The sequence below is a fragment of the Corylus avellana genome, chromosome 7, assembly GCF_965113065.1.
Source record: "Corylus avellana chromosome 7, dhCorAvel1.hap1.2, whole genome shotgun sequence".
Classification (NCBI taxonomy): domain Eukaryota; kingdom Viridiplantae; phylum Streptophyta; class Magnoliopsida; order Fagales; family Betulaceae; genus Corylus; species Corylus avellana.
This window is the reverse complement of record NC_142496.1, coordinates 6,327,290-6,471,468: the sequence shown is the minus strand read 5'-3', so window position 1 is coordinate 6,471,468 and position 144,179 is coordinate 6,327,290. Positions and strand designations below refer to the sequence as shown.

Sequence of the window (144,179 nt, the reverse complement as noted above, 5' to 3'; positions counted from 1 at the left end):
CCCTTTACTTTAGGTTGAGCCGAGACCCAGAATCCATTGGGATCTTTCGTATGATAATATAGATATAAATATTAATTAACCTATAGAAATATGCATACTTATAAATTATAAGTATAAGTATAACTTATACTTATGCTTATACTTAACACATCGGGCCTTTGGTGGGTCTTGGTCAGGTCCCTGGTGGGTCTTGGTCGGGTCCCTGGTGGGTCTTGGATTGGTCCTGGGCCTTTGTCAGGAGATGCACATAGTAGATCTAGAGAGCTTCGTTCGCAAGGCCATTCGCTATAGGTTTGGACTTGGCATCACAAGAAGAATGCTTATCCTATCTTCGTCTGAACGGCTATTAGGACCGTCCGAACAAAAGTTGGCACGTGCCGTTTTAGGGTTTTCCAATTTCAGTTTCAATTCATATAAACCCTAGTTGCGTTAGAACGAGACCGTTAGTTGTGTGAACGCTACCTCGGATTTTCCATATTAGGGTCTTCCTATTCAGCAAAGAAACCTAATTCTTAGTTTCCTATATATATGGCTCTTCATAGCACGATTTTCCTAAGCAAGTAAGAGGGAACATTTTATTTTGTGCTAAGAGAGAATTTTAAGGATTCAAAGCGTTAGAGCTATTTTCTCTTAGAGTGTTGAAGTGATTTCATAAGTTGTTCTTCATCGACAATCAAAGAAGTCTGTCAGAGGTTCTGACATGGTAAATCAATAGAAGAAGTTTCCATAGGCTCAAGGGGAACTATTGAGGTAGAAGACAAGAATGGTCACTTGTCTAAACGAGTTTGTTTCAACTTCAAAGGTTTTATCAGTGTAAATAACTTGTAATTTTTCCTTCTTCTATAGTGCATGATTTCCTGGGTTTGGTTGCCTCGTGGTGGTTTTTCTTTTTGAAAAGTTCTTCAAAGGTTTCCAATTCATTTCCAAAATATTGGTGTCTCTTTGATTTATTGGTTTACATATTTTGGTAATTGATTGTTGCATGCTTCTCAATTTTAATTTTGCATTATTTTTATTAAACACCTTATTCACCCCCTCTAGGTGTATTTTGGAGTCTAATTTATATTTTCAAATGAAATAAATAGCATTTATTTTATAGTTGTGATTTAAAGTCGGTGCATCAACTGTTGGACATGATACTACAGTTGATGCACCGACTTTAAATACTTCTCTAGTACTTTAATTAAATTTTTTTTTATTTTATTGATTGTTAGTTGGTTGAAACTAACCACCAAAGAAAAAAAAAAAAAAAGTAAAGAGGACTTCCAAGTTCACATATGGAGAGAGAGAAAAAAATGAAAGTAATAAAATAATGAATGGTTAAAGAAAAATTAGCATCAAATATGGAGAGAGATCCCGGCAAGAATTAATTTGGAGAAATGATGGAGAGCTTGATAAATATGTGCTTTTTAGATTCTTCTCTAAATTTTGGCTAAATGTACATTTTAAAGAGCTCATTGGTGCTGTTTAAAAAATATAAAAAAATTGGGAAACTTCACTTTATACCCCTGAATTATTACGTGATTTGATAAGCCCCTCCTCCGAACTTCAAAACCTCTCAATTTGAACCCCTAAACTTTCAATTACAGTCAATTTACCCCCCTCTGTCAATTTTTGCTGTCAAAGCCCCTAAGAAGACAAAATTACCCTTCAATTTTCTTTTTATTAAAAAAAAAATTTGAAAAAAAAATGGTCATAAGGTGGCCCAACCGTGGGTCACCTTGTGATTCTTTTTTTTTTTTTTTAATTTTTAATTTGAAATTAAGGGTAAATTTGAAATTTTATAAAAAAATATCAGGGGTATTAATGCAACGTGACTTACTGGGTTACAACGAATAACAGCATTAAGGAACGGGATAAATACTTCTATGATTATGAGACTATCAATGAATCAAAAAAAGCTTCTTAAAACAATAGATGCTATCTAAGGTTTAAGGAAAAAACACAAAAGAAACTCAACCATGAGTATTCTTATTGAAGAAAATCATATATAAACCAAATTTGTGTTTCTAGAGGTTATAAGCATGTATTTATAGACCCCCAAAATCTTAAACCTAATAAAAGATGAAATAAAGTCGGTTATTGTAATTCTACGAAGCCCGTTTGGACGGGACAAATCCCCGTTCGGATGGACCCTCCTAAAATTGAAAGGAAAGTGCGTAAGACAATGAAAAACTGAAAATAACATTTAGTCGTTCGGACGGCTTGGACGGCTTGTGAACGAGCTACGAATGGACGTCCTTTTGACCTAGTAAACATCGAAATTAGCAAACTCTCGTGTACCATGACTTTGTAGATCCTTGAGTTCGCTTTCCAACACTTCAAAGATTGCTCCAATCGTAGGTCTGAAACTCTAGATATGACATTTTTAGTAGAACTTGTCAGGTGCTAGTTTCTCCCTAATTATCGCTCTTCTTTATGGAATCCTTAACTTTCCGGTCTATATCATCCTCCTCAGGTTGGAGAGAATTCGCCATCGAATTCACATCCTCAACATTAAAGTTCGTAGGGTTTAATTTTCACCTTACATCATTCTCCCCCTGTTGGGGAGAATTCGTCCTCAAATCCGGTTGGTTCTTTCCACGGTTCTTTGGGTGCCTTGTCAACTTATTCCATTCGCCCTTCCTCAAAATCAAGACAAGGAAATACCCCACAATAAACATGATGCTCTTCATCATCGACATACCTTGATGATTGTCGTGAAGGCCCCACACACCACTTGGCAATATTTCGGGCTTGTCATACCTCTCTCATTCATTTTCCCTTTCATATGCCATGAAGATACTCAAGAATGGGTCAACCGTTGTTTTCCTTGTGAACATGTAATTTTCCTCATCCGCATAAAACTCATTAGAGTCATGGTTACGAGAATCCGACAAGATTTTGTCTACACCAAGGAAATCAACACAACATAATTGTTCATCACTAAAATTAGGCACTTCACTTGGAAGGTCTTCTTTAGCCTGTTCATAATCTACTCCTCTTCCAATGGGTCATCTTCCTCGGGGTAGAGGCCGCCAAATATAGGAGAAAACATAGCTTCTTCGCACTCTTCCTCTAGGTCGGATGGCAAAGGTCTTTCATTCGGATCTACCTCACTGACATCGTAATCATAGGTTGGTAGGGAATCCCAATCCACGAATCATTGTGAAGGATCTTCAACATCTTCATACTTGAACTCTTCATTAAGGAACTTAGATTCCTGAAAATCTTCATCCACATATTCCCTTTCCTCCTCCACCGAATATGGGTTTGATTAATGAATTTGAGGCTCGCGAATAACAGTCAAGTTGGCTTGTCGCGGCATGTCTGCCTCCATCCGCGCCCTCTGTTGTTCAGATTGCTCCCTATGAACGACAATCACGTTATCTTCATCCACAAAGCGTGGAGTTGGTTGACGGTGACAAACTTTAGGACCACCCATATTGCCCAATCGGGTAGCAGTGGTCTCTATCTATTTCCACAGGATCCCCACCCCATCGTCCATGCGTTGGCAATGAATCGCCGATTGATTCGTCATCTCTGCCGCCTCCCCAGGCACCTTCTTTTTGCCAGACTTTTCTATCTTTTCTTTTTGGGTGTCGAGCTTGACGCCTGTGTCCCGTGATATAGCATGAGCTTGAAGTTCAGGGAACTTGTCAAATCGAGTGGTAATTCAGGGGTTTAAAGTGAAGTTACCAAAAAAAAAAAAAAAAAAAAAAAAGAGCTCATTTGTGATGCTCTCTAAGTCACCCTAATTACCACTCCACAGAACTGTACAAGAGAATTTCATCTCATACAGCTCCTCGTTCAATTCTTTCGAAGACATTGGATTGTTTTTCTCGTTCGAGATTAATCTTCTCTTCTTCCACTCCGCCTCGAAGAGTAATTGGGACCAATTTAGTCAAGTTTTGATTCATTTAAAATTTGGGCTCTTCTATTTCATTATTGACATGATATTAACCATTTAATGCATCAATTTTAAATCTTAATGAATTATAAAGTGCATACATTTAAAATGAAGACGATACTTATTCCCCGTATAACGACTTCACATATTCTTAAAATCACTTGTAGATATGATTGTATATTATAACTCTATCGAGTTCTCTCTTAATGAGTTGGGCTTTGTTTCATAAATTACAACCCTTGTGTGATAACTAGTACTTAAAATTTGTCTCCAAGAGGTAGCTCAATCGACTGAGACCACATTTAATGAAATGGAGGTCACTAGTTCGAATCTCCTCTCCCCTCTTGTGCGGACATGTCAAAAAAAAAAAAAAAAAAAAAAAGTACTTAAAATTTGCATATTAAATTTGTTTCACTTGTATATTAAGTGATTAAATTTGCATCTTCATATTAGCTTAATATTTTGGGATAACTAGTAAAGCTTTTGGGATAAACGATAATTTAACACGATATCAGAGTTAGAGGTCCTGAATCAAACGTTAACTTCATAAATTCACCACATTTAAATTAAATATTCTACGTGTTGGGTTTTACATATTAAAAGAAAGTTTTAGCCCACATGTGAGTGAGAATAATTATTAAGTGATTAAATTTACACCTTTCTTATTAATTTAAGTTTTTTGAAAAATTGATAATTTAAATAGTGGGCCCAGAAATGAAAAAACACTTATCCTTGTAGCACGTGGCATGCTGGTGTTGGCTGAAGGAAAAACAAGCTGCGCTCTTTCTGCTGCAGAACTGGGCCCCCATTGGAAAATGGACATAATCTTCTGCACCGCACTTCCTGACATCTTTTTTTTCCCAGTGGAAGTGATTGAATCCTCTTGTGTAGTAATCAACGGCTGATAGAAGATTTCGAACCATCTATTAGATAAGCACAAACACACTTAAGAGAAGTTCCCCGAAGAGAATCTCTCAGGTCATTTTGAGACCAGTTTTTTATTACCTCCTTAAATCAAGAACAAAGCCACAGAAATGGAAGTTACAGAGAGAGCTGCGCTGTAGTGCATCAAGGTCCGCCTTAACAACCTGTACCTGCTCTAAAAGGCACTGATTTCTTTTATCCTCTGGGCCCCACGAAGCCTATATATTTTGGCCTGTAGTTTTAATTCATGCTTATCTTGAGGTGATGTGCATGACGACGCCCGCCCTTAATTAAGCGTTCTTACTTTGTGAGGTGATGGTGGAAACGGAGGGCTGTGATGCGGCCATTTGTAACGAGGAAAAGAAAGGATGGTGGTTTTGCGTATGGAGTGGCCTCACACGTGTTGATCGCTGCGCATCTAAGCTTTGTGATGGCCTATGCATGCACCATTGGATTACACAAAATCCACGAATCCCATTTACCTTTTTCTTCCACTATATATATACACTCATATGTCTTCCCTTCAGGCCATAAAAAAGCCTCTAATTATTATTATTATTATTAATTTTTTTTTATTTGTTATTTTCGTTTTCTCATGGCTGCCTCCGTCGATCCGCTTGTTGTGGGGCGAGTGATTGGTGATGTTGTAGACATGTTTGTTCCGACCGTCAACATGTCTGCCTACTTTGGCCCCAAGCACGTGACAAATGGCTGTGATATCAAGCCTTCAATGGCTGTCAATCCTCCGAAAATGACACTCTCTGGGCATTCAGACGAGCTATATTCTCTGGTCTTCTCTCTCTCTCTCTCTAACCTAGCTTTTAGCTTGCATGCATGAGTGATCTTGCTTATATTAATGTTGATTATGCAGGTGATGATTGATCCTGATGCTCCCAGCCCTAGCGAGCCCACCATGAGAGAATGGGTCCATTGGTTGGTCACTTAATTCTTTTTTTTTTTTTTTTTTTAAGCTATGGTTTTCATTTTAACCTATGGTCAAAATATTTTTCATTTATGAAGTGTGTTTGTGGTTGTAGGATTGTGGTGGACATTCCGGGTGGAACTAACCCAACTAGAGGTATAGAAACCAAGAGTACTTGATCTCTAGTCTTTGTTTGGATCTTGGGAAAATACAAGCAAAAATGCAATTATATTTTCCATCCACAACTGAATGCGTGAATGCATGCAAGCTGATTATAAATTTCTTTAGTCTCATATTTCAAAATCAAACTACATTAATTAAGTTGATAAATTTTGTTTATATATCCATCTGCTTTGCAAGAGGATTAAGGGTGTGTTTGCTAACCATTTCCATTTTTTTTTTCCTCTTCCTACATAAAAAGTCAAAACACTCACAAATCACGACAAAAAAAAAAAAAAACATTTATATTTTCAAAAATTACTAATGTTGCAATGACGTACATGGGACATATATGGATGGCACTGACATCCTCAGTGGGCATCCTTCCTTCATAGGCTCACAGAGAATCTTTTTTCAGGAAAAATCAACATTCATGCATGCATGGTAGTTGCTTAGAAAAAATGAACATGCATGCATGTCTTTGGTCTTCGGATGTTTCAGATTTCTGGCCAACACCAATTGCTCATTAACAACTGTCTCTAGCCGCAAAAATATGCAGAATCAGCCAAAATACATATCATGCTCTGGCACCACCCTTTATGCTGCTCTCGCCACGTGGCAAAACTTTTTTTTTTTTGTAAACGTTTCAAATATTATATATGCTTTGTTTTTTTGTTTCTAAAAATCTTGTAAGAATCTTATAATATCAGTTTTGTTTTTACATATTTTTTAACTTTTGTCTTGCATGAATGACTTTAGATGACACGTGATTGGCACATAATCCACTAGTGACACGTTTGCTGCCACTTGTCAATTGTCATAGTCACCTTGCCTTCTTTGATCCCAAGTGGCATTTCATAAGCCCCTCCACGTGGAGAACATGTAGAAGCCCACGTGGCGTTATTTTACATGAGTTTTACAAATGCTGGTTTTCATCAGGGAAGGAGATTCTGCCATATGTGGGGCCACGGCCACCAATCGGAATTCATCGGTACATATTGGTGCTGTTCCGGCAGAAGGCTCCTCTGGGACTTGTGGATCAGCCAGGCTCTCGTGCAAACTTTAGTACCCGCCTTTTTGCCGGCCAGCTCGATTTGGGTTTGCCGGTGGCGACGGTGTACTTCAACTCACAAAAGGAGCCGGCGAGCAGGAGGCGCTAGCTGATCGGCCTGCCGTCTGCGCAGGGAGAAGTGATTAGTGGAAGTATATGAAATTGGGTTTCTAATTAAGGTTCTTCTGTAATGAATGAATGTAGTGTGGGTCATTCTCCTGGGTGCTCGGGGAGGTGACCGTATATTATCCAATTAAGTCTCTGTTTTTTCTTTCTCGATGATAACATAGGTTAGAACTATGTTTTCGTGTTTCTTTCATGTTGGAATATTAATGCTTGTTTTTTCTGTGTGTGTTGTTGTTGTTGTGTCAAAATTGTATATACAATTCAATATTAGGTAACCAGGGAGGGATGGAGGTAGACATTTTTATGGGGAGATGTCAAAGCATCAATGAAAAATGTATTAAAATAGGGAGTGAATGAAAAATATATTAAGTTTGTAGATTAAATTAATGTATAAAAAAATATAATTAGTATTCATTTAGTGTCAACGAAAATATATATATATATATATATATATATATATATATATATTTTCGTTCACACTATATATATATATATATATATAGTGAAAAATGTTATGTCGACTCCAAAAACTTGTTTATCACAATTTATGCGGAATTAATACTATGAAGTAATAAACAATTCAATCACCCAAAATATATAAAGTAATAAAGAGGCAGACACATATATTTTGGTTACGAAGAGGAAACCTTTTAGAAATTAATCTAAAAATAAAACCTCTCCGGGACAGTCAAACCCAGAAAATCACTATCAAAAGATTATCCAGAGATTACAGATACTAGGAACACTTACAACCCTTTGCAAGACCTTGGCTCTGTAAGATCGACAAGCTTACAACTCGTCTCCTTACTCACAATCTTCTTCAACGTGATTCTTATTTACCGGACCCTTCCGATAGACTTCTCAACTATAATTTATTAAAGGAATAACTAAAATTCTAAGAGATTCAATTTAACGCTCACCACATATGATCTCTCTTAGCACAACCTCCGACGAACTCTCTGGGGGCAAAAATTTGTGCATCTCTCTTCTATAATGATGTATATATATCAGTACATCAAACCCTAGACCTAGGCTCACTAAAAACATGTTTTTGGGCATAATAGGTACGGGGTCTCCGGACAGGTTAATGGGCTGTCCGGACACGGCCTTGCGGAGTAAAAATAAGGTTTCTGGAATTGCGGTCCGGACACGGGGAAGGCCTGTCTGGACCCGGCATGCAATGAGTGAAACAGCATTTTGAAAATGTTGTCCAGTCTTGATCAACAGCTCCGATCGATGGGCGTTTGTGGTCCGATTGAGCTGAAATTTTGCAGAGACGTTCATGACATATGAATCTACATTATGAACGGTGGAGATTTGATTCTAAGCATTCTATATCACTGTTTGAGCCCATAAACAATAATCTCTGCATTTTAGATTTGAATTAGGCCAACACAAGAACTAACAATTAGTATTCATTTAGTGTCAAATATATATATATAGGTCTGAATCCATTGCTTCTTTTTAGAACAATATTTGGGGACTGGAGGAGGAGTAGGTGCAGAATATGGCACTATGGCATCATATCTGCGAGTCATGAGCTCAACTTTTTTAACAATGGGACCAATTTTTGGAGACATTGTCCAAGTTTTGCATTGAAACCAGCGTCTTTCAATTTTTTCTTGATTTCTGGCATATTTCCATTTCAGAAACCAAGGAATTCTGAATTCTCTGGCAAAATAAAGCATGGGGGAAAAAATAGGGTTGTAATGGGCAATAAAGCCCTTACAAGCAACATGAGAAGAGAATAGGTGAAAAGCATAAACAAGAGGATCAGGAAGAACATCAATTGTTAGGCCAAAATAATCCCACCAATGTTTGAACCAAGGGGGAAGAAGGCAATTGAAATCTTCAATGAAGGTAATGAACCAAAAGTGTTTGGACTCAGGATTCTGGTAAAGCATAAAGCGAAACCAGGCATTGACATAGTCATAATATGAGAAGCAAACTGGGGAATTAGAAGATGGAAGAAGTTGAGAAGGGTGAGAACCCCATTCTTCAACGGAAATGAATTTGACAATATAGGCAATAGTCCCAACAGCCGTTAAAGGGTTGTCTTTCTTGGGAATATTCCTGAATTTGATGGATTTGGTTTTGATTAGAATATCAGTGAAAAATGATAAATCTTTCAGAGGATGCTCAGGAATCCAATGAAAATGAGGAGGGAAATAATTGAAAGCTAATTGTCCAGGAGTTCTGGAGAGATCCTGAGAAGAAAACAAATATTGAGAAAATGGAAGAGTAACCCATGGGAAAGATAAGACAATGGGATTAGAACTTGGTTCCGTCTGAGAACCAGATTGGGAGCTGGATTCCGTCTGAGAATCTGAAGCAAGAGGAATATATTCATGAAAAGCAGAAGAATCTGACTGGACAATAAGTGGGGATTTCCCAAAAACACATGAAGTATGGGTTACAGGTTCACCAAGGAATCAAGGGGAATCTGATCAAGTGGGATGGAGGGACAAGGCTTCAAAACAGGGTTAACCTTTTCCTTTTCCTTGTTGCTGGCCATTGTGGCACTGCAAGAATTCACGGGTAAGAAAATCAGGTATTGAATTGTTTGATCCTTTGATGTATTCAATATCAAAATCAAAAACACTCAAAATAGCTTGCCATCTGGCAAAAATCTGTTTTGATGCAATATTTTCAACATCTTTTTTCAAAATATACTTAGCAGATTTACAATCGATTCGCAAAAGAAATTTTTGATTGAGCAAATCGGACTGAAATTTGGTAATGCACAAAACAACAGAAAGTATTTCTTTCTTAATAGTACTATAATTAATCTGCGCAGAATTCCAAGATCCAGAATGGAATCGAACAATTTGTTCAGAAGATTCTGGGTTAGATTCTGATGAAACAACCTGTTTCAGGATTCCTCCAAAGCCAATATCGGAGGCGTCAGTATCTACAATTTTGAAAGAATTATCAGAAGGGATGCCTAAACATGGGAGAGTCTTGACATGGAGTTTGATATCTTTGACAAGAGAAGTATGGATATCAGTCCAAGGGGGAGGATTGCCTTGTAACCTTTCAAATAAAGGTTTACAATGTTTTTGCAAATCCTTATAGAAATCAGCAATATAATTTAAAGAACCAAGAAACCTTTGAAGTTGAGATTTCTCAGTGATGACATCAGGAAATTTATCAGCAAACTGAATTGCCCTGTCAATAGGACGAATTTGGCCTTTAGAAATATCAAATCCAAGAAATCTGATTTTATCCTGGAAGAGTTTGATCTTTTTGGCAGACACAACAAGCCCGTTATATCGAATGGTTTCTAGAAACGATTTCAAATGTTTCCAGTGTTCATCGATGGACTTTGAGAAAACAAGAACATCATCAATGTAAACAATAGTGAAATGGCTGAATGGGTTGAAAATATCGTTCATGATATTCTGGAACTCACTCGGGGCATTTTTCAAACCAAAAGGCATGACATTCCATTCATAGTGACCAAAAGGGGTAGTAAAGGCCGTTTTGTACCTATCACTATCCTTAATTTGGACCTACCAAAACCCTGACTTCAAATCAAACTTAGAGAAGACAACAGCGTCGTTTAGACGACTGACTAGGTCCTTCCTATTGGGGATAGGATACCTAATCCATTCTAAAACATCATTGAGGGGCTTATAGTTAATGACTAACCTTGGAGCACCTCGTTCTAACTCAGCATTTTTCATGACATAGAAAGCAGCACAGGACCAAGGGGACTTACTCTTTCGAATAATATCCTTAGCAAGCAAATCAGCAATTTCTTTTTGACAAAACTCTAAAGTTTCGGCATTCATTTGAATAGGCCTAGCTTTAGTTGGAATTTTGCTTTCAGAAAAATCTCTAATATAAGGTAAAGAAACAATATGCTTTTTCCTATGCCAAAAAGCATTAGGAAGATTAGAACAAACAGAGTCAATAATCAAGGTATTGAAAGCAGCAATTTTTGATTGTAGAAGCTCGTCAGAGAGCTGTTCAGCAATCTTTTTATACCTTAATTCTTGTTTGAGGAAATTGAGTTGTTTATGCTTAGCAGAAACTAAATTTAAACAACCGTTATCAATTTCAGACTCATGAGCAAAAGGAAATTTAACTTCAAAACCCATCTTAACAGTTGAGACACCAGTGTCATCAATTGTTATAGGGTAAAGCATAGCAATGAAAGGTAAACCAAGAATGACTTTATCAGCCATGTTTTTGACCAAAACAGCAGGAATGTGAAAACAAACATTGTTTTGACAAACATGAACATTGTTTAATTCATATTTGATATTTAACTTTTCTCCACTGGCTGAATGCAACCGTTCTGTGGATTTTTCAAAATATTTGCTGGGAATTAATCCTTCTTGGATACAATTCAGATCAGCACCAGAATCAATTAAAGCAATAACATCAAGTGTAAAATTAGGAGAAACAATGATATGCACGTTAGAGTGCCATTTGGGAGGAACCACTTTGTTGATTAAATTAACAAAATGGGTTTTTTCAAAAATAGGGATAGGGAGATGCTTATTCTTTTTTAAATCGACCATTTCTTTCCTGATGTTACGAATCTCATATTTTAAATCCGAGACTGTAACTTCTTTGGATTTTTGTTTTGAAAATTTTTCCAAAGTTTTTTCAGGAGAGGTTTTAGTATTGCTTTGTTCTTCGCTTTTAGTTAGAACAGAACAAGTACTAATACAACCATAGTTGATTCTATTAAGAAGAGCATGCTCAAAATCTTTTGTAGGATTGACAGATCCGTTAAAGATCTTTGGGAAGTTAGATTCCATATCAATCTTACCAAAGTTTTGTTCAAGAATTCTGACGTCAGAATCAGTGGATTTTTGGGAGGAATTTTCAGAATCGGAAAGAGATTGGTTTTTGGTGCTAATGTCTTGTTCAGAAGAACTAGCACTATCTCTAGAAAACTCAGAAAGGAATTTGTCAATTTTCTCAAGGTTTTCTTGAGAAGTCTTTTGATAAGAAAGTTTTGACAAATCTGGGAGAGAAACCAAAGTGTTTTCAAATTGCTCGATGATTCTCCTATCGTTAGTGATAGGGTCCTTATCATGAGTTTTGAAAGGAGAACACTTAGCAACCATATTGTTGACATCAAGAAGAGTGTTTTCAGTGGGAGGATGGGAAGATCTGATGACAGATTTATCCTCTTTGACAAACTTCTTTTTGACAACATTCAAATCATTTTCGTCCGAAAAATGTTTTTGAAGAAAATCAAAAAACAAAATGTGAGTTTGGGACTCGATCATAGTCTCGGCCCATTTGACCTTGATACGATCTCGTTCCTTTTGAGAATATTTGGCACGGTAAGCATGCCGCAACTCACGATTTTCTTTTGAAGAAAAATCTTTGTTCAAAGCAGATCAATCAATGACAGAGAAGAAATCTCTGATATGAGCAGTGATTACATTACACTGATGGGGAAAATCCGAGGGAATGGGAGCAACAAAATCAGAAGCAGAAGGAGAAAGAGATCCACGATCTCATCCGTTAGGGGATGATTTTTCGTAGAATAAAAAGCAGATGAAACTTGGGAATCGGTAGAAATTCCTTTGAGTTTCAAACCAGGATTAACTGTGGGATGAAGATGAGGAGAATCGTTCAGGGATTCGTCGACATCTTTATCTCTACGACGGAGTCCTTCTGAGGTTGTTGAACCCGCAAAAGAATTCCTTCGTTCGTTAATCAACAGGGGACGTTCAATTCTGTTTGAATATCCCAAATCAGCAAAATTGATTTTAACAGATCCATCCATATACTGTTGGATGTAATCAAGATTAGAGGCATCGTTAACTACTCGAGAAGGTTTTGCAACACCTTCCAAAAGCCATTCGTTGGGCAACTCAATCTCAGCCCATCGAATCATTTTTGGAGTTTTAATATGAGCATTCTGAGTAGAACTTTGAATCAAGAGAGTCGATTCGCCTGTATTCTTAATCACAGCACGTGGATCAAGATTTGTTTTCATCAACTTATAATAAATACGGTAGATGATAGCAACAGGATGGCTACCTTCTTCCATATTATAACCTGATGTGAGTATATTTAGCGTTAGTGCTTTCAGAATATGAACATCAGTTAAACTCAGAGACATATTTGGAAAAACATCAAAGTGGACAGGACCACCAAATAACGATGACTGAATCAAGCCGATAATGCTGGTTTTAAAATCAAGAAAACGAGCATCACGCAAACAAAGCAAAACAGAAGCATTAATACTGAGTCGAGTCAATGATTTGACTGCAACTTGGACAGAACCAATATGCAAAAATCTGTATTTTTTAGCAAGAGCATTATTAACAAAACGCTTGCTGAACAAGGTAATAGTCTGATTATTACCCGAGACCGGAAAGGTCTGTTCAACAGTTTTGACAGAATATTGAATCTTAAAAGAAGACTGAAACCAAGTAGTATTGTAGACATCCCTAGCGTCCAGCTTGGGAATGTTCCACTTACTGAAATCATTATCACCATCAACCAAAATATTTTCATAGTTAACCATGTCCGGTGGCAAACTGGAATTAGAGCTAACAGAAGAATTAGATCTCCACATTATGACACACAAACTAAACTCAAAATCACTCACTGGGTGAAGTCTTAAAGGATCTCATCCTAGGTACTCACTCACTGTATAAACAGTCTCTGTATAAAGGCTTCTTCCTAGACAACTCTACTCTCAACGCATACCCTTGGCCTGCCGTACAGGTGACGCATACCCTTGGCCTAGCCCTCAGCACCTACTTAATGCCCTAACACGCCTCTCCTGGGCTTTCAACGGGACTTACAGGTTCGCAAACTGAGGTGACGGGGTGGTCACTTGAAACTGTACCGACGGGGTGGAGGAGCCTAAAGCAGACTAGGATCTCGACACAGAGAAAGGTTAACAGGGGGTAAATAAAAAGGAGAAGAGAAAGACTATGCACTCAGGGGGGGAGAAAGAGAGAAGATGTATAATCAAGGCAGCAAAGAGACCGACAACTCTTACGGCTCTGATACCAAGGCGAGGGGGTGGAAGCGCAGTATGCATATAGATGCAGAAGCCTAAAGCAGACTAGGAAGGGTGAGAACCCCATTCTTCAACGGAAATGAATTTGACAATATAGGCAATAGTCCCAACAGCCGTTAAAGGGTTGTCTTTCTTGGGAATATTCCTGAATTTGATGGATTTGGTTTTGATTAGAATATCAGTGAAAAATGATAAATCTTTCAGAGGATGCTCAGGAATCCAATGAAAATGAGCAGGGAAATAATTGAAAGCTAACTGTCCAGGAGTTCTGGAGAGATCCTGAGAAGAAAACAAATATTGAGAAAATGGAAGAGTAAAGCAGTTGATACCAAGGCGAGGGGGTGGAAGCGCAGTATGCATATAGATGCAGGGGAAGAGGGGAGGTGATAATAGATGCAGAAAATAAGCAGTTGTAAATCAAAGCAGTAGAACCGTCCAAGATGGCGGTATGACAATTGATAAAAATAAACAACTGAAATTAAAGCAGTTGATAAGTTTGAATCAGAAAACAGATAATCGTTATAGATTATATGATAAAACCTTTACAGGAGTAAGCGTTAGGACTTACTGAAGTAATGGACAAAGAAGAAGAAGAAGAATCAGAAGGGGAATGGCTGGAGGATAGAGTGTCTCAAGGAACCTCTCAAATAACCTCTGCCTTACAAAGGGGGAGGGGAGCCCGTTATATAGGCTGAGCAAAAGCAAAAACAGTAATATTACAATCATGAGCCGCGTTCATGCGGTCAAAAGCATACAGTAAAAAGTAAACAGTAAAGGCACGTCTTCGCCAGTCTGAACAGTAAAAGCATCAATCTGGAACAGTAGATTGTCGGCACTGTAGTGTCGGCAGACAAATCTTGAACAGTGAGTGAACAGTGCTTCTGAACAGTGATCCTGCACGTGTCGTCCGGACATGAAAAGTGAACAGTGATTTTGCACAGTAACTCCAAGTAGAAATGAACAGTGATCCGTCTAAGATCAAGGAGAACCAAATACTCTGAAACCAGCCGTCAGGGGCTAGTTCTGTCGAACTGAACTATACTGGTTGTTATGGAACCAGTTTTTGGGAAATAACTGAGAAAACTAGCCATTTGAGGGGCTAGATAAAACTGAACTTTGAGGGCCGTTAGGGGCCCAATCCTTCACATATCTTCAACCCCTGGGTAGGGATAGTAGTCTTGTGAGTCTTCAAAATAAGGTGGAACCTGGATAGGTTTCTCAGCGGATGGTTTGGACGTCTCGTCTTCATCATCATCTAAGTTTTCCAGGGCAGCAAGCAGGGCTTCAACAATTTCTTTCTTCTTGGAAGAATTCTTCTTTGAAGAACTTGAAGAGGCCGAATGGGAGGAAATAGGGGAGCTTTCTTTTTCTCGTTTTGGAGAGGAGAAAGCACTGGGGGGAATTAACAAATTGGACAAAGCAGACGCCTTTGGGGCAGGAAGGGCCTTGGGGGCGTGAGCCATGTTTTTAACAGAAAGGACAATGGAATCGTTTAGTGAGCATTTATCCCACCATTTGATATACCAGTGTCTTTGAATTTTGTCCTCTGAGAGGTGGTATTGCCATCTCAGAATCCAAGGAATCTTTTTTTAACAAAATGAAGCATAGTAGAAAACTTAGCTCCATAAGAATCAACCTTGTAATGACCTTTAAAAATTTGAAAGGCATCAACAAGCTGGAGGGGGAGAATATCAGGGAGACAATTAAATTGGTTCCACCATCTGGAGAACCAGAGGGGAAGGATACCATAGAATTCTTTATCAAAACTGACAAACCAAGAATGTTCGAATTTCGAGGTTTGATGAAGCAGAAATTTAAAATAAGCATCCACGTAATCATAATAATTACAAGGGATGTTGAACCCGTTAAGGGACCTGGAAGCAGAAGGGTGATTACCCCATTCTTTTTCCAAAATAACTTTCTTGAAATAAACACTGTGGTAAACTGTTTTCTGGGGGTTAATCTTATCAGGGATGGCCTTGAAGAAAACAGAACCTGTTTGTTTCAGGATAGCAGAGTAATAAGCCAAATTTTTCGAAGGATGCTCAGGGATCCAATGAAAGTTTGGGGGAAAATAGGAGACGGCAATATCTCCGGGGGTAAGGGAAGAGGAAACCCGATTTATCTCAACAAAAAACAAATTCTGGGAGTAGGGAAGGGTCATGTATTCTGACGACGTTCGGTCGTACTTTATGGAGGGTTTCTGGGAAGGATCCGCAAAGGGATCATAGGGAGCAGCAAGAGTGCTGGAGTAGGAAACCTGGGAACCAGGATTGAAAGGAGTAAATCTGTTGGTTAGGGCAACAGATGAAAATGGTAATGGGGAAGCAGTAGGAACAATGGAAGACTCTGACTTGATGGTCAGAGCCTTGGAAGTGACTTTCTCTTTTTCTTTTTTGCTTGCCATGGTGGCACTGCAAAATTTCAAAAGGAAAGAAATCAGGAATAAAGATGCAAAAATCTTTAAAATATCACAAAATAATTTTAAAATTATTTTGATGCAAAGTAAAACAGTTATAATAATATGCGCCATGTGCTGGGGGTAGGTATGAATAGTAGGTAAAACACGACCGTCAGGGGGAGTGTTTAAACAAGATAAAGTCCTAATGGGAGTAGGGTACTCATCAGACTCTAATCCTGAAAACCTATTAATCAGCCTATTAATGTCAATCTCAAATTTGGAAACAAATTGGAACTGAACATTAGAACCAAACTTGTCAGTTGAAACACCAATTTCATCAACAGAAAATGGATAAAGCAAAGAAAGAAAAGGCATGCCAAGAATTACTTTTTCTTTCATATTTTTAACAAGAACAGCTGTAGTATGAAAATGAACATCATTTTGACAAACATGAACGTTACTGAGTTCATATTTGATATGCAATTTATCACCACTGGCAGAATTCAATCTTTGAGTGGATGATTCAAAATATTTTTTGGGAACAAAACCTTCTTGAATGCAATTCAAGTCAGAACCAGAATCAATTAAAGCAATAGCATCAAAAACATATTCATCAGAAATACGGATATGAACTTTTGAATACCATTTGGGAGGAACAACTTTACTAATCATACTGACAACCTTAACCTCATCAGAGAGAGGTTTATGGGTGGATTCAGCCTCATCATCATGCTCAGAATTTTTAGTGTCTTCGTTACTGGAAGCACTTTCTGGAAAACATTTGTTAAGATTTAACAGCAGAAGTTGTTGCTGTAAATCTTTGTTTTCAGTTTTCACAGCTTGCAGGTCAGTCTGCAATTTCACAATATCTTTCTTGAGGTTACTGATCTCATGCTGCAATTCTGAGACAGTAAGCACTTTGTTTTTCTGATTTGAAAAACGTTTCAAAGTGTCTTCAAGAGAGATTTTGGAAGTAGCTGGTTTTTCAAAATCTTTTAACATGAGTTTCTTAAGTTTTTTAAGATACTCTTCTTTTAACTCAGGATTATCAATTTTTGAAATCAGGGTTAAAAGCAAATCTTCTTGTTCTTCTGATTTGGACATCATTGAACAAGTTTTTGTATTGTAGCAAGAACCGGCACAGTTCTCAAATTTATAACAATTTTCGTAAACAGAGGAATCAGAATGATAATCAGAATCCGAAGAGGATGGAAGATCATCATTTAAGGAATAATCAGAAAAACCATTGTTTTGGAAAATTCGAAAGATTTTTTGCTTTTCATCGTCCTTGATGTTTAAAGCATTAATCTCTTGTTTAATCTTTTTGGGAGGTTTAGGGCACTTGTCAGCATAGTGACCTGTTTCTCCGCAGTTGAAACACTTATCTTTTGAAAAATATTTTTCAAATTTAGAACTTTTACTCCGTTTGGGAGTTTTAGAAAATTTAGGTCTGTTAAATTTTTTTGTCTTGTTTCTGTTATAATCTGGAGGGGAAGATTTCACGAAATCTTTTCTGGTTTTCTTCTTATGCTTCTTTGAAGGAGCAATAGGAGGCAACCCGAATTGTTCACAGAAATTTCCCATTTCATATTTAGCTTTCTTGGCGTTTTTAAGCTGCTGTCGGATCATTTTTTGATCGATGCACATCTTAATGCCAAGTTTTTTCACTGTGGAGAATAAATCTCCATAGGTTAATCTTTCAAAATCAATAAGACCAGTGTCCGTACTGATCAATTCATCTTTAACCTTGTGAGCAAATAAAGAAGGCAATCCATCAATAAACTTTTCTTTCCAATAAGGTTTTTGGCTATCAGACCTCATCATAACACGGGAAAGAAAAACATCTTGATACCATCTATAGTCAGACATAGTAGGGCATCGAAGATTGTTCAAATAATCAGAAATACGAGAAGTAATGTTGGAAGGAGTTCCGACAAAATTCTTGATAATTGTATAAATCAAAGTGTTAACGCCATCAGGTTCACCCATGCCAACATCCTCATTGAAAATGGGTATTCCTTCCTCATCACACTTTACTGCTTTCCTGATCTGGTTTCTTCTATCTTCAGTGAGATAATTATCCCACCAATTTCGAAGAGTTCCAGAAAAACCAGTAGCAAGTAAATCCACAATATCAGTCTGGCTTTTACTGTGGTTTGAGATGTAGGCATTAGCAACCATGGCCATGTGATTCATCTTGTTGAGCAGTTCTTGCTCAGACAAGCCATCAATGTTCCATTCATACAGCTTATCAGCAGAAACAGAAAATTGAGTTTGCAAAAACCTTTCCTCAAATTGTAAATCAGGAGGGGTCGGTTTTGGATAAAAATTCTTTGTCTGATTGAAAGTTCTAGATCCGTCAAAGATCCTTTGGAGTTTTGGCTCCATTTCAATCTTGCCAAAGTTTTGTTCAAGAACTTTGATGTCAGAATCAGTGGAATCAGCAGAGGAATCAGAATCAGATGAAAAAGCTTTTTCCATGGCAAAATTCTGACCAGAGGTACTGGCTTGAGTCGTCTTTAACTCAGTCAGTTCTGCAAGCAATTTGTTCACTTTCTCAGTGTTCTTATGAGAAGTGGTTTTTAAACCAGGAGATTTCTTTAAATCAGGGAGAGAAATCAGAGGTTTTTCAATCTTTGGGGGGACAGAGGAAAACTTCAAATCAGAGGAAGAAGAGGGAAGTTTTTCTTCAATCCGATCTAACTGTTGTCCTATGATATGGAGAGATTGGGAAACAAAATTGTTTTGCTCGATGATTCTCCTATCGTTAGTGATAGGGTCCTTATCATGAGTTTTGAAAGGAGAACACTTAACAACCATATTGTTGACATCAAGAAGAGTGTTTTCAGTGGGAGGATGGGAAGATCTGATGACAGATTTATCCTCTTTGACAAACTTCTTTTTGACAACGTTCAAATCATTTTCGTCCGGAAAATGTTTTTGGAGAAAATCAAAAAACAAAATGTGAGTCTGGGACTCGATCATAGTCTCGGCCCATTTGACCTTGATACGATCTCGTTCCTTTTGAGAATATTTGGCACGGTAAGCATGCCGCAACTCACGATTTTCTTTTGAAGAAAAATCTTTGTTCAAAGCAGACCAATCAATGACAGAGAAGAAATCTCTGATATGAGCAGTGATTACATTACACTGATGGGGAAAATCCGAGGGAATAGGAGCAACAAAATCAGAAGCAGAAGGAGAAAGAGATCCACGATCGTCATCCGTTAGGGGATGATTTTTCGTAGAATAAAAAGCAGATGAAACTTGGGAATCGGTAGAAATTCCTTTGAGTTTCAAACCAGGATTAACTGTGGGATTAAGATGAGGAGAATCGTTAAGGGATTCGTCGACATCTTTATCTCTACGACGGAGTCCTTCTGAGGTTGTTGAACCCGCAAAAGAATTCCTTCGTTCGTTAATCAACAGGGGACGTTCAATTCTGTTTGAATATCCCAAATCAGCAAAATTGATTTTAACAGATCCATCCATATACTGTTAGATGTAATCAAGATTAGAGGCATCGTTAACTACTCGAGAAGGTTTTGCAACACCTTCCAAAACCCATTCGTTGGGCAACTCAATCTCAGCCCATCGAATCATTTTTGGAGTTTTAATATGAGCATTCTGAGTAGAACTTTGAATCAAGAGAGTCGATTCGCCTGTATTCTTAATCACAGCACGTGGATCAAGATTTGTTTTCATCAACTTATAATAAATACGGTAGATGATGGCAACAGGATGGCTACCTTCTTCCATATTATAACCTGATGTGAGTATATATATTTGACAATCCCGAAAGTCTGAAAATTGAACTATATTATGCTCATAATGATAGACTTTTAATTTTTTTTTTTTTTTTTTTTTTTTTTTAAGATCAGTAAAGTCTTGCAGATAAAACTTGTTTACTAACAAATATCATCGATAATAAAAAAAAATAAAAACACGCGCAACTTGAGAATCAAGAGTTGAACTAAGAATAAGTACCTTCACAACATGCTTACTAAATCGACGATTTTTTAATTCTTACAATTGAAAATCTATTGTTGTATAAAAAAATTCACTCAATAATGATGCTCAATTGTAAGTAATTTACACTAATCAGACACAAAGATTTTCACTACAAAATTTAAACCTATGTCCAAATGTATATTTAACCAATTTAAAAATTTTCTTCGGACATTGAACCACCACCCTAAATGGTACCGATGCTATGCATAGCAATATTGATACCAAAAGTAGTTGATGCACTCACTACAAAAATAAATAAATAAATTTTGACCAAAGGTTTCTGACGTGCCAAGCTTACTGACACGTCAGAAACATTTTCTGACGTGTGTCAAAAGTTAAAAAGGCGGATGTCAAAACTTTCAATTTTTTGACGTGCCAATTTTGATACATCAGTAATTCTGACATGTTAGACACAGGCATGTCAAAAAGATTTTTTTGACATCACAGTTTTACCACGTCAATATTTTATTGACATGGCAAAAATGCCACGTCAATTTTTTTTTTTTTTTTTGACGTGGTATTGTTGCCACGTCAATAATTTTATTAACGTGGTAATAATGCCAAGTCAAAAAATTTTGACGTGGCGTTTCACCACGTTAATAAATTTCTTGACGTGGTGAAACTGCCACGTCAACAATTATTAACGTGGCACACGGTTTGACACGTCAATAATTATTGACATGTCAGAAACCTGCCACGTTTGTAAAATAGGTAACTTTTAAAAAATTGTTTTTGCTTCCTCGTATATATTTTCTGAATTATTCGAGTTTATACCCGGATTTATGTCTTAACCTGATAGACAATTTGCAGGGTCCAACACTGCACAAATATACAAAAGAACTATCCATTGTCCATATCTACAATTTACATATCTACTACATGGATACATCCAAAAAAAGTTCCAACACAATATCCAGCTGCCACAAGACAAACAAACCAATCTCAACAAATAATCAAACTATCTCTGTTATCACAAATACATATAGTTTGATTTAATTATATACATAAACAAAACATGAACAAAATATATATACAAGTTAACATACTTCAATGGAAAATCCCTTGCTCAATCCAACTCAACAGCATCATCACCTAACGTCTTATCTGCACTACCTGCAAATGAGTTGTGAATCAAGAGTTGCAATATCATTCTGAAATCTAATGATAATCAATACAAAAATCCAAACACAAATATACAGTGGTGCAAATATACGTTAGTTCTAAAATGAACCACGGGAACAATGCGTATAACTAAGAGTTTTGTGCAACCATAATTCTAACCGTTAAAGTAATCGATATAGAAGAAAAACAAAAACAACACAAATATAGCATTACCTCTGTCTAGAGGAGTCATCCGAATGTCGACTCGAACATGGCCTAAAGCTGGCGAAAACGGGCCTCAATCATCGCATCTTTTGCTACCATTTGAGCATTTTGTTCTTCAATTTGTTTAGCCATCTCATCCATCTGTGCCCTTTGTTGTGCCCTCTCCGCTTCAAGTTCTGTAATCCTTTCGGTCATCTGTGAGACCGTGAAATTCTCAGGGTTCTGTGACCATGCCTGAGATGGTGTATTGTACGAGTGTATGTTGCCCCGCACAGGTAGAACATTCGGACTAACCTGTCGAACCCTGCCAGCGTACTCAGACTTATTTCCGAGCGCCTGGGCATACGCGTCGTTCGGTGCCCACCGTACCGTCCCTTCAGTCACGCTCGATGCCAATGCCGAGTCAGTGGGTATCAGCTCCTTCATCCTCTCCTGTATATTAAATTCAAAGTTAGTGCGTCATATAAGGTAGCTTAATAAAAAATAAGTTATCACAAGATATGGATGAGTGGTATACACATCTCTCCCTGACCACATCATTTGGATAGTCACCATCCTTCTTCTTGTGTGTCGAGATGTAAGACTATGCTTGAGTAGGAGAAGTGTCCAAAGATATGGTCTACATGAAAAGAAAAATCAAACATAAACATATGGTCAGATACATTAATAATATATATATATATATATATATATATATATATATGAGACACATACCTCTTCATGTGTCACCCTAGCAAAGCTCTTCAACCTGGTGTAGTGAGACGTGTTGTTCAATGCTCGCAATCTCTTTATATATGCAACATACTCCTACATAATTAACATTCTTAATATGTCAGCCTTAATACAATTAGAATTAGTGAAACTACACAAAATGGTAATACAACTCGTGACCTACCTGATTCTTCAGTTCATACCATTTATCCAACAACACGTCCAAGTCGTCGAGGTCGTAGTTGTCAACCCAATTTTGCCTCATTCTCGCCTTCACGGTGTCAGGAGTATTGCCCGGCTAAATTTTAATATTATCTTTCACTAAGTGTCTCCAACTCTTCAACTTGTCGTCCATATCTAGGAACCCGTCCTATTTTATGGCATCATGATCGTACTCAGGCAGGATGTAAAAGTCCACCTGCACAAGTAAAAAAATAAGGCGTATATATATATATACACATTTCATTTTTGATATGAATATTAACATTAAGGCGTATAATTCATGCATTAGGGATGTTTGACATAATGAAATACATATGCTATAATATAACATATAGTTTAACCATACCATCAAGGCGTCCCATATATCCTCCTTCGTATGTTGCAGTACCTTCGTCCAGTCATCCCGCAATCTAACATAATTCCCACTCCTTATAATATTATCGGTTGTCTTTCTAAATTTTAAACCGCTAAATCCTACGGGCTGCCATACATTATTGTATTCTACCATAACCCTTTGCCCCTTGGGGATTTCCCACGTCTTGTTCGAGGCTTTAATGGTCAACACTCGAATATGAGTGCTTCCATCTCGATTGATGCCTAACACATTAATAATTACCGATGTTAATTATTTGAAATTCAATATTAAGTACAAAACATATATACGTATTTAATATTGGTATTTATAGCTGATATACTAACTTATCGTTCGAACCTAGTCACTGCCCAACACTTGTGGAGCAGGGTCCTTGGGCTGAGAGTCATGCGTGGCACCTGTCCCACCATCCATGTCCTCTGGTTCCTGTGTCTCACTGTCGTCCGGTTCTTGTGTTTCACTGTAATCGACATGTGTTCTGGTTGGGGGGAAGAGCCACTCTATATGGCCATGAGAACACAACCCTAACTCACTCATCATCGGTGGCAGAGTAGGCACATGATACACAGCATCTGGGTCAAACGGAGATGGCTGATATTGATACCCTAGCTGGGTGAGTCCTGTTGGAATGTATGTACTAGGTACAAGGGTCTACCCTTCCATATGATCTGGAAGTACTGGTCTATACCCTAGTTGCTCCTTGTCATCATGGTCACATGATGTCGACCCATGCGCCAGTGATGACCGCACCGCAAGTCCAAACCTCTGTGCTCTACTCTTCCCCCTAGTACTCATATCAACTTGCGAAATACATCACGCACCCAATTAATTATGTATACAATAAATGAAATATGCACCATCATATATCAATGACTCACATATTTAAAAATAAGATATATACCATTTACCCAATCCACAAATTAATTAATTGTGTTGACGTATTAATTGCTGAACAATTACTAATCACGATAGACATAAATAACAGGAAACCAATCAATTAATGTGAACTACATATATAATTTTTTTTTTTTTTAATCACATACACTTGGATTGGATCTAAGTCTGGTCGGTCGTATTCGACGTCATCCTGCGGATCCACTTTATTATTACTGATCAATAGAAGCGGCTCACACGTTGGCACATTCATCATGAGGACCTTCACCCTGACCAACATCGTATACGTTTCTAGGTTTAGTCCGTATAGCGCAAGCCCAATCTAGGTCCCTTTCATCTTCAACGTAAAATACTTGGTCAACTTGGGAGATTAACACATACGACTCATAAGTAATTTGGTCTCCCCGATGGACAAGGTTGTTGAAGTTAACAAGCATTATGTTATACTCGTCTATCTTGTACCCCCTGTCTTTCGTGTTGTCTGGCCAATCACACTTGAACATGACGTACTTTGTTCTGTCGAAGTACTCCACCTCAATTACTTCCGTTAACTTCTAGTAGTACATTTCGCCATCATCAGTTAGCACGCACACGCCGCTGTTCTGAGTCCTCTTTCCGACATCAAATGCAAGAGTGCAAAATAGTTTTACGTTAACCACATATCTGTTATATCTGATAACTGCCTCCCTCGACCCTCTACAATGCATTACCAGTTTGTCACCAATTTTCTTCTTGCGTCGATCGTCCAATCGATTGACCTGCAAGTATATTAAGTTAGTTTGGTTAGTTGTTATGAACCATAAGTAAATATAATCGGATTGTAATAGTTAAACATCACATTAATCTTACGTAGTCAAGGTAACAATTGCAGAACTGCTCATGATGTTAGGTTTCCAACTAATCTTCTGTCGTTCACTTTCTATTGCATGATCCCTTAAGTGTATCCATGTGTATCTTACAATTTGTACTTAGTTTCATTATAATTCACAACTAAGGGTGCAATGTGATATTGAACATGCACATGTTACTAATAGGACTTACGTCCGTAGTTGAAGGAACTCGTCCAAGTTAAACATAATGTATCAGTGAATCTGTGTCAATGTGATACGGTCGAGGATGACTTGTGTTCTCGCCCCCTTTGAACCATCCGGGTTTCTTCGAGTCCTACTGTGAAATGCTGGTGCGTTATCTAAATACCTCGAGCAGAACACTACCAACTCAGTTGTTATGTAGCCCTCCACAATGCAGCCCTCATGAGCCGCTTTATTGCACACATTAAATTTGAACCACCAAGGCTCCTACAGACGAACATATTTCATTCATTACAGTAAGTCATTGTCTTATAATGGAGAGAAAATAAAATCATGAATAAGCGTAAACAAATTTTACCTCTCTCCCGGATACATCCACCTATACTGTACCGGTCCAGAGAGTCAGCATTCACGGACAAGATACACGATCAAGTGAACCATGGTGGTAAAAAAACTGAGGGGGAAGACCTGCTCTATCTTGTACAAATTGATACAAATATCACTCTTTAGTTGGTCCATATCCTCTTCTATCAATGACGTTGAACATAAAGCCCCCAAAGAATGCAGATATTCCAACAAGTGGTCTAGCCACGTTACTTGGCAGTGATCTATGTAATGCAATGGGAAGAAGTTGCATAATCACGTGATTGTCATGACTCTTCAAACCCGATATTGTACGGTCCTTAAGTTGTACACATTGGGAAATGTTCGAGGCATATCCGTCGGGCACCCTTACATTACGAAGCACTTTCAAAAAATGTGTTTTATCATCCTTAGACATCATGTGGCAAGCTAGGGGCATATAGGTTTTATCATCCTCGCCCGTGTAAGGATGAAGTGTATGTCTCAAACCTTTTCTTGCAAGTCTGTGCAGACTTAGAGGTTGTCCTTCGTTTTCCCTGGAATGTCCAGTATTGTGCTAAGTATGTTGTCTATCACATGTTTTTCTTTGCCTTACCGGCGTTTTCATCCTCAAATATCATCCCTTCTAATTGTCTCAGGATTTCATCTCCACTTGGTACATCGGGGTCACATTCTAGTTCTTGGTTGCCGTCAAATGTTCTTTTGTTTCGCCTCCACGGTTAATCCATGGGCAAGTATTGCCTGTGCCCTACATAACAAGAATTTTTGCCGTGTTTTAATCTTCTAGACCTTGTTGAGTGCATACAGTAAGGAAATGCCTTTTCACCCCTGTTGGGCTACCCGGACAAATCTGCGTAAACCAGGAAGTCATTAATTGTCCACATCAACTGCGCTCGCAACACAAAGTTATTTTTCTTTGAGACGTCTAATGTGCGTACCCCTACATTCCATAGTTCCTATAACTCCTCAATTAAGGGTTGAAGATAGACATCTATATCCATTCCAAGTAACCTTAGGCTTGGGATAATTAGGGATAGTATGAAAGACGTTTGTTTCATGCACATCCCAAGTTGTACGGTACAAGCATTACATGCCAAGTGCTGCGAGATGTGCTCATCTTCCCAAATGGATTAAATCCATCCGATGTTAGTCTAAGCCTTATGTTCCTAGTGTCCATTGAAAATTCTGGATGTAAATTGTCGAATGACCTCCATGCTTTACTGTCGGCCGAATGCCTCAATACACTGTCTTTAGTACGGCCATCTGCATGCCACCTCATATAGGAGGCTATGTACTTTGACATAAACAGCCTCTATAGTCATGATATGAGTGGAAACCACTGCAACACCTTCACCGGGCGTTTCTTACTCACCGATATGCGTTGACCATCCTCGTCTAACTAAATTTCATCATTCCACTTAGATACTCCACAGACGATACATGAATCTAAATCCTTATTTTCCTTCTAAAATAACATACAGTCATTACAACACGCTAGAATCTTCTCATACCCGAGTCACATGTCCCTTAGAAACTTTTTCACCTCGTATGTATTAACTGGCAAAGCTTCATCACTTGCAGGCAGCAACTGATTGATAAACTCAAGGAAAGAAGAGAATATTGTGTTACTAAGTCCATCAATGCACTTCAAGTTGTACAGATATACAATAGCACTCAGTTTGCTATGTTTAGTCCCATCATGAAGTGGCTTATCTGCCTTTTCAAGCAAGTTGTAGTACTTTAGTACGCGGCTTCTTCATTCACAATTTCTTCATCCCCTACGCCATGACTTGAGGCTCACAATTGTCTTCCCTGACATCATACATGCCGAATAGATCACGCAACATTGCGTGCATGTTTCCACCTTTTCTGCACTTCTACCCGCATCTGTGCTCATCGTAGTCGAATTAGAGACTGCAACAAGAGACCATACAGGCTTCTCACCGTGATAATACTAGTTTTTGTATTACGTCATTATTCCTTTACCCCTTGTCAAATGGTCAAATACGAAACCCGGCGAGTGGCGCTGGTTATTTCGACACGCCTTACAAGGGCAGAGAATTTATCCATCAGGGATTGTACAGTTCTTAACTACAAAGTCCACGAATGATCTACACTCGTCTGTGTATTATCTCGTACCTCTAGACGTTGTCATCCAACTCTTGTCCATAGTGTTACTACGTACCTAAACAAAATTAAAGGTGAAATTGATATACAAAATTGCTCATATATGGGAACCCTAAATAAAATAACCCTAGGTTAATTAGTTAGTTCTTTTTTTTTTAGTGTATTTCTTTACATCGTTTAATTTTTTTTTTTTTTTAGTAAACATACATAATCTAAATTTGCTAACAAAATTAAAGGCGAAATTGACATGCAAAATTGCACATATATGGGGACCCTAAATAAAATAACCCTAGGTTAATTATAAGTTAGTTCTTTCTTTCTTTTTTTAGTGTATTTCTTTATATCGTTTAATTTTTCTTTTTCTTTTTCTTTTTTTAAGTAAACGTACATAATCTAAATTTGCTAACAAAATTAAAGGGGAAATTGATATGCAAAATTGCTCATATATGGGGACCCTAAATAAAATAACTCTAGGTTAATTAGTTAGTTCTATTTTTTTTTTAGTGTATTTCTTTACATTGTTTAATTTTTTTTTTTTTTTTAATTTTTAGTAAATATTCATAATCTAAATTTGCTACTTGGAGTATCTGCCTACTTAGGGTTAGGGGTTGAAAATCCGCTGTGACCCATGTGGTTGGGCGGATAGCGGATGTGGATTATATATATATCAGTGGCTTGACTTGCATATAGTTTAGCTTGAAAATGATTTTGGGTTCATATGCAAAAGAAGGCATATCTCTTGTGCATATAGTTTGTGCACATATCTCATTTTTTCCCCATTAATTTTGAAATGTAGATGTGGTATTGATATTTGATAATACAAATGAAGGTAAAATAGAATTAATTGGACAGAGGATTTTTTTGGGCTCTGCTGACGTGGCTGAGCTCCGGCGTCTCTTGCTCGTTGAAGTCTGCATTTGTGATTTATGGCTAAACGTGCAAATGGGGGTCGTGGGGGGAAGAAGGTGTCAAAGTCGACGTTGAAGGATGCTTCGGCTAATTGGGTGATTGCTTCGCGATCTATGGAGTGTGAGGTGGATCTGAGTGATGAGGAAGAGATTTGTGATAATTTGATAGAGTTTTTGTGAGGATGGGGAGGCTCCGAAGCTTGATGTCCAGAATCTGCTTGATGCCCAGAAGCTTGATGTCACTGTTTTGCGAGAGGCTGTGGCGTTTCCTTCTAGGTTACCTGAAATTAAATCAGTGAGTGATGTTGTTGTTGAGTCTTCAAGTATGGTTGCTTAGAAAAGTGCAGTTCAGGATTGGAGGAAGTTGTTTCGTAAGGAGAAATCTATACGTACATTGTAGTATTTTGCTCCTTCTCTTGAAGATGGTAGAGTTGTAGTAAAGCCACCTAAGGAAGCTATTGAGGAAGGTATTTCAAAATGGTCATCTTCTCTGGTTGGCCATTTTCTTGATAAGCCCCTCCCCTACTATATTGTTAAACATACTGTTGAAAGTATTTGGGCTCAATATGGGAAGGTTGAAGTATATTTGTTGGAGAATGGCTTATATTTGTTTAAATTTGCTGATGAGAAGACATGAGATGAGGTGATGGAGGCAAAAGTTTGGCATATGGCTAATAAGCCTTTGATCTTGCGTAAATGGATTCCTGGTATGCAACTTCTTAAGATTTCTTTATCTTCTGTTCCTGTTTGGATTAAATTACATAATTTGCCTATTGAGTTTTGGAATGCTACATGTTTGAATTATGTGGCTAGTGGTGCTGGTAACCCTATTTGTGCTGATTCTGTCACTGAGGAGTAGTTGAGGCTTGGTTTTGCTAGGGTTTTGGTTGAAGTGGATATGGATTCTGGTTTTCCAAAGGAGATTGAAATTGTTGGTGTTGATGGGGGAAGGGTTGTGGTTGGCATTGAATATCCCTGGCTTCCTGTTAAATGCAAGAGGTGTAAGTCATTTGCTCATCTCTCTCATACTTGTTCTAAGGTTGAGAAACAGGTGTGGCTTCCAAAAAAAGCTGAGCCTGTTCAAAATTTGCATGATGATTCTGTGATGGAGAATGTTGTTGAGGTGAAGAATGTTGTTCCTAAAGAAGTGGTTGAGCCTAAATGGAATGTGGTTAGAGCTAAAAAACCCCATGTTTCAAAGGCTACTATAAAGGATAGCAATAGTCATTGGACTAATTCTTTCCATCTTTTGGCTAGAGTTGATGGCAATTTTAAATTTGGTGAGGTAAGGAGTGTAGATGCTTTTTCTTCTCTACAAAATGTTATTGAATCTGCTCTAGTGGAGGAGAGTGCTAGAGTTAAAGGGAAATGTAAAATGGGTGAAGAAGAGGAGGTCTTGGTGAGAGGTTTCTTCTCCTACTTTATGAATTTTCTAATTTGGAATGTAAGGGGTTTGAATCATCCCTCTAAGCAGAAGGAGGTTGTGAATATGATTAAAAAACATAAGATTAGTCTTATTTGTTTGATTGAGACTAGAGTGAAGGAAAATAAGGCTGAAAAAGTTAGGGCTTGTATTGTGCCGGATTGGGCTTATGTTTTTAACTATGATAAACATTTTTTGGGAAGAATCTGGATTTGTTGGAAAATTTCTGATTATGACGTATCTGTTTTGGATAAAAGTGAGCAAAGTATCAATTGTTCTATTAAATCCCTTACTAGTAATTTCTGTTGGTTTCATTCTTTTGTATATGGGGCTGACCAGGGGGTGGATAGAAAGCATCTTTGCACTAATTTGTGTTCTATGAAGGCAAAAGTAGGTACTAATCCTTAGATGATTTGTGGGGATTTTAATGTGGTTCTTTCCTTGGCTGAAAAGTGGGGATCTGATAAGCTCTCTTCTTATGAAGTTGAATTTGGTCAGTGTTTGAATGATATTGAAGTTTTGGATCTAAATTTTAGTGGGTGTTTTTACACTTGGACTAATAAAAGTGAGGAGCCTCGGGTTGTAGCAAGAAAACTGGATAGAGTTTTGGCTAATGTGAATTGGATGAGTCTTTTTGGGAATACAGCTGTGGAATTCCTTTCAGGGGGCATTTCTGATCATTCTCCTGTCATTATTTCAGTAGGTACTTTAAAAATTTTTGGCCCTAAACCTTTTAAGTTCTATAACTATTGGTTAGAGCATAAAGGATTCTTGGATTGGGTTAAGGAGGGTTGGAGTATTCAAGTTGAGGGATTCCCAATGTTTCAGTTGTATGTTAAGCTTAGGTCTGTGAAAGCTGTGTTAAAAGAGAAAAATCTGGTTTGTTTTGGGAATTTGAAGCAAAAAGTTATTCACGCTCGAGAGAATCTGGACTTAGCTCAAAATGATGTTCTCGCTTCTTTTGGCAGTGCTGATAGTCTACTTAAGGAGAGGGAATGTCTTCATGCTTACGTTTCTATTTCTAGAGCCGAGGAATCTTTCTTGAAGCAGAAGGCAAGGAATCAGTGGTTGAATTTGGGAGATCAAAATAATAAGTTTTTCTATAAATCTCTTAAGGTTCAAAATGCCAAGAAAACTATTAACTATCTGTGGGATGAGCATGGCACAAAAGTGGATGAAGTTGATCAAATCAAAAGGGTGGCTGAGGATTTTTATAAGAATCTGTTAGGTACAGATCACCTACAATTCACATATGCAAAAGCAGCTAGAGCTAGGCAACTTATTTCTGTTGTTATTTCCTCTGAACATGCAGTTACCTTGGAGAAGGAGGTTTCTGAAGATGAAATAAGAGATACTTTGTTTCATATGAAAGCCAATAAGGCCCCTGGTCCTGATGGGTTTTCTGCAGATTTTTTTTAAGTTTACTTGGTCTATTGTGGGTAAGGAGGTAGTGGCTGCTATTAAAGGTTTTTTTACTTCTGGTTTATTGCTTAAGGAAGTGAATGCTACTATTCTTTCCTTGGTTCCTAAAAAGGTTAATCCTTTGGCCATGGGAGATTTTAGACCTATTGCTTGTTGTAATGTTATATATAAATGCATTACTAAAATTTTGTCTAACAAGATGTTGCCTTTTTTGGGTGATTTGGTGAGCATGAACCAATTTGCTTTCATTCCTTCTAGGAATATTTCTGAGAATCTTCTATTCGCTTGGGAACTTGTAAGGGGTTATTATAAGGAAAAAGGGAAACCTAGGTGTACTTTGAAAATAGACCTTATGAAGGCCTATGATTCGGTGAATCGGGAATTTATGCTTCATTGCCTTCACTGTTTTGGTTTCCCTAATAGATTTTTGAGCTGGATCAAGGTGTGTATTACTTCTCCTAAATTTTCTGTTTGTATCAATGGTACTTTGGTTGGCTATTTTGAAGGTAAAAAGGGGCTGAGGCAGGGTGACCTTATTTCTCCTTACTTGTTTGTTCTTGCTATGGAGGTTTTCTCTCGGATTATGGCTGCACATACTGGTGGTAATGCTGGTTTTAAATTCCATCCTAAATGTGAGAGAATGAAGCTTACTCACTTGTGTTTTGTAGATGATCTTTTGATTTTTTCAGAAGCTAGTTTGAGTTCTATTAAAGTTATCAAGGCTGCTCTTATTGAGTTTGAGAATCTGTCTGGGTTGAAAGCTAATCCTTCTAAGAGTTCTCTTTATTGTTCTGGAATTTCAGATAGAATGAGGCATATTCTATTGGATGATTTGATGATGAAGGAAGGTCATTTCCCTGTGAGGTATCTTGGGGTTCCTCTTATTTCGTCCAGACTTTCTGCAGCTGATTGTGGGGCTTTACTTAGCAGAATTTCTGGTCGTATAGATTCTTGGCTTTCTAAGAATCTTTCCTATGCAGGTAGGCTCTAGTTGTTATCTTCTGTTCTTTACAGTTTACAAGTGTATTGGAATGGGCATTTTCATTCTTCCTAAAAAGATTATTAGAGCTATTGAACAAAAGTTCAATAGGTTTTTATGGAATGGGAAAGAAGAAGGTGTAGCTAAAGCAAAGGTTTCTTGGTCTGATCTCTATTTTCCTAAGAAGGATGGAGGTTTGGGCTTAAAGAAGCTTGAAATTTGGAATCAAACTTCTATGCTTAGGCATATCTGGAGTATTTTTGCTAGGTCTGGTTCTATTTGGGGTTGCTTGGGTTAGAGAAAATCTATTAAAAAGAAAGAGCTTTTGGAGTGTAGGTATTCCTCAGAATTGTTCATGGAGTTGGAGGAAAATTTTGAAGCTGAGATCGATTGCTAAAAGGTTCTTGAAGTTTGAAGTTGGGAATGGGGATAACATTCATATGTGGCTGGATTTGTGGCATCCTCCAGGAGTTTTGATTGAGCAATATGGCTTTAGGGTTGTTTATGATGCTCAAAGTAATATTAAAGCTAAGCTGTCTTCTGTCATTTGCAATGGAGATTGGTTTTGGAGACCTGCAAGATCAGAAGCTCTAGTTGATATTCAAGTTAGGGTTTCTAAAGTTTGTTTAGGCCAATGTGATAAGCCAGTTTTGACTGTTTCTAAAAATGGTGTCTATGTTAGTGCAGACACTTGGGAAGCCCTTAGAAAGAAAAATGTAGAGGTTATTTGGTGGAAGTTAGTTTGGTTTCCTCTTGTTATTCCTAAGCAGGCTTTTACTTTGTGGCTTGCTATGAAGGATAGGCTACTTACAGGTGAGAGGTTACTCAAATGGGGATATAAGGGTGAGGTTTAGTGTTGTTTCTGCCATTCTCAACTAGAAACTCGTGATCATATTTTCTTTGAATGCAGCTTTAGTTCGAGAGTTTGGAAATATTGCATGATTCGTTGTAAAATTGATATGCCTCATGTGATTTGGGATGAACTTGTGCAGCTTGGTTGCAATAAGTGGGGAAAGAACTCTCTTAAGTGCTTGATTTGTCAATTGGTTCTTGGTTCTGTTGTTTATAATCTCTGGCATACTAGAAATGAACTTAGACATGATGGTGTTCCAAAAACTGAAGAGCAGCTATTGAAGCAGATTTTTTGGGAAATCAGTGCTAGAATTGCTGTAAAAAGAGGTTTTCCTAGAACTAGGGAGAACCTTTTGTTGTGTTCATTGTGGAACTTGCCTTCTGCCATCCTCTGTAATGTTGGCTTGTAGTTTTGTTTTTTTGTTTTTAATATGTAAGGGTTGTAAGGGGCTGTTTTGGTGTTGAATAGCTGCTGGTTTTGTAGGTTTTGTTTTCCCCTGTTTTTGCTTTGTAAGGGGTTGTATTTGTGTTTCAGTGTTGCTTTGTTTTGAGCTTTGGTTTTAATGAAATGCTTATTCATAAAAAAAATAAAATAAATAAAATAAAATAAAAAATGAAGGTAAAATATTTGGACAAGCTATGTGCTGACTGTTATGTGTGAATGGGGTTGGCTGCCACCAACTGATCACTACGTATTTAAGATTGAGTCGTTTTCGGATATCTTAATTAGTTAGTTCTTTTTCTTTTTTTTAAGTGTATTTCTTTACATCGCTTAATTTTATTTTTTTTTTTAAGTGAACATAGATAATCTAATTTTGCTAAACGTACCAAAACAAAATTAATTACATCGTTTCATTTTTTTTTTTTTTTTAAGTAGTGTATATAATATTTCGTAACCTAATTTTGTATGCATGCATGTTCATATATATAACAATCTCACATACACACAAACAAATTCAGTAATGTCAAACACATAAATAAAATCACATAACAAATAAATCAAGCAAATACACTATATATATATATATATATATATATATATATATATATATATACTTGCAGCTGGCTAGATGGAGTGGAAGAGAGAGGCCGGAGGAGATGAGCAGGACGGAGAGAGGTCGGACTACCACAGGTTGTGGAGAGCATGCCGCCAGAGTTTCGCCAGAGGAAGAAGAAAAAACAGAAGAAGTCTCTGGTGGAAGGAGAGCTGTGAGAGAGAGAGAGAGAGAGGAAGCTGTGACGGTGAGAGAGAGGTTGCCCGCGGCCGGAGAAGAAAATGGGAAGGAGGAAGGGTCAGTGCGCGGGAGGAGAAAAGAGAAGGAGGGGGAAGGAAGAAAGGGCTAGCTGCAAGTGTGCGTTCATGAGGAAAATTTCTAACATGTCAACATGTGGCACGTCAGAAATTATTGACGTGCCACATAAAGAAAGGGCTAGCTGCAAGTGTGCGTTCATGAGGAAAATTTCTAAAATGTCAACATATGGCATGTCAGAAATTATTGACGTGCCACATGTAGCACGTCAGAAATTATTGACGTGCCACATGTAACACGTCAATAATTTATTGACGTGCCACATGTAACACGTCAATAGTTTATTGACGTGCCACATGTAACACGTCAATAAGTTTGTGACGTGTCACATGTAGCACGTCAGAAAAGAACTTACGTGCCACATGAATGTTGAATTTAAATATTTAATTAATAATAAAAAAAAATGGGTTCTATTTTGCTCACTTGTTTTTTAACCTAAAATTAATTATTTTAGGTATTTAATTAAGGCTAGAAGAACACCTAGCATTTTGTATTTTTTTTAATATATAATATTAATGATTGATCCAATAAATATATATTAGTGCTACAGAAATTAGCTATAAGAATAAGATGAAAGGAAAAGCAAAAAATATGAAACCGATTAATCAAACTATATAATTATAACATGTTGGGAAAAAAATGATAGTCACATTTTCTCGATATACATGTGGGTGAATTTGCAAAAAGATAGACATTAATATAGAGATGTGTAATTATTACAGAATGCATATATGTGTTTATTTGTAGTTATATATATTTCATAACTCAAGCTAGCTATATGAAAGGTCTAAATTAATAAGTAGGATTTTGGTTTAATAAGTTTGTACTGAATTTAAGTTATAACTTTGTAAAAATATATATGACATTTGTTGTTTTCATTAGAGAGGCAGGAAAAAAATAAATCACATCTCAACGGTGATTTTAAAAAACCCTAAACTACAACTATATATATATATATATATATATATATATATATATATATATATAGGGTATGCCAATTTTATTTTTTGTTTGAAACACATAATAAATATTAATCTTATTAATTAATAATTACAATTTTTACTGAATTATTGATGTGCTAAACTCCACACATCAATAAATATTGACGTGGCATTTAGACACGTTAATAATTATTGACATGGTATTTTAACACATTAGTAATTATTGACGTGGTGAAATGCCACGTCAATAAATATTGACGTGTCGAAATGCCACATCAATATTTATTAACCTGTAGAATTTAATACGCAAATAATTTTTGACGTGGCAAAAATTTAGCTCATGTAAACACGTCAAAAAAAAAAAAAAAAAATTTTTTTTTTTTTTTTTTTGAAAAAGTGACTGATGGTTTGGTGCATGATAAGAGAGAAGATCAAAAGCTAGTCGAATTGTTGAAGACACTTGTGTAATTAGTGGAATGGAGCTTTCAAACATCACTAATCATGTCAATAGAAGAAATTATTATAGTGAAGATGACAGAAAAGTAGTCACAATCTCATGACAAAGAAAAAAATAATAAAGAAAAAGGAATTATACATTGAATTTTATTGTAATTGATCATTTATCTTTAGAGTAGCACACCCTATATTTATAGTGCAATGATGGAGGTGTAGTAGAGTTAGATATAGGGCAGTGTATGCAATCAATTTATGTCCATCAAGGCACGTGCGTCATGACTTTGGTACACCAACTTGGCCTCTCTAAAATTATTGATCATCATCTCATTGCCTTGGTGGATCATGGATGGGATGATGTTCTGGGTTGGAATCTAGGAGTAAAGTTCCTGAGATTGGGGAGAGATGGGCTGTAGATGTTCAAAAATTGAGACCCTCTCGGTATTTTGTCTAGACTCGGTTGGGATCTCGCAAGGACTCAATTGAGGACTCCATCACAACTTGGTTGGACTTCATAGGGATTCGACCGGGAACTCATAATACTAATGTGACAGTCTCAATTAATTCTTAGATCAGTATTAAAAATAATGAGATTGTCATATCAAATTTTACAATAAAAAATAATATATAACATTACTCATTTGCCTAACAGCACATCAAGGTTGTGACTTTTAAAACAAAACCTACTTAGCCGCATGCAACAAACCTCCAATTTCCTTTGAGGGACAGATTTTTGAATCACACTTTCTCTTGAATCCCCCACCAAAAAATCATGGGCCTAGGGTTTAAAAATTCTCATAAGGATCGTAGAGAAGAAAAATCATGGGCCTAGTATCTTCAAAAGCTCGGCCCACAAACAAAGAGAGAGGCCCCGAGATATTTTGCACTCGTTAAGCTGATTTTGCAGAGTGGTTCCTTGCTCTTTGAAGCTGAGCTTAGATTCTCATGTATTATACAAAGAAAGTTGAACTGAGAGATTTTCATCACAAGTTTTCCGCAGCATATTGGTTATGAATATTTCCAATAAATCTGAAAAGTTCAAAACTCTAATCGACAAATATTTTTTTTAGTAAAAATATTGGGTTGAAAAAAATCATTCATTTAATTATTAAGTTGTCATATGAATTTAGAGTAACTTCTATGGGATTATGGCACTTGTTGAGAAATAGTCCCACATTACCTGTAGACAAGATTTTGGGCATGTTTATAAGGAATTGACAACACTTTCTTATTAAACCGGTTTTATGAGCTGAGTTGGGCCCATGAATTTTTTCATGATATCAGAGCTTACCACAGGACGAATGGGAGCCCACACTACTTACCCCATAATAAGGACCAAGAAAAATACCGACATGTACGTGAAGGATGGTGTTGAGAAATAGTTTCACATTGCCTGTCGACAAGATCTTTGGCATGTTTATAAAGAATGGACACCCTCTCTTATTTAACCGATTTTATAAGTTGAGTTAGGTCCATGAATTTCTTCGGCACAAACTCACCATTTTGTGCCATTCAATGAGAAATTGACAAATCAAGAAAACCAAATGAAAACAAAACACTGGATCATAACAAAACACCGGATCTTTAAAAAAAAAAATCTCCATCTACTATCTTGATTTCACACACATTTTCTTCTCTTTTCTTTTCTTTTCTTTTTTTTTTTTTTTTAATTTAAAAAAAAAAAAAAAAAAAAAAAAAAAAAAAAAACCTCTTCCTACCCAACAACTAAACACAAATGGAGATTTTTTATTTTTATTTTTAATAGACTTGTTTACTTTTCATTGGAGGAAACAAAAGGGTGAGTTTGTGCCTATTTTGTAGAGAGAGAAGCTCTGGATATTTTTCCAAACCGTCTCCTTCAGTGAGATTTTGCCCACCGCCTAGTGCGGTTTCTCCTGGGAGGAGGGAAAGGCTTTTCCTTTCCCTTCCTCCCACCCCCCTGTGTATCCTCTCTGTTTTCCCCTTTTTCCCTTTCTCCCTGTTTCCTCTTCTCCTGGTTTTTCTCTTGGTTTTCTTTTTTCTCTTTTTCTTCTCCCCTGCTCCTCAGCCAGATCCGCTCAGCGCCACCTTCACCGCCCCATCTCGTTGCTCCGCCTCCACTGTCCCTTCACCGCCTCAGATCCGCCTCAGATCGGTCGAGCTATCCACAGATCCGCCATCGCCGTCCCATCTCCACCTCAGATCCGCCTTCTCCTCCTCGCGTGGCTCCTCCGATCTACCCTCCGCCCACCTACCTCCGCCCCTGCCGGTGCTGTGTGGTTTTTTTGTTTCTTCTGTTTCTGGCCCTCCGATCTTCGGTGATGGCCCAGAATCTGGTTGTTGTTGTTTTGCCTCTGCTGTAGTTTTTTTGCAGCTTTTCTGCTGTTGTTTTTTATCTTTGTTGTTATTTTCTATGGGTTTTCACCCCCTTGTACTGAAGTGGATGGATCTTATTTGGGTGATTTTTGTTGCTGGTGGTTGGCCTTCTACGGCTCCGAATCGGTTTATGCAGTGTTTGTCCTGCAACAACATGGTTGTTGCATTTACTGCATCGGACTCTTTATCGAGTCTCTTTGCAATTTGTAACCGCCTTGTGCGGCCCTGGAAAAGGCCCGGCTTGTATGCCATTGCCTGCTGTTTGGTCCTTTTGGACCAGATCCAGATTTTGTTCTTATATTTGTACTGCATTTACTTTTTGGGCTGTGTTGTTGGGGTGCCCACCCCTTTTGAAGTCAATTAATCAGTCCTGTAACCCGTTTCCCTTTATTGAATAGAATAAAAAAAAAAAAAAAAGAAAAAAAAAAAAAAAAAAAGAAAAAAAAAAGGGTGAGTTTGTGCCACAACCCTATAAAAGTCATTTTTTTGAGACATTTGTCTTCAAAATATGTGATTCTTACATATATTTTAAAAACAGACATCAATTTAATAAACTACATCGGAGGGAAACTTTGTTCAACTCAAATGGCCACTATTTTTATTGGTCACCCTTAAAGCAATGTCATCGAATTGGTGTACTGGTTGGCTGTTTTAACATCATGTCCCAACCAACCCCCACCCCCCACCATTATAACTCAATTTCATTGTCATTATATGCATCTTCAAACAAACAAACAAAAAATTCCTTCTTTTTCCCTATAATCCCAAACAATTAACATTGAGAAACTGTTGTTATACACTTTGGATGCTTTATTTTAAAATCAAATCGTTTCTTTGTCCTCTCCAGCATTGCAGGCTGCAGACCAAATCCTTAATCTTCTCTATATATATAAACCAATGAAGATAAGGGTCCATTGCTTTTTTTTGAGATGTTGACATTCTATAAATTTCCCGTGAAGCACACAACTGTCCCAAATGAATGCCACCAAAACAAATCGGCCATGATCGAAAAATTGTCTCTCCAAAACCAAGCACTAGTCTCTGTAAGCACATGTTAATGGAGGCCCACATCGAAACTTTACCTACACTAAACTTTACCTACAAACAACAAACTGGGCATCTCATATTACCAACAACAGAATAGAGTTACAACAAGAAGTGCTAGCTTTTCACATGAAGGTGAAGAACAACATATACAGGCAACAGAGTAATAGAATGCAGAGGTAGATGGGTGCTCTAAGGTGGTTGTTTGATGAAGAGTGGGTGGAGATTTCGGAGGAATCAACCGCCAGCGGCATTCCGTCGCTGTTGAGAGTGCACGACCGGGGATCGGTGCCGGTTGTGCTCATCATGATGGCTCGGATGACCGACGAAACCGTGTGGATGTAAGCCGTTCGATTCTTGGCGAGCAGCCATGTGAGACCCATTAGCTGACACTCTTTGTTGTGCATTTTTGTGGTCCTGGCCTCCGATTTGCTTGAATTCAAAGTTTTCTTCTTGTTAAGCTACACCAAATTATTGTCTCAATTAGAAAAACCAAGTTTTTTATATTACTAATTGGTAATAGTAGGTGCAACATCTAATCAAAATCTGCTAAAACCTGCACATTAGAAAGCCTTTAAAGTAAAGGACAGTTTTCTCAATGAACAAAACAGTCTATAATTTGAAGAACAGGGTTAGATTATGGCAACAGTCTATCTTGAAAGTCAACCTTATAACGGAAATAAATAAATAGAAGCATAAAAAAAATAAACATGCATCAGTTTTACGTGCCTATAATTAAGCATTCTAAGGAAAAACTCGTGACTCTCATCATGTAAAACCCAGTGAAAACAACAGCAGGGGAGGGCTAAATTCTTGATGGCAGTCCAACTCGCTTTTGGGCGCGTGTAATACATCTTTTTTTTTTTTGTTTTTTTCTCCTTCAATTTCAAACTCCTATTTGTTTCTCTAAAAGGGGAAAAAAATGAAAAAATAAAACTATTTTTTTTCCCTTTCATTATTTTATTTACCTTCATTTGGATAAAATGGTGTTTCTCCAACCTCATCTTACCCTTTTTGTCACAAAGCGTGCTACACACGCTCTCTGATTGCGCGTGTAGAATTACACCAAAAGATTGAAACACTAACTAAAATGGAGGACGAACTTTCCCAATTGCAGAGATTGGAAGGAGACCCTAATCTAATCAGATTATTGTTCTTCATGTTATAAGAAAAAGAAGCAGAAAGAAGAAATAGTTTCATGTTATTGGAAAAACCAATCAATCAGAGAAGAAAACTCACCATATAGAGACTGTTCAAGCACTTGGAGCACCCACCAAGACCTGGAAATCCATTGATATTGGAGCTGCTGCTCAAGCAATCCCTCTCCAACCTCTTTACACTCTCATCCCCAACGAGTTTCCCGTTCTGGGTCACCGAGAAAGCCTCCGGGCAGCTCAGTGGGTGGAGCCTTATGCCGCAGTAACAGTACATCACGTCGCAGGTTTCATTGGGTCTCGCCACTTCTATTCCTTTGTTCTTGAGCGCTTTCCCCAAGTCATCCACGCAGGTTTCTGAATCGTCCGGCAGAAGTGGAAGGTCATACGACGTCGTGGTACCGCCGTGGCCTGCAGCCGCCGCGCTCACTCTGCTTGCCCTGCCCAGGGCAGTGGCAGAGTAGGCAGAGTACAGCCACGCGGCTAGCACGGGGCAGCACCGGCTGCGGTGGAGCTGCCCATCGGAGCCATCCTTGGTGGAGCCACATGCGGCCTTTATGCCGTGGAAGAGCTCGTCCGGGAGGTCTAGCGGGCAGCCAGCCGCATTGGATTGTTCGGGGAATGCAGGGATTGTTGCTGGTGGAGATTGGTTTGGGTGGAATGGGAGGATTGTGGCCGGGTCCGGGTTGGGCAGACCCGGAGTGGCGGGCAAGAGAATGGAGAAGAAAACAAGGACGGAGAAGATTGGTGGGTTTGGGGACATTGGTACAAAGGAAGGCTCTTTCCTTCTGCGTGTGATGAGAGGGTATGTGGGGGGTGTGGGTTTTGTTTTTGCTTTGTGGTGTGGGTACTGTTGGAGGAGTTAAGAGACTGTTAAATTGTAAATCTACGAAGGCAGTGGATTTTAGGGTTTGTCAATTTTTGATATAACTCATAAAATTAAAAGTTTAGAGTTTAGAAGCCTGATTTATTTAATTAAATATGTCGTATTATGGTTAACTTATATAGTCTTATATTCATACTTCGACACGACATAATGACAATAAATTTTTGACATGACGTGCGAACTTAACACAAACTCAATACAAAATTAGAAGGTTAGGGTTAAGGAATTTGACTCGTTTAATTAAATGGGTCGGGTTATTATTGACCTATATAATTTATACACATTGCCTCGATAAGACTCAAACCCAACAGGTGAATACGAATTGCTACCCTTAGTGGATTTCATCTCGGGCAATTGGTTGCCTGAATTGTTAGTAATTTGTGACGAAATTCATTTGAAACTTACTTGTTCAAATAAATTTTGAGTTGTCCGACCAGTCACATAGCAATTTGGTATAATAATATGAAAGATTTTTATATCAGATTTACTTATCCAAATAAGTTTTGGGTTATTCATCCACTTATCCAAACATCTATGTTGTGTTTGGCAAAGGAGTGGGCCGGACCACCAGATCCAAAAACCCAAATTCCTCTCAAAATCAATTCCAACATTTTTTTTTTTTTCATCACATCAATCACTTTTTATTACTATTCAATAAAAAAAATTACTACATAACAAATTTTTTGACTTTTTATACAAAACATTCTTACTTTTTTTCTCTCACATCAATCAAATCTGTTACAGTTTTGATCCACTTCTTTTTTTAAACCCTTTGCCAAACACACCCGTAAATTTCACTTTGAGTCTTTCACATTAGCACATGTGCAAATAATTGGTGTGAATCTTATTGAGACAGCAATAAACCAATTGGTTGAAGTAAGGTGGGGGTGTTGGAGGGAGTGAAAGGAAAAGAAGAAAGGGGGCAAAAGGGTGGTGGGGTTGAGGAACCAGAGGGAGTGGGGCTTGGGTGAGTTTGGCAGTTTGCTACCACTAGATCTACCTTTAGTGTGGTTGCCTGCAAAGCTGGTGGGGATTAGAAATAGTATCATGAAGAAATCATTCATGGGGAAGGGGGGATTTATTTTGGGCTTACGAGGTATACATATATATTAGTAAAGCATGTACTGCATATGTATGCCCATTGTGATTGTCTTATTAAAAAAAAAAGAAATGCAAATGAATATGAATAAGCATTATCTCTAATAAAATATTATAACATGCTCTAATATGAGTATAAATTTAAGTGTTTCTTTGGTCCCAAAATAATTGAGAATTTGCAAATGATACAAATATAATGATCTTCATGTTCTTAGGTAAGATTCAAAAAAAAAAACCAATTTAAAAGAGAAATGTTATTTCTTCAACTTCATTGAAAATGCACTTGCTAGATTCACTCTTCCTCCTCCATATATATATATATATATATATATATATATATATATATATATATATATACTAATCGATCTAGTGCTCAATAAGGGTTTGGCTAAGGGCTTCTGTGAGCTGTGTTTGAACATGTATGTTTTCAACTGAGTTGATTCCGAAAATCTAATACCTAACTTAACTCAGCTCAATCACATTCTTATGACTTGTTTGAGTGTGCGTTTGATGGACCTAAAAGTATATTTAACATTCAAAAAGTCCGTTTGAAAAAAAAAAAAAAAAATACCCGTTTGATAAAAAAAAAAAAAAAAATTGAAAGCACTTTTAAGTGTCCAAAAGGCTCAAAAATTGCCAAACGTACTTTTGGCAAAAGCTTAAAAATAAATTTTTTGCCAAAAATTGTTTTTATGACTTAAAAACTCTATTTCTAAAACACAATCTCAAACATGCTCTTAGTGCTAGTTGAATGCAAACAAACTTTCGTAATTACTTTTCGAATTTAATCGCAAATTCGTAGTTGGCTCTCGAACTTAATTGCTTGTAGTGTTTTTCATATCTATATACACACATACATTATGCATATATTATTTGGTTCCATTTTATTTAAATAAACTCTGAAATTTCAATTACATAAATGTTCATACTATAAGTTTTAAAATCATTATAACCAATGAGTCTTTATTAACTTAGAATAAGAAAAACGTGATTTATGTTAATCGTTTAGCTCTCTCTCTCTCTCTCTCTCTCTCTCTCTCACACACACACACACTTAAATGAAGTAATCAGTAGTTTAAAGGTCTCTAATTTTGGGTATGGAAGTTACAAACTATGATTAACACGGAAAGATTGTTAATTAGTATCCAGTTAAGTCATGAACAGAGTTTACTATTATTACTTTTTGTTAACATAACTCTCAAGCTTTTAATTTTTATTATTTTACATCTATATGGTAGATATTGATACAATTGAAACTTCACATTTAATTTAAAATCAAAATTAAACTCTAGAATATATTATATAATTATTCCATAAATTAAAGACCTCATATTTTATGAATAGTATAACCTCCCTCTTGATTCCCATTGTACCTATGGAAAACTCTTTTTGATGGAACCAAAGCTATAATAAGCACAAAATGGGTGCAATTGTTCTTTTCCTCTTCGCCAAGTAAGGAGATGAATATATATATATATATATGAACTCACTAACATAGGCACTATAAGTTTACTCTAAAAGAAATACTCTCTTTACAAAATAGCTAATTTAATGTTTTCTTTTAAAGATCATCAAACACATCCAATCTTTCTACCAAATAAAGAAAATGAATTTCACAAAACTCCCTTAACTTCTACGTATTTTGAAATTACTTTCTCAATGTTAAAAAAAAAAAAAAAAAAATCAATTTAAGGTATCAAACTTTTTATTTTTCACTCAAAGTCCTCATCCGTTAGGATTTTCTGTTAAATATTGTCAAAATTCTCAAAATACTCCTTTTAAAAAAAAAAAAAAATTGTAAAGATTTAGGTGCAAGTATTTTTGTTAAATCCTCACCAACGCCTGAATCTTTGCAATTCTTTATGATTCATTGATAGGATTCCGTTATTTTTAACATGATTTAACGAAAAAATCTTAACATGAATGGGAAACTGATGTAAACCAAGTGCCTGGGAGTTCATGAGGAAAACACGTGCGGATGTAAGTGTGAAGACACCCCGAAGAGTTGTGACATGATCACAATCTCACGGAATTGCTGAAGCCCGTCCGGACAAGGAGATACCACCGTCCGAACGTGGGTAGTCCAGAGAGCCCCGTTCGAAGCTCGTTCGAATGAACGTCAGATAGAAAGCCCCGTCTGAAGTCCTGTTCAAAGCCAGTTCGAATGCCTATATTATTTTTCATATTTTTACATTTCAGGTCAATCCCCGTCCAGACGAAATATGTCCCATCCGAATGGTGATGCTGTTTTACTGCTTTATTTTAGTGACCGTTTAGACGGCATTATGTCCCGTCCGGACGGCCATTGTAGTTTCTTAAACCGGCTTTATTTATGTCTTTATTAGGTTTAGGATTTGGGGGTCTATAAATACATGCTTATAGCCTCAAGAAACGCTACTTTTGATATTATTTTAGTTTTATGCAATAAGAAGCCTCGGAGTTGAGCTTTCTTCATATTTTCCTTCAAACCATAGATAAATTCTATAGTTTAGAGAAGAATTCTTAGATCATTGATAGATTCAAGGTCTAGAATTATTTATCTGTTCTTCTTTTTACTGTTTTCTTTGCATCCCACCAAGTTAGGCTGCATCATAAACATTACAAAAAATTGAAAGTTTTATTCCTTAAATTGTGTATTTTTTTTTAAAACATTAGAGGGTAATGTCAAAACACATAGAAGTTCAAAGGAGTTTTGTGAAGTTTCCCTTAAAGAAAAAAAAAATCATACATTTGTTGTTTGGGTAATTTTCTTTAAATCAATGTTTGTGGGATATTAAAATTTGACCTATAATGTACTTAGGTTATGTTTGTTAAAAATTTTGTTTTCTATGGTTTAATTTGGGCCTCGATTTTTTTTTTTTCTATTTTTTTTTATGTTAAGTTTTTGGGGCTTGGATTTGATCTCAATTTCAAGGTAAGCAGGGAGTTTAAAATGTTGCAACAACAATCATAGAAAATTCCAAAGTACAATTAAGCATAGTGGCATTTATTATTGAGTGATGAAATCTAGAAAATCTCCAATACCCATGAAATTCTAGAGTTCAGATTGATTGGCTTTGATTACTAAGAAGAAAGAAAATGATCATTTGGGCTCTCGAGGCATGAATTGGAGACTGTGTATAAAATATTTACTAGGGTTTTCAATTAAACAAGATTACAAAATCTAATAATATATTATGTATTTTCTTAAGTACTTTTGAGACCTAAAACAAGTTGTAAAAAGTGTTGTAATTACCTTTTTGACTGTTGTCCAGGCTGAAACCCACTTGGGCATTCTTTATGCAAAGGAATTTAACAAAAAGTTTGACATTCTATTTAACAATAGAAGATGCACACCATAATTTATAACAAAAGGTGATAAAAAGACTTCACAGCTGTTGCAGTCCAACCCTTTATCTTACTTTGATGTTCTCTTTACGGGCCTACTCCATATTAATATATAATATGTAGAGCCTCATATCTCTGCTATGCTCATCTGCTTTTTTTTCTTTTTAACTTTTTGTCTTTTCAGTTGTGTCTCGCAGTTTAAGGTACAATTCATCCTTAAAAATCGATTTTACGAAAAGTCGATTTATTTACGTATAGTAATCATTTTACTTAACCGGTGTTAGACATTTAGGATCGTAATATAATCATATGTTTTGACCTATTTTTTATTAGCATTTAGGTTAACATATGTAAAAGTGGATTAATCATCCCTATCTGTCTTTGATTTGTATGTAAGAAGATTTTATAGACCTCTTAAATTGGTGTGAGATGAATTGTAGAGGAGAATTTGAACTCAAGACTTTTAGTTTGATATTGTGTTAAATTATCATTTATTTTATGAAAAACTTTACAACTCTCTCTTGAATTTTCACGCGTTTTGAAAGTATAATCCTGAAGTTCAAAAACTCTTAATTTAAGGGTATCAAACTTTCAATTTTTTTAAATTACCTAATTCCGTTAGAATTTTTCGTTAAATTTTGTCAAAATTTTCAAAATATAAATTTCTTTTTATTAGAAAAAAATAAAATAAAAAATTGTAAAGATTCAAACGTTTATTTTTTTTATATAAAAAATGGTATTTTGGGAATTTTGAAAAAATTTAACAAAAAAATTGTAACCAAAGAAGGTAATTAAAAGAAATTGAAAATTCGATACTCTTAATTGAGAGTTTTTGAACTTTGAAAGATAATGTCAAAACAAATAGAAGTTCATAAGAGTTTTATGAAACTTTTCCTTTATTTTAAAAGCTTTAGCCGATAAGAAACCATGAATTTAGTCATTCAAATAATATTCCAACAACCTCAAAATGGCTCACAACAATAATTTCTCATACTTGCCGCACCATTATTCACAATAATTGATACTACCAACAAAAAATTGATTCCTAGACAAATATCACCAATATTTATATATGGACAAAGTTTTTCTCCGATTCAGGTTAGAGGAATTTCTTTCAACTTAGGGACACGTGTCACTTTTATAAACTAAGTTGAAGGGAATTCTTTCAACTTAATTTGAAAGAAAACTTTGTCTTATATATATTTAGATAAAACATTATGCAAGAATGGTGTCTTTTTGAGAAAAAGAATGGTGTCTTTTGGCTCACCCAAACAATTCCTTGATAAGGCACAAAAATCTTAAAATGTTTTTCAAAATTTCCACATAATAATGTAAAGATTCTCTTTCCAAGACACGTGTGCTTAATATATTTGATTGAATTTTTGTATTATATATATATATATATATATATATTATTTTTCTTTGTAACAAGGGTTAGTAAAAAAAAAAAAAGTATAAAAGGGTTTAGAGCTGGAGAATAAACCGACAGGATATGTCTGCAAAACCTTAAAAAGAAATTATGTGTAAGCGCAATATTATAGGAATGCGCTAAAGTTGGGCTTGCACGCGCTCCAGTCCGGTTGTTCTAAGGCTGCTGCTGCTTCAAAAGGTCGGCTACAGCCTCCAGGCTACAGCCTACAGCCTACAGCCTACACTTGGAGAAAAAGCCTCCTCTCCTTTTTCTCACTCCCTTTCTATAGTACCATAGAAGATAAATAGTTGCACACATTTAAGAATGAATGGGAGAAAAAAAGGGCATTTTAGGAATAATGACAAAAAAATGGTCACGTGCTACTTTTTCTTTCTAATTGACCGAAAAATTTAACCCTGGCATTTTTGGCATACATTGATTGTTTGATTTATCACTTTATTGCACTTAAAATTTTACGGAGTTTATTTAAGGGAGATTTTCTTTATATATATATATATATATATATATATTTTTTTTTTTCTTTTTTTAATAAATTTACCAAAACGATGTTATTTTAGTGTTTCATACCAAAATAATGTCGTTTTTCAAAAGTAATGTAAAATCAATATATTTTCAAAATATTAGGACTTAAGAAAAAATTAAAAGAAGCCCAAAACACTAAAAATTAGTCAAAATTATTTTCGAACTCGTTTAAAATAGGTCATAAAAGAGACTCGAAGTAAAAAATAAAAAATAAAATAAGGCATAAAGAGCCAATTACCTAAAAAATTCAAAGAATTAATAGAAATTACTACATCAATCTATTGATATAATAGTAAATGAAAAATAAGTATTTAGAATTACTCATAATCATCGTGAAAACAAATGCATATGCTACAACTACATATCAATGGGTGCGAATTTGATAAATACAGTACTTAAATTTAATATACAACCAAGAAAAAAAAAAAAAAAAAAAAAAAGTAAAGTAATCTTACTGTAACAATAGTCAAGAAAGTCGGTCCACTATTTTTTTTTCTTCATATGATTGCAGATGAGAGAAATGGGCCACCCAAATGATAAGTTACATCAAGCATGATTAAAGCATTAATGATGTAAAGCTTCGACCTGATTCTGATATAAAGTTGAAAATGGATTACTTTTTCATGAAAAAGAAATTGCTTATTCCAATTAAAGGCCGACCTCATTTTCTTACACCAAATATATGTAACTAACACCACATGCACCAAATAGACCATGTGGTGTTAGTTACACACAATTATGCCATCCTCACCATACAGAGAATTGGGTAACAATTTTAAACGTCACCTTAAAGTTACTACAACTTTAATTATAGGGTTAGATATCTACTTCAGTTTTATTTTATATTGCAGATATTATCTCGTTTATTAATTAAAATGGAGTTGGTATTTCTGTCCAACTTCCGTCAATCTTGACAACTCAATAAAAAAAGCTAACATGTGGCAATAAAAAATATTAAAAATTCCAAAATCATTAAAAATTTAAAGATATAAAAAAAAAATACCAAAAAATAAATAAATAATGAAAATATGTTAGTAATCGCATAATGCGGATGTGGACGTGGTTACCTTAAAGTGGCATCCGTATAATGCGGATGCGGATGCAGATATTGCCAATAATCACATCTGTATGTACAACCATACTCCACATGTGTAAAAAAAAACTCCACGTCACTACCATGATGTTTTACACTTTAGCCACTTTTTACCCTAAAATTGAACAACCCTCGCCGTTCCCTAGAATGCCCCTCGAAAACAATGAAGTTTGGGTCTTCCAATTTTAGAGCCACTTCAAGTTAACTTTTTGGACTTCTTCGGTAGGTCGCGATATGGAGCCGTGGGTCTATAAGCGAGTTTAGTGCACCGTTGAAGATTGTCTGGATCAACCATAATTAACCCAAAAGAAGACGCTTTTTTTGCTGCACATGCTATGATAGTAAATTGATAAGCATTGTAGGAGTTCATAAGAAAAAACATTTGACATTGGTTTGACATATTAAAAAAGAGATACTCATGCAATGTGATTAAATATGCTCATTGCCATTCTGATATGTTGTTGGTTCTTGCTCTGCAATCTGAATATATATTTTATATGTATTTTCGGTTGAATAATTGGGGTCAGAATATCATTTCAAAAAAAAAAAAAAACAATTGGGGTCAGAATAGAATGGGGTTATATTGCTTATAACTGTCTCTTTTATGTATGACATGATGGCCATTGATTCTAAGTAGATTTAATTTATCTCAAAGACTGCTTTACTGCCACTTCCTTTGTCACTAATTATGATTTGAATCCAAAACATATGCTGCATTATACCATTTACTATAATTTCTTGCTAAAATAATACTAACAAATAGTTAGGAGAATTGAAGTGTTGAGACATGAATGGAGGAAATCCGACTACTTAAGTGCTTTAATTTCATATTCAAAAACACCAGGAACTTGCTATACTTTACCAAGGGCTAAATTTATGAGCTTTAATAAAAGAGGAGAAAGAAGATCATTATATTGTTGTCTTGATGCTTGTTTAGCCAAGGGAATTAAACCTTGAGGTGGATCGACAAATGAGTAGGCCATGAGCGATTGTAAATTTCAGGTGGTGTAAATTAATATGCTCAACAGCTTGCCAGTTTATTGATTTGGGATTGTGCATGAACTGGCACGCCTATTGACCTCAAATGAGATATCTGGATATATGGGTGAGTGAGAGGTATTGGGTAGCTGCAATACTACTCCAATAGGCCACTGCATCGAGAAGATCATGTGCTGAGAGATGTGGAACATTGGAGAAGAAATCAACTTGGCTTTAACTTTAACCATGTATGTGTGGCTTTGATACCATGAATAGAAATGTTAGGTAGATGTTTGTAAAAATGTTTTAGTGAAAGATTTCCTTCATGTATTTGAATTTGATGCATACTAGCATAGTGTCGCTGAATCCAGGAGTACACAACTTATAAATCTTCCACAAAACCATAACATAATCAAGGATTTTGTAGGAAAATTGAAGAAAATTCTCCCTAAAGTATTTCTTATTGAAAAACCGAATAAAATACTCAATTATGGATATGTCCTTATTAGGCTCGTGCTTCAATAGAAGTAGGGTTGCAGCCCTGAAAAATAAATTACAAAACTACTATGTTGTAACTCGGTCAAACGAATTAATAGTTCAGTCACATGAAAAAAAAAAAAAAAAAAAAAAAAAAAAAGATAAAAACCCTTGGAACAACTTCGGTTGAACAACCTTATATATTCATTCGAAGCTCTCAAGAATTACTACTTGTGGTCCTCGTGGTTGTCATCTCTTCGGTCAAACAAACTTCGACCGAACTTCCCAAACTAAATTTTTGTAGTTCTATTGATGGAAAGTCTTGACCTAGTAGCCCATTGAATAATATTTTCAACTCTACCAAGTTTGCCAAGGTAGAAAGGAAATTATTATACGATTGCCATACATTTACATTATTCCAGTATTTGGCAAATATTTTAACTAAATGGGGTGTGAATTGACGAAGTGAGGGTTTGAACTCAATACCTCCGACTTTGATACCATATTAAATCACTACTTATCTCAAAAGCTTATACTTATAAAAATATGTAAATTTAATCACTTAACCAATACTTTAACACTAACTATATGTTAGCTTGATTAGTATGATTTTATTCCATAAAGAAATGTCCACAACATTCTAAAATGATCACCAATCTTATATATCATATATAGTTTACATCGGCAAACCTCTTAAAAATTTCACAAACTATAAGACTCCACAAGAAACACTTATCCACAATGCTCAGACTTCGTGCCCAAAAGTTTAGAGATATTCTAAGGCCACTCATCCAAATTAATTTGCATCTCATGTCCAGACAAATTGCTCTGGAAAATTTCAACACAAGGGAAAATCTTTAGGTGGAGGAAGCAAGCTTTGAGACTTGCCACGGCCATTTTTGACAATGAAAGCCGTGGCAAGACCCCAGGAAGTATGTTCCTCAAGATGGCAATGTATGAACCATGCTCCTGGATTGTCCGCCTTCAATCGGATTGCAGCCCACCCGCCAGCAGGAACCGCCACCGTGTTCCTTTCCGGAGGATCGATGAGGTTGTATTTCGCCGGATGCTTGGCGGAATTGAAATTTCCAATCCCGCTGCCAACAATGAAGAAGTTGTGACCATGGACATGAATTGGATGGTTCTCCACATTAAGAAAGCTTGTACCCTGCAGCACAATTTCTATACTTGTGCCATACGGCACCACCAAAATCCTTGTACCAAACTCTGCATTCATGTTTCCGGCCAATGGATCGATGCCCGTAAAATCAAAATCATTCGGCGGCTTTTCGGGGAAATTCGACGAGTATTTGTCAGCCGTGAGGTTCTTGTAATAGCATTCCAATATTGACTTCAAAGGCCTAACAAAGGATTGATTGTTCATGGAGGCAAAGAATCTCTTATCAGCATAGCCCTTGCAGGTTTTGTTTTTTGGACAATCTTGCAGGTTAAGGCTTATTGTTGTTATCACTCGCTTGTCAATCTTTTTAGGCACATTACAAGGATAATCAGGAGAAGCAAGGCTGCGGAGCCTTTTAGAGAATTTTTTGGCAAATCCAGTGTCTCTCATTGCTGGAAGATTGGCAAGTTTAAGAGTACTCCTAGGCAAAGCTGAGGGCTCAAATTTCTCATTTGTTATCTTTTTGTACTGTAAAAAGGCAACTGTAGTGGAGTTGTTGAATGGGAAAATGGCAGTGACATAAGGGGTGGCGGCCATTAGAAACATTCCTGATGAGCCCTGAATTTGATTTGCAGTGATGAGAACAGTAGTGGTTTGTCCAGGAGCAACCATAATGGCTGTGGTTGTGAAGGGTTTTGTGTAGAGAGCATCAACTTCTACAACCGTCAATGTGTGGTTAGCTATGGCGAAGAAGAGCTCATCATTGAGTGCAGCATTGATGATTCTAAGCATGTAGGTTTTGCCACGCTCCACTGTCTGGATGAAAGTATCTGCACAGTTTAACATAACAGGTATTTATGATCACCATCAACAATATTATGTATTTATGTCTTTCAGACAAAATTGATCATATCTTTAAATGATTCTGTGACTTATTTATACATATCACAACCACAACGTATGTCCATTTTCTGATGCAGTCAGAAATTTTTATTGTAAGTGCGCAGGGGTGTTTTTTTTCGTGTTTTTTGGTGTCTTCTTAGATCAAAGTGGATATTATTTTTTAAAAAAGTAATAAAGAAAATTGCTCTTATTTCTCTCACTTAGTTTTTAAAAAATAATATTCACCTAAGACTAATTAAGAGAACACCAAAAGAGTACTTAATATTATATATATATATATATATATATATATATATATATATAACCCTCTACACTATCATCCATTTTACACTTACTCTTTCAAAACTTTAAAATGTGACATTAGGGTTCCCTATAATATCACCGCGTGTCATCAAACTAGACAAATTTTTTATTTTTCTCTCTAAAATATCCTTAAATTTATTTAAAAAAAAAACTATTTGAAAAATAAAGTTATTAAAAAATTATAAAAAAAAAGAAGCTAAAAACACAAAAAGGGGTGGCCCTTTTCATATTAGCCACCTAAATTTTTTTCTTTCAATTTTTTTATTTTTATTTTTAATTTTATTTATTAATAACTTTAAAAATATTTTGGGGAGAAAAAAATACAAAAGTGTCTAATTTGACATGTAATTGTATTATGTGGGGACATCAATGTCACTTTTTAAAATTTTGAAGCATAATTGTAAAATGAGTGATAATTCGAGAGGGGGCTAAAGTATATTTTTTCCCAAATAAGTATTAACAAAAAATAATTAAAAGAAAAGAAATAAAATAATTGTTTTATAATTTCCAACTCAAACACCAATCAAAACAGAACCCGACAATATGGTATACATAGTTATGCCGCTTTAACTTCTATGTTGCATCTTTTCCTGCGTTAAAACCTCTTTTATGTTGTTCTTGGACACTATGGGTCATGCTTAATTTTTTTTAATGATAAATTTGGGTTGTTCAAGGTTGCTATCTTCTTCTTCTTCTTCTTTTGAGAGGGGCCAAACTTAACTATTTTGTCGCAAATATATAGATTTAGCTATTTACATATTTCATGCATTTTGATCTTCATATACAGGACCAAAAAAATATGAAACTCAATAATGCTTAGGAAACGCCAATTGTACCTTTGTTAGAGCAAGGATAAAGAGGTCCAGGCAAGCCATTAATGGTATAAGCATCTGAGCTATTAGGGCCACCTCCATACAACATCATCTCATTTTCCACTGCATCTACATCTCCATTCCACCATTCACCTGCATTCGAACCCATAAACAATTGCTGAAAATGAAAAGGAAAATTAAGGAAATTAACATCAAAATTAAGAGGGAAAAAGTAAAAATATTTACCAAATATAATGGGGATTTCAGCTTTGATTGGTGCTGAAAATGGATATGGCATTCGAGGGTAGATTATGAAGACACCGTAGACTGAAGCACGTTGCCAGCCAGAATGTGCATGCCATAAGAGGGTGCCTCTTTGGTCGATCACACTGAACTTGTATGTGTAGGACTGCCCTCCTCTTATGGGACATTGTGTAATGTATGCCGGCCCATCTGCCCAACCTGTTCTTAGTTGCCTTATTCCATGCCTATGTGAATGGTAACCAAACAACTATCCATTTATATATATATAAAAGAAAAATAAGTATTTGTTTTTGTCACTTTATTAATGATAATCTCTTTAAACAAGAATTTAGTACAGTCCTACTTGCTAAATTAAATTTTTAGTTCCGTCCCTACACAAGAAAGTTGGTGGTTTTGTTGATGTACATCACGATTTCAATATGTGATGGGTATCGATTGGAAGCAACAAGTCTTGTGAGAAAGTTCAAATAATAGATACGGCTTGTAATTTTTGACACGGCCCACAAATCTGATACGGACTACACACAAAATTAGCAAATTATCGCCGGTTAAAGGATCTAACTTGTTTAATTAAATGGATTATGTTAGAGTTCGCTTATATAATCTTATAGTTATGCCTTGACAAAACCTGAGCTCGACAAGTGATATAAGGACTAGTAATTTTTTACTGAATTTGACAAAAAATTAGCAGGTTAAGGGTGGGGTATGACCCATTTAATTAAATAGGTCGAATTAGGGTTGATTTATTTAGTTTTATACTCATACATCGATACAAACCGAATCCAACATACGAACACTGATTACCAATCTCAATTCCTAATTGTAGAGGGATAACATTCCATAATCAATATATTGATGTATATATGCTTCTCCATAGAAGGCAAAATATGATTGGCAACTGCTTAACATGATGTAGAATGTATTTGACCTATATGTCCTCAAAGTAGGCAGCTTAGCTACATGGTGATCCCTCAATTAAATTTTTAATTAAAAGAAAAAGATATCATACATAGATGTGGGTGCCTAAAGTAATCTTATGCTTAGATGAGAATCTAATTAATTAATTAAGACTTTATCAAAGAGAGAGGGGAGATATGGGAGACGCAATGGTGACGTATACCATCAACCATACTATCCGTACTCTATTTTTATATTTAAAAACTCTTCGTATTTTATATTACCTCCAATTACATGAATAACAACAAAAACAGGGTGAATGATTTTGATGTTTTTCTTAATTAATATATATGTTATAGACTTATACATAGTAGTACACGATATGCATAGAGAGTATTAATCTTGACCATAGGATGTTGGTCCCCTAGCTATCCGTCTAAAGACATGTTAAAGGCCCCAATTATTTATTATTTTTTTTTTTAAATAAACGTGGGTTCCAGATCATTTGAAAACAAGAATCTGAGAAAACTTTTTGAAGTGTTTAACATTTCTCATATATCAAACAAAGCATGCAGGTTGAGTCTCACATTGGAAATCACTCCCATGAAAGATCGATAAGTCCACTTAGCGCTAGAAACACATAGTAATTAACAAAAGGGGAAAAAAAATTGTTAAATTTGTCATGGGGTTTGATCTTGTAATATATAAGTTTAAGTAGTTTTAAAATGAACTTATAAATTCTTGTGGTATGCCTTTGTAACAAAATATATTCCTCTCTACAAATTTTTTAACAGATTAGTTAATTTTACCCTTAATAAAATATTATAAAGAAAAGAAGAAAAGACGGTTTCCACCAAAAACCTACACCTAGCAGTAACCACTACTTATATATGTACTATCATTTTAAAAGAGTTAGTTAAATTATAATTGAAGCTCTCTAAAATTACTTATAAAGCTCAGTTTTGTCGAATAATTAAAAATTAATGTCTAACTTATAACCCGTGCGCATCTTTATAATTCACTTACTCGGTGTAGCAATTCATCTTCTTAATACGAAACAAACTTGTGTTACACAAATAATCCATGAATGAATTATAAAGGTGTTCATGAATACTATGTAATTTAGATTGCGTTAGAAAGTTTAAAAAGTACTTTTAATACTTATAAATATGTGTCAAACAAAAAGCTGACATGTTTTGTTGAAAAAATTGAAAGTATTTGTTTGACCTTTTTTACTAGGGCAAAAACGCACTTTTTCTAAAAAGTTTTTTTAACTTTAAAAACTATATTATTTATCAACGCAATTTCAAACATGTTATAAGCCATCATGCTGTTTGCTAATTAGCGAATTAATAGGATTATTGATTTTCATACATATATCCAGCATAAACTCACCAATGGATGGTGGTGTTTTTGGCAATGCGATTAGTGACCTTGACTTCAACATTGTCACCTTCATGGACAGCAATGGTTGGCCCTGGATACTCCCCATTAACTGTCAGAAGTGGCTTTGTGTGACACAAACGTGTTACCTTCTTCCACACAACCTGCAGGAAACAAAACGATAACCCTTAAACCAGTTGATCATTGCCAGACATTGGCTAAGAGAGAAAAATATACAGTTTTTCTGAGTTAATTAATTATCTTACATTAAACTCGAAGTGCCGAGTGTTTGTTGAAGAACACGATGGCTGAATTATCCCAGCAAGCACCACTAGTGTTACCACCAACAACAACCTATGATTGTTGCAAAAACCCAACATTATGGTACCAATTACGCAGCACTCAAAGCAGTAGACTGTGAACAATATATAACTTATCAAACACAAATGCACATTTATATAGTATGAGTATGAGATTCTCGTTTGCACGCCTATGATGTTTTTAATTGGTATTTTACATGAAAATTATTTGTGATTAATATATTTTTTTATGTGGCACGGGAGGAGGAGTAGGTGGGGGGGAATAATGACAATTCCCATGTCCAATTAGAGCTCTGAGCTTCCATATTGAATCAGTTTTTGTTTGAAGTCTTGGCTGCTAATGGCCATGCTATATATATAACTTGGAGATGCTCATCTCATTTGTCTTTAATTCTAAGGCAAGCTATATTATTAATTAATTGATTTGGCATCTCTTACAGATACTCGTCCCTTGTCATTTACTTCACATTTTGGATCCTTAATGCATAAGGGAATTTAGGGTTCTAAAGCATTGGTGGAATTTTTTTTTTTTTTTTTTTTCTAGGTTTTATTTAAAACTCTCGGGAAAATTGATAATTAATTGGCAACCAATTTTCCACCAGACCTTTATGTGAAAGACAAGTTTGGAAAGAAAACACACAAGAACACAGACCAATCACACACGTACATAAAGAGTTTACGTGGTTTGGGGCGTGATTTGGTAACCTTCGCTCAAGTTTAATATTTCAAACCCAACCCTTAAACCCTTGTACACCCCACTCAACTGTCCCTCTCAAATACCCAATAAAGAAAAACTTTCTACACTTTGTAAATGCCACCAAAAGTGCTCTCACCACTTTGGCTTTTTCGGATGATCTCAACCAAGGACTACATGTCCTTTTATAGAGACTTAATCACGAAAAATAGGAGAACAATTTTAATCTAATTGCTACTGGAAAAACGAAACCAACATGAATACAAAGTTTTTTCTATGATGAAGATAAACATTGTGGTCTACATGTTTACCCACACACATTTTCTCCAGAAATCCAATTTCAAGTTGTTCTTAGACTCCTTTTAAAACTAACCTTATCCTCTTATAGATAAATAAAACTTGAGCCCATCAACTTAAATATTAATATTTTTCAGCAATTATCTTCACACTTGTTGACAATTTGAGCAATTATCAACAAAAACAAAAATATTGCACTAAATGAGTATCTTTGCGTACAGGAAACAGCATATAATCTTGTTCTAGTTTCCTCTTATTACGCACTCTGACTTGGGTCCCCACTCCTTCTTGTGTGATATAGGAGCATTAGAGAGAGAGATAGAAAGAGAGAGAGAGAGAGAGAGAGAGAGAGAGAGAGGCGTCCATATGTAGCGACAAGCTTGCCAACCAAAGTTGTCACTATCTTTAGCTCAAAGTCTCTAACTAGCCTAAACCATGCACATGCATTATGATCCAGCACCAGCAGTTTCTATTGTTGTTATGCATGTTTGTTTGTTTGTTTTTTTTTTGGTTAATTTCCCTTTTCGTTTTCAAATAAGAAGTGTTATCTTAGTTTATATAAGTGATACACTCGATTGAATAAACAAGCTTGGTATTTTTTAGTGTTGAATCTTATATTGAGAAAGTATTAAAAAAAAAATAGTAGTTAATATGCCTAAGTGGACCACAACATATTAGCTTAGGCTTTTGGGCTAAAGTGGTATTTAACTATAATGTACTAGGAGTAAAAACTTCTGTGTTCTCTTCTTGTGTGGTGAGACTCCACATCTCCTTCGTCATTGGTTGCATGATGATGCAGCACCGACGGTTATTATTGTTGTTATGCATGTTATTTTATTATTTTTTTTTTTATGTTTTCCTTTTCCAGTAAAGATTAGGTTAGTTTTCTTTTTCTTTTCAAGTAAGGAGTGTTACCCTAGTTTATATAAGTATACACTTGATTGAATAAACAAACTTGATTTTATGACAATTTGTTTTCTACTTGTTATGTTATTGGTTAATTTTCCTTTTCCCATTTCAAATAAGAAGTGTTATCCTAGTTTGCATAAGTGATACACTCGATTGAATAAATAAGCTTGATTTTGTGACAATTTGTTTTCTTCTTGCGTCGTGAGACTCCACGTCTCCTTTCTCATTGGTTGTGCGCCTCAGTCGTTCTTTCCCCTCTCCTCCATTTTCTAATTAATTTCTCTCGGTCTCTAATTATCTTTAGCTCATAGTCTTTAACTACCACTGATAAGGATCGGAAGATGAGTGTTATATGCGTTAGAATTAAACCATGTACATGCATGATGATGCAGCATCCACGGTTATTATTGTTGTTATCCATGCGTGCGGTGGTGGAGCCACATGTAGACCGGTGGGGGCCACGGCCCCAACAAAAGTTTGAAAAACATCTCATTTATTTATGTAAGAGTATCTCCCGTAGAAGTAGGCAAAATATGTTATAAACCTAAGTTTGCAACGGGACAAATTAGGTTTTAAGGAAACTTATACCTTTCAAACACAAGGTTTGGGCTTAATTCTTTTCGTACATTTATTCATAGCATAGCCCAATTTAAATAGATGATTTATTACATATTATATAAAAGAGTTAGGACTAAGTCAATAGAAACCCTTATTTTTTTTTTTTTTTGACATGTCCGCACAAGAGGGGGGAGGGGGATTCGAACTAGTGACCTCCACTTCATTAAGTGTGGTCCCAGCCGATTGAGGTACATTTTGGAGAGCAGAGACCCTTATTAAAATAATATCATAACCCTAATATAGCTAGGGACAACCAATTTATGTTAACATAATATAAATCTAATATATAAAATTAATACGGCTAACCTAATATGGAAAGGCTCATAACAAAATAGCTACTGAAAAAAGTACAAATTTTTAATTTAGCTACTCATTTTTTCATATATGCTTCAACAAATTCTCTGTTCTACTCTTTTTTTTTCTTTAAATATTATTGTGTGGGAAAGAGTGAAAGAAATAAGAGGAGAGAGAGAGTAAAAGAAAGAAAGGAAGAGAAAAATAATAATAATAAACTAAGTTCATAGTGTGACTAATGAATAAGTTAATCAGCCTATTTACTATTTTTTTATTTTCTTTTATTTTAGGGAATTCTTTCATCTACATTGCATAATAAGAGATCCAGAGCATAAAGTTCTTACAAAAAAGCATAGCTAAAAGCTATGAAAAGTACAACATTGTAGATACACTGAAAATCTAACAATTAAAAACGAATCTACCTTCTCCAATCCAACTCATGTGCACACTTCATATAAAAGGTAAATCTACTCTGGGCAGAATAAATCTGAATACATGAGCAGGTCTTATCCTTATAGAAACTAGCTCAGAACCCACGCAATGCGCGGAATTATTCATTATAATTTAATTTTAAAACTTAAAACACATCTCCATTGTATTCTTTATTATAGGTCAAAAAAGTTGTGTAAAAAAATCTATCATGCCTATTTCAATATAAAAAAATAAAAACATACTAAAAGTTATACAACAATATATTACTGAACATAGTGACACAATTACACATAAGATTGCATGAATATATAAATCACATAAAAATATACTATTATAAGAACCATATATAATTTTAGTTTTAATCCATATAAATTAAAGCATATTAAAACATTCCCATATGTGTAATTTAAAATGGAAAGAAATTGTACAGAAAAAAGAAAACAGCAAGAAGAAAACTTGGAATGAGTTAAAATATAAGACCCTTAATTAATTTTAATTTAAGGACATTAAAAAATATATAGTAAATCATAGTAAATCACAACAAAAAATAAAATAAAATAAAAAGACATCGTTAAAACATAAGACCCATAAAACATATTAAAATATTTATTCCCATATGAGTAGTTTTATATCTTTCATAAAAGAAAGAGATAAAATATCATGGAAGGAATATTGAAACACAAAAAAAAAATAATGAACAACAAAGTCAATTAAATTTACAAAAGAAAAATAAGAAATTTGAATGAAAAATAATATATAAATTAGAACGAAAAATAAGGAAAAAATGAAAAATAAAACAACATGAAATAAATGTCTCTTTCGCTATATTTTTCCTAGATCCAATGAAATTCAGAGGTATAGGAAAAAAGGTATTATCAAATAAAGTTTGTCTTTTTTTGTTTTGTTTTTTTTTCACTTCGACCATCTTTCACATATATAACATAAAATGAACTACTTTTAGGACAAACCGAAGGATAAAAAAAAAAAAAAAAATCTCAATAAACTTCAACATAATCTAAAAAATTCATACCTCATACCTAATACATCTTTTTCACTATCATTTTTTTTTTTCAATTCAACGTAAAATTTACAAAAAAATAATAATAATCAATTTGAATAAAAATATATATAAATTAGAACAAAATGTAAGGAAAAAAAAATCGAAGAATGAAATAACATAACAACATATATAACGTAAAATGAACTACTTTAAGGACACATAAAAATAAAAAATAAAAGTCATACCTCGTACCGAAAATAATTATAGGAAACTTTTTCTCACTATCATTTCCTTAAATTCAATGTAAAATTTACCAAAGAAAAATAATCAATTTGAATAAAAAATAATATATAATTTAGTAGAAAATTTAAGGGAAAAACCAAAATGGAAGAACATAACCACATGAAATAAAGATAAAAAATAAAAATAAAATTTTTAATATAATTGAAAGTATTGTCTTTTCCCGCAGTATATGTTTCCCGATTCCAATGAAACCTTGAAAACCAATATCATCCATTAATTAAGCATGAAAACAGAAAAATGAATTACTCAATGAACAAGAACGCAAACTAAAAAATCCTCAACTAAAAATAACATAGAGAAATATCTCTCACTACTAATTCTTGAATGCAATGTAAAATTTACCATAAAAAAAAAAAAAAAGAGTAATCAATTTAAATAAAAATAATGTATAAATTAGAATATATATATATATATATATATATATATATATATATATATAGAGAGAGAGAGAGAGAGAGAGAGAGAGAGAGAGAGACCGGAACTCTTATGGCTCTGATACCAAAAAAGGGAGAAGAAGGTGGGGTGGAAGCGCAATATGCATATAGATGCAGGGGATAGGGGAGAGTGATGTACGTGCATATAAGATAATTAAATCAAACCAATAAAACCGTCCAAGAAGGCGGTATCACAGTTGATAATCAAAATATTAAAAGACAGGAAATAAGATAAACAAATCTGGATAAAAAGCTCGTGAAAAAGCTTAAAATCGTTACAGATTAAGACAGGCTTACAAAAGGAAGCATTAGTGCTTACCAGTTCCGGTCTCTTTGCTGCTTGATGTACACCCTGCTCTCCTTTGAACCCCCTGAGTATTGTCTTGTTCATCTCCTCTTTGCTTACCCCCCTGTTAACCTTTCTCTGTGTCGATATCCTAGTTGTAAGACGGTAGTCCACCACCCCGTCAGTACAGTTTGTCTACCACCCCGTCTCTACAGTTGTTGAGGTATCTGTAAGTCCCGCTTTAAGCCTGGGTTGGCGTCTAGGGTGTGAAGAAGAAACTGTGTGTTAGGCCAAGGGTATGTGTAGTGCTGTGTGTTCGGCCAAAGGTCTGTGTGGATAGTTTTGCGTCTAGGAAGGACATGCTTAGGAAGTTTGCCTTGTGAGTGAGTACCTAGGATGAGATCCTATAAGACTTTGCCCAGTGAGTGATTTTGAGTTTAGTTTGTGTATCAAAATGTGGAGATCTAATTCTTCTATTAGCTCTAATTCCAGTTTGCCACCGGACGTGGTTAACTTTGAAAACTTTTCTGTTGAATCTGATAATAATTTATGTTTTGATAAATGGAACATCCCTAAGCTGGACGCTAAGGATGTTTACACTACTTCTTGGTTTAAATCTTCTTTTAAATCACAATTTTCTGTCAAAACTGTTGAACAAACCTTTGCTATTACCGGCAAAGATCAAACTATAACCCTGTTTAACAAGAAGTTCATTAACGACTCTCTTGCTAAAGGTTATAAGTTTTTGCATGTTGGTTGTGTTCAAGTTGCGGTCAAGCCATTGACTCGACTTGGTATTAATGCTTCTGTTTTGCTTTGCTTGCGTGACGCAAGATTTATTGATTTTAAGACTAGTATCCTTGGAATGATTCAATCTTCCTTGTTTGTTGGTCCTGTCCATTTTGATGTTTTCCCCAACATTTTTTTTGCTTTGTCTGATATGCATATTTTGAAAGCTCTGACGCTTAATATTTTAACTTCTGGTTATAATATGGAAGAAGGTAGCAGACCCCTTGCTATCATCTACCGTATTTATTATAAGTTGATGAAGACAAATCTAGATCCACAAGCTGTGATCAAGAATCCAGATGAATCTACTTTGTTAATTCAAAGTTCTACTCAGAATGCAAAAATCAAAACTCCAAAAATGATTCGCTGGGATGAGATTGACCTCCCTAATGAGTGGCTTTTCGAAGGTGTTGCAAAACCTTCTCGAGTAGTAAACGATGCCTCTAATCTTGATTACATCCAGCAATATATGGATGGATCTGTCAAAATCAATTTTTCTGATTTAGGACTTTCTAGCAGGATCGAAAGACCCCTGTACGAAAGGCCTCTGTTGGTTAACGAACGAAGGAATTCTTTTACAGGTTCTACAACCTCAGAAGGATTTCGACGTCGTGATAAAGATGTGGATGAGTCACTTAACGCCTCTCCTCCTCTTTGTCCTGTTAACCCTGATTTGAAACTCAAAGGAATTTCTACCGATTCCCAAGTTTCTTCTGCTTTTTACTCTACTAGAAATCATCCCCTAACGAATGATGAAGGTAAATCTACTTCTCCTTCTGCTTCTGATTTTGACGCTCCTCTTCCCACTGCTCATCATCAGTGTAATGTCATCACTTCTACTTCTCCAATCAAAGATTTCTTTTCTGTCATTGATTGGCCTGCTTTGTCAAAAGATTTTTCTTCAAAAGAAAATCATGCTTTACGGCATGCTTATCGTGCCAAATATTCTGCCAAAGAACAAGATCTCATCAAGGTCAAATGGGCTGAGATGATGATTAAGTCTCAAAAACACATTTTGTTTTTTGATTATCTTCAAAAACATTTCCCTGTCGATAATGTTTTGAATGTTATCAAAAAGAGTTTTACCAAAGAGGATAAATCTGTCATCAGATCTACACATCGTCCTCTTGAAAACACTCTTCTTGATGTCAACAAAATTGTTGTTAAATGTTCTCCTTTCAAAACTCATGATAAGGATCATATTACTAACGATAGGAAAATTATCGAACAAAACAATTTTTGTGCCCAATCTTTGCATATTTTAGGACAACAATTGGACCGTATTGAAGAGAAACTTCCCTCTCTCTCTTCTGATCCAAAAGTTTCCTCTGCTCCTCCAAAGATTGAAAAACCCCTGATTTCTCTCCCTGATTTGTCAAAATCTTCTGGTTTGAAAACGACTTCTCAAATGAATATTGAGAAAGTCAACAAATTGCTTTCTGAGTTGACTAATGCTCGTGCCAGTTCTTCTGGACAGAACTTTGGCATCAAAAAAGTTTCTTCTTCTGATTCTGAAACTTCTTCTCAAGAATCCACTGATTCTGACATCAGAATTCTTGAACAAAACTTTGGCAAGATTGAAATGGAGCCAAAACTCCAAAGGATCTTTGACGGATCTAAACCTTTCAATCTTACAAAGAATTTTTATTCAAAACCTACTCCTCCTGATTTACAATTCGAGGAATGGTTTCTCCAATCCCAATTCTCTATCTCTGCTGATAAATTGTATGAATGGAATATTGACAGTTTGTCTGAGCAAGAACTGCTCAATAAGATGAATCATATGTCCATGGTTGCTAACGCCTATCTCACGAATCACAATAAAAGCCAAGCTGATATTGTGGATTTACTTGCTACTGGTTTTTCTGGTACTCTTAGAAATTGGTGGGATAATTATCTCACTGAAGATCGAAGAGATCAGATCAGGAAAGCAGTAAAGAGTGATGAAGAAGGATTACCCATTTTCGATGAGAAAATTGGTATGGGTGAACCTGATGGTGTTAACTCTTTGATCTATACAATTATCAAACATTTTGTCGGAACTCCTTCCAATATTACCTCCCGTATTTCTAATTATCTAAACAATCTTCGATGCCCTACTATGTCTGACTATAGAAGGTATCAAGATGTCTTTCTTTCCCATGTCATGGTTAGACCTGATAGTCAAAAACCTTATTGGAAAGAAAAGTTTATTGACGGATTGCCTTCATTATTTGCTCACAAAGTAAAAGATGAATTGATCAGTACTGACAATGGTCTCATTGATTTTGAAAACTTGACTTATGGTGATTTGTTTTCAACTGTCAAAAAACTTGGTATTAAGATGTGCATCGATCAAAAGATGATCAGACAGCAGCTTAAAAACGCCAAGAAAGCTAAGTATGAAATGGGAAATTTCTGTGAACAATTTGGATTACCTCCTATGGCTCCCTCCAAAACGCATAGGAAGAAATCTAAAGCTTTCATGAAATCACCATCTCCATATTACAATAGTAACAAGAAAAGAAAATTTAACAAACCTAAATTTTCTAAACCCCCTCCTAAACGGAGTAAAGAATCTAAATTTGAAAAATATTTTTCAAAAAATAAATGTTTCAATTGTGGAGAAACAGGACACTATGCTGACAAGTGCCCAAAACCTCCCAAAAAGATTAAAAAAGAGATTAATGCTTTAAACATCAATGACGATGAAAAGCAAAAAATCTTTAGAATTTTTCAAAACAATGCCTTTTCAGATTATTCTTCTGATAATGATCTTCTAGAATCTTCTGATTCTGATTATCGATCTGCCTCAGAAATTTCTGAAAGTTGTTATCAAATTGGCTGTACCGTTGCCTGCTGCAATTCAAAAACCTGCTCTGTTTTAACGAAATCAGAAGAACAAGAAGATTTGCTTCTTACCTTGATTTCAAAAATTGAAAATCCTGATTTAAAAGAAGAGTATCTTAAAAAACTTAAGAAACTCATGACCAAAGACATTGTTGAAAAACCTGTCGGCTCTATATCTCTTGAAGATACCTTAAAACGATTTTCAAAACAAAAATCCAAGGTAGTTACTATCTCAGATTTGTAGCATGAGATTAGTATCATCAAGAAAGATATTGTCAACTTGCAAATTGTCTTGCAAGATGTTAATTCTGAAAACAAAGATTTACAACAAAAGCTTTTGCTTTTAAATCTTAACCAATATTTTCCTGGAAGTATTTCTGATAACGAAATAACTCCTGAGCATGATGATGAGGCTAAATCCAGTCAAAAATCTTTGTCCAATGAAGTTAAGATTGTCGGTATGATCAGTAAAATTGTTCCTCCGAGATGGTATTCAAATGTCAGAATTACCATTTCTCCTGACTATGCTTTTAATGTTTTTGCCTTGATTGATTCTGGTTCTGATTTAAATTGCATTCAAGAAGGATTCATTCCTAGCAAATATTTTGAAAAATCCACACAACGGCTGTACTCAGCCAGTAGAAGCAAATTGCACATTGATTTTGAATTAAAAAATGCATATGTCTGCTTTGATAATATTCATTTTCATATTCCTACTGTTCTTGTCAAAAACATGGGTGAAAGGGTAATTCTTGGGATGCCTTTTCTTGCTTTACTTTATCCATTTTCTGTTAACGAAATTGGTGTTTCAACTGTTAAATTTGATGTTAATATTCAAATACCTTTTGCTTCAAAATTTGAAATTGATGTTAATAGGTTGGATATTAAGTTTAGGCAGTCCTTAGATCTAGAAACGGATGAGGACCCTATTACCATCAGAGTTTTATCTTGTCTAAACACCCCCCTGACAGTTGTGTTTACCCAAAATTCTTTGATTATACCTATCCCCAGCACATGGCGCATATTATTATTTCTGCTTTGCAAAAAATAATTTTGACGTTATTTTGCATATATTTTATAAAGGTTTTTACCTTTTTGAAGAAAAAATTGGTTCTAAAGCTCTGACTATAAAGTCAAAATCTTCCCCCTTGCTTCTTCCCTGCCAATTTCATCTGTTGCCATAACCAACAGATTTGCTCCATTTGCTCCTTCTTATGATTCCCAAATGTCGTACTCAAGTATACTTGCCTCCTCCTATGATCCCTTTTCTGATAAACCCAGAAATCCCTTCATAAGGTATGATAAAACGTCTGCCTTTAAGTCTGACTACATAATTCTCCCTTATTTCCAGAACTTGTTCTTTGTCGAACTTAATCGTTCTGCTTCTTCTAAATCTGCCGGAGATATTGTCGTTTCCTATTTTCCTCCAAATTTTCATTGGATTCCTGAACATCCTCAAAAAAAAAAAAAATTGGCTTTCTATTCTGCTGTCTTAAAGTAGACTGATTCTGTCTCCTTCAAATTTATTCCTGATAAAAGTAATCCAAATAAGATACTTTATCATAGTGTCTATTTCAAACGGATGATCTCTGAAAAGGAATGGGGTAACCATCCCTCTGTCGCAAAATCCCTTAACGGATTTTCGATTCCTTGCACCTATTATGATTATGTCGATGCTTGGTTCAAATTCTTACTTTATCAAACCTCTGTCTTTGATCATTCCTGATTTGTTAATTTTGACAAGAATTTTGCCGGTATCTTTCCCCTCTGGTTTGCCAGATGGTGGAATCAATTTGGTCTTATCCCTGACATCCTCCCTCTCCAATTAGTTGAAGCTTTCCAACTATTCAAGAACAGCTACAAAGTTGATTCTTATGGTGCTAAGTTTCCAACTCTTCTTTATTTTGTCTTAAAATACAAAATTCCTTGGATTCTGAAATGGAATTATCACCTTTCAGATGACAAGATCCAAAGACAATGGTTTATCAAATGGTGGGATAAATGCTCACTAGTTGATGACATTGTTCTTTCTGTCAAAAATATGTTCCAGGCCCTCAAGGCCCCTGGTTTGCCACTAACGGCTAAATCCCCTCTCCTTATCACCCCCAGTATATTTTCTTCCCCAAAAGAAGAAAAGGAAGTATCCCCTGCTTCTTCCCCTTCATCTAGTTCTTCCAAGAAGAAATCTTCTTCCAAAAAAGAGAAGATTAAAGCCCTTCTTGCTGCCAGGAAGAGCCTCTGGAGTCTCTTGACAACCTCAAAAAACCACTGTCTTACAATGGGGGAGGGGAGCCCGTTATATAAGCTGATTACCAAGCATAAAACAAAATACAATCATTTACAAAACAGTAAAAGCAGGCGCCGCGTCAGTGTGGTCACATGTGAACAGTAGAGGCACGTTTGATGCCAATCTTGAACAGTGAAAGTCGCCAATCTTGAACAGTTGTTGTCGGTACTGTAGTGTCGGCAGACAAATTTTGAACAGTGAAGTAAACAGTGCGTCTGAACAATAATCCTGCACAGTGTCGTCCGGACAATGAACAGTAAAAGTAAACAGTGATATTGCATAGTAACTTCGAAGCATGCTGAACAATGACCCGTTAGAAGATCACAATTTTTTTTTTTTGTTTTTTTGGGAACAATGTGGTCGTTAGGGACCAATCAAGAGCCGTTAAGAGGCCTTTTCACATATCTTCAATCCCTGGGTAAGGATAGAATTCTTGAGTATCCTCATAGTAGGGATTCTGGAGAGGATTCATGAGGGATTTCTGGATGGGTTTCTGGGACGATGCGGACATATATATATAAGAAACAAAAACGAAAATGAAAGAACATAACTACAGAATAAAGATTTTAAAAAAAATAACGAAAAAAATTTGAAATGAACTACTCTAAAAAAAAAAAAAAAAAAAAAAAGGAAAAAGAAAAAAGAAAAGAAAGAAACGAATTGAAGTGTATTTTTTCATTCAGAAACAACAATTGGAAACACTCTCTTTTTTTTTTTCTTCCTAAATTAAGTGTAAAATTTACAAAATAACATTGAGATATAAATAGCATTAGAAATGGGTCTCGGGCCTAACTCAACCCAAAAGCTAGCTCAAGAGTTGAGGTTTCCCCTCACCTTATAAATGACCCAGCTCCTTAATACCCAAGCAATGTGGGACTTCCAACACGCCCCCTCACGTGTGACGGGAAGACATCCAAGCCAACACGTACGACAATGAGTGACGGTGGGCTACAGCCAATTGGGCTAGGCACGTGTGGCAGGGGGACATCCAAGCCAACACGTGCAAACAATGGGAGACGGTGGGCTATATCCAATTGAACCTGGCTCTGATACCATATTAGAAATGGGTCTTGGGCCTAACTCAACCCAAAAGCTAGCTCAATAGTTGAGGTTTTCCCTCACCTTATAAATGACTCATCTCCTTAATGCCCAAACAATGTGAGACTTCCAACAAATAGAAAGCAAGAGAAGAAAAAAGAAAAATAAACAGAGAGAGAAAGAGAGAATTTTGGAACCTTTTGTTTTCTTCACTAAGACATCAATTAAATGCATCCTAAATAAAACCCCTAAGTTTTAATTGTAAGATATAAACAAAAGGCAAGAAAAGACATAAAGACAAATAGAGACAAAAAGACAAAATTTGGGAACCTTTTGTTTCTTTCATTAAGACAATTAAATATATTATAAATACAACCCATACATTTTAATTATAAAATTTACAAAAGAGAAGTAATCAATTTAAATAAAAATAATACATAAATTTGAAAAAATATAAGGGACACAAACATAGAACAGAAAATAAGGAAAAATAAAACAACATGAAATAAATATGTCTTTCTCTATATTTTTCCTAGTTCCAATGAAATTCAGAGGTATAGGAAAAAAAAAATTATCAAATAAAGTTTTTTTTTTTTTTTTTTTTTTTTCATTTGGACTACCGTTCACATATATAACATAAAAGGAACTACTATTTAACAAAAAAAAAACCCTCAATGAACATCAGCATAATCTAAAAATTCGTACCTCATACCTCATACCTCTTTTTCACTATCATTTCCTTCAATTCAACATAAAATTTACAAAAGAAAAATAATCAATTTGAATAAAAAAATATATATATAAATTAGAACAAAATATAAGGAATAAAAATCGAAGAATGAAATAACATATATATATATATATATATATATATATCAATTTGAATGAAAAATAATATATAATTTAGTAGAAAATTTAAGGAAAAAAAACAAAAATAGAATTACATAACCACATGAAATAAAGATAAAAAACTAAAAATAGAATTTTTAATATAATTGAAAGTATTATCTTTTTCTGCAGTATACGTTTCCCGATTCCAATGAAACCTTGAAAACCAATGTCATCTATTAATTAGGCATGTAAATAGAAGAATGAATTACTCAATGAACAACAACTTAAACTAAAAAATCCTTAACTAAAAATAACAGTGGAGAACTATCTATCACTATCATTTCTTGAATCCAATGTAAAATTTACCAGAAAAAAAAAATGAAGTAATCAATTTGAAGAAAAATAATATATATATATATATATATATATATATATATATATAAGGAACAAAAACGAAAATGGAAGAACATAAATACAAGATAAAGATTAAAAAAAGGAAAAAAATGAAGATACTAATATAATTGAAAAAAACTATTCTAGCAAACAAAAACAAAAGAAAGAAAAGAACTTAAGTATATTTTTTCATTCAGAAACAACAATTGGAAACTCTCTCTCTCGTTTCTTTTTCTTTCCTAAATTGAGTGTAAAACTTACAAAATAACATTGAGATATAAATAGAAAGCAAAAGAAGAAAAAAGAAAAATAAAGAGAGAGAGAGAGAGAGAGAGAGAGAGAATTTTAGAACCTTTTGTTTTCTTCACTAAGACATCAATTAAATGCATCCTAAATAAAACTCCTAGGTTTTAATTGTAGGATATAAACAGAAAGTAAGAGAAGACATAAAGACAAATAGAGACAAAAAGACAAAATTTGGGAACCTTTGTTTTCTTCATTAAGACAATTAAATATATTACAAATAAAACCCCTACATTTTAATTATAAAATTTACAAAAGAGAAATAATCAATTTGAATAAAAATAATATATAAATTTGAAAAAAAATATATATAAGGGACACAAACGAAAATAGAAAGTAAGAGAAGATAAAAGAAAAATAGAGAGAGAAAGAAAAAATTTGGCAACGTTTTGTTTTTTCCATTAAGACAATTAAATATATTACAAATAAAATTTCTACGTTTTAGTTGTCTCACAATATTGATATACAAAGAGAGAGAGAGAGAGAGAGAATTTTGAAACTTTTTGTTTTTTTCATTTAAATAATTAAATGCATTACAAATAAAACCCTTAGGTTTTAAATGCCCAAAACTTGTTCATTCTTTAAAATGCTACGTGTCGCAATTCTAGGCAATCTCTAACACATGGGTTCATGACACGTGTCGTAATTCTAAGCACTCTCTAAGTCAAAACTCAGCTTATATATATATATATATATATATATATATATATATATATATATAAGCCCCCAACTAATAATTATACAATAATTTTTTTTTCTCATTTTTTAAGGCTTTAATATGGTAAAAAATCAATAAATGGTATCTAATTAAAGCCCCAATTAATAATTGTAAAGTAGAGATTCTTTCTAAAAAAATATTTTAAGGCTCTAACATGGTAAAACGTTAATAATTAATAATGCCTAATTAAGGCCCCGATTAATAATTGTACAATAAAGATTTTTTTCATTTTGAAATAAGGTGATAGCTTCATTGAATATCTCGATCAGGTAAAAGGTACAAATTGCTCAATAGCATGAAGATCTTTAATTAATTGGGTGGTTCAGTGAACCACTCGTTCTCCATGCCTTGTTTTGACGCCATTCTTGCTAAGATGTGAGCGATTTGATTTGCTTCCCTGGGAACATGTGACATCTGCCAATGATAAAGAGATCGGGTGTTCATCCTTATAGCATCAATGATATGGCCTTTGTTGCTCCAATCTAGTTCGTTGGCTATGACCGCATCTACCACCATCTTCGCATCACCCACAAATTGAATTATGTCATAGCCCAACCTATTGCAGAAAAGAAGAGCTTCCAAGGCAGCTATTGCTTCAACAGTTGCTGGGTCCAAACATCCCAATCGAGTAGAACACTTTGCCGCTATCATCTGTCCCGTATGGTCTGTAACATCCCCAGCCCGTTAAGGCTGAGTTTGTCATTTTTCTTCGTTTACAACAAAATTTTTTGCAAATATCTATAAGGTCTATCAGAGTACTTGATTTTAAAGGATACGATAAATGTATAAAACATTCTTCAAGAGATTTTATTACAAACGAAATTAGAAAACATTAAACTTTAATTGCGGAATATCATATTATTACAATAACTGATATGAAAAGACTTTGAGAATTAATAATTATTCCCGTACCCATTCCGGCCTCCTATTCTAGTGTCATTTCTACCTGAAAACAAGAAATTAACTGAATGAGTTTAAAGGGGCCCAGCAAGTAAAATCCACAACCATAAATAGTTTTACTCCTTGTTCTCAGTTTTGAAAATCGTTTTCACAAATAAATATACATCCAGCCATAATAATACATGTATGTACGGTTGCATCTCCCGTAGCATATACATACTATTACGTCTATGAATAAATCATCGTCATAAATCATCATAGTATATCATCGTTATAAATCATCATTGTAAATCACCATAGTATATCATCGTTATAAATCATCATTGTATATCATTTTTGAAATTTATCATTTTCTCATATTAGGGCCCATGTACACTATTACCCCTGTATACGAGGGTTGCGGGTCCTTGTAACCATGGCACTGAACTGTGGCCTCAGCCATGCCCGACCGTTAATTAACTCTTTTCTTGGTACACTCAAAGGTCATGTTGATGGAATACCACCTTCTGGCATAGCCTCCTTCAGTGGTTTCGTCTCCATCCGAGTATCGGTACCGAACTCCTCTCATCCTTACTTATCTTGGGGCCAAAAATACTTTCCTCCATACATGAGCCCTCATTTCATAAACATTTAATTCATTTCTTGTACTTTTCTTTGTACTTCTTTTGATGCATCTTAGGGCAACATGTAGTAGGGTTTAGCATCATTCTTCTTTCTTATAATCATCATTTCTCAACTTTCTTTTCTCAAAATAGAGACTTTATCAAATATAAACTTGTTGTATTTAGAAAGCGTTTAAAGAAATAGAAGCTTTCTAAATAATTCTTTTAGAAATCTTTCATGCATGCAACATATCTCCATGACTGGTAAATAAAATAATCATTTACAATTTGATACAAAAATGTATAAATAGCATGACATGAAGTAATTTTAGAAGGGGGTAGTGAATTTACTTACCTATAGACTGAAACTAAAAGTGGTCTGAAGGAATCTAATTGCTCCAATATGACTAACACCACTAGTATATCTTTTGAAACTAATTTCTAAAGTCCGTTATCTCTTGTGTTCTTTCTTTCTTGCAGCGCTTTGTCTCGCCCTTTCTCTCTCTGCTCTGAGCAAACACTCTCAGAAAGAAGAAAGACCGAGTAAAAAGCGGAATAAAGAAGAATATGTGCAAGAGATGGGAGAGGAGTAGTGAAATTGTGAAGGGGAAGAGCTCTATTTATAGGAGAAAACCAAATACTATTCTACCTTCAATTTACAATTATACCCTCATTTTTACTATTCCACCTACCCACTTAGTATACCTACAATTGACTATTCTACATTTTTATTTACAATTCTACCCTCCTTATACCTACCATTGACTATTTTACCTTCTTATTTAAAATTCTACCCTCCTTATACCTACCATTGACTATTCTACCTTTACTATTCTACCTACCCATACAATTCTTCATACCATTTACTATCCTATTATTTCACCAATTACCATCCTCTAATTACCACTCTCTGTAACACCATAAATTTTCCAAGAATTAAAATCCTTGGCTACAATGGATATTAAAATAACATCATTATCGAAATAATCTATTTAAATAACTTTGAAAATTTTAGGGCGCTACATGGTCCCTCAAGATCACCTCCAGTCCCCATCTTCCTTGCTGTCTATTAATTGCCGCATCCCAGTTCGCCATTAACCAGCCTACTGAGGGTGCCATCCATTGATTCAGTCTCCCCGTAGCACCTACAAGGTGTCCAGACGCGTGGGCTGCTTGATAGGCGGTAATGGCTTCCTTTGTGGACTGAACCATTGCTACCGAATGAGCAAAAGAGCCTCCATGTATGACTTCATTTCTCCTTAACCAGAGCCTCCTTGCTATACCTGTAAACTGAAGGATTTCCTCACTATCACACCTTTCAAACATCTCCTCTGCAACTTGTAGGAAGTTCTGGTCATGGGAGGAGCTTTTCTGAAATATCCTCTCTCCTTCACTCCAGACATCCACAGCCGAGGGGCAGTTACATAATATATGGGCAATCGTTTCATCTTCCAGCTGACATATTGGGCACTTGGAATTTTCAATAATTTTACGCCTGCGAAGATTTGCTCTAGTCGGTAAAATATCATGGCAAGCCCTCCATAAGAAGTTTTTTTTTCCACATTTGGAATTGGCAGTATCCATAGCTTCCCCCACACCCCACTAAAGCGGCCACCATGCGAACTTTTAGCTTGACTCGTCTCCTCCACCTCTTTTTGCATCTGATAAGCGCTCCATACTGAGAAGATCCCCTTAGTCGTGCCTCTCCATATAAAAACATCATCTTGCCATGTGCCACTAAGTGGGATAGAGAGGATGAGTTTTGCCTCTTCTTGGGAAAAAATCTGGTTCACCAATGCATGATTCCACCTTAATGTCACCTCATCTATGAGCTCACAAACAGTAGTTGTTGGGGCTAAAATAGTAGGCTTTGATTGTATCCTAAAAGTGTTAGGTTGGGTAATCCACCTATCTTGCTAGATGTGTATTTTGTCACAACTCCCCACTCTCCAAACTAAACCTTCTCGAAGCAAATCACACGAACTTTGGATACTTCTCCAAGCAAAGGATGGACTTTTTCCTAGTTGGGCTTCCAAAATAGAACACTACAGAAAATACTTAGCTTTCATAATTCTTGCAATGAGGCTATCCGGCGTTTTCCATATCCTTTAACACTATTTTGCCAAGAGGGCGTTGTTAAAATATGTGAAGTCTCTAAATCCCATGCCTCCACGTCTTTTTTGAAGCCCTATACGACTCCAGCTCATCCAAGCAATCCGTTTATCCTTCTCCTTGTGACCCCACCAAAACTTTTGCATGAGTAAGTTTATCTCCGAACATAACGTCTTCGGAAGATGGAACACACTCATGCAATAAGTTAGAATGGCTTGTACAACTGCCTTCAACAGGATTTCTTTCCCAGCTTGAGAGAGAAATTTCAACTTTCAATCTTGAAGTCGCTTCCAAACCCGTTCGATGATACTTCTAAAGGTTGATGTTCTCGATTTACCCACTAGAGCGGGTAATCCCAAACAGGTATCATATCGCTGAGAAGCTGGAATCCCAACAAGTGTCAAAATATTATTTTTATCGACCACGTGAGTGTTATTGCTGAAAGAAATTACCGTCTTGTTTTGATTCATTTTTTGTCCGGAGGCAACCTCATACACCCTTGACACACTCGTAACATTGCTCCATTGTGTGATATTAGCCCTATAAAACAATAAGCTATCATCAGCAAAAAAAATGTGGTTCACATAAGGACCCCTTTTTGATGTGGGAACCCCCGTCAACAAACTATCCCTATTCGCTTTATTCAGCAGCAAACTCAAGGCCTCAATACAAATCAAAAATAAATAAAGGGATATAGGATCACCCTGTCTGATACCCCTAAAAGGAGTAATACTTCCACATGGCGTCCCATTTACTAGGACCTCGTACTTTGCTGAAGTGACACACATCATAATCAGGTTAATCCACCTTATATTGAAACCCATGCGCCTCATAACTACCTCCATAAACCTCCACTCTACCATATCATAGGCTTTACTCATATCGAGCTTGACCAATATAAAACCCTTCTTTCCCCTCATACCGGTGTGCATAGCGTGGAGCATCTTATAAGCAACTAGAATATTATCAGTAATCAAACGGCCTGGGATAAAGGCACTTTTTGTTGGGAATATAATATAAGGGAGAACCTTTTTCAATCTATTAACCAGCATCTTAGAGATCAGTTTATAAAGCACATTACACAAGCTTATCGATTTAAATTCCGTCAAACACGATGGATTTTTAGCTTTGGGAATAAGTGCAATATAAGTCAAATTTAAGGCTGCAGAAATCATTCCATAATTAAGGATATCAATAACAACATTACATACCTCATCTCCTATAGTACTCCATTTTTTTTGAAAAAAACCCGCTGTGAATCTGTCCGGACCCGTGGCTTTTATCGGACCCATTTGGAGAAGTGCAACACTTATTTCATATTTGGAGAACTCCTTCAACAACTCGGCATTCATGTCCCTAGAAACCCCCACATTAATGTGTTGAAGGCAAGGCTCCATGTCCCCACCGTCTACTACAGTGAATAAATTGGAAAAATAATTGACAAACGCCATTTCCACCTTATCAGATGTCTCCCATAGCTGCCCCGTGTCATCCATTATTTCTCCAATAAAGTTTTTTTGTCTCCTAGCATTGGCACATTCGTGAAAATAATGTGTATTTCGAATATTGTAGAGTTTTTTCTCGCTAGGGTTCACCTAGAGGAGAATGAGTCGTTTCCCTTGTCTCTTTGAAGATTAAGGAAGTAGCACATGCTGGGAAAATTTTTTGATTGCAATAATGGCGGAAGATATGCCTAACCCATGGCCAAATCACCCACTATTGGGGGAGGAATGTGAGGAGGTCAAAATTTTCAAGGACGAAGTGCACATTGTTGCTACTAGAGGTCAATTATACATTGTGGATAAATTGGTTGCTGATAAGTATAGACCATCAAAAATGCACTCTTGAAATGGTGGAAACCTTTGGGATCCATTTTCTTCAAAGTGTTGGGCAAAAACTTGTTCATGATCGAATTTGAGAATAGTCGGGACAAGGAGAAAGTTCTTGAGGGGTGTCCTTGGGTGTTTGAAGGTGCCTTGTTTTTTGTGGAGGATTTTGCTAGCTAGTCATCGCCATAAAAAATAACGTTTGATAGAGCTTCGTTCTGGGTAAGAATGTTCCACTTGCCACTAGTTTGTATGGGGAAGGAGATTGGGAAGAAAATTGGGGCTACTGTCGGAGTGGTGGAAGAGGTTGATATGAATGCAGGTGGCGTTGGCTGGGAGGAATACTTGAGTGTCAAAATCTCGATAGGTTTATCCAAGCCTCTATCCAGGGGGTGTATGCCAAAGCTGCAGGGGGAATCAACTTGGATTGCATTCCAATATGAAAGGCTCCCGAAGTATTGCTTCTAGTGGGGTGTTATCCGACATGGAAGGGGGGTGCCAGAAGAGGAGTAGCATGAGAAACCAGGAGCCCAGTGCTCAGTTTGGCCTGGGACTGTGGGAGTCCTCACCAATTCGAAGGGGGGATCGGAACCAAGGGAGGCATGAGTTCCGAGCTGAAACTGCGAGATCTGATTACTCGGCACCTGAGGATCGTACTGCACGGCCTTTCCATGCTGGCATGAGGAATTATGATCAGAAGAGCTCACGACCGGAGGCAATGGAGGAGATGGATGAGTCTAGGGAAGAGACTCCGGCAAGCTAGCCTATTAAAACCCATAAGGAAAGTAGCAGACTTAGCGGCAATGAATACGGAAGCAATCATGGCGCTTCAGTTATGGGGGATACGGCAGCAACGAATGTATTTGGGGGAGAGAATAATGGAAAATTTTTCAATTTTCTGGGGGACAATCAACAAGAGATACGGTGGAGGGATTTACGGGCTTCGAATAAGGGAAATCTCCTCTGGGAGATAAGGTTGACGAGCTAGAGGGCATTCAAAAAAATCTTTCCTTTATTGGCATGGGCACACAGTGACAAAAGGAAATAATGGTGCTGTTAGGTCAAAAATGAAGGCATGGATCAGAAAGTAAGCCTAAGAGGATCTATTCATACAGGCCCACTTATCTCTGACGTGGCCCGGACTGTCAAAGCAGCCCAAGAAGCAAATTGAAATCCTGAGAAGGCACTGATTACGTGGAAACGGAAGTATGGGGAGGAGGTTGATGCGCCAGGAATGAAAAAAAGAAAAAGACCTGGGGAGAAGGTAGAATTGTTGAGAAGGGATGAAAATTGAATGGCAACGTGACGAATGATTTAGGATCGAGGATGGCTGAGGGTGTGGGATAGCCCCGCCAACCGTTATGATGATCCTAAGCTGGAACTGTCGGGGGCTTGGGAACCCTCGTGCAGTTATAGCCCTAAACCGTTTGATGAAGGAAAAGCGACCTACTTTGGTTTTCCTTATGGAAACCAAGCTCCACCAAAATAAAATGGAGCTGATTAGATGCAAACTTGGTTACAATGGACTATTTGTGGTGGATTGTATTGGAAGGAGTAGAGGGTTTGCTTTGATGTGAGGTGAGGAGTTTAATGTCGAAATACAAAATTATAGTCAACATCACATCAATGGGGTGATACATGACTGGCCGAATTGCATTCCATGGAAGTTTATTGGCTTCTACGGACACCCGGATGTGGCTAAACGACATGAATCATGGTGCTTACTCAAAATTCTGGCACAATTTACCCCTTTGCCATGGGTATGTGTTGGGGACTTCAATGAAATCTTAACCCCATCCGAAAAATTGGGAGGTAATACACAAAATGGAAGCCAGATGAAAGATTTCCAGCAAGCCCTAGAGGAGTGTGAATTAACGGATTTAGGTTTTTCGGGGCCTAAATATATGTGGACTAATTGCTGGAAAGACATGGATTTTATAAAAGAACGGCTTGATAAGGGGGTGGCAAATCAAAAGTGGAGAGATAGTTTTCCTAAGGCAAGAATAATGGTAGAATTCGCATTAGGGTTGGACCACCTCTCTGTTTTTTGCGCCTAGATGGAAAATCTGGAAAAAATAAGAAGTGTTCTATTTTCCGGTATAAAGCTAGCTGGGCCCTTGAGGAGGATTATGGAGAAGTTGTCCAACAAGCATGGGATGAAGCACAGGTGCATGCCGGTTTGTGGGAAACCTTGGAGGCAAAATCATGTGGCTGTAGAAAAAATTTTGTCCTATGGCAGCAAACTCGGCGAGATCCTATGGGCACCATTAACTGCGTGGAAAAAATAAATAAATAAAAAATTATTGTCCATCCAAGGGAGAGAAGGAGTGCTGGCGGGAGAGGAGGGGAAAAAATTAGTGAAGGAACTTCAAGTGCTGTTGGACCAGGAATAAAGATTTTTTCTAAAAAAAAATATTTAAGGTTCTAAAATGGTAAAAGTTAGGGGTGTCAAAAATTACCGGGAAACCTGAACCGGAACCGGAAAACCGGGAAACCGGGAAATCGGAAACAAGGAAACTGGGGTCCCGGTTCCGGTTCCAGTTTGAAAAATCCAAAAACCAGGTACCCCGGTTCCGGTACTGGTTTTTGGTACCCGATTTTTACCGGGAATACTGGAACCAGGTTTCCATTTTATATATATATATATTTTACACTTAGGTTTAGGTTTAGGGTATTTAAAAAATTAAATTTTTATTTCTAAAGCCCAAATAGGCAAAAACATTGATTTTTTAGGATTTTTGGACTTTTTTAGGTTTATTTTTTAATTATTTGAAACAATCACAACAAAGCCCCTTTAATTTAGACAAAGAAACTAATAGATTTTTAAAAAAATGGGCCAACTTATGAAAAAAAAAAAAAATTGGCTTATTTTAGGCCCAATACATAAAATAAGCCCAAAAACCAATTTTTTTTTAAAAAAAAAACGGTTACCAGACCGGGTAAAACCGGAACCGGCCGGTAACCAGGGTGCCGGTTCCAGTTCCGGTTTCTCAAAATTGAGAACCAGGGTACCCCGGTTCCGGTTCCGGCTTTGGCAAAAAACCGAGAAACCTGACCGGGTTGACACCCCTAGTAAAAGTTAATAAATAGTATCTAATTATGATCATAGTAATTATGGATTGAAATTCATTATTCATTTTCATGAAAAGTCTCACCATCCATAAATTTTTAAAAAGTGAAAAGTTTTCAAAGTGCATAAAACTCTAATTGTTTGCATTGTGAATAACAAATAAAATTACAATATCAGTGACTTTTCAACGAGTAATGCCATAAGTGTTCCTAAAGTCCTCCTAGAGTCATCACAAATGTGATGTGACTTTTAAAATTACTAATAGATCAAAGTTCAATACATCATATTTCAAATTCAATAGTAATTTTAAAAGCCACATCACATTTGAGAAGACCCTAGGATGACTCTAAGAGGACTTATAATATTACTCCTTTTCAACATCCCTTTTTTTTTTTTTTTCACATCGTATTCCACTATAAATTGCACTTTATACCTTTCTATTTTTGTCAACACTTTTTTTCTTTTAAGTCTTAGAGCCTATTTGGGATTTCATTTGAGAAATAAAGTTTTTAAGTTAAAAAACGCTTTTTGGCAAAAGCTTCATTTTTAAGTTTGCTAAAAGTGTGTTTTGACAATTTTTAGACTTTTTGGACCCTTAAAAGCTTTAATTTTTTTACCAAACGACTATTTTTTTCTTCGAACGGACTTTTTGAGTATTAAACGCACTTTTAGGCCTTTCAAACGCAATCTCAAACATGCCCTTATTATTTCATGTTCTTGAATCAAGTGATAAGACATTCTATATCTAATAAGTAATAATAAAAAAATAAAAAATAAAAGTTTTTAAACAAAATTTTACAAATAAAAGAAAGTGTTCTGATTGACATATTAAATTATATAAAAATATTTGATTCTTTTTTAAATGTATTGCTCAATACATGTTACGATTGCCTATAAAGAAATAATTTTTTTCAAAATTAAATTTGATAAAATCCTACCTAAGATGGACAATGTCACAAGAAAAATTAAATGGAATATTCATATTATCAATTAAAAATGAGATGTTGGAAAACTTGATTATAAAAACTTAATTAGTAATTATGCATCATAAAAAGTAAGAATAATGATTTTTTAAAAAAAATAAATATAAAATAATTAATATTTAAATACAAGAAAAATGCCCCACGTAAACTTATTGCCTCAGGCCCCAAAATCTATCGAGCCCTTGAGATAAGTTACCTACCATTTAGTACACAAGTCTCATACTTTCACGTAAAAGCATTCTGCTCTAAAAAAAAAAAGCATGTTATCCAGACACGTTACCAACTTTCAGTAAAAATAGTCTCAAATTTTCACATGAAATCATCCCATATATACACACACGAACATATATGGTATCCTCCCCAAGTTTGACCTAACAAGCGTTTAAAAACAGATTTGTTTATTCTTAAGAGGTAACTCAATCGGTTAAGACCACGCCTAATAAAGCGAAGGTCACTAGTTCGAATCTCCTTCCCCCTCTTATGCGAACATGTCAAAAAAAAAAAAAGATTTTTTTTATCTGAATAATTAGGATCATGATCAGGGGCGGAAGCACAGCAAGGGTTTGGGGGGCAAATGTCCCGCCAAATATTTTGAATTTTTTTTAAAAAAAATATAATATTTTTAGAAATATGCCCTCTCAAAATTATATTTTTGCCCTTTTACTATTTTTTTTTCTTCTTCTTCTTTTTTTAAGTTTTGTCCCCCCAAAATTATATTTTTGCCCTCCTAAAATTTTCTATTAGTTTTGTCCCTTCTATTAGCTTAAAAAAACCAAAATTTTCCTATTTAATTGGTGAATTTCAGTTCACCACGGCTTGACTATGTTATTTTTGGAAGCTTCAAGAGATCTCATTAGAAGAAAGAGTTAAATTTATATTAAGACATGTAACTTTTGTTTGCAATAATAACTTACAATTTACTATGAAATTAATTTTAAGGCTTCTCTATATTTATTTTATATAAACACACACTTACAAATATAGAGAGATACTGTATATGTTTACATGTTTATGTACTTGTATAAGTTCGTCCCCAAAGTTACAAATCCTGGGGTTGACCCCTGATCATAACGGAGGATAAATTAAAATTATTAAAGTTAAAATCAAAAATTAATATTTGTTAAAAAGCTGAAAAAAGCAAATATGCGTAATTTATGTGATTGGTCAATTCCATTTTGTACGTGGATTTTGTCGGATTCGAGTTTTCATGAAAAAAAAAAAAAACAAAAAGCAGAGCGCGCGCGCGCTGGCATTTTATAAATTCGTATGCTGATGAAAATAAAACAATTGACGCTCAAAGCAATGCGCGGCAGTTACCTTGTGAGAGAGTTACACAGAACCTGCTATCGCTCGCTCCATAACCAGCCCATCAACAAGAGGATCGAAAGCACAACAAAAACTCCAACTCCGTCAAAGAGAACATTGACCAAAAGGTGCAATGACAAGAACAAGAAGTCAGCTACCTCAGACTTGGACATTGTGGAATCGAATATGGCCATCACCAGACACATGCGCAGCGGCCGGTGTGAGTCTGCTCTCCGCATCTTCAACGCCATGCCACGCCGGACCTCGGTCTCCTACAACACCATGATGTCTGGGTTCTTGTCGAATGGCAAGTTTGATCTTGCGAGAGATCTGTTTGAGAAAATGCCTGAGAGAGACTTGGTTTCTTGGAATGTGATGCTTAGTGGGTATGTGAGGAATCGGAATCTTAGCGATGCTCGTGCTTTGTTTGATCGGATGCCCGAAAGGGATGTTGTTTCGTGGAATGCTATGTTGTCTGGGTATGCCCAGAATGGGTATGTCGATGAGGCAAGGAAAATTTTTTATATGATCCCGGATAAGAATGAGATATCATGGAATGGGTTACTTTCGGCGTATGTGCAGAATGGGAGGATAAGCGAGGCTGGTATGTTGTTCGAGTCAAAATTGGATTGGGAATTGGTGTCTTGGAATTGTTTGATGAGTGGGTATGTAAAGAGGAAGAGATTGATTGATGCTAGACGACTTTTTGATCGGATGCCTATCAGAGATGAGATTTCGTGGAATACTATTATTACAGGTTATGCCCAGAATGGGGAGTTGTCTGAAGCTAGTAGATTGTTTGAGGAGTCTCCAATTAGGGATGTGTTTACGTGGACAGCTATGGTGTCTGGGTATGTACAGAATGGGATGTTGGATGAAGCAAGAAGACTTTTTGATGAGATGCCAGAGAAAAATGAGGTTTCATGGAATGCAATGATTGCGGGATATGTGCAGTGCAAGAGAATGGACATGGCAAGGGAATTGTTTGAGGCGATGCCTTGTCGGAACATATGTTCTTGGAATACAATGATTACTGGCTATGCTCAGAGTGAGAATATTCCTCAAGCTAGGAATTTGTTTGATAGGATGCCTCATCGTGACTGTATTTCTTGGGCAGCAATTATTGCTGGTTATGCTCAAATTGGTCATGGCGAGGAGGCTTTGCATCTATTTGTTAAGATGAAAAGGGATGGGGGGAAAATAAATAGGTCTGCACTTACCTGTTCTTTGAGTGCATGTGCTGATATTGCTGCTCTGGACTTGGGGAAGCAGTTGCATGGGCGGGTGGTTAAGGCAGGATATGAGACTGGTTGTTATGTGGGGAATGCTCTTCTGGCAATGTATTGTAAATGTGGAAGCATAGATGAAGCATATGATATATTTGATGATATAGCAGAAAAGGATGTTGTGTCATGGAACACAATGATTGCAGGATATGCGAGACATGGATTTGGCAAGGAGGCATTGATGGTTTTTGAGTCAATGAAGAGAGCGGGTATCAAACCAGACAATGTCACTATGGTAATTATTGTTTTAAGCCTTTGATTTAATTTAATTTTCATTTAGGCCTTCAATTTGATTTATCCCTTGACTTTTTTGCCAAATTGGTTTACCGTACCTGTATGAGTTCTTGGTGAGAGAACGTCTTGTTTGATTTTCTGAGAGATGCCTGTTTTGGGAAATGATTGCTGAATCAACGTTTTGGACCAGTTTGGTCAAGTCATCACCTAGGCCATGCTAAGATGGCCACGTAGCCTAAAATGTCGTGCTAAAGCTTCTAAACAAATATGTTAAGGCACCCACCATTCATGGGATCAAGTTTCTTGCTAAACCTCCTATTTACTTATTTCCATCATATGGAAAGTATCTTGAGTTTACTGTATTAGTTTCAATTTCATCATACTATATTATTGAAAGTTGTCTCAAATTCTTATTTTGAATAAGACTTATTTTGAGTCTGCCCAGTGTGAAAGAAAGTATTCTTCTTTTAATATAAGTGATTAGTGTTTATTTTCCACTAGGGAATAAGAACTAGGATCATAAGCAATTTAATATTCTTTATCTAACAAGGAATAGAAATTTAGAGCCTATAAGAAATATTTCCTCACCTAAGCGTCATAGTAGTTGTGCTTTGAGTATCTTCCACAATACCTTTTAAGACTGATTTTGTTCAAAATGTGGTAGTTTTCATTCATGATTAGGTCATAGGAATTTATGAAGATTGGTGTGCATCAATTCTCTAGGTTTACTTTCATTCGCTTTCTCTGTTGTACATACTTTTTCAACCACAGCCCTGCCCATCCCGTTCTCTTTTCACACTGAAACTGTTTTAAGCTATTGAATCTTGATTGTTTATTGAGTCTCCTCCCTATGGAAATAACTGCTTGTAGAACCATTTGCTTGCTTCCGTTTATGTTTTCTTATTATCTTCTTCTCTTATTTTTGAATGAGAGAAAGACGTATGAATAACATCAGTACTTTTCTTGCTTTTGAAGTTGGAAAAAAAAAATGAAAAGAAAAGGAAAGAAGACTGACAAAGAGTAAGATAAGAATTATGTTTTGATGAACGTTGGGAGTGAAAAAGCAAATAAATACATAAAATAAAGCCTCACAGTAAAATGAAAAACAATTACTTTTGAAAGAAATTTTTTTTCCTTCCTCGTATTACCACATCATTTTAAGTATCACTCTGTATCAAATTATTGCATATCTTGCTTCTTCGAAACTACTCTCCAAAAACTTAACTAGATGGCACCTTTCTTCAAATTTGTTACCATGTCTATGATCAATGGAAGGATAACTTTGTAATTTGACAGAGTCACTATTTCTATTTCTCATATTATGGTGATTAATTCTGTAGATGAAAATAATTTGGGAAAGAGCTTCAACATAGTGTTTTTAATCATCTCTTTATTTAACCTAGTGTTTTTAATAATCTCTTTAGTTGTGCATGTCTTCTTCTCCATCTAATGGTTTTTTTCTTTCCCTTTTCTACTGTGTTTCAGGTTGGTGTATTGTCTGCTTGTAGTCATACTGGCTTGGTAGAAAAGGGCACAGAGTATTTTTATTCAATGGATCGGGATTATGGAATAACAGCAAACTCAAAACACTATACATGTATGATTGATCTTCTTGGTCGAGCTGGGCGTCTGGACGAGGCCCAGAATTTAATGAGAAGTATGCCTTTCGAACCAGATGCTGCTACATGGGGTGCTCTACTTGGAGCAAGCAGGATTCATGGCCATACTGAATTAGGTGAAAAGGCTGCTAAGATTATTTTTGAGATGGAACCTGATAATTCAGGAATGTATGTTCTTCTCTCAAATATGTATGCAGCTTCAGGTAGATGGGGCGATGTTAGCAAGATGAGATTGAAAATGAGAGATAGCCATGTTAGGAAAGTACCTGGGTATAGTTGGCTTGAAGCACAGAATAAGATTCATACATTTTCAGCTGGGGACCACTTCCACCCAGACAAGGATAGAATATATGCCTTTTTAGAGGAGTTGAATTTGAAAATGAAGCTGGACGGGTATGTTTCTTCTACAAATATGGTTCTACATGACGTGGAAGAGGAGGAGAAGGAACATATGCTGAAGTATCACAGCGAGAAATTAGCCGTGGCATTTGGAATTCTTTCTATACCCGCTGGGAGACCAATCCGTGTGATGAAGAACTTGCGGGTATGTGAAGACTGTCACAATGCCATCAAACACATATCCAAGATTGAGGGAAGGTTGATAATCTTGAGGGATTCTCATCGCTTTCACCACTTCAGTGGTGGTTCGTGTTCGTGTGGAGATTACTGGTGAGATAGAAGTGATTTATAAGATGGAAAAGCTCCATTGGGGCATTGCAACTCTATGCCCTGAACTTGGTAAACCCTGCAGATTGGTAAACTATTATATTCAATTTGCGAAGCTGGACGAGTATGTTTCTTTACAAAATTGGTTCTATATGATGTGGAAGAGGAGAAGGAACATGTGCTGCAATATCCAGCAAGAAATTAGCCTTGGATGAGTTCCTCAAAAAAAAATATATATATATATATATATTCATTCGATACAAGCTGAGAGACCAATCAGCATGATGAAAAACTTGCAGGTGTGTGGAGACTGTCACAAGGCCATCAAACACATATCCAAGATTGAGGGAAGTTTGATAGCCTTAAGAGATTCTCATCGGTTTCACTACTTTAGTGGTGGTCCATGTTCGTGTGGAGATTGGGATGCGGGAAAATAATAAAAATAAAGTTGATTTATTATTTATTCTTTAGTTTTTCTTTTTCAATAAGGATTGAGGATTGAAAAGCAAATTCAGAAAGAGGGAACATAACAAAGAGGAAAGAGAAAGTCCCTAATTACTTATTTCTCTGATTGCTTATTTGGGGGCAATTAGGGACTTTCTTTTCCCTATTTATTATTTTCTTTCTTTCTGAATTTTCTTTTCAATCTTCAATTTTTAGTTTATGAAGCTATTATACGCTGTCAGAACAATCTTAGTTCTGCCCAATGTCAGATTGCTGATCAACTTTAGTGACTAAATGCTGGTTTGCAAAGTGAAGAAACTTTTTCTTTCTTTGTACTTGGGCTTCTGGTTTCTTCTCTTCAACAAACATTTTGAGGCAATAATAATATCGTGAGCATAATAATATACATGCCCCTCTTCACAATACACGGCCATGATTAAGATGGCTATAGGTTGTATAATTTGCCATTCATAAATAATTAACTCTGTTTTAGTAGATATGCTCCAAATTTGTCCCTTGCGAATCTCTATATGCTGGAGCTGAAAAAAAAAAAAAAGCAAAAGGCCAATCCAGCAAAATTCTATGCCATTGCTATTGAAAAAGTCTGATTTGCTAATGGGATGGGGTAATGCCACCACATGAGTATAGGAAATGTTAAAAATATTAATTAAATTATTAAATTAATTATTTTCTTTTGGCTTAAGTTTTTGAGATAATTTGTGATTTAAAATTTAAGTTCACACGTGAGGAAAAGTGTTAATTAAATAGTTAAATCAATTACTTCCTATCAACTTGCGCTTTAGGGATAAACAATGATTTAATAGAGAATAGGAGAAGAGTTTTCTGCCATTGGAGATGATAATGCCTACATGGGTTTTTAAAATTGTTTTTTTTTTTTTTTAGTTTTAGTTTTTTTTTTTTTCAAAAAACAAAAAAAATTGAAGAGTTTTTTAATTTTATGAAGGGTATTCCTTATGGGAGACTTTTACATTTTGTTGGTAGTTTAGGGGAAACATCGACACTTGGTAGTTTGGGAGAGACATTGAGAATGAGGTGGTAATATCTAAAACTCTTTACATCTTTTTTTACTTTAGTAAAATATTCTTTTTTAATTCTTTATTTATTCTTGGTAGATAAGAGAGAGAATGGAAATGAATATATAAGCTTAAAAAATTAACTAATTTTCACTTTTCGTCTCTTGATATTTGGAGAGCATATCTAACAAAAGTTAAATTTAAACTAGAGAAGAGAGCTCGTTAAATGGCTCTTTTTGTGAGTTTCTCAAATTTATAAAGAATAGCTAAATGTAAAAAGCTCAATAAGAATGCAATTTGTGGGCATTTCTTATAATAGATCAGTCTTAATGGACCATTTACTCTGCCAGTTGGTAGCAATCCTGTAAAGATGTTGAGCTTGGCTGTAACTTGTAAGGCAGTTAGGGAGTTGAGTAGAGTTGTATAAATACATTGAAGACAATCAATGAAGGTATGCAGAAAATATTGTCTTGAAATCCATCTTCTTCTCTCTACTTTCTTGAAGGCTGACTACCTCAAATTAAGTCAATTCCTTAGCTAATTCATTCACAAAATTTCATAATTACCACCAAATTCATCCTATCCATTTACAATCCCATCACTCAAAATAAAATCAGAAATTACTATTAGCTCAATATAAAATATAATGTAGACACAACGAAGAGCATATAAATCCGAATGTCCCTTAAACAAATAAAAGTATAAGCCGCTTAAAATACGTCATACCTGCTAGTGTAACGTGTGATAAATAGGTGTGAAATGTAGCATTCAATCATTCATCATTCTATAATAGGTGGATTGTAAAAAAAAAACCACTCTGGTTTTCATGTAAATTGTACAAAAGCCCTGTCTTTCTCTATGCCATAACCCCCCCCCCCCCCCCCCCCCCCCAAAAAAAAAAAAAAAAAAAGCATGCCCTTCTCTAATAAATTTTGGTTCCTCGGAACATCCAAAGCTAACAACAATTATGGCCACAGTTGCTAAATTACAAGGACAGACAGTAGTGGATCATGCATTGGTAGATAAAGATTGTATTGTCTTTGCTATATAAATCAATCAAGTATTGGCTACTCTTGTGATGATGAAGTCACCAATATCACCAACCATAGTGAAGTGGTTATTTTATGTAATTGAAATAGAAACAAAATACAGATTCCTTGCCGTTCATACCAAATCTTCTCCCTATTGTGTCACAGTACATGGTCGAACAAAATACATTGTTGTGGTTTCTTCAACTACAAGAGAACATCTCTTCCTATACTGTAGCAACACAATTATGATGCAATCCTAGTGTTAGCTTCTACCAGAAATAGCCTGAGGATCTTCAATGTTATGGACAAAGCACAAAACTACACCTTCTGAAATCTCTTTCCAAAATAGATTAGAAGCATGGATCAGGCATGTAGGTCTGCAACCTTTTGCGACAAGCCATCGATTGCCTCATCATTGACTTCAGCAATTGGTTCCTCCTGCTGTTAAAAAGCCATGATGTAGTCATCACCAAAATGAGAGTTTTAAACAGAAGGGTAATGTGAAGCCATTTCAAATGTTTCAATATGATTCTCTAAAGGATAAGGAAGAAACCTCTGAAGGCTATGAACAACAGAGTAAACAGTTTAAGTGCCAATTGGGGGGAAATGATTAGTTTAGTTTCCAAGAGACTTTTACCGTCCATACAAAATTAGTGGATCATTCCGCCTTTGGCGATTAATGGAGATCCATCATCAACTCCCATGCAAGGAAATATGACATAAACAAACAGGAAAGTATGTTTAAAACAATGTTTACCTCTGAATTTTTCCTTTGCTTCACCACCACACACTTGGAAGCACTAATACTAGCACTCTTTAACAGACTACGAGCACTGTAGTTTGGCTTGCTATGTCCATTTTGTGAATATGTATTACCATTTTCCAAATTCTCAGATTGCTGTGACCCTGGAGGACTTTCAAGACCCGAAGCAACAGAACGCCTTTCAAATTCATTTTGTTCATCAGCAGTCTCTTCCTTGGATGCACAAACCCGCTCTCTGGCAAAAGGATAAAACATAGAATGAGCCATCAAACATGTTAACCAGACTTCCTTTTCTTTTCTTTTGGTCACTGGGGCTTAGCAGCCAAAAAATATCGATTGACTCATTACTAGCAGAATCAAAATGCATAAAATTGTTCAATTTACATTAAAATGAATTAAGGATTTTCAAAGAGAACCGAACAAAATGACACAAAAAGGGAAGTGTTCTCCAGTCAAAAAGAGATTGAAATGGGTCTCTCTCAGAGATGGACAGAGAATAGACAGTAGGGCTGAAATAAGAATCAGCAGGCTTGATTTTGCAGCTTTAGGAACATCACGAAGTAAAAATTGGGAACATGCCATCTTTCAGTTGACCATATACCTGGGTAAGGAAGCATGCTGCCTTTGGAGTGGAGTGCTTCTTTCACCTTTACCATAATGCTCCTCAAGATGTGCAAACTGTCGTTTGAATCGATCTACACCACTAAATTGCATAAATACTGGTTACTGACTGATAATCATATCATAAAACATATTTAAATAGAAATTAATGTTCTTGCATTTAACTTGATTTGCTGACTTGCAATCTAAAATCCATATGCTAATAAATAGTCTAAAGGTTCCCAAATTTATGAGAGCCTAAGTAGCAGAAGAATTCAAAATTTCCAGCTGCAAAAGTTCAATATTTCTTCCAATCAGCAGCAAGACAAGAATAATAATGATTTCCACTAAGAAGAGAAAAATCAATATTTAAACCACCAGTGCCATGACTCAGTTTATGCAAGTTAAGAGGGGTATGGGTCCTTCCATTTTTTAACTTCATAAAAAATTCACACACAAGGAACATTATGTGTAGCCCCAAAAAAAAAAGATAATTTATATAAAAATTAAAACAAGGAAACATGTTTCTGGTAATGCTAATGGAATTAAAGTATTAGAAAAAAGTCCACATGCTCCCTTCAAACTACCACCCAATTGACAATGTCCTGTTCAAACTTTTAATTGGAACAATGTCCCCCCAAGGCCAATAAAAAGACAAAAATGACCCTAAATGTTTTTCAATAAGACAAAAATACGCCAATAAATTCTAAACAAAAAACAAACAATTAATTAATTTCTTTTCTTTAAGAACGAAAGGAAAAAAAAAATTTAAATTTCCACACCGTAGTTTTTTATTTTTTATTTTTTTTTAAAAAAAAATTATATTTTATTAAGGGTATTTTCGTTATTAGGGAGTCATTGACAATTTTTTGTAGTTTGAAGGGAGATATTGTCTCAATTGAAAGTTTAGGAGAGCATTGTCAGTTGGGTGATAGTTTGAGGGGGGGGGGGGTATTATGCATATGGACTTTACACAACATATTAAGAAACTAATTTCATAAAAAGGATGTCCTGAATCATGTGGTTGAGCCAAAACCAAAGAAAAAAGATTGTAAATAGAGGGCCAATCAAATCATTTCAATAGTGCCTTTTTTCCTGTATTTGAAAACCAATCAGTCAAAAACAAACCAAAAGCAATCTATCAAGTTTAAATAGGCCACAGATTTCAAATAATCACAGTTTGAAAGCGTTTTGGCACTATCCCTCTGATTAGGTCCATGACTGTATAACCTTAAATTCCATTTCTGGAACACCTTTTTTAATCAAGCTAAACATACATTCACTGGGTCAAAAAATGCAATCCCTCATTAGGTACACATCCAAAAATAGCTGGAGTAGTGGTCCAACAGATGCAGTAAAATGCCGAGTAAGATTTTTGGGAGATCTGCGTAAGAGTTTAGAATACTAATGATTATAAATGAGGAAGTGTTCAGATTGATAACCAAAAACTACCAATAACTGAATATTTGTCTAAAATTTGCTTAACGAAGCATGTGGCAACAATCAAGAGGATGTTGCCCATAAATTTAGAGCAGATTAAACAACATAAAAGTGATAATAAAATATCATAGAAAGTCTTGATAAGGAATTCCCATGACCAGCTATTCTTTATGGAAAAACATGATAGCATAGGACAACATGATATAAGGACATAGGAAATCAATATTTTGATAAAACTACAAGGCAAGACAAAGAAAGGACTAAACCATAACTAAATTCCATGATCCATCAATTAGGACAACCCTTCAACAGCTGAAGAAACTTATAACGAGTACCTAAATTTGAAAGCACACAAACTACACGCATGCAGAGAAAAATCTTTTTAGAAATTATGATTACACAATCCAAGTCATCCTAAAACTATTATGGAAAAGAATGATTTTTCATTCTATATCTTAGGTTTGAAACATTAAAAATTTAGAATTTAATTAGTCCACACAATGATGTTAATTTAGAACCTGACATTTCTCCAAGAAGTAAACAAATGCAGCATTAAGTTTATGTAAGAAGATGAATGAAATAGCTCTCCTTATGAGAATAGTAATAGCATCATCAACCCAAAGATAATAGACAATTCCCCAACCTTGGGTACATAAAGCTAGTCTGATCTCCACCTCGAAGATACTCCTGCAGCATCTGGGGATGATACTCTAAAATCTGTATGATTCAAACACAAAATTTAATATATCCATAATGAAAAATAGAAGCCATTATGCTATGCAAGCAAATTGTAAGGCTATACCTCTCTATAGATTAGCTCTCTAACATCATCTTTTGTCAATTTCCTCCTCTCAAACTCAAACTCGAGTTTTGATATAGCTTGAGTGGATGGTTCACGATCCACATTAGCCAAACCATTAAAGTAAGGATCAGCCAATGCCTGTAGGAATAAGCATGCGAGACATTAGGAAGTAGTATGATATCAAACATTTAGATAATGAAATTCTATTCATATCTGTTTATTTCAAATGGAATCTTCGTTAATTCTTTGAGGTACTGTTTACAAGTTACCTCTTCAGCTGTAGGACGATCTTTAGGATCAAATGCAAGTAAGCGTTCTAGTAAGCGAAGAGCCAACGGATCTGCATTAGGGAACTTTTGTGGTAAAGGAACTGGTTGTTTTCTCCGCATGCTAAGAAGATACCTTCTAGCCTTTTCATTCCGAATCTGCAAGTATGATGGTAAAGTAATCAGTTAAAAAGAAGAAATAAAAAGAAAATGGAAAACCTAGAAGGAAGCCCGAAAACAATTTAGTGTAAAAGGTAATGCGAGCATTTTTTTTTTTTTTGTTTCTTTTGCTCACAAGGTGTACAGAGCTATTTGAGTAGAAGATGCTTTGTTGTAAGAATTTCAAGAACGATGGATATTAAGGAACAACTTTCTTACAGTTTATTATTTGTCTTGGATAATGAAAGATTAAAGCAGCAGTAACTAGAATGAGACAACTAACCCTTGCAGTAGATTCAGAAGCAGGCGTTCCAAGCAAATCAGTCATGAGATCTAATTGGTGTACCACATTTTTTCCAGGAAACAACGGTTTTCCTGTAAGCATTTCTGCAAATATGCATCCTATGCTCCAAATATCAATTGCAGGGGTGTACTGCAAAACAAAAAAAAGGTCATAGAAACTAAACTTAGTGCAATAATCACAATTTGAACACAAATTTTACAAATCAAACATATGAAAGCTTACATAGTAACCTGCTTATGCAGCAAATAGAAAAGAATGAAAAATTTGAATATATTGAATTGAAAAGCGTTGTGAATTTCCAAGAGTGACTATAGTTTAAAATGAAAAGTAACCTACAATCCATTCAATGCTGGGCAAACAAATTTATAAATACTACCATTCAGTTTATTCAGGGTGCGTCCAAAACCAGCACAGAATCTTGGGTCAAGTACCAAAAAAAGACATGATAAAAATGCTCACTGTTTGAAAGTCCATCATTGGTGAAGATATGGGTGTAAAAATAGGCCTTCTGATCATTCCTAGTAGTTAATCGCAGGGTTGGGCTGAAGTAGCAGATAGTATAATATATAGCCTCTCAAAAATAATGAATGATTAAAGAACCTTATCAAAATTTGATGCGTACAAAAGAAATTCAGAGACAATACTAATTTAAGAAACTACTGAATGAACCTTAAGCAATCTTTTTAACAGCATCCAAATTCAGGAAACAAATCAAATTCGACAGGGCCTAAGGTTATGCTACCATTAGGCAGTCTAAGTGCAGCAAGTATTCAATCTCCAGTAAGTAAAATCCACTTAAAATGAATCGTGTGTCTCCATAGAATGTAATAAAATACGATGAAACTAATATGGAATCAAAATGTATGAAGTATTCACCAAGGAATGACAAACTAAACTTTTGTAGAAGACACTTTTCACTTTATATTGACATGCTAACTGTCATATTCCACTTCAAATACCAAAATATTAAAATAGCAATTGGATAAAGGAATTGATAAATAGTAGATATAGGAAGTTTTAGCATATATACCTATAATACCCAAGAAAATAAGAACTAGAGAAAATAAGAGTAACAAGTTAAAAGTTAGAAAATTTCAAAAAATAGGCTTTTTGTTCAAACAAGAGTACTTCATTCGAACAAAATTGCGTGTCATGTGTGTTTATGCCACGCCAACATGCCACGTCAGCAACACCATGTCCGATGCTATGTCATGACATATGTCAGTTCAGATGCCACATCAGCATGTCACACCCAATACCATGTCACACCACGTGTCACATCCAATGCCACATGTAGGTCAAAAGCTGCATTGAATGCTACATGTAACACTCTGGAGAACTTCTTAATGGCTAAGAAATAATCTCGTTCAAACGAGACAAGGTTCATTCAAACAAACACTTGTCAAACATAAAATAAAGTTGAGTTGGAACTCGCAGCTCGCACGGCTGCCATGTTATGTTTGAAGGAGATTGATCTCGTTCGAACAAGCCCAAAAAAATTTTCTATACATACAAGAGCTCAGAAGGTGAAATTTCAAAAATCCTCCTTCCCTTGTCTTCTAACTTCCAGAAAATAGTGGTTATTGTGAGAGAAAGAAAGAAGTTTAAAGGAAGGATCTGAGAAGAAGAAAGGCTTGGAGAAACTCCAAGAGGTAAGGTTCTACCCAATTTTCTTTGACTTATAAATAAGTTGTATTAAATGTTGATTAGGTTAGCACATTAGAGGTTATAATGCTGGAATTATTAAACAGTAAATAAAGCGGGAAATTTAGGGTTTTGATTCAAATGAATAAATTTTGATGGTGCATTGGGTATTTTGGGATGCATATTTGGTTACTTATGGTCATATGATATGGAAGGAGAGATTGGTGAATGAGAAAATTGGTTTCCAGATGATTTTTACGTTGAAAATTTCAAGCCAAAAATTCTCGATCGAACAAGATGAATCTTGTTCAAACGAAGCAATCTAGAACTGAAAATTAGGGTTTTCTAGAGAAAGGAGGCTGTTTAAGGTTTCGGTGACATGTTAGGCTTTCCAAAGAAAGCTTTATGCATTGTTAGCGTTATGATTATATATGATTGATTTTTATACATTTGTAAGTGCACAATGATTTGAAAAGATCAGTATGTAGATGTGCTGGAAAGTTTTGAAAAATAGAAAGGTCTCTCTCATTTTCTGATGTCCAGGAAAAAGGATATTTACAATAATAAAAGAGAGGAATTTTAAAAAGGAGCTCTAGTATACACATACATAGCATGTTGATTGTATTTAGTTACTAAACTGTGGACTCATAGTTCCACCTATAAAATGTCAAATTTTACAGCTATAGAGGAGAGGGACTTTGGGGTGCTTGACAACAACCTGAATTGCTACCTATAGAGTTTGAGGCAGACTTAGTATTTTGGTGATCCAAACAAAGCATTAACTAAGGACTGATCAGGTTTGGGTTTAGTTAGCAATGGCATCTTTTGGTTGTATAGAAAGTATGAACAATGTGAATGTAATAGTAGGTTGTACATATGGAACAGAGTTGTACGAGATATGTGAATAAATATAATTATGGTTTTAGTTAAAGCTCTGGTATTATTCTTACAGTTGCAGTTCAATTAATCTTCTGTTGCAATGTCAAGTCATAGTAGTAGCGTTTCATGGATTCTGCAGATGTATAAAAAAAATAAAATAAAATAAAAAATAAAAATAAAAAGGAATTTTTCTAATAGTGAAATACATAGAGAACAAGATGAGCCTAGAGTTCACAACCAAGGTGAATAATATATATGTGACAGAAGAGCAATAACATGCACTAAACATTGCCAATAAATCTCAGGAAAAGTTAACTATAAAAACAACGGGGAAAAATAGAAGTACAGTATGCAGAAACATATGTAATATAACCAGTTTCTAATGATAAAAATCATATATTTCATATAGCTCCATCAAACAGAGCAATTGGCAATAATATAAAAACCAGCTTACTTTTGAGAAAAAAGAGCCACAGAGTTCAGGAGCGCGATACCATCGAGTTGCAACATAATCCTTCAATAGCAGTAAATAGGTTAGAAAGCAGTGGTTGGATTCTGGCAACTAGAAATTAAATAAACTAAATTTATTTAAAATATAAATTAAAAAATTAAAAAAAATTAAAAAAAAAAAAAAAAAAAAAAAAAAAAAAAAACAGAGCTAGTAAGGAATGCAGTGAAATGGTAGGCAAGACAGAATAGCTTACGGTCCAGAAAATTGCTGATGGGGCATCATTGAAAGATACACGAGCAAGCCCAAAATCACATATCTTTAATTTGCAGTCAGCATTAGCAAGAATGTTTTTTGGCTTTAAATCTCTATGAAATACATTTGCTGCAAGTAACTCAGGGAAATTAATTAATTATCATTAAATCCATAAAAGCCATAGGAATTACTGAAAAGAACCAACCTGTATGTATATACTTCAGACCACGAAGAAGCTGGTACAGGAAAAACTGATGATGCTCAGGAGTAAGGTCATCATTTGCCTTAATTACTTGGTGAAGATCAGATTCCATTAACTCAAAAACAACATATATATCTCTAAATTCCCTCCGTGAAGGAGGAAGCATAATATGCTTTATTTCCACAATATCCGGATGACGAAGCAACCGAAGGAGCTTAATTTCTCTCAGGATCCTTGTGGCATCAGAAACATGTTCAAAAACATCATTAATTTTCTTGATTGCAACCTTTTCTCCTGTATGGGTGTCAATTGCAGAGCCAACAACACCATAACTTCCTTTCCCGACAACTTCTTGAATTTGGTATCGGCTAGCCTCTCCATACTCTGTGAAGAATTCTGTTTCTAACCCACCCTGTAGAAGGAATAGCAGTTCTTATTTATGAATAAATGAAACATGGTACAGGAAGAAAAGAAACAAACAAACAAACAAACACAAAAACAAAAACAAAACAAAACAAAACAAAACAAAAAAAAGAACATAATTGTTTGTCTTTGGTGCAGTAGCAAATAATAAGTTCAACAAAGAGCCATAAGTAGGGGACAGGAACTGATGGGATAAAACTATTCGTCAATAACTAGATCCAATAAATGGATCTTTAAACTTACATTACTTTGAAAGTATTACCTGTTTCTTAGTTTTATAGAAAATGTAACAATGCTTCAATCATAGAGCATCTAACAATTGTGATCATGTGGACAAACATCTATTCCAATAGCATGGAAGTCTATCCTGTCCAAGATTTTACTCAGTATGTAATAGGGTAGCCAGTCAAGAATTCAAATAAGAACGATTAAAAATGCAGAGGAACCTAATTAGGGACAAATTGCAGGAAATTGAAAGATGCTCGATGCTCGATGCACTACTTATCCAAGACTTAAATTTATCTTAAAAAGCATTTATCTTTAAATGATGATAGATAGCAAGAGATCAAAGGGAAGCATCACACATTTGAAAAATTCAGTCGCTCAACATTAACCGGAGAACTACTACTAACATCCCACCGCTTGGCAGCTGAGAAAACAAAGGAAACTTACGAAAACGAGTTTGAAACCTTTGTTTTCTGATATTTGTTTCCCAGAAATAGAACATTCAATACAATTACGTCCTACATTAGGCTTCACTGGAATGTCCCTATCCAGTTCAAATCATTTTGCAATTCAAAACATGATTTACTTGTACATTTTCCCATCAAACAAACGGAATCCAAGAAAAGAACAATCTTTTACCAATTAACTCCTGCTGATTGAATTCGAATTATCCTTTACCAATCCAATATCTTCCTTTATATTAAATGTTTTAAGCATCCAAAAGAACAAAATTATATTAGTAATAATAATAACAAACTGAAAGACAAAGGCCATTTTAACAGCGACACAAAATACCATTAGGATAACAGAAAAAAACCAAAAAAAAAACAAAAGTCAAATCAAACAAACAACCAAATCAGATAAACACCCAGAAAAATAAACCCAAAACTAAACCAAATGGCGAAGAGATCTCCGCTAAAAATCAAAAACCCAGATCTCCAAAAAGAGAGGGAAAAAAAAAAGGAAAGAGGAAAGAAACCTTCTTTTGGGAATCCATGGTGCCAGATATGAAGTGGGTGTTCCGTTTGGGAACCTTTATGAGCTTCAAGACAGAGATATCAAACTCCCCCTCTTCTTCTTTCTCTTCTCCTTGCTCTTCTTCTTTTAGCTCCTTGCGCTTACGAATTCCCGACGACTGGGCGCGAAGCTCGCTCACAGATGCAACGTGGCCACAAGTCTCATCAGTGACATGGGTACTTTTACTTTGTCTCCGATTGTGATTATTATTGGAATTGTTAGAATTATTATTAACAATAATAATACTGGTATTAGTATTAGTAGTAGCGCGACGTTGGAACCAGCGACGAACCCCGTCCACCAGTGTTCCACTCCCCATATACTCTCAGCGACTTTGTTTCGCAGCCACTCGACTTCTTCAGCATTGCCCGCTCTCTGTCTCTCCCCCGATTCTTATCTATCTCTCTATTATTTCGCAGATTTTGCCATCTAGTATTGTCCCTCTGGCGCTGCTGGCCGATGCGCGCGATGAGTGCGGAGGCAGAGAGACTTGCCCGCTTGCTTTTCGGAGATGGGCCGTGAATAATGCAAATGCTGCTAATGATGCTCTGCGCCAACGGGACAGAACATGTCCATTTTATAATCTGTGTCTTTTTGTCATTTGAGAAGCATTTGGGATTGAACATGATACATACCTATTTTAATTAATTATAATAACAACTATATTTTAAAAAAACATCTTATTATTATTATTATTATTACAACTACCAAGCCTACACCCCTCCCCCTTAATCTCGGAATAGGATCCTCTCCATTTCAAAATCCCTCCATTTCCTCCATTTAGTGCATTTTGAAGGGTATTGTATTTATTGCACTATCATCATTAAAACTTTTGGACAACACTACCCTTCAAAATACACTAAATAGAGAAAATGGAGGGATTTTGAAATGGAGAGGATCCTTTTCCCTTAATCTCAGGGAGTGTGAATTATTGACTTAATATTGTCTATTAACATCCACAAATATTAAAGTATGTATTGTGTTAAAAAATCATATATGAGCAACAAAGTCAACGTGACAGTTCCATGAATTTTTTTTATTTTCGTTTGAAAGATAAACTTGTATTATATATGAAAACAAAAACAAAAAAAAAAAAAAAAAAAATGTGGTAAGCATATTACTCTCTAAAGCTAAGAGTTTTTTTTTTTTAAATTGAGTTACAAGAACTTTCTTCAACTCAGTCTATAAAAATGACATGTGTCCCTTTTTTTAATAACATGTGAGATGCATATAAGTTTTTAATATTATTTATTTCAATTTTATCTCTGCTATTAAAAAAACATATGCATCTCATATCATTAAATAACACATATTATTTTTATAGACTGAATTAGAGGAGTTCCTCCAACTCGATTGGAAGAAAACTGTCCAAAACTGACACTTGATTTGTAATTACTTCACTAAATTTAAAAAAAAAAAAAATACAATTGACTCTTTACCAAGGCCGGCTCAACATATTTTAGGGCCTTAGGCAAAACTTTGAAATTGGGCCTAAATTTTATTTTATTTTTTAATTCAATTTTTTCTTTTTTAAAGTAACACACACACACACACACACACACACATATATATATATATATATAGCAATAGATTTAGATACATCAATAACATTTTCATTATCTTCTAATTCTTTTTGATGAGTTTCTTGTTCATTTATGAGTTTTTCACCTAAATTATCCTCATTATTTTGTTTATTGCTAATAACAAATTTATTTAGAGCTCCTTTTTTAGATTCAATCAATTTGTCCCTTTTTTTTTTTTTAAGTTTTTCTTGTCCAGATGCATATTTTCTAGTAGAAATGTTTAATTAAAAATACTAACAAATTAAACAAACACGATTTATCAAAAAAAAAATTATGACTATAATAAAATAAATGACAAAAATAGAACAATAAAACCTGATTTGGCAAAGGAATTATGAAGCAGTTCTTGAAGATAGGACAAGAGACTTAGTCACTCGGAGTCGGAGAGGAAGAGGAAATGATGAGATAGACAGAGAAGAAAAACTCAGAAAAGAGCAAGCAAAGATGAGAGGTAAAGTGGAAAATATAGAGACTGATATTTAAAATACCCATGGTTGACAACAGTTTATATTTTTGGCTCTTGACTTTCCCTAAATGGCTAAATAATAAATAGAAAATAAATGGTAATATTTTATTTCTAACGTTTATATTTTCTCATCAAAAACAAAAAATTTCAATAAAGAGGGCAAGAGGATGAATGAATGATGTAGGCGTGTACTGTAGCGTCAGGAGCTTTAGGAAATTGGCGTAATGATGTATAAGGCTTTAATGCTTTGTCCTTTTTTAATTTATTTTTTGAATTATTTTTAAAATTTATAGTGAGCTTATTAATTGGGGTCTTATTAAATTGAGGCATTAAATTTGGGTAAAAAAAATTTGTCGGCCCTATTAAATAACATTTGGGCCTTCAATTTTTTTTTTTGGTCAAAAGTAAATTTTTTTTAACTCAAAAATTTTTTTTTTAAGCCTTTTTAAATTGGGGGCCCTAGGCGAGGGCCTAACTCGCCTAGGGCCTGAGCCGGCCCTGCTCTTTACACTACTCAATATTTTTAGTTTGCTGTTTGCCCCTCCATTAACATTTTTTGTTAACTTGGACGTTGATCTACACGTGACATATTTTGACACATATTGGCCATTATACCTTGCATTGGATCTAACGGTTTGGGATGGGTTTTTCTTTTCTTTTTCTTTTTTTTATGTTCTGATGCCACACGGACGCGTAAAATGCCATCCACGTGTACCAGTTAAGATGATATAAGAACCTTGTCATCTTGAACAAATCACTAGTAGATGACACTTTGGGAGGGTGGTACAAGCGAATGGTTATTAACCGCCTAATAACTGCTAACCGCATAACTATATAACTGCTTCTATAGGTGATTTGTGGTAAGCGATTTTTGGTGCAGGTGGGAGGCGATTAATAACCGCTTACCCTTATATATATTATATATAAAAATAATAACGTACAAAACGACGTTGTTTCGATGCTTTTGATCTAGGGTTTTCATTTTGAGTTTAATGAAATTGATCTTTATTCATAAAGATAATAATAATAATCTTGAGCTTTGTTACATTTTGAAGCCTTCTAATTATTTTTAAAAAGCCCAAAATCATTTAAAATAAGCCATAAAAAGAGGTTCAATAAATGTTCAAAACACCAAAATAGGCTTAAAATGCCCATTCTAAAAAGCAGTTATGAGTTTCAATAACTGCTATTTGGTGGTTACTTTAAAATCAATAATTGCCTAAGACAGAACAGCTATAAGCCTACAAGTACAAAAATTTGATAACCGCCTAAAGCAGTTGCAGTTGGCAGTTAAAGACAATAACCGTTAACCGTAACTACTTGTACACCCCTACACTTTGAGCAGTTAGGACATGGAGGGAGTTCTAGTTGTGACAGAGAAAGGCACTATCAATTCTAGTACAAATAGTCACGGTCGCCATAGACAATCATGCACAATGGAGGAAGATTCCTCCATCACACAATTCTCGCACGAAAACAAGTAAAGCAACATCTGGACTTCTCGTGTCAACCTGTTATTTAAATGAGTAGCGTCAAGGTCGAAGAGTTTAACTCGTTTAGCTAAACGAGTCGTGTCAAGGTTGAACCTTAATGGGTTGGTGAGTCAAGCAAGTCAACCTGAACCTGACATGACAACCCGTTTTGCCAGCCTTATCGATCATAGGTTGGGAAGGAGCCTAAATGGCTCGAATGAGCGCAAACATGTTGGGTGGCGTCAAGTGACGTCATCTTAATGCTAACAAGGTGTGGGACCCCTACTGGGGGCCAGGTACCCCAGCAGGCAGCAGGCACCAATCCTACCACTTGACTTAGCAAGATATGGGTCCCTCAATGCAGGATATGTGTCCCCCATCAAGGGACCCGACAGTCCTATAAGACCAGATAGTATGAGAAAAGAGGGAGACTGAGAGGGGACAAAAGAAAAGAGAGGAATAAGAGAGAAGGAAGAAAAGGAGGATGGAAGGAAAATAAAAGAGGGAAGAAAGAAAAGAGAGATGAAGAAGGAAGAGAAAGGGAAGAGAGGAGGAGGAGGAGGATGAAGAAAGAGGGAAATGAGGAGTATGGGGCGACTATGCTCCAAGGGAGTTAAAATACACAGTTTTTGCAAAATAGCTGGGTGCATGGGGGTTGAAAGGGGGCAAATGCCCCCTCTCCACCTCCAAAATTTTTTGTTACACCTGGTAGAATTTTCGTCGATACCTAGTTTCCCACCCTCAACCACCCATAAGGGGCATAGACATTATCAGCGAGAGCAAACAACATTCAGGGTTTCGTAGTTTGAAGTTCAAATTTTTACTGTTTGAATTTAATGTCTCTTACTTTACTTCATTTAGTTTTGAAATTAAAGGTTTTTCAATTACGTAACATGTTATTCATCAGCCTTCAATAGGCATGTTTAAATAATAATTAAAATAAACCTTTTTTTTTTCTTTTTTTTTGAAACCATTCATTCATTCATATTATTGATGAAAACAAATCTTAACCAACGCGTTCAACTATAACAATATCGTTAACACACTAAGGGGCTTCCTCTATGCACTTCATCCATAAATGAGAGTGCATTATTTACTAGTCTATGAGCCACTCTATTCGCCTCCCTTCTCACATGATACACCCCCAACTATCAAAAAGAATTCAACACAATATGGGCATCATCAATTAATTGGCCATAGTGACACCACTTGTTGTCATCCTTTCTTAATGCATGCACTATCTGTAATGCATATCCTTTCAATTCAACCTTATGCCACCCCATCTCTTTAGCAAAAACTAATGCCCTTAAAACAAGGATGGATTTTGCAACAACCAGATCAATAATATTACCTTATGGAGATTGTAAAGTGGCTAGCACCTCCCCCATAGAATCACGTATAATTACTTTTATGCCCATCTTTTGGAGATTGCAAAGTGGCCAGCACCTCCCCAATAAAATCACATATGAGAAATGCTACACTTACACCCATTTTTTACTCCCATCTTTTTACACCCTGATGTGGCACTGACGTGGCACTGCCACTTCAAGAAAAAATGGTTACGAAATTGACTCATTTTTGCGTTGAAAAAACGTGTCTTTATGGCATAGCAGACTGATGCGACTCATCTCTGAGATGGAAATAGCTGCATCTTGTATCAAAACTTCAACTGAACTATTTTTCAAAATAAAATGGTTTCTTCTTTGTTTGCGCTCAAGAGAGTCGTCCCACCAAAGAAATTAGATGTGAGAGAGCAGATATTGAAAAAGAACAAACAGATATCTGAGAAAGCTGCAAAACTTCAAAAGGAGGGAAGATCTAGATATTTGTGAAGTCAACGACCTTTCATTGAGTCATTGAGTACGCATATTCAATATGCGTACAGTATTGAATGTACGCATTCGTGATCTACCAACCATCGCTGGCAAGCCCAAATATTTGTCAAATTAGTGGGTAGGTTGTACACCAAAGATTGCAATTATTCTATGACGGTTGGCAACACTAGTATTTTTGCTGAAGAAGATGTATGTTTTCTCCTTATTCAAAAGTTGTCCCGATGCATGCTCATAGATTCCAAGCACATCTTGGAGCCGACCCCATTATGCTGTATTCGCTTTGCAAAAAAGAGAATATCATCTGCAAAAAATAAGCAGTTTAGTTTCACTCTCCCAAGCGAAATCGGAACCCCTATAAGTGCCTAATCTTGCTTCACCTTCTGCAACAATGCACTTAACGGCTCAGTACAAATGATAAATAAATAGGGAGAAATTGGATCTCATTGTCTTAATCCTTAGGTCGGTATAATTTTTCCTTGTGGCTCCCCATTGATCAAGATTGAATATGACATAGAACTAATGCATTATTTTATCACCAAGTTGATATAGTGCCTATTAAAACCCACCTTCCTCATCACCTCTTTCAAAAAACACTATTCAACCCGATCATATGCCTTACTCATCATATCCAACTTCAAAGCCATGTACCCGACTTTGTCCTTCAAATGAGTATTCATCGTATGAAAAGTCTCGTATGCCGCTATAATATTGTTTGTAATCAGTCGACCAAAGATAAACACGCTTTGAGTTGGTGAGATAATCTACGGGATTTTTTTTTTTTTTTTTTGAGTGGATTCCTTATGACTTTTGACCGCAATTTATACACCACATTGCACGAACTCATAGGAAAAAATATGTAACCTATGATGGATGTTTGACTTCTGGAATCAAAACAATATATGGGTTGTTGATTGCATCAATCGCCCTCCCCAAATTCAAACAACTAAGAACCGTAGCAAAGACCTCGTCACCAACAATAGACCAATGTTTTTCGCAAAAGCAAGCCGAAAAGCCATTAGGTCCAAGGGGTTTTGATGAAGACAACTATGATAATGCATAACTCACTTCCTTCGCAATAAACTCCTTTATCAATTGCTCATTCATATCAAGGGAGACCCATGTCTCCAAAGCTTCGACGCAAGCATCAACTCCCCTAGGGTTAGAAGTGGAGAAGAGTTGGTGGTAAAAATCAATGAACTTTCTACTAATATCATCGAGCGTTGTAAACAAACGACCCCCCTCATCTTCCACCTTACCTATATGATTTTTCTTCCTCCTCTAATTAGCGCAAATATTGAAGAATTTTGTATTTCGACCACCATTTTGAAACTAGTGCGCCTTTGTCCGTTGTTTCCACTTTATTTCTACTTTTTCTAGGATTTCATCAACCTCCATCTGTACATTTTTTAGTTTCTTGATCATCTCTGGATCTTCGCTCCCTTAGGCCTTTTCAACCCATTTTAATTTCTTTTTTACAGCAACCATCTTCTCCTTTCCTCCAATTTTACTACTCTATATCATTAGTTGTTGTTTACATTCTGCCAATCCCTCTTTAATATTTTTTCTACTTGTCTCTACTTCCTTTAGCTCTCCATGCAATTTTGATTAAATTTGAACAAGCATCATTTACCATCCAGCTAGCTACAAATTTAAATAAAAATTTTTTGCTTCAGTAATTATTTAAACACAGTTTTTTCCGAATGATGATGTAACATGAACCCTGTGAATGTTGTGATGTCCGAAGGATCACCTAACTACAAAATAGTAAGAAAATGATCAAAGCTGCCGGTGTTTGCCGACGGGAAATAGCTCCGATGCCTAAATCAATCACTATGTTTAGGAGAATATATAAACTTTGAAGATTGTAAATGAGATGAAGAGAGTTGAGAATATCTGATTAAGGAAAGAGAGGTTACCAAAAACTGAAATGAGACCTCCTTTTATAGGCATCAGATAGTAGCTGCTTATCTGGCATAGTGGTCCTCCCGAGGATCAACGTGTCATATATTGTATTGATGAATAATAGGAGAATGCCACGTAAGCGAATAAAGCCTCCCAAGGATAATCGTCGGGAGTATATGCTAGACTCGGTAAACCGAATCTTTGAACTAAATGCTACATACCGAACTTAAGTAGATATTAAATTACCAAACTTAAGTTCGGTAAGTAGGTGTAAGTAACTGAGCTTGTATTATGAGCCGAATGATTGTTTTGTTGGGTCTAGTATGGCTGATCCGTGATCCAACAGTAATCAGCGGACCCACTCCCAAAATTAATTGGTAGCAGGCAATGATCGAAACTCTTGGTTGCCAATATCCCAAACTTCTCGCACCACCGGTTGTTTGCAATCGTCGTATTTAGCCTCTCTTTTGTAAAATTGTGGTCGGTTCTATTGTTGCACCAAGTAAGTATTGAGCCTCTGAAACCCAAATCACTTAGTTGACAGCCATTTAGAACTTCATGAAAGAGGCCCATCTGCCACCTACTACATGAAAGGAAACGAATTCATAAGATTTCCCCCTTGTGGCTTGCCAAAAAGAAGTCTAATTAGGAACAAAAGAAACCTATAAATCAATTTAGTAACTATTTTAGAGCATTCATATCAGCTTCATTTTCTATTTAATTTTTAGTTAAAAATTTCACCTTTTTATTTTATTTTAGTTACTAACTTTTCAAAAACATAAGGGGTAATTACCTTTTTCCCCATCAACTACAACGCATTGTCACTTTGCCCCAATGAACTTACAACCCTACTGCTTGACCCTATCAAACTACTATTTTGTGCCCAAAACCCCATTCTTTCAATCAAAGGCGTTGACTCAGACGGTCAACCCATCACGTGCGCCCCACATGCCATCTTGAAATTTTATATCCGATCATTTCTCCCTATCAACTACAACACATTGTCACTTTACCCCCATCAACTACAATGCATTGTCACTTTGCCCTCATGAACTGATAACCCTACTGTGGGCAAAAGTATGATAAAAAATTTCAAGATGGCATGTGTGACGCACGTGACGGGTTGATCGTCTGAGTTAACGCCTTTGACTAACAGAAAGGGGATTTTTGGGCACAAAATGGTAGTTTGATAGGGTCGGGCAGTAGAGTTGTTAGTTCATAGGGCAAAGTTACAATGTATTGTAGTTGATGGGGAGGTAATTACCCCAAAAAATTATATATATAGCTTATCTAAAATCATTATATACTCTATTAAAATAATTTCTTAAATGATTTACTATTATTTTTTTAACAAAATCTTTATAATACAAAAGCTCTTATACTCCAAGTTGTGATAGCCGGGAGGTAAAAGTGAAATGGACAAGCAAAGAAAATGAAAGGATTGGCGAGTTAAGTAGACTGTCTTATACATGTGCCATTCTTCCTAGTGGTAACTCAAGTTCAAAATTCCCCATCCCAAAAAAAAAAATAATAATAATTAATTAATTTCAAAATTATTTTTACTTTGATTTAGATTTTGGAGAGAGTGAAAGGTCAATTTGTTACTCTCTTTTTCTATGCAAAAGTTGGATGCGTGTTAATGTTCTCCATACACTTTTTTCCTTTTTTAACTTTTTAAATCTTTTCTCCAAATTCTAGAAGGGTTATGCAGTTGTTTTCTTTTTCTTCCACTAGTGCCTGGATAACTTTTCACTTGGAGTAGTTTTATAATAGTAATAATAATAATAAATCTTGTACTCTTCTACAAATGGATAAAGAATTCCTTTAAATTATGTTAGAAGAACTTATTTCAATTTCGTCTATAAAAATAATGTGTTTTTGAGCATATAAAAATCATATGCTTTTTTGGACAGAGTTTTCTTCTAACTTATCTATAAAAATGTCATGTGCCATTTTTCATAACATGTGAGAAACATGTTTTTTGAATAAAATTTCTTTCAACTTTGTTCTTATAATTAGAAAAAAAACATGTGTTTCTCACATGCAAAAGACACATGTCATTTCTAATGACCAGTTTGGAAATACTTCTTCCAACCTAGTTTGGAGAAAAAATATGTCTGCTTTATTAATAGAAGGGATAAAGTTGAAAAATATTTTATAAAAAAATCATATGCTATTAAAAATATATTATTTTTATGAGAAATGCTAGGTACTCTTCTGGTGTACTCCTAGTTTTAGGTGTATATTATTTTCTAAAAACCAAGTGAGAAATAATGGTCACTTTCTTTTTTTTTTCTTTTAAAAAACAGAAAGAAAAAAAAAAAAACTACTTGGGACCAAAAAAACACTAGAAAAAAATGAGGAAAACACCTAACATTCTCCTATTTTTATGGATGGAATTGGATGAACTTGTTCTTACTCAATTTGAAAGAATTTTTTTCCCATAAAAAGTTATACAAGTGGATCCTAATTAATAGGGGTGTCAAGGCGGTTACGGTTAGCGGTTATTACCAATAACCGCTAACCGTAACCGCCTTAACGGTTAGTAGATTTTACTAACCGCAACCGCTAACCGCCGGTTAACGGTTAGTGAAATAGATAATCGCCCGCTAACCGCTTTTTCAAAATTGGGCTTTTTTTGGGCCTTTTTGGGCTTTCTTTAGGGCTTTCCGGGCCTTTTTGGGCTTTTTTTTTTGGGGTTTTTTGGGCCTTTTTTTTTTTTTAGTGTCTTCTTGGGCCCAATTGCTATAAAAAGAGTCCATATTGAAAAATCAAAAATATTTGACCCAAAATTTACATTTACTTGTACTTTAAAAAAATTTCCTTAAATATTAAATCATAACCGGTTAACTTTTTTTAAAAAAAAAAAAAATATAAAAAAAAATTCAGCACAACATATAAAAAAAAGTTCATAATTCAAACAACTTTCACAACATATAATGATAATACATTAATACTTAAATTGTGTTTATAAGTAACACATTGGTCATTGTTTAATCCAATGTCAATTACTTAATTTGATATTATACGGATCATATCATCATTGTACATTAATAATATGATTCACTTAAAGTCTTGAATAAAGTATTTGAATTGTCATTGAATCATATGATTAAGTATTTATATTATACATTTATATTATTCATATGCATATGTAGACTTATATAGACTTATAACATATATAGACTTATTCATATGCATATGTAGACTTATATAGATTTATAGTAATAATATATTAATACTCAAATTGAGATTTAATTATTTTTAAAAAAAATTGTGATTTAATGATCAAGTGATTATATGATATAATCATATAAATTATAGTGATAATATATTAATATTCAAATTGTGATTTAATTATTTTTTAAAAAAATTGTGATTTAATGATCAAGTGATTATGTTATATGTATAAATAGTTTTATAATTATAATTATAAAAATATATTATATAAAAAGGCGGTTAGCGGTTACAGTTAGTAAACCCAATAACCGCTAGGCGGTTATAGCGGTTAGGCGGTTAGCGGTTAATACGGTTAAGCGGTTAGCAGTTAGCGATTATAGCGGGTAGCGGACGGTTTTTAACCGTCCGCATTGACACTCCTACTAATTAAGGTACTTGGGTTAGGATTTTAGAGCCTGTTTGGGATTGCATTTGAGAAATAGAGCTTTTAATTTAAAAAGAGTTTTTGGGCAAAAGCTTTATTTTTAAGCTTTTGTCAAAAGTGCGTTTTGGTAATTTTTAGGTTTTTTTAACCCTTAAAAGCACTTTTAATTTTTTTACCAAACAAATACTTTTTTTTTTTAAACAAACTTTTTAAATGTTAAAAGTATTTTTAAGCAACTCAAACACAATTCCAATTAGGCTATTAATATATCTAAGAGTTTGAACTTTTTGCAGCCACATGGTTCCTTCTCTCTACTTTTTCTTTCCATTTTGTGGTGCAAATTTTGAGATTCTAGAAAGGACTACAAAGCCAGAAATGGTCATGGTTTTACAAATTTATGAATTTTTAAAAAGAATTCGTTGCATGTTGACTCTTCCAAAAGCAACTCTAGAAGTTGCTTGTGTGTACTACCACTAGTCAAATGAGATATACCTTTTATAAGCATGCCAACAATTTCCAAAAATAAAAAATAAAAATCGAGAGCCATAACTTTTATTAGAATATATTGAGAATATATTTTGAATATGTTCTGGTATTTATATTATTGACTTATATTTTTTTAAGTATATTATGAATATTTTTTAACAACTTTTATTATAATTTTATGAGTAATGCTAGAAATTATTATTTCATAATGCTAATGTGATAATTTTAACTGAGAGCATTCTTAGTAACTTTTTATTTCTAACTTTTCTTTAAAAGTTAGAGAAAACTCACAATACAACCATTATTAAGCTCTTTTTTCTTTCTCTATTTTAGTTTTTGTTAGAAACCCTTTCCAAGTTTTGGGAGCCAAAACGTCAAGGTAATTCAATCGACTGGGACCGCGCCTAATGAAGCGAAAGTTACTAATTCGAATCCCCTTCTTTCTCTTGTGCAGACATGTCAAAAAAAAAAAAAAAAAGTTTGAAAAGCTCACTAGGAGGATAATAATTAATAAGATTAAAAAGTAGTATATACCATTACTCTAATTCTCTTATAAACCAGGGTATTAGTTTATACTTAATGAAAGAGTGTTGCTACAGGCGCTATAATTTTTCATATAATTTTTTTAGAAACTGTGTGGTGGTTAATACTTGGTAAAATGATTAAGCAAAAAATTTAATTTGTTAAATTAATTTATTGGTGGTTGACACGCCAATCTTGCACTCTTAATCATTTTATTAAAAAAAAAAAAATTGTTTAGGGTACTACAATTTACATATAAATTGATGTGCCAATCCATAAATTCATGAAATGATAAACTTTTATTACAAAGTTTATTTATAAACTAATATGATAGTTTATAATTGGTAAAATAATTAAGAGAATATGATTGACATCTCAAATTTTTTTTTTTAAATAAAAGAAAATTAAGTTGAGAAATTTTTTTTTTTTTAATCATTTCACCAATTATAAATTGCTGCCTCAATTTGTAAATGCTTTGGTGGCAAAAGTTATGTTACCTCTAAAACACTCCTAATTAAATTGGTAAGCCAATTTTTCTTTTTGCTTAATGATTTAATTAATTATAAACTGTCATGTCTGTTTATAGACATATTTGTAGTAAAAAGTATAATAGTTGTAACAATTAAAAAAAGAAAAAGGTAGTGTAATAGCCCTAACAAAGCTGTTCCCTAGATTACAGTGTAAATAGGGCATCTAATTCTCTTAAGGTATTTCATTGGACTAATTAATGGCTTATAAATTATAATATAATCAAATATTTTTCAAAAGGTTTTAGTAGCTATGGATAAGTATGATCATATGGAGTTGAATGGTCAAAATAATGCTCAAATCCTCCACTAGCTTGATGCCTATTGTCTTCCCCTCATCTTCCCTCCTTTTTATCTGTTGTCTGATAGAGAGGGGGGATAATTATCTAAAACCCCATTGCCTAATTATAACATTTGTTTTTATTATTATGCTTTTTAATTATTTTAAAGTCTAAAATGTTTTTATAAAAAAAAAAAAACTTTTATTTTTATGTCTTAGCATAACACTTTTTTTTTTTTAAACTAAAAAGTAAAAAAAATATTCTTTGAATTTTTTTGATTATTTTGTTTTTGAAGTAAATGTTAATACTATTTTATTTATTTATTATTATTTTGTTAAAAAGCAAGAAGCATCCCTAATTGATTAAATAAAAGTAAGAAGGCAAATACAAACACTATATATTAATTATATATAAAAAAGACAGGTAAAGACCACGTCATCAAAAGAGGGTGCTCATCCTCAGCGGTTCGATTTGACCCCATCCCAATCATCATCATATGGCAGTAAAGCACACCACCGTTCCCCATTTTCTCCCCACAACCCTTCCCAATTCCCCATTCACAGTCCCACCTCAGCACCCACTCCGCTCTGTCGTCTCTATCTCTCTCTCTCTCTCTCTCTCTAAATCTATGGACCCGGTTCTGGCGGCGACGTTTCCTCAGCCGCACATGCTCGCCTCCACCACCGCCGCCACCACCACCACCGCCACACCCATCCCCCCAACCGCCGTCACTGAAGCTGACAACCACATACCTCACCAAACAAACCACCCGCCTTACGCCGAGGTACCAATTACTACTCCCCCTTACATCTAACCATGATTCCTTTTCTAATTTCCTTTCTGTTTCTGTGTGGGTGGCAGATGATTTTCGCGGCGGTAACGGCTCTAAAGGAGAAGAACGGCTCCAGCAAGAGGGCCATAGCCAAGTACATAGAGCGAGTCTACTCGGGCCTCCCGCCCACCCACTCGGCCTTGTTGACTCACCACCTCAAGCGCTTGAAGAACGCCGGTCTTCTCGTCATGGTCAAGAAATCCTACAAGCTCCCTAGATCTGATGCGCCTTCTTCCGCTCCTCTTCCTGGGCCGGGCCGGGGCAGGGGACGTCCTCCCAAGCCCAAGCCCACTCCCACTCCCAATCTGGAGCCCAATGCCCAGCCGGTTCTCGTCGCTCTTGGGCTTGTTGATGAGCCCAATGCGCAGCCGGTGGTGGCCAAGAGGGGCCCGGGTCGTCCGCGGAAGAGCGGGCCGGTGGGGCAGGCGGGGCCCGCCAAGAGGGGCCGAGGGCGTCCACCTGGAGCCGTGGGAGTCAAGCCTAGGTTGACGAAGAGGACTCCGAAGCCCAAGTCAGTGACGGCTGTGATGGGCCCTCATGGGCTGAAGAGAGGCCGTGGGCGCCCTCCGAAGGCCCAGCTCCAGACCATGGTTATTCCTTTCGCTCCCAACAATTTCCCAGCTGTAGCGCCGGTAGCAGATCTGCCGAAGCCTAGGGGCCGGCCCAAGAAGGACGCGGCAGCTCCGGGGGCTCTTGTTGCTGATGTTGTTGGCGTCCCCCTGAAACCCAAGAAGTCGACCGGAAGGCCTGTCGGCCGGCCCAAAAAGGTAATCCCCTGTTCTCGACTAGGGTTTACTTCATCAAAACTAATCTTTGATATTTGGTCGCACAAATTACTCCATGAATAGTATTCGATTTGGGTTTGCTCTGGTAGTGTTTTCCTTTATTCTGACACTTCCGACAACTTTATTTATATCGAATTCTGATGATAAAGGAAAAAGCGTTTTCCTTATTGGGTTCTTTAAACTTGATTTATTTTGGGGATGTATATGTTTCTTTTCCTTATTCTCTCTTGTTTCAACGCAAGTTGAAGTATTGGCTTTCAAAATCATTTTGGTACTTGCACCTTTACTTTCCTTTTAAAAAATCATGTCTTTCTTCTATATATTCAAATTATAATTTAAAATAAAAAAACGAAAAATCATATTTTTCTATATATTCAAATTATAATTTTTTAACGATAAATTTTTTTAACTTGGGTTAAACTATAAACCAAAGAAAAACGTTTTACTTTTACCTTGAATCAAATGGAACCTAATAAATGAAAAAAGATTGAATTTTAGACTAATTTAAGTATATAGAGAATGAATTTATGTCTTGAGTTGTTTACAGTAATTTTTTGGTTAGACTACTTTTCATTTTGTGAAGTTTATGCTTGGAATAAGACTTGATTTATTTATTTTTATATCTTCGTTTTATTTATTTATTTTCTGCTGAATTGCTTGTATTTAGTTTATTCTCACTTGGGCTTTTACCATTTTGAGGAAAAGAGTGCGGCATTTGCCATGCCTGCAGTACCAGAAATGCAACCGATTGCCTATGTAGATCTGAAGAGGAAACTTGAATATATTGTAAGTTAAAGTATTCTCGTTGGAGTGAGTCTATTTGGTAGACGAGAAATGTTAGGGTCGGTATTTTTTTTCATATTTGGTCAATCTCATTTTACAAATCATTCATTAGATTTGTGGATTTATGTAGACTACCCACATAAGTCGATGGTAAATTTTACAAATTTAATGATTGATTTATTGAATTTGTAAGAGAATATGGGTCAAATATGATAAATTTATTGACCCTTAGCATTTCTCTTTGGTAGACTGCTATACTTAAAGATGATGTGGAAGGAAAATCAGTCATTGGATTGGTATTTGTTTAAAAAAAGGAAAATTTCACAAAACTCTCTTGAATTTTCATGCGTTTTGAAAGTACCCTGAAGTTTAAAAACTCTCAATTAAAGGTATCGAACTTTTAATTTTTTTCAATTACTATATTCCGTTAGAAGTTTCCGTTAAATCATCTCAAAATTTTCGAAATGTCCTAAATTTTTATTATAAAAAAATAAAATAAAAAATTGTAAAGATTTAAGCTTTTATTTTATTTTATTTTATAATAAAAGAACATCTTTGCAATTTATTTATTTATTTTTACTAAAGTATTTGTTTAAAAAAAGGGGGAAATTTTACAAAACTCTCATGAATTTTTATGCGTTTTGAAAGTACCCCGAAGTTTAAAAACTCTCAATTAAAGGTATCGAACTTTTAATTTATTTCAATTATTATATTCCGTTAGAATTTTCCGTTAAATCATCTCAAAATTTTCAAAATGTCCTAAATTTTTATTATAAAAAAATAAAATAAAAAATTGTAAAGATTTAAGCATTTATTTTATTTTATTTTTTAATATAAGAACGTCTTTTTGCAATTTTTTTTTTTTTTTTTTTTTTTTTATTAAAATGGGGTATTTTGGGCATTTTGACAAAAATTTAAGAAAATCCTAATGGAATGAAATAATTGAAAGAAATTGAAAGTTTAACATCCTTAATTGAGAATTTTTAAACTTACGAGTAGAAGTTTATGAGGGTTTTTGAAGTTTCCCCTTAAATAAAGAAATAAATACTGATTTTCATTATCACATCATCTTAGTTGTATATAATAGTCATATAGCAATTTACTAACTAGCATTACTCCTATCGTTGCTGCACTTTTATTTTAGTTTCTTATAGACTTGTGATTATGGTATTTCAATTTTATTTGCAGCAATCTAAAGTCAAGGAAGTTGTTGGTGTGCTGAAGCCCCAGATTACGAACGAAAGCGCAATCAGTGTAGTGGCAGCTATCGAAGAGTTAGAAGGGCTTGCATCAATGGACATTATTACTGCACCATTACAAGTTGAGCCCCAACAGCTGCAACAGCCCCAGCAGCTGCAACAGCCCCAACAACTGCAACAGCAGCCCCAACAACAGCCTTTGCCCCATTATTAGTAAGAATTCTGTGAAAATCATGACCTTGTTTGCGAGGATCAAGATTGAGCCTCATTGTGAGGATTCAATAAGCTGTCCCTTTTTTTTTTCTTTTAAGTGTTTTAACATAGAACAAGAGGGAAATGATCTGTAAAGGGAATAGGAAGTAGCAAAACTAATTTGTCATTGATGGTGAAGATGGACCATGTCCATTAATGTTGTTGTTTTTTAACTTCGGAATGACCATGACGCTCCCTTTCTTTCTTTTTGTTTTTTTGGTAGTTGTAAAATGGGCAGACATGCCCTTCTTCAATGCCTCTGCAAAATGTGTTCTGTTCTTTCAAGTGTTGTAACTTTATTTGGTCCCCCCAAAACAGAAAGTTTTAAGTCTCACAATTGTTTGTTCTAAGATTTGGCTATTATATGTTTATCCCCCCCACTCCCAAAAGAAGCATAATTGTGTTTGACTTGTAAAGTAATTAGTTTTTTTTTTTGCATGCTACCCAATTTATTGGTACATGACATAGTTTTCATCATGTTGCTTGAGGTTACTTGTTTCATAAGGAGTGTACTTGAGCCATCATCTTCCAATTATGGAGTTTGACTTCATTATTATGAAGTATACCTGTATTTAGCCAAGTGCTTGAGAATTCATTTGGTTTGCACTTGTACTAGTTTTCTTCTGATTATGTTTTTTGACAATTTATTTATTTATTTTTTGAGAAATGTTAAAGGTTAATAAGTCTTCTATATTTAGCTCATTTTTTTTTTATAAATTCAATAGATTAATCATTAGATTTGTGGGGTATACCATTGATTTATGTGGGGTTCACATAAGTTCACAAATCTAATGGTCAATTTGTACGATGAGTTAGGCAAAATATGGGAAAAATATTGACTCCTACCATTTCTCTTTTTTTTTTTCCTTTTCCCTCCGGGAAAAAAAAAATTAAAGCAGTCCTATGGTATTGCTAGTTTCAACTACAGGATGCAAATCTTTACTATTCAATCTCCTTCTCTCTATCAATGTTGCTCTTATTTTCCCATTGTAGAAGACAATCCAAGATTTCCATGACTAGAGATATTTTTTTGTCTAACAATGTTGTGGGGGTTTAAATGTGGATGGTTTTGATACCATGAATGCGAAATATGAAGCACTCTTGAGCAGGGAAAGTATGCTCTGAATTTAAGTGGAATTAGTTGTATTTGGCATTGCCAGCAACTATTTCTCTTTTCCTAATTTCTTGTGGTCTACACTTTAATCCTCGTTCTTTTCCTCAAACATAAATTCAACAACATGATCTTAACATGGATGCTTGTTTATTTAAGGAAAAAAATTTGCAAAATCAGTCCTTAGTCCTTCTGGTTATGCTAGTTTGCAATAAGTATCTTGTGGTATAAAATTTTGCTCGGAATTTACTGTGGTATGTAAAAATAACAAATAAGTTCATGCACGGCCGTTTAAGTGCCATATCGTCTCGAATCAAATGTGATTTCGGAAAGTTGTGAAACACCTAACATCAATGTCAACATGTTTTGTTCTCTTACCTGATCAAAAAATCAAGGAATTCCCAAGTAAAATGGAGTAACCGATAGTAGCTCTTTTTCTATTTCATTGAACCAATGGAGGAGCTCGTGTCTCATTCAAAGAAGATTTGTTCATGAGCTAGTATTGATGATCAAGATCAGTAGAGTTGATGTATATCTCTTGGCCAAAAAACTGTCGAACATCTTCAATCATATATATAAACTGCGGACCAGCAAGGAAAGGAAAGGGGCATGACCGTCTAGTGGTCCGCTATGTTTAATTTACGGAACTTTGTCTACCTTTAATTTTTTTTTTTTTTTTTGGCTATATCTATTACTTTTATGGGTCAGTCATTTATTTGATCTATTCTCAAACTTTTGAAGGATGACTGTCTCGTTTGATTTTTATTTTCTTTGTAATTTTTTTTTTTTGACATGTCCATACAAGAGGGAGGAAGGGGATTCGAACTACTAACCTTCGGTTTATGAGGCGTGGTCCCTACCCGGTTGAGCTATCTCTTGAGAACATTTTCTTTGTAATTCTATTTTCCCCTTTTCCCGTATATATAAACTACTGGTCATGATATTAAGAACGCTGGCGTAGTCATGCACGCCAGGCTTCTTTCTTCTTTTTTTTTTTTTTTTTTTTTTTTTAATAATTAAAATAATAAAATATTAAAATTTTATTATTTTATTATTTTAAAATAATAAATCACCCCGGCGTGCAACACGCCGGGCGTGATGTTTAGCATCACCTATAAACTACACATTGATGGAAGCGATGGAAGATGATGGGCTGGGCTTGGTTGAAGTATGAATGGACAGATGGGTCAAAATAAATGGGCTCTGAAGAGGACGGCTCAAAAGAAAACAAAACTGCGACGCTGCAACGGAACACGAGCGTCGTCCAGATATTTGATTGTTGGTTAGAAGATGTGCTTGCTCTAACAAAGGTTTCAAACTCGTACTGAAACATGTGCATACTCGGAACGGAATCACCCAGTATCCACATGCATGTTTCAGTACGAGTTTGACCTATTCTTTTTCTTTTTCATCAAATGCAATTCATTTCATGATATATGCTTGTTTCCTAGATTGATTTTGTGGAGTCCTGCATGCGGTTCTTTTTTTTTTTTTTTTTTATTATTTATTATTTTTATTTTTTATAAATAATTTTTCTAATGATGTATATATGTGTTAAACTACCCGTTATTCGAAAAGTTTAAGCATATAAGAAGAGGTAAATTTAATTATTTAATTATTAGTTTAATACTCATTCTCACATGTGGGCTCAAACTCCCTTTTAATAGGTGATGCCCAACACATGGAATGTTTAATTTAAATGAAGGTGATTTGACAGAGTCAAGGTTCGATCCCAATTCTCAAGACCTTTTGGCTCTGATACCATGTCAAAATTATCAGTTATCCTAAAAGTTTAACTGTCCATGAAGGAAGGAGATCAATTGTCCATTGTTTCAGTAACAATTCAACAATGCGCTCGAGTGTACTCACCAGAAAGCTCGAGCGCTAGCAACGACTAGCTAGTAATGGCTAGTTTACATCACGAGTGGGCTCGAGCCCAGTCACTGAAGCTCTTGAGCGTAGTCACCAGCTGCCATAAGCTTCCTACTCCTATTGCGCAACTCTTGTTTCTATCTTGTAATGCAAACAGGTAACTATTAAGCAATCTGTTTGCATTACACTACATCTCTTGTGGTTGACTGTAATTAATCTCCTATTGTATCAATGATTGTAGATAGTTACCTTATCACATCAATGCTTATTTTGTTAGCTTGATGTGATCAACTATACTTGTATCTCTTTTCTATTTAAGTTCAATAAGAAAGTAGAAGAAGGTATTCCACCCAAAAGCAAGTTTTTCTTTGCAATCTTACATGGTATTAGAGCTTACCACGTGACGAATGTGGCCACACTACTTACCCTGTGACAAGGACCAAGAAAAGCCTGCACGTGAGGGAGGGTGTTGAAAAATGATCTCACATTACTTGTGGACAAGATCTTGAACATGTTTATAAGGAATTGACAACCCTCTCTTATTGAACCGGTTTTATGAGATGAGTTAAGCTTACGAATTTCATCCGTATGGACTTTGATTTATGAGTAGTTGTTCCCTTGTATTTTTGAACTTAAATCTAGGCGTCACTTAAATGTTCGAGGAAAAAGTGCAACACTGCCTTCCATCACTGGTTAGACCTTGAATCATTATGTCATCTATAATATCCTACTGGTTAGACCTTGAATCATTGGTTCCTTTTGCAAATGGACACAATTGTCTATATTGCTTTGCTGCAGAGAGGATTAGGATGATATCAAATTTGGAGTGCACAACAAAGTTGACTTTTATGTTGTTTCCTTTGTTAAAGATGCACAAGTAGTTCATGAATTGAAGAGTTACTGCAAAGTGAACATCCAGAGATGATTTCTTAATTTTAGAAACAAAAATCGGGAAACATGCTTGTTATGCTCCAGAGCACCAATTATATTTAGTTTTCCATTTGGCTGTGGTGTAGATATACACGTCATGCTTGTCATGTGACTGGATGATTTTTTTTTTTTTTTTTTGTGAGCATCATGCACATTGAGAAACATCTGGGAGTTGGAACTCACCATATGGCAGCATTGAGTTAATACTTTCTGATCTAAAGGCTTAGCCAGTTGAGGAATATATGTATTTCTCATCACTCCTTGCGTACAAAGAGATTTGATGTCCCTGGAAAATAAAGTCTATAGATTTGATGGTTTGATATGCTTGCATATCTAATTTTGATCTCTAAAGATGTGCTTGTTCAGAGTGGAGTAGTTGCAACACTCAAAGTAACATCACATGGACGACAAGCCATTATGGGATTTAATAATGGAGATGGTTTATGTGTAAACTTTTACACCTTAATGCTGTGCAGGTTCCCTTTGAAAGCTGTGAAATTCATGCACACAGTTGCATTACGGACTGAAGCTACCATATCATGTGGTGAAATGCCACCTAATCTGGTTAAGCCTTCAAGGTTATTTAACATATAAATTTTCATGTATTTTGATGCTTCATTGAGTCTATCTGCATTGTAATACCCCCTCCCCCTATTCTCCCCTTAATATCAATTTGAAAATAAGCTCTGAATATTGACTGGAAGTTTTTTGTTCTCTGTAGAACCATAAGAGCAAGATATTTGCTTACCATGCAACCATAATGTCTAACACTCTTGGAACCTCAATTGTGTCTTCACCAGAACTGGTTTCATGGCTATCCTACTGAGCAACAGCAACTATCGACCTTTTGACACCTTATGTGCTTTTACAAATGAGTAAGTTTCTTGTGCCCCCTGATCTTAAATTTCTCACTATGCAATGATGATGTTGTTTGCATGTGAGGTTATGAATCTTATGATACAATATTGCATATTGGGCTCCCATGCTGCAGGCGTACAGTTTGTATTCTCTTATATTTTTCTGTTGGCAAAAGTTTATTCTTGACAGAGTGAAAATACATTAGAGCTGTAAGTTTATTACTGACTGGATTAGCAAGTCATGAATGGGGTCTACTTTCTGTTCGGTGTGTTAACCAAGTGTTTGGATTGAAAAGGAATATGAATCCACCTAAAAAGGTAAAGTTTTTAACAAGAAAATTACTTGCACTCTTACTTTGGCAGTGGCTGAGATGTTCTGATCTGCTCAATTTTAGCTAAATGAAATCAGGATTAATGTATGTTGGATTTGTCAGTTCAACATGTTCATTTGTGTTTCTCTTTGAAACCCAAAAAGTTATCCTCATCGTTGGGTTTGTGATGCATCTGGCTTTCTGGGTCACAATTTCAACCTGGAAAGGATCCATATTTAGATAGGATACTGGGATTTGGGAGTAACGAATGATGTCAACCTTTTCAAATTGGAGGGCATTACTGTAGGAAAGGCAATTTAAGATTTTTTGCACTTCCAAACCCTGCTAAGTGAACCATCCTCGCTCTACTTCAGAGGTTGAAAATCAGAGTTAGTTGAATACTGTAAGCCATAGTGATGAATGGATGCCTTTCATAATGCAATCAATGTTCTTGCCATTGAGTACAAGCTTTCGTATGACAGCTGAGAATTTATGGAAATAGGTTTTGGTATGATCAAATATCTGTTTCTCTATGTTGGCTGGCTATCTTCGTCATGCATGATATACTTTATTGGTTTTCACATGCAGAAGCAAGGCATGGTGAAGGAAGGAGAAGAGTGGAGGATAGCCCATCTGGTGATTCCAATCCACTCACATTAATATTCAGGTCCAGAAAGTTCAGACGCAAAGTAAGATAAAGAGCCCACGTTATCATTTATTGAGTTACTTGCCCATGCACTGTTATCATTTAAAACTCTCCGAGCACTTAGATTCATTCTGGGGGCTTCCCTCAGATGGATTGGCCTAATTTTTGCTTGTGTTGTTATATATGCGTATTTCAAGGTTCCATCTACTATTCTACTTCTCATTGATTTATCCCTTTCTTTTAATAGAATACTCAGCCTTTGCATCAAAAAACTTTGAAGTTAATACTCTAAACACACTCATACAGAAAGTATACACCTAGACACATAGATTAGCACAAAATAAGAGTTAGGACATAGTGTTCTGATCCTTCCTCCTTAATTCCAAAACTTCTTCTTCTCTTGGCTGCTTAGTGGCCGGGGGAGGGGAATGATTTAGACGTATTATTTTCGCATGGAAACTGTCACTATTTAAACGGTTCATGTACTGCTATTACAGTCGATCCATATTAGGTTGTTAATATGGATCATTATCACACTCTGATGTGGATGGTATTTGAGGCGTTTGAACTGTGCATTTGAGTCCAAGAATCCTAAAATTATAAGTGTTTTAAGCCCTTATTTTAAAGCCTCTATTATTTATTTTTATTTTAATTATTATTTCCCCCATAATTGAGTATTTTTGTCTAAATTTATGATTTCCATGAACTTAGAATTTTCTTTGGGTCATTGTTAAAACTAGCTCATAACCCACGCATAGCACGGGATTCTCCATTATAATTTAATTTAAAAACTTAAATGTAGTTTCGTCGTATTTTTAATTATAGGTTGTAAAAAAAAAAAAAAAAAAAAATCTATCACACTTCTTTAAATATAGTGACACAATCACACACAGAACATTGCATGCATCATGCATGTTTAAATCATAGATAATTATGTCGCCTATTATATTTCAATTAAATAAAACTCATATAATTATGAACATTTCACTCAACATTTAATTCAATCAAGTCCAATCGTCTAATATCATATTCGATGCTTAATTATTTCTTTAGTATTTAAAAATTCAAATGAGGAACATTTCAATCAGAAATTTAACAAACAAAACGGAAACATATTCAGATCTCAACTCAAACCAAAAATTTAACAAACAAAACGAAAACATATTCGGATCTCAACCCAAACCCAAATTCAAATTGGTTTATGCTACAAAGAAGCTTTATAGAAAAATATACATAAAGATAATCAATGCAAAAAACGTATACATAAAAACAAAAAGATAGATCAATGCAACGGAACTTTTAATTAGTACAGTTAATATTATAATCTTCTATAGGTGACGAAACTGTCTGTTCAGTAGGGATGCAAAAGGGATGAGTGATGTCAACACTACTATGGGTCAGTGGTAGGTAGGTGAAGAAAAAGACTAGTTGCTCAAAATGGTTGTTCCCCTCAAGTCATTAACCCATCACTGTGCCAAGTACACAACAAGTAGACCTTAAAAGAACAAGTAAAAGCCCCTGGTTGGGCTTTGGACTAGGCCTAACAACAAGTAGCAAGCAACAACTAAAGTTATAGCAATAAAAAAAGAGCTGTAGCTAGAGATTCCCTTGATTCTTTCGAACTTCCCTTGTGGAATTTGCTCTTTGTCTAAGCAAAAAGTTACTTCCTACAGCATCACACTTGCATTCTCATTCTTGTTTCAATAAAGTCAAAAGGGATCCTCATTATCTTTTACCATGTGATGTAAAAACATTCCCCATCCTTGCTATCACTCATTGCTATCCTCCATCAAATAGTAAATGTAGTCAAACCATTACTATTTTTTTTCCCACTTCAAAGAGAAGGTGTTGAATTCCACTGTTTTTATGTTACTCTTCAAGTAGAAGTTCTTTTACCATTAACTTTAGAGAAAATTATGTTGGATTCTTTTAATTATTGACAAAAACTGATTTAATTATTAGTTGAGACTGCAATATCAGTATTGTGGACTTTTTTTTTTATCCACTTGAGTTTCAAAACAATTTTTTTTTAAAAAAAAAGTAAAAAACAAAGAAACAAGGTGATGGCCGAACTATTCCCGGGCCTATGAACTAAAATAATTTAAAAAAAAAAGTAAAAAACAAAGAAACAAGGTCGTGGCCGAACTATTCCCGAGCCTATGGGGTGGGTTTCGGCCGCCCCCCAAAATGTGGCATTACACAAAAATAAAAAATTGAGATATTTAAAAAATATAAAACTAATCCAATCAGAAATGTATGGGACATATCTTCTTTTTAAATTAAGAAAAAGAAAAATCAACAGAAGAAACATAAAGAAATATATTGTGGCCCATCAGTCATCCACAAATAAGACCAATTCTAGGCCACGCGCTTTGTCACGGTCCAATCACAATCTGAGCAATGGGCAATTCCACTTTTATTTCCTTTTTGGTTGGGTAGTGGTGGCCCCAGATTTAGGTGCCCGGAGGTCCTACTCCAATAACATCAACTCTCCTCTCACGCGCTTTCCCACGCTCCAATCACATTCCAGTGCCTGTAGTATCCTTTTTCTTATTGGCTGGTCGCGAAGCGCGTGGGACAGAAATATGTCCCCCCAATCTGTTTAACGTAATTAACTAAGAAAGGGAAACCCCACGCTTTTCGAGCAACAACAACATTACTTTTTTCGCTCAGAAAGGCGAAAGCTTACGGACAAGCGAAGCCGCCCCATGTATAGTAATCGGACGCCAACTAACTTCGGACCTTGACGTTTTCCCTTATTAATTTATTCTTATTGGTGTTTGCTATGATAATAATACATTAATTAATAATTAAACTAATTAGATTTTCTCTTGGTGCTATATTAAATAACTAATAATAGAGGTGTTTCCTTTTGTTTGGGATACAAATATCCCAGCAATTTTACTGTTTGACTTACAAAATAAAATTGTGGGAGAGTTTTACCCGTCTTAACAAGTTTCGGACAGTTCACTCACTTGATTGAAATGGAGATGAGCCAATTAGTTCATTTAAGGAAGGTAAAATTATCATTTTATTTTATTTTTAGACAATTTTATCCTCTTAAAACAACTAACTGGTTCATTCTCTACTCGTTGGGGGTAAGTGAGTTCCATAAATGTTCTATCAGATTTACTGTTTGAATTACTAATAATATGAACATCAAATTATTGGAGATCCGGATCTAGTGTGTAAAAGTATAAGTCACGTAACGGTTTAATTTTTTTTTTTTTTTCAAAATTATTAACAAACAACTCAAGATATAATACATTTCTTACATTTAGATTATATCTAAACACTTTATAAAAAGCATGTTCAACTATCTAAGACACAAATTGAGTGACATTTCTATAAAAGTATGTAATACTTTAAATATATGGAAGGGTAGATGGTTAGCTAAACCATCTCCATACATTCTCCACTTGTTAGGGAGTATGCTAAATGAAGAGGCAAAGGTGGCTGATCTGATTGACAAGGATACCAGAGAATAATGCAAAAATCATTTCCCATATTCCACTTAACTCTTGAAAGCAGTGGTAGGCAGGTATGGAGATGTACAAAAAATTTTGAATTTATAGTGAGAAGTGATTATCATCTACAAAAAGCGATATTAAAGGTATGTTTGAGATTGCGTTAGAGAGCTTAAAAAGTATTTTTAGTACTTGAGTAATTGGTAAAAAAGTTGGCCTATTTGGTAAAAAAATTTCAAAAGTAATTTTTATTTTTTCTTTTTTATTGTAAAAATGACCAAAACGCACTTTTGATAAAAGCTTAAAAATAAAGCTTTTGCCAGAAAACGTTTTTTGACTTAAAAGCTCTATTTCTCAAACCCAATACCAAACAAATTCTAAAGGATGGAAAATGAGAATGCTCCTATGCAGAGAGACAAAAAATTATTTGAAAGAGACTTTGGAATGTGCATAGAGAATGAGGAGTTTTTTCACGTTGTGGAGGTTCTTCATAATGCATTGAACAATGAGAATTTTGATCTAATGACACTAGTGACAAGGAATTTATGGTTTAGAAGGAACACGTTGATTCATGGTGGAATTTTTGGTTACCCTACCTAAATTGTGAGGAAGGCAGGTGAATCCATTGAGGATTTCAAAAGTGCGAATACAAGTATGTATGCAAGGAGAGATGAGGATAATATTGGAGTGATGCATATATGGAACGCTCCTACATGCGATTTTGTGAAGGTCAATTGGGATGCAATTGTGGACAAGGGCAATAAGCAGATAGGTATTGGTATGATTGTGAGAGATCATATGGAAGAGGTCTTGACAACGTTATCAACTTAAAAAAAAAAAAAAGAAAAAAGATAACTAATTCGGTTGTTGTTGAAGCCATTGCGGCTTGCTTTAAGAGATGTTGTCTTCATTAGGGAATTGGGACCACAAAAGGTGAAACATGAAGGTGATGTTCTCCGTGTAGTCCTAAAATTATGGAATGATGAGAATAATTGGAGCAGTTATGAGTAATTGATCGAAGACGTCAATCGCGTGTTGAATAGTGAGGGTGATCTATGTCAAAAGAGAGGCAAATGAAGCAGTTCATAGACCAATTAAGGTAACGCGTGACTGAATGAAGTGCGTGACATATTTTGTTTTTAAATTAATACTTTAAATATCTCTAACTCTAACATGGGTATTATGTCATAGGATAAGCTGACTATTTGAGTTATTTATCTTTTTTCTCTTTCTGTGTAATGGTAGGCACTAGGCATGTGCGTTGAATGTGAAAAAGGTTGTTTATTTCCTTTCTTTTTTTGTTTTTGTAATTTTAGTGAGTCTTTAAACCCTTCAAGTTTGAAGGGTTGAAGTTCATCTTCCTTTCAACGTTTGATCTATTTATTTATCTCTAAACAATACAAAGGATAGGGGAAGGGACAACTTCCTTTCAACTTGGACATAAAATATATGGATCACCTATAAATTGGTAAAGATATATTAATTTAATTGCACATCTTTTAAGAGAATGGAATATATAATTACATAAATGGGTGAGATTGGTCATGGAATGTGTACGTAATTGTGGCCATTTTCATTTTTATATATAGTTGATTTTTGGTCACAGGGGGAATGGGTGCTTTTGCTTTCGTTAATGTGAATCCAAGGTTGACTTCTTTTCCTCTTCTTATTGGACATTAAAGTTAATAGATGGTGTTTTTCTTTCATTCTTATCTGCATGTTGATTTGACATCTTATATTGCGTTAAACACAAAACACCATCAAACCTCATAATTTACCCAAATTAATGTGCACCCCCACCGATCAAAGAAATTGATATCGCTAATGAAAGTAGTTAAATATGGTAATGTTTCGTAAACAGAATAAAACCCATAAAAGTTACTGACACAATCATTAATAATCGATAGAAAAAATCAAACCTGACCATTAGTAGCCGGTAGAGAGAGGAAAAATTTTGTCAAAAAAGAAAAAGAGGTTGGTACAAAAAGCTATCTAAAAAAAAAAAAGGGTTAAATACTATTTTGCTCCCTAAAGTTTCAATACTTTATTTTTTTTTCCTCTCTTAGGGTTTCATTTTTATCACAAGAGGTACATGTGGTTTTCATAAAGACCAAAATGGTACTTCCGTTAAAATTTCGTCCAAAATTTAACAAAACACCACGTCAGCACCAATCAAATGTCGCCACGTGTCATATAATTAATTTTTTTCAAAAATATTTTTTTAAAAAAAATTAAAAGGATTAAAAAACTTATATATATATATATATATATAAAGAAAAAAAAAAATTGGTGGTGGCTCTTGGCCATTCTAACCACCCCCCCTCCCCCCTCCTTTTGGCCATGGGGGTGGCCCCTATCTAGCCCCATTGGGGGTGGCTCGCCACTCCCACGGCCAGATGGAGCCACCGCCAAGGAGCGGGGGTGGTTTCGGCCACCCCTTGGGCTCTTTGGGCTGTGGCCCAGCCAGCTCAATCCGGCCGTGGGGGTGGACTGGCCAGATGGCCACCCCATGGCCAAAGGGGGGTGGCTGCCGTAACCAATAGTAATTTTTTTTTTTTTTAATTTTAAATATATATAATTTTTTTAAAAAAATTAATTAATTATATGACACATGACGACATTTCATTGGTGCTAACGTGGCGTTTCGTTAAGTTTTGAACGGAATTTTAACGGATGTACTATATATCTTGGTCTTTATGAAAGCCACAAGTACCTAATGTGATAAAAATAAAACCCTAAAGAGAAAAAATAAAGTGTTGAAACTCTAAAGGACAAGAGTATTTAACCCAAAAAAGAAACACAAAGACCAATAAAATACAAGAAAAAAAATAAAAGATAGCAAATAAAATCAAGACACAGCAACACAGGCGGAGGACTGTATCTTTTCTTTCTCATCCCAATATATATTATAGGTATTTCTAATAAAACAAGTAACTGGAATGGCTGGGGAAAACGATTGAAATAGTTAAGTAATAAGTATGGTTAAAGATAGATTATTCATCAGTCAATCACTTTCTTGTTATTTACTACGACCTAGCAAATCAACCAATATTGTTAAAGATGGATTAAAAAAACGCTCCCATAATCTCTCAGAGGAAGATATATAAACAAAAATATATAGTACTTTCCCTTAAGAAATGCTGAAAAAAAATCTGTCCGTCTTAAAAATCAATTAAGATTTTTTTTTTTTTTTTTTGGCAATTAACGATAATCAGGCACCAAAACAAATAAATAAAGTAAAATAAAGTTGCACTGGATTATTATTAAGTGATCTTGACTATACAAATCGGGGATAATATTTTAATGGACTTACAATTTATATAGGGGTGGTCCATGCATTACATTAGCTGAAAAGACACCAATGCAGATAATGTCATATAGATGGTTTATACTTTATATTATTAAAAGGGTTAAATATAAATGGCTCATGTGACTTTTATGTTTATTAAAATACTTCTTTGGTTTTAGAAAGTGCTAAAATTGGTTGTTAGGCTTTTTATTTATTTATTTTTTTAGAGAAATCGAGCGACAATATTATTAGCAAAACAAATTAAGCGCAACGCTCTACAAAGATAATATCCGAAATACATTGGGGGACTTCTTGAATTTGACCATGTTCTTCATTAATAGATAACACTTCTTTCGCAAGACAGTGTGCCGCGCCATTTAGATTTCGCCTGACGTGATTAACCTTCCATTTATGCAAACATTCAAAACCCCTCTAGTTTCTTCAATGAGATGTCCATACCTGCTCTAATGTAACGATTTAGGGAAAGCGCTAACTACATTTGTGCTATCATTCCAAAATGACTAGTTAATTTGGATCTTCCCTAAAATTCTTTATAAAGCTCAGCTTCACTTAATAACTAGGTAATGTGGGACTTAGTATTTATGACTATCTTTATAAATCACTCACTCTATGTGGGTTACTCCTCATCTTCCTAATATGAGACTAGGATGTTACAAACTCTCATTCTTAAACTCCTAACATCCTTGTGAGCAGGGACAGATTTAGAAAATTTGATGGGTGGACCGAGGTATAAATTCAAAATACATAAAGTAATGTATACAAAAAAATTAACTTCAATTCAGTTTTAATAAAAAGATAAACATACAAAGAAAAAGATACATAGATAGTTGTGTCATAAAACATTTCAAATTTTAGCTCGAACACCTATCAAAATGGAACCCGTCGTGTTTGCATATCCCGAAAATTATCTATGATTTAATCTCTACTAAGTGTCATAGCAATTTCTTTTTCGATGTACAACATCTGAGAATCCGTCAGAAACTCATCTTCAATTTTGTTGCGAAGCCTAGTTTTAATGATATACATGGCTGAAAATGCTCGTTCTGTAGTTGCGGTAGAAACAGGAAGAGTAAGCAGAAGCACAACAACTCGAAAAACAAGTTGGTAGATAGTTGATTTTCCGGTTCTAACCAACCATTGGCACAATTTAGAAATATTTAACAATCCTTGGAAACTTGAATCTTGAACTATATTATGCTCATAATGGTGAAGTTCTATTTTCAACTGTTCTTTTTCAAGATCGGTAAAGTCTTGCGGATAAAACTTATTTACCAACTGACAAATATTATCAATTCTAAAAGACTCATGCGCAGCTCAAGGATCAAGTGCCGAGCCTAGAATAAGCAACTCCACTGCATGCTCACTAAACTGGCAATTTAATTATTGCAATTGAGATTCTATTGCAGCACAAAAAATATCTACACGATAATGATGCTCAATTGTAAAGTCAGCTTGTTGATTGCGAGCTCGACCTCTTCTCTCAACATAGTCGGCATTCATATCTGGAACATCTATGTTGCGTTTATTGCAAAACAACTTCACTTTGGTAAGTAAAACTTCCCATTTATCATCTCTATATTGTTGAATACACCATTTAGTGGATGAAACAAGATGCATGCCACTTAAAATGTCTTGAGATTTGGATTGCAATGCTTGACATAGATGATCGGTGATCTGCATAGTTTCTTTTATGAGATGTAAGATTAATACAAATTCAAATGAAGTCATTACTTGATGAACTGAATCAACTTCTGCTCGTTGGGAAGAAGAAGTTCTCACATCAATAATTTTAACAATAACTTCACAAGCTGAACTATAAATTTTGATCAAGTTAGAAACTAATCTCAAGTGAGAACTCCAATGCGTATCTCCAGGTCGTTGTAGCGTACTAATTTGATTAAGTTCTTTTCCACTCTTAATCTCATCAATTGCAATCATGTCAGCATTTTCAACAGCTTGGGCAACCCGCAATTCTTCATACCGATTGCATGAGGCACAAACAAAATTGACAACAACATTCAATTTGGTAAAAAATTGATTAACAGAAATGACTTCTTTTGATGCCGCCACTAATGCCAATTGCAAATGATGTGCGAAACAATAAATGTAGTAGGCATATGGACAATCATTTGAAGCCAAAGCTTGCAACCCATTCCACCCCCCTCACATATTACTTGCGCTATCATATCCCTGCCCTCGAATATTTTGAATGTCTAGTTGATGTTTAGACAATACAGAATATATACCTTTTTTTAAGGTTAATGCCGCAGTGTCAGAGACATGAACAAGTCCAAAAAAGCGTTCTCGCACAAAGCCATTCTTATCAACAAATCTTTAAACTATAGCCATTTGCTCCTTCATTGACTCATCATGAGCTTCATCAACAATTACGCTAAACTTTGCATCACCAATTTCATTACGAATTATTTCCTTTACTTTGGTTGAAAAAACATGTAAAATTTGTTTTTGTACCGTTGGTGATGTGTAAGTGGCATTTTTGGGAGCTTTAGCGATCACTTCAGCAAGCTGTTCATTATATGAAATCGTCAAACCCAATATCTCAAGAAAATTTCCGCGATTTGTAGAACTCACACTTTCATCTCGACCTCTAAAAGCAACACCTTGAAATGCAAGCACTCGAACAACATCAATTGAGGCTTTCAACTACAGTCGATTGTTTGCAATTTGTTCAGAAGTAAGCTTTTCAAACATATTCTGTATATGTTGAGATTGGTTCTTCAAATCTTCACATGATTTCTCAGCAACTCTGCGAAATGAAGTAGGATCTTTTCCTATATGATTGAGAAGAGCACAATCTTTTCCATTTCTAACTTTCTTCCAATTCCTGAATCCATCTATAGTTAATACACATTGTGTAAAATGCCTAGATGGCTTATTAAAGATCAAACAAGGTAGACAAAAGGCTGCATCTTTCTCATGTGAATATTCAAGCCATGAAGGAAATCTACCGCATCCCAATTGATCTTAACAGAGTTGTCCATAGGTGCATGCCATAGGAGAACACTAGTACTATTTGCTAATGTGGTATTTTTAAAGCAAAAATATATCAATATAATATACCACTCACAATAGTACGAATCCTCTCCCATCTTATCCCTGATTATAACACCAATACCCATCTTCCTTTTTATTTTTATCCACTACCGCATCCCAATTGATCTTAGCAGAGTTGTCCATAGGTGCTTGCCATTGGAGAACACTAGTATTAGTTGCTAATGTGGTATTTTTAAAACAAAAATATATCAATAATAATATACCACTCACAATAGTACGAATCCTTGTAGGATAGAGTTATATTGAAACCCGAGTTGTAAGTATTGGAATATGGATCATTACCCGACTTGAGAATGCTGCATTGACCTGCTTATTAGGAATATCATAAAATTTTCCAGCAGTAGGACAGCCATTCAATTGATGCATATGACTAGAGCAAAATGAACGTGGGTCATGCTGTGTGTGCATGTGAGTAGAGCCCAAAATCAATGGAATTTCTTGCATCTTTACTAAAAACCTAAAAACACAAAATCAAACAAATAACAATGTTAAGGAATTAACATATGTGAGTTAAGGGGCTTGAATGTGCTACATTTGGTACTTATCAGCTGCTCATACCACTAAATGTTGTCGCACATTGGTGTCTCGAAAAGACTGCAAAGAGTCAAAGGCATGACTTATCACTGTGGTTGAAGGGCTAACAGGATTCCCATGGACCTTGGCCTTCCTTCCTAACCACATGTTCCTAGCCACCACTATAACACCCTGTGGAAATCAATTAACTGGTAATTGACTCTATGGCTCGTCTCCCAGCCTACATCACTCACGGGACTTAGGGATCATTATTTCTCTTAACCGAGAGAATACGGCGAAAGACTTTTTAACTACAGGAATAGAAAGCAACAACTAAATTCCACACATACAATCACCAGAGTAACGATGAAACATCATAATATAAATAATTATCCAATGTGCTGGTTAAAGATTGACCATCAAAATATTACATCCCAAAATATAAATGTTTGGAAATAAGGTAATAAAATTAACGCCTAACCTTGTGTAATCCCAAAGCGATAACGATCTCTGTCATATCTGCCCATGTGGTTCCTCCATCATCCCATATGAACTTCAGCCACACTGGATCCATATTTTCAAAAAAAGACTCTAATCAAGTCCTGAGAAATCACCTAAGTCTAGTTCATAGGTGTAACATCCCCAGCCCGTTAAGGCTGAGTTTGCCACTTTTCTTCTTTTACAACAAAAGTTCTTGCAAAGATCTATAAGGTCTATCAGAGTACTTGATTTTAAAGGATACGAAAAATGTATAAAACATTATTCAAGAGATTTTATTACAAGCGAAATTAGAAAACATTAAACTTTAGTTGCGGAATATCATATCGTTACAATAACTTATATGAAAAGACTTTGAAAATTAATAATTATTCCCACCCCATTCCGGCCTCCTATTCCAGCATCCTTTCTACCTGAAAACAAGAAATAAAACTGAATGAGCCCAAAGGGGCCCAGCAAGTAAAATCCATAACCATAAATAGTTTTACTCCTTGTTCTCAGTTTTGAAAATCGTTTTCGCAAATAAATATAATTCTAGCCATAATAATATCTGTATGTACGGTTGCATCTCCCGTAACATATACATACTATTACATCTAATAATAGATCATCGTTGTAAATCATCTTTATAAATCATCATCATAATGCATCATTATAAATAATCTTTATAAATAATCTTTATAAATCATCTCTGTAAATCATCATAGCATATCATCGTTGAAAATATAGTATCATTTTCTCATAATAAGGCCCATGTACACTATTACCCCTGTGTACGAGGGTTGCGGGTCCTTGTGACCATGGCACTGAACTGTGGCCACAGCCATGCCCGACCGTCAATTAACTCTTTCTTGGTGCACTCAACGGTCTAGTTGATGGAATACCACCTTCTGGCATAGCCTCCTTCAGTGGTTTCGCCTCCATCCGAGTATCGGTACCGAACTCTCATCTTATCTTATCTTGGGGCCAAAAATACTCTCCTCCATACATGTGCCCTCATTTCATAAACATTTATCTCATCTCTTGTACTTTTCTTTGTACTTCTTTTGATGCATCTTAGGGCAACATGTATGAGGGTTTATCATCATTTTTCTTTCTTATTCATCATCATTTCTCAACTTTCTTTTCTCAAATTGAAAACCTTTTCAAATATAAACTTGTTGTACTTAGAAAGCGTTTAAATAAATAGAAACTTTCTAGATAATTCTTTTAGAAATCCTTCATGCATGCAACATAACTTCATAATACATAAATAAAATAATCATTTACAATTTACTAAAGAATGAATAAATAGCATGACATGAAGTAATTTTAGAAGGGGTAGTGAATTTACTTACCTCTAGACTGAAGCTAGAAGTGGTATGAAGGAATCTAGTTGCTCCAAAATGACTAACACCACTAGTATATCTTTTGAAACTAATTTCTAAAGTCCGCTATCTCTTGTGTTCTTTCTTTCTTGTAGCGCTTGGTCTCGCCCTTTCTCTCTCTGTTCTGAGTAAATACTCTTAGAAAGAAGAAAGACCGAGTAAAAAGCGGAAGAAGGAAGAATATATATGCAAGAGATGGGAGAGGAGATGAGTTGTGAAAATTGTGAAGGAGAAGAGTTCTATTTATAGGAGAAAATCAAACACTATTCTACCTTCAATTTACAATTATACCCTCATTTTACTATTTCACCTACCACCTACTATTCCACCTACCACTTACTATTCTACCTACCACTTACTATTTCACCTACCACCTACTATTCCACCTACCACTTACTATTCTACCTACCACTTACTATTTCACCTACCACCTACTATTCCACCTACCACTTACTATTCTACCTACCACTTACTATTTCACCTACCACTTACTATTCCACCTACCAATTTCCAATTACCATTCATACAATATCATAAATTTCTCAAGAATTAACATCATTGCCTAATATGAATATAATCATAGCATCAAATTAATATCTCTAAAATAAGACTTTCAAAATCTGAGGTGCTACATATTTACTATCCTATTATTTCACCAATTACCATTCTCTAATTACCACTCTCATAAATTTCCCAAGAATTAAAATCCTTAGCTACAATGGATATTAAAATAACATCATTATCAAAATAATCTATTTAAATAGCTTTGAAAATTCTGGGACACTACAATCTTCCCTCCTTATTAGAATTTCGTCCTCGAAATTAAAACCTATAATATTATCGTCCAATCTTCAAGTTGAGGGATTCAGATTTAAATAATCATTTCAATCCTTCATCAAAGCCTACTCTCTTTTATCATATTGAAATTTTATCTCCTTCTACTAGGAGTAAATCTTATTCACAGTCTAAAGTCACGATTTCTGCAATCATTCATCAGTTCACACTAAAATCATACCTCAAAATCTTTTCCATTGTTTCTTTCCAACCTCAATAACAACAATCGAGTTATTCATCAACAGTCTACAATCAAGGTTTAAACATCAAATTAATAAATCATGTGATCAATAGTTTATACCTCCAAACATCATAGTCCTCATTTCAAGCCTGCAAAAATTTTCTCGATCTAATTTAATCAATTTTATCAAAAAGGTGTAAAAATCATTCCTGCCTATATTCTCTTTAGTATCTCAGTATTCCAAATCATGCATACGAAATTTTAATATGATGCTCTAAGAATTATTAACTTCTCACCATCATAAACCTGTAAAAGTAAATAGCACCAACATTCAAACATCATTACATGAATATACCTCAGAAGTGACATCATAATTCGATTCATTCTAAATACACAATTATTTCTATTTTCTCATCCCAAATCTTGCGTCGATGTTACAATATCAGCAAAATCTCTCTGTACTACATCTTTACTTAACAAATCATAACTCAACAAAAGAAACTCGTAATTATGATTTCAACTCAAACGAAATACACGATTACATCAAATGTAAGATTCTCATCCATTCTTGACTAATACATATTGTGCTTGCTGCGTTCTAGAGATGAAATTGATAAGCAAGCAAAGTAGGATATGGGTAAGTTTCCAAGCTGGATGTTCCAAAGTACACATGCTAAAATCTTTCTCTCTTGGGTCTTGCAAGGTCAAGAAGAGAAAGAGAGAAAGATAGTCCTGTTGCTTTCTAGAAATGAAGATTTGAAAAGCATTTCAGGACATGATTTGCATGTGAGCTCTTTCCGAGACTATCAAAATACCCACATCGGAAGCTCTCTCTCTTCTGTCATGTATGGATACTTGAAGAGAAGAGAGATATTTAGCCTGAGAAGCATGATCAAGGATAATCTTGCTTCCTCAGGACATGATCAACGATAATCTTGCTTCAATGGTTTACTATTGAGAGTATAAGGTGTTGGGTTTGTGAATCATGTTGTGATGCTGCATTTTTCTCTTGAGGATACGCTCAACTTAGGAGAACAGTCGAGCTTTCATTGTATGGAAGGCTATTAGCAGAAGATTTCAGGTGAAGGATAAGATCAGAAGGCATGCGTTGCAATGGAGAAAGAGGTGTGAATTTATATGAAGGGTTTCTGGATAACGAACGAGCGCGTGGTGCGCGTTGGCATGACATTTCATTCAGTTGCCCACGCATGATATTCAAAGTCGTTGATTGAACAGTGGGTTTGAAAAATGAGCTCAGTCGAATTATGACAGGAGACAAGATCCTACTTTCACGGGATCTTTTGACAAAGTTTCCATCGCGGCCCGAGGTCGCCTAACGCTTTGTCGTTTACTGTTCATTTCGCTTGAAGTGAAAAAAAAATTTCTTTAAGGCTACTCGTCTGCTGCTTCCAGAAACTTCACAAAAATTCCTTCAGTTCCTAACGCTTAGTCTCTTCTCAGTACTTCATCTCTCCCAATTTCTTCGTATTCTCAACTATTTTTCCTTACTCTCCTAAATATGGGAGTATCATCATCATCCGTTAACAACCTCGATTTGAATGTTGCTCCTGCAGCACAACCCATTGTTATGCCTGACGTGCAACCGGAGGTGTCTGCTATTTCCCCTGAAGTGCCTGTTATACCTCCCGTTGTACCTGTTGCACACCCTAATGAACCTGCTGCATATCCTAACGTATGGCAGCCAACTTTTGTCTTTGACAATCGTCCTATCACTATTCACGATTCTATCATGCTCCATGATTCTACTGCTGTAGCAGTGGCCAAAGGTCTCGTAATTCCACGGGATCAAACGTTCTTAGCTGATAGGTCGGATACTGATGCTATTAATAACTCATTGGCATTCAGTATCCAAGGTGCTGCTTCAGTTTCTGACATGGCACAACGTTTGAGTGCCAGAAATGTTGAGTTGAAAGTCTCAAGAAACCAAATCAGGGTCTTACAGCGACTGCTCAAATACTACAAACGAAAACACGTGGATTTGAAGCAGGAGAATACTCAGCTGAAAAAGATGGTGTTATCTTACGCAGAATACTTGGGACCAAAGATGCTAGAAATGGAGAAGAATACCGAACGTCTCCAGCGACAGCACGAAAAACTCCGGGTCGATGTTCAGGGGTGTTGCAAGTCTCTCCGCACACGCTCTAGTCAGGTACCTCATTATAAATAAATATTCTCTTTGATAATTCAATTATATAAATATATACGATTCTGCTCATACTAGGTTTTCTCTATGCAGAAATAATTTTCCTGGAGCAGCTCTGAGGAATCATCTGCTCATCTCATTATCACGTGTCTCTTTATGCAACAAATTCCTTTTTTTTTTTTTTTTTTTTTTTTTTTTTTTTTTTATGGACACTGGTATGTAATATTATAAGGAGCTTGTTCTCCAAACATTTCTTTTCGTAATCATTCAGTGCTCATTCAATATTCATTATGAAATCATTCTGTCATTGTAATAACTTCCTTTAAACAAACAATCTGTTTAAAAAGTTATTCACTCAATAAAACATCTAAGTATGCACCATCACATGTTATCAACCTCTAAAATACTTTAATATCATTGAACATATATCTTATAAGAGAAATTTAGATCATGTCACTATATTATATTGTCTTTCAACTCTTACCTTTATGCTTCAATTTACCTCAAGAATAATAATTCATTATCCTTACTTAGTAAAAGAAAATTATATCAAAAGCTTTGGCATGTAACTAAAATTTCTCATAATTTCATATCCACTAATGCCTCAAAATTTAAATATTATCCACAACCTAGGAGCACTAATTCATACTCAAAACTTTAAGCATCACTTCAATATAATTTACCTCAATTATAGAAAACCTAACACCTTAAATTCTAAGAATCACCTCAAGGATTTCATGAATCGTACCTTAGAGTCATCACAATCATCCAAAAATATCAAAATCCTTAAACCACAAATTTATATATCAAAATATCTTATAGATTCTAGGGTATACCTCATTTGCATTTATCCCTGCAGTACTTAGGCATTCACTTCATGCCACTACGTAATCCTTATTCATCAATTCATATATTACAACATCAATCATAGTATCATTATTGTCATCAACCAAACCTTAGCCATTACCAAAAACTCATATAAACTATTATATCATTAATTCAGTTCAAGAATCATTTCACAACCGACATCCATAAGACCATTCGTTACTAAGTCACTTACACCATTTGTGTCACAACCTAAATCAATAAAACCATTTTGTCACCAAATTAATTTCACAAATTAGCTCGCAACCTAAATCTATAAAATCATCATACGATTTTTAAATCATGATCAATAATCTTTTCTAAATCCTCGAGACACCTTAAAATATACCCTTATCAATCGATACTCTAGAAAACTGCCGCAAATCCGAATAGGCAGATACTATAGATCACAACCTATCTATAAAATAAAAAATTCATCTCCGTCATTAACATGATCACAATAATAAAATCCTCCAGATTAATCACACTAAGATGATTTTTAACAAAAAAATTAACCATTAGAAAATGCTCATGCATCATATATTAGAGACCACTCAAAAACACATACTCTATTTGGCCGGAATGTGGCTTCCCATTAACCCCAATTTTTTTTTTTTTTTTTTATTGAAAACAAAAAATCTGCCAGAACCTTATAACCTTTGCTCTGATACCATATGTAACATCCCACCTCAATGACACACAATATTGTCCGCTTTTGACTCCCCTCGAACCAGATTTCCCAGGAGGTCACCCATCTTGGTACTACTCCAGCAGAAGCACGCTTAACTGCGGAGTTCTGATGGGATCATGACCATCACGGCTTTAAAACGCGTTGTTGTCATTAAGGGTGTAGTATACATTTAAACACATCCTCATCTCCATACCCAGGCGATGTGGGACGTCACAATCACCCCCTCTTAGGACCTAGCGTCCTCGCTGGCGACCCTCATGGGATTAGCCCATTCTTGGCGTCCGCCTCAGCGAGCGCCCGCTAGCGACTTTCATGGGCTTGTGCACGCTCCCCCCATCTCAAGCTGGGCAATGGCTCTGATACCAAAATTGTAACATCCCCAGCCCGTTAAGGCTGAGTTTGCCACTTTTCTTCTTTTACAACAAAAGTTCTTGCAAAGATCTATAAGGTCTATCAGAGTACTTGATTTTAAAGGATACGAAAAATGTATAAAACATTATTCAAGAGATTTTATTACAAGCGAAATTAGAAAACATTAAACTTTAGTTGCGGAATATCATATCGTTACAATAACTTATATGAAAAGACTTTGAAAATTAATAATTATTCCCACCCCATTCCGGCCTCCTATTCCAGCATCCTTTCTACCTGAAAACAAGAAATAAAACTGAATGAGCCCAAAGGGGCCCAGCAAGTAAAATCCATAACCATAAATAGTTTTACTCCTTGTTCTCAGTTTTGAAAATCGTTTTCGCAAATAAATATAATTCTAGCCATAATAATATCTGTATGTACGGTTGCATCTCCCGTAACATATACATACTATTACATCTAATAATAGATCATCGTTGTAAATCATCTTTATAAATCATCATCATAATGCATCATTATAAATAATCTTTATAAATAATCTTTATAAATCATCTCTGTAAATCATCATAGCATATCATCGTTGAAAATATAGTATCATTTTCTCATAATAAGGCCCATGTACACTATTACCCCTGTGTACGAGGGTTGCGGGTCCTTGTGACCATGGCACTGAACTGTGGCCACAGCCATGCCCGACCGTCAATTAACTCTTTCTTGGTGCACTCAACGGTCTAGTTGATGGAATACCACCTTCTGGCATAGCCTCCTTCAGTGGTTTCGCCTCCATCCGAGTATCGGTACCGAACTCTCATCTTATCTTATCTTGGGGCCAAAAATACTCTCCTCCATACATGTGCCCTCATTTCATAAACATTTATCTCATCTCTTGTACTTTTCTTTGTACTTCTTTTGATGCATCTTAGGGCAACATGTATGAGGGTTTATCATCATTTTTCTTTCTTATTCATCATCATTTCTCAACTTTCTTTTCTCAAATTGAAAACCTTTTCAAATATAAACTTGTTGTACTTAGAAAGCGTTTAAATAAATAGAAACTTTCTAGATAATTCTTTTAGAAATCCTTCATGCATGCAACATAACTTCATAATACATAAATAAAATAATCATTTACAATTTACTAAAGAATGAATAAATAGCATGACATGAAGTAATTTTAGAAGGGGTAGTGAATTTACTTACCTCTAGACTGAAGCTAGAAGTGGTATGAAGGAATCTAGTTGCTCCAAAATGACTAACACCACTAGTATATCTTTTGAAACTAATTTCTAAAGTCCGCTATCTCTTGTGTTCTTTCTTTCTTGTAGCGCTTGGTCTCGCCCTTTCTCTCTCTGTTCTGAGTAAATACTCTTAGAAAGAAGAAAGACCGAGTAAAAAGCGGAAGAAGGAAGAATATATATGCAAGAGATGGGAGAGGAGATGAGTTGTGAAAATTGTGAAGGAGAAGAGTTCTATTTATAGGAGAAAATCAAACACTATTCTACCTTCAATTTACAATTATACCCTCATTTTACTATTTCACCTACCACCTACTATTCCACCTACCACTTACTATTCTACCTACCACTTACTATTTCACCTACCACCTACTATTCCACCTACCACTTACTATTCTACCTACCACTTACTATTTCACCTACCACCTACTATTCCACCTACCACTTACTATTCTACATACCACTTACTATTTCACCTACCACTTACTATTCCACCTATCACTTACTATTCTACCTACCAATTTCCAATTACCATTCATACAATATCATAAATTTCTCAAGAATTAACATCATTGCCTAATATGAATATAATCATAGCATCAAATTAATATCTCTAAAATAAGACTTTCAAAATCTGAGGTGCTACATATTTACTATCCTATTATTTCACCAATTACCATTCTCTAATTACCACTCTCATAAATTTCCCAAGAATTAAAATCCTTAGCTACAATGGATATTAAAATAACATCATTATCAAAATAATCTATTTAAATAGCTTTGAAAATTCTGGGACACTACAATAGGCATCTCACTCTATGCTAGCTAGACCGCACAATTTATATATAATAAAGGAAAAAAAAAAATAAAGGGGTAAGTCTTTGAAGACTTAGTGAGTAATAATGCACACAATACCCATGCCATTTAATGATGAACTCCATTTGGTTGAGAATGCAACAGTTTAGGTGTGACAATTATTCGTGGATACAATATAGATATAATACATACTTATAATTATAAGTAATAGTGATAGTTCAACAGTATAGTCTACTTGAGATTTTACTCATTTTTAGCAGGGTTGGCGCAGTTCTAAGGGACTTGTAATACAATTCCGGTGCTCCAACCATTGTACACTATCGTCCATAACACTAGCAGGCCGACTGAGTATGACCTCGAGTTGCCCATGTGACTAATGATGTACACCTTGTAGTGATCGCCTGTTAAGGCTATGCCGATTACGAAACAACCATTAGATCCAAAGCCCATATAACAATACACACATTTGACTATAAAGTTAACATATATAGTAAGCCCATGGCCGTTATCCCGCACGTACCGGTGTACTATGTCATACGATGTAATTAGTCTTGTTTGTATTTTACATGCATGCTTTTACAAATTTCAATGTCATTATCTTACTAAGTAGCACATTTTTACAAATGATAGAGTTCATGTGTAACAAAGTGTATATTGTGAGAGTTGTAAATATGCATGTTTTGGTACACAAAATAATCGTGCGATGTGGGAAAATAAATGGCGAGCATTATGTGAGTTAAAACTCACCTGAGTCGAACAATTTCTCCGAGTACTCCTCAGAACAATCCAGATTCTCCAAATCTATGGAAAACCTTCTATTAGTCGTAAGTCCAACTAAAACGAACTTAGAACATGGAAATAAAGGCTACGGACAACTGGTCAAAATGGCGTTCCCTGGAATGCTTTTAGCTGTACGTCCGGGCTCCTGGCCGTACGTCCGCTTAGAAGGTTCAGGTAGAACCTCATTTGTTCCAAACATCCTCCTATCCTCTCAAACTGGTTTTAAAGCTACCAAAAGGATTTCTATGAACTCATATCTCAAAATAGTACTTGCATGCACAAGAAAATCCTCTCAACAAAGATGAATCGTTAAACCAAACTTAAACAAAGATGAAAGACATAACCTAGCTAAAGGCTCAAACTAACAACTAAGCTAGTCTAGAGAAACAATATAACAACTAAAGAGAAAGCTTAAGCATAGAAGGTTGCCTCCTTGAAGTAAAGCCTCCAAGAAACAACCTCTTCTCCTTCAAGAACTCACAAACTCACAAGATCACTCACACAATATTTCTAGAGGGTTCAAGGGCGAAAATGGAGCATAAGGGTCGAAGGGGTAGGGTATTTATAGGTGGGAAAAAGCTGTGAGAGCTGCAGGACTGTTTTGAAAAGCAACGTACGTATGATACTATTGGGGTATACGTCCGCGTACTGTTTACCCAGTAGACCAAAGGTTGCATCGTATGTATGAGCATTAAGCAGTGGTCAACCAAAAGTCAGTGTACGTCCGGGTTGTTCCCCCATGCGTACGTCCGCGTGGTCCCCATGCATACGTATGGTCAGAAAGTTCGAATTCCCTAAAATGCCCTCCTAGCCGTTCCTAGTGACCCAAAACCTAAATTAACCATCTAAGCTACTTGACCTTATTTAATTATTTGGGTCACTACAACCACCACCATATGCTCCATATCATCCTTGTCCAAATGCCGAAGAAGCTCCTAAAAAATGAACACAAATTTCTCATGCTCAAGACACCATTTTTTGGATCTTGCTACTGCACATACTCCATATAACCTTTGTCCTTGGACAGCCCCACAAAATAGGCCCCGTAGTCTCCACCTTTACTTCGCATAAGGCACATAATGGATCCTCAGTAACTTTTCTTCTAAAAATATTTGCTTTAGTAGCCAAGGCATTGTGACATGCTCTCCATATAAACACCTTCACAACATTAAGAATATTCATCTGCCAAATCTTTTTCCATAGAACTCTTTCGCTGGCCTGTACTTGAACACTCACCTTTATCTGTAACTAGAATCTCCTTTTATAAATGGTAGGCTTTTCTTATGGTAAACTCTCCATTTGCTCTGGCTCTCCAATTGGCACATCAGTATTATTGATGGAATCAATAGGGAGTGATGTAGAATGTGTCCTCCACTAAAGCCAAAGAAGATTTTTTTTTTTTTTTTGAATTAAAAATTTATTTCCTTTCCCTACTACGATTATGTTTACTTTCCGTACTGAGATTCTATTTACTTTCACTACTAGAATTAGGTTTACTTCTTACAAGTATTTATATTCTATAAATTGGCTGGCTTATAATGTAAAACTCACCCAATTGAATTGTTATTAAGTTAGAGAATTTTTCTCAAATACTCTGCAGAGTTATTTTTCTTTTAAGCCTATGGGCTTGTTTTTATCTTTTTGTCAGAAGACACAAACGCTTATAATTGTTGTTATTTAGTCTTCCACTACGTTAGTTAGTATCAACTGTAGTCCCGCCTTAAAGAATTCTCACCCAGACCAAATACTTTGCCATATATGAGACGGTCACTACCCAACTTAACATCAAGAATCATACCATGCTGAAAGTACTTGGCTTTGAAAATATTGGCAAATAGAGCTTAAGGATTCTAAAGGATTCTCAAACATTGTTTTGCTAATAAAGCCTTATTAAAGCTTTCCGAATCTCAAAACCCCATCCCACCTTGATTTTTGGAGGTCCCCATCTTTTCCCATTTTGGGGGGGGGGGGGGGGGGGAGTCTTTTATGACCCTTCCTCTCTTCCATTAGGTGGGTTTTGAGGGATCGCCCCCACCTTTGCGGGGTGGGGATCCCCACGACCCACCCTAGGGTGGGTCTTGGGGGACTTGGTGAAACGCTCCGCGAAAATCAATTAACTTGTAATCGATTCTATGGTTCGTCTCTCAGCCATGTCCCTTACGAAACAAGACTCAGGGATCGTAACCTCTCCTAAGAGAGAGAATACAAATGAAGACTTTCAACCACAGGAATAAGAAAGCAATAACTAAATACCATAATTATAAACATCATATCATAAATAGATCCTCAATGTGCTGGTCAAGGACCGATCATCAAATATATGGCAAACCCAAAATAATTGTTTGAAAATAACATGATCAACGCCTAATCTTAAGTAGTGCTAGCATAATGACAATCTCAATTATCTCCGCCTGAATGGATCCTCCATCGTCCCACATGGACTTGAGCCAAACCGGGTCCATGTCATAAAAAATGACCTAAATCAAGTCATTGGCCACCACCAGCTGGCTGTATGTATCCATCATCCTCTATGCTAACTAAACCGCGCAATTATACATAATGGAGGGGGGAAAATAAATGGGTTAGTCTAAAGACTTAGTGAGAAAAAATGCAGATGGTAGTTATGCCATTTAGTGATGAACTCCATTTGATAAAGTATACAACATTTTACACATGACAGTCATTCATGAATGCAGTATAGGTATAGTACATCCTATAATTATGTGAATCAATGAAAGTTCAACTGTATGGTCTACCTAAGATATTACCATTTTTCAGCAAGGTTGGCGCTGTCTTGAGAGACCTGTAAGATAGTGCCGGTGCCCCGACTATTTCCATAACACTAGCAGCTCGATCGAGTCTAACCTTGGGTGGCCCACGCTACTAATGATGTACCTCCTATAGTGACCCGCTCGTTAAGGCTACGTTGGTCACGAAATAACCATTGAATCCAAGGCTTATATATCACACACACATTCCCACATGTACCGGTGTTCCATGTCATACGATGCAATTAGTTTTATTCGTATTTTACATACATGCTATTACAAATTTCATCGTCTCTTTATCTTGTTTAGTAGCACATTTTCACAAATAATAGAATTCATAATGTAACTAAAATGTATTTCATAATAGTTGTACAATGCATATTTGGTACACAAAAATAGTTGTGCAATCCGAAAAAAGTAATGGCTAGTATCATGTGAGTTCGTACTCACTCGGGTTGTATAAGTCCTCCGAAAATTCCTCCCCGGTTTTCTCCAAATTTGTGGAAAGCCTAATATTGGTCCTAAGTTCAAGCTAAAATGAACCTAGAACATGAAAACATTGGCTACTAAACGACTGGCCAAAATGGCATTCCCCTGAATTGCTTCTGGGCGAGCGCTCGGGCTCTAGGCCGAGCGTTCGAATAGAGGAGGTACAATCTCATTTGGTCCCATGTTCTCCTAAGTAGTTCTAAATGGGTTCCATGGCTACAAAAGGCTCTCTAACACTTCCTAACTCAAAACAACATCTTTATGCAACAATAACAAGTCTAATGGAAAGGAAATGCTTATAACAAGATTAAGACTTATACTTATAGATTCTAGCAACTATGCTATTGTAAAACACAAGCTAGCATAACATCTTAAGGAAAAGCATTAGAGAGAGATGATAGTTACCCCTGTGGGATTCTCAGATTTTTTTTTTTTCATTCTTATTTTATAGAGGCCTCGCTATTATAAACAAATAATATATATATTTTTTAAAACATGTTGACTATTGAGGGCCTCGTGGCCGCTGTGCAGAAGGCCTCCATATTATAAAAAAAAATAATATTGTTTTTTAAAGCATATTGAAGGCCTCAAGAAAGAATGTTGGGACCTTGATATTATAAACAAATAATAGTATTTTTCTTAAAGCATGTTAAGGGCCTTTATGCAAAAAATTTTTGGCCTTATTAAAAAATATTTTGGGCCTTAAATTTTTTTTTTTTGAGGCTTAGAAATCTGGGGTTCTAGGTGCCGGCCTAACTCGCCTAGTGGTTGGGCCAGCCCTGGTCATGAGGACCCTCACCCCGTAACCACCTTTGCTGAGTAGGACAATCCCACTTGTGTGTTGTGGTCAACGACTCCAACTCTTAGCTCTTCTACAACCTTGTCGTCCTCTTCCTCGGCTTCCAAGGTAAGGGTGAAGTCAAAAAGCTCTTCAATGGAGCTGATACCATAAAAAAATCACAAGTTTTGCCTAGAGAAAGGTCGTAGTTGGGATTGTTGTGATTGTTGAGATTGGAGAAGTCAAGAGAGAGGACGTCAAGGTTGGAGGAGAGCTTAGAGTTGGAGTTGTCGACCACCTTGCAGATGTGGGACAAACTTGCTTAATGGAAGTGGTTGCGAGGATGGAGGGGTCATCTTGCCACCACCTTTGCGGGGTAGGACAGGCTTGCCTAATGGAAGTGGTTGCGAGGATGGAGGGGTCCTCTTGCCACCGCCTTTGCAGGGTAGGACAGGCTTGCCTAATGGAAGTAGTTGCGAGGATGGAGGGAACCTCCACACTTGTGACCGCCTTTACAGGGTGGGGGTCTCCCGTG

The 144,179-nt window shown here is 35.4% G+C and overlaps 6 protein-coding genes and 2 pseudogenes across 9 annotated transcripts; 3 read left to right on the top strand and 5 right to left on the bottom strand.

Annotated features, from left to right (window-relative positions):
• The first annotated feature begins 5,329 nt into the window (after positions 1 to 5,329).
• Positions 5,330 to 7,291, top strand: E12A11 (PEBP (phosphatidylethanolamine-binding protein) family protein). Its single transcript, XM_059598600.2, has 4 exons — positions 5,330 to 5,603; positions 5,685 to 5,746; positions 5,851 to 5,891; positions 6,834 to 7,291. Exons 1-4 carry the CDS (start codon positions 5,409 to 5,411, stop codon positions 7,052 to 7,054), a joined length of 519 nt encoding a protein of 172 aa, XP_059454583.1. The 5' UTR covers positions 5,330 to 5,408; the 3' UTR covers positions 7,055 to 7,291.
• Positions 7,292 to 21,866: 14,575 nt separating this feature from the next.
• Positions 21,867 to 24,518, bottom strand: LOC148584391 (uncharacterized; annotated as a pseudogene).
• A 14,439-nt stretch (positions 24,519 to 38,957) lies between these two features.
• LOC132184191 (GPI-anchored protein) lies at positions 38,958 to 41,233 on the bottom strand. The gene is made up of 2 exons (XM_059597726.2): positions 40,463 to 41,233; positions 38,958 to 39,684 (listed from the first exon to the last, which is right to left on the bottom strand). The coding sequence occupies exons 1-2, from the start codon at positions 41,138 to 41,140 to the stop codon at positions 39,349 to 39,351; spliced, it is 1,014 nt and encodes a 337-aa protein (XP_059453709.2). The 5' UTR covers positions 41,141 to 41,233; the 3' UTR covers positions 38,958 to 39,348.
• A 9,795-nt stretch (positions 41,234 to 51,028) lies between these two features.
• On the bottom strand, positions 51,029 to 56,252 carry LAC1 (laccase 1). The gene is made up of 5 exons (XM_088518397.1): positions 56,139 to 56,252; positions 55,885 to 56,036; positions 53,575 to 53,816; positions 53,353 to 53,481; positions 51,029 to 52,140 (listed from the first exon to the last, which is right to left on the bottom strand). The coding sequence occupies exons 1-5, from the start codon at positions 56,250 to 56,252 to the stop codon at positions 51,029 to 51,031; spliced, it is 1,749 nt and encodes a 582-aa protein (XP_088374523.1).
• Positions 56,253 to 81,419: 25,167 nt separating this feature from the next.
• On the top strand, positions 81,420 to 85,481 carry LOC132185377 (Tetratricopeptide repeat (TPR)-like superfamily protein). The gene is made up of 2 exons (XM_059599156.2): positions 81,420 to 82,966; positions 84,451 to 85,481. Exons 1-2 carry the CDS (start codon positions 81,443 to 81,445, stop codon positions 85,255 to 85,257), a joined length of 2,331 nt encoding a protein of 776 aa, XP_059455139.2. The 5' UTR covers positions 81,420 to 81,442; the 3' UTR covers positions 85,258 to 85,481.
• A 2,262-nt stretch (positions 85,482 to 87,743) lies between these two features.
• On the bottom strand, positions 87,744 to 97,754 carry LOC132184076 (mitogen-activated protein kinase 9). Of its 2 annotated transcripts, none has more exons than XM_059597560.2 (11): positions 97,149 to 97,754; positions 95,525 to 95,933; positions 95,321 to 95,448; positions 95,071 to 95,130; positions 92,073 to 92,222; positions 91,634 to 91,789; positions 91,365 to 91,502; positions 91,206 to 91,279; positions 89,124 to 89,225; positions 88,517 to 88,757; positions 87,744 to 88,200 (listed from the first exon to the last, which is right to left on the bottom strand). In XM_059597560.2, exons 1-11 carry the CDS (start codon positions 97,503 to 97,505, stop codon positions 88,123 to 88,125), a joined length of 1,893 nt encoding a protein of 630 aa, XP_059453543.2. In that variant the 5' UTR covers positions 97,506 to 97,754; the 3' UTR covers positions 87,744 to 88,122. The 2 variants fall into 2 exon arrangements, with proteins under 2 accessions (XP_059453543.2, XP_059453544.2); XM_059597561.2 differs by having other exon boundaries at positions 87,744 to 88,197.
• Positions 97,755 to 110,358: 12,604 nt separating this feature from the next.
• On the top strand, positions 110,359 to 114,078 carry HON4 (winged-helix DNA-binding transcription factor family protein). Of its 3 annotated transcripts, none has more exons than XM_059599678.2 (4): positions 110,361 to 110,648; positions 110,726 to 111,463; positions 112,181 to 112,267; positions 113,453 to 114,078. In XM_059599678.2, the coding sequence occupies exons 1-4, from the start codon at positions 110,361 to 110,363 to the stop codon at positions 113,675 to 113,677; spliced, it is 1,338 nt and encodes a 445-aa protein (XP_059455661.2). In that variant the 3' UTR covers positions 113,678 to 114,078. The 3 variants fall into 3 exon arrangements, with proteins under 3 accessions (XP_059455663.2, XP_059455661.2, XP_059455662.2); XM_059599679.2 differs by having other exon boundaries at positions 110,362 to 110,648; positions 112,187 to 112,267; XM_059599680.2 differs by lacking the exon at positions 112,181 to 112,267 and having other exon boundaries at positions 110,359 to 110,648.
• Positions 114,079 to 127,086: 13,008 nt separating this feature from the next.
• LOC148584389 (uncharacterized) lies at positions 127,087 to 130,381 on the bottom strand (annotated as a pseudogene).
• Positions 130,382 to 144,179: the final 13,798 nt, after the last annotated feature.

What these genes read in the sequence shown, in the direction of transcription:
- LAC1 (XM_088518397.1), bottom strand. Translation starts at nt 56,252, where the DNA reads ATGTTGGGTTTTTGCAACAATCATAGGTTGTTGTTGGTGGTAACACTA. An exon ending in AAAAACACCACCATCCATTG is followed by an intron (nt 53,817 to 55,884) that starts GTGAGTTTATGC and finishes CCATTCACATAG; the next exon opens with GCATGGAATAAGGCAACTAA. An exon ending in TTATCCTTGCTCTAACAAAG is followed by an intron (nt 52,141 to 53,352) that starts GTACAATTGGCG and finishes TAAACTGTGCAG; the next exon opens with ATACTTTCATCCAGACAGTG.
- HON4 (XM_059599678.2), top strand. Translation starts at nt 110,361, where the DNA reads ATGGCAGTAAAGCACACCACCGTTCCCCATTTTCTCCCCACAACCCTT. An exon ending in ACCACCCGCCTTACGCCGAG is followed by an intron (nt 110,649 to 110,725) that starts GTACCAATTACT and finishes TGTGGGTGGCAG; the next exon opens with ATGATTTTCGCGGCGGTAAC. An exon ending in AGAGGAAACTTGAATATATT is followed by an intron (nt 112,268 to 113,452) that starts GTAAGTTAAAGT and finishes TTTTATTTGCAG; the next exon opens with CAATCTAAAGTCAAGGAAGT.
- LOC132184076 (XM_059597560.2), bottom strand. Translation starts at nt 97,505, where the DNA reads ATGGGGAGTGGAACACTGGTGGACGGGGTTCGTCGCTGGTTCCAACGT. An exon ending in CTTCTGAATCTACTGCAAGG is followed by an intron (nt 91,790 to 92,072) that starts GTTAGTTGTCTC and finishes TCATACTTGCAG; the next exon opens with ATTCGGAATGAAAAGGCTAG. An exon ending in CAGCATGCTTCCTTACCCAG is followed by an intron (nt 88,758 to 89,123) that starts GTATATGGTCAA and finishes TCCTTTTGCCAG; the next exon opens with AGAGCGGGTTTGTGCATCCA.
- LOC132184191 (XM_059597726.2), bottom strand. Translation starts at nt 41,140, where the DNA reads ATGTCCCCAAACCCACCAATCTTCTCCGTCCTTGTTTTCTTCTCCATT. An exon ending in GCTTGAACAGTCTCTATATG is followed by an intron (nt 39,685 to 40,462) that starts GTGAGTTTTCTT and finishes AATTTGGTGTAG; the next exon opens with CTTAACAAGAAGAAAACTTT.
- LOC132185377 (XM_059599156.2), top strand. Translation starts at nt 81,443, where the DNA reads ATGCGCGGCAGTTACCTTGTGAGAGAGTTACACAGAACCTGCTATCGC. An exon ending in AACCAGACAATGTCACTATG is followed by an intron (nt 82,967 to 84,450) that starts GTAATTATTGTT and finishes ACTGTGTTTCAG; the next exon opens with GTTGGTGTATTGTCTGCTTG.
- E12A11 (XM_059598600.2), top strand. Translation starts at nt 5,409, where the DNA reads ATGGCTGCCTCCGTCGATCCGCTTGTTGTGGGGCGAGTGATTGGTGAT. An exon ending in CAGACGAGCTATATTCTCTG is followed by an intron (nt 5,604 to 5,684) that starts GTCTTCTCTCTC and finishes TTGATTATGCAG; the next exon opens with GTGATGATTGATCCTGATGC. An exon ending in TGGAACTAACCCAACTAGAG is followed by an intron (nt 5,892 to 6,833) that starts GTATAGAAACCA and finishes GGTTTTCATCAG; the next exon opens with GGAAGGAGATTCTGCCATAT.